General features: G+C 48.3%; 5 protein-coding genes, 1 long non-coding RNA gene, 1 other non-coding gene and 3 pseudogenes across 8 annotated transcripts; 7 read left to right on the top strand and 3 right to left on the bottom strand.

Moving 5' to 3' along the window:
- Positions 1-18,744: 18,744 nt before the first annotated feature.
- LOC136465836 (uncharacterized) lies at positions 18,745-20,117 on the bottom strand. Its single transcript, XM_066464417.1, has 2 exons — positions 19,446-20,117; positions 18,745-19,329 (listed from the first exon to the last, which is right to left on the bottom strand). The coding sequence occupies exons 1-2, from the start codon at positions 20,115-20,117 to the stop codon at positions 18,745-18,747; spliced, it is 1,257 nt and encodes a 418-aa protein (XP_066320514.1).
- Positions 20,118-69,487: 49,370 nt separating this feature from the next.
- On the top strand, positions 69,488-76,550 carry LOC136465835 (uncharacterized; annotated as a pseudogene).
- A 7,199-nt stretch (positions 76,551-83,749) lies between these two features.
- LOC136465833 (uncharacterized) lies at positions 83,750-93,835 on the top strand (annotated as a pseudogene).
- Positions 93,836-93,995: 160 nt separating this feature from the next.
- Positions 93,996-96,330, top strand: LOC136465832 (uncharacterized). Its single transcript, XM_066464416.1, has 6 exons — positions 93,996-94,047; positions 94,139-94,389; positions 94,604-94,777; positions 94,886-94,978; positions 95,707-95,805; positions 95,885-96,330. Exons 1-6 carry the CDS (start codon positions 93,996-93,998, stop codon positions 96,326-96,328), a joined length of 1,113 nt encoding a protein of 370 aa, XP_066320513.1. The 3' UTR covers positions 96,329-96,330.
- Positions 96,331-100,125: 3,795 nt separating this feature from the next.
- On the top strand, positions 100,126-102,896 carry LOC136465831 (uncharacterized; annotated as a pseudogene).
- A 1,148-nt stretch (positions 102,897-104,044) lies between these two features.
- LOC136467274 (la protein 1-like) lies at positions 104,045-110,358 on the top strand. The gene is made up of 10 exons (XM_066465912.1): positions 104,045-104,264; positions 104,363-104,441; positions 104,535-104,687; positions 105,424-105,566; positions 106,008-106,156; positions 106,413-106,493; positions 106,578-106,980; positions 108,439-108,586; positions 109,137-109,215; positions 109,983-110,358. The coding sequence occupies exons 1-10, from the start codon at positions 104,205-104,207 to the stop codon at positions 110,089-110,091; spliced, it is 1,404 nt and encodes a 467-aa protein (XP_066322009.1). The 5' UTR covers positions 104,045-104,204; the 3' UTR covers positions 110,092-110,358.
- A 171-nt stretch (positions 110,359-110,529) lies between these two features.
- On the bottom strand, positions 110,530-111,246 carry LOC136467275 (uncharacterized). The gene is made up of 2 exons (XR_010761547.1): positions 111,018-111,246; positions 110,530-110,710 (listed from the first exon to the last, which is right to left on the bottom strand). It is a non-coding gene; the product is annotated as an uncharacterized lncRNA (long non-coding RNA).
- A 124-nt stretch (positions 111,247-111,370) lies between these two features.
- Positions 111,371-111,565, top strand: LOC136468218 (U2 spliceosomal RNA). The gene has a single exon (XR_010761751.1). It is a non-coding gene; the product is annotated as a U2 spliceosomal RNA (small nuclear RNA).
- Positions 111,566-114,122: 2,557 nt separating this feature from the next.
- On the top strand, positions 114,123-129,053 carry LOC136463773 (wall-associated receptor kinase 5-like). Of its 2 annotated transcripts, none has more exons than XM_066462753.1 (3): positions 114,123-114,972; positions 127,342-127,492; positions 127,615-129,053. In XM_066462753.1, exon 3 carries the CDS (start codon positions 127,840-127,842, stop codon positions 128,968-128,970), a length of 1,131 nt encoding a protein of 376 aa, XP_066318850.1. In that variant the 5' UTR covers positions 114,123-114,972; positions 127,342-127,492; positions 127,615-127,839; the 3' UTR covers positions 128,971-129,053. The 2 variants fall into 2 exon arrangements, with proteins under 2 accessions (XP_066318850.1, XP_066318849.1); XM_066462752.1 differs by lacking the exon at positions 114,123-114,972 and adding an exon at positions 126,713-127,116.
- On the bottom strand, positions 119,461-120,289 carry LOC136465830 (uncharacterized). Its single transcript, XM_066464415.1, has 3 exons — positions 120,272-120,289; positions 119,809-120,198; positions 119,461-119,694 (listed from the first exon to the last, which is right to left on the bottom strand). The coding sequence occupies exons 1-3, from the start codon at positions 120,287-120,289 to the stop codon at positions 119,461-119,463; spliced, it is 642 nt and encodes a 213-aa protein (XP_066320512.1).
- Positions 129,054-139,991: the final 10,938 nt, after the last annotated feature.

Genomic DNA, 139,991 nt, shown 5'->3' with positions numbered 1-139,991 from the left:
TAAATTAACACTATTTTAGGTTACCCAATAAATTTTATTGCACGCTTCCTAACTATCAGATGCCTGAATTATTTAGTCCGTTCAGGGATGCTTGTGCACTGGCCACGGCTGCTCAGCGCATCAGACTCCCCATACGGCAGAGGTCTTTCAACGGTTGTAAAACATCGCCTGAGAGAGAGAACTAGTTTTCAGACACATGTAAATTAGCATCTCCCATTTTGTTGATCTAACTTTTGCACGTTAAATATGTACGTAGTATATACTTCGATTAATTGTTTGTCGAAAGTTATAAAGTTTGAAGTTTTTAAAATAAAAATGTGTGTTAACAATGATGGACTGTAGCATACTCGATTCTTTTGCTGAAATCTAAGGTTCATCTAGGGCGCTTGAGTGTTTCGTGAATGCCTAGTGCTCAAATTTCCTCGGTACATGCCATGCATTTGGTCAAACCAAAAACCTCGGTTTAGTCCTTTGGTCTATTGAACGATTCATTAAACTAAAAATAAAAACCAAATTTCGCTACATAATTCTCAAGATTGGTTGCATTCTAGTCCATTCTTAGTTTTTGAACGATCTTACATAGGTAAACATAGATGTTGGGCTCGTTCTTGTCCGTTTTGTCAAAGCAGAAGCAGAGGATCAATGTGGAGAGCTCCGACTAGGGTTGAATAGCGCGTGAGGGGTCATTAGAGGTGAGCCATTGGCGGTGCAAATCTGATCAACGGAGGAAGGTCGAAGATGACAAAGTCAAGCATGTTGGTAGGTCGTGTGGCATAGTGGACAACAACGAACTTACGTATGCCATCAACGTAGGTGTTCTCCCCTAGAATACCCGTAAGGCTCCTCCAGAGAATCACCCTCTATCTCACCTAAAACATTTCTATCCGTCTGATCTCACGTCGAACGGCCCAGATCGCTTGGAGCAGATTCCGCCGTAATCGGCTTCTCGTGCTTCTCGTCCACTTATCCAGCTTCTCCGCTGCTTTACCTCCGCTTCTCCGACTTCTCGTTCGAATCCAGAGAAGGAAATATATACTCAGCTTCCTGCTTCTCCCTTCTCAAAAACAAAAAAGACCGCCGGCTTCTTCTCTCGTCCTCCCTCCTGCCCCTGGCCTCGACGAGAAATTTCAATATTTGACCCTCAGTTCGCACGCCCCTCTAGATTTGACACTCAATTCGTAAGCCTTTCGAAATATAACCCTATGCACGCCAATTCTTTGAATCTGAGGGATTTCTCTCTTTTCCTCTCCTTTTCTAATTCTAATATATCTTGGGCACTGTTTGAGGCATAGGAAAATACCTTTCTGCCCCTCCCTCTAAAAAAAAGGAGCCTGGACATCCGCTCAGGCCATGGGCGCGCTCGCTACTGTCCTTCTGGGCGCCCCCTCCCTAGATCTCATGGTCCCTTCCTCAAAGTCCGTTCTCTTTCCCCAAACTACACAGATCTAACATATATTTGATCAAAAATTAATGTAAACAAAGTACAAATTATAATCAAATTTTAGGATAGAGAAAATAGCCATCCAGATAATTTAAGAGTGCAGGTTCACTGACAATGACCACCCATACATAAGAGGTTCTCTAATAACCATCCATACATAAGAGGTTGTCTAGACAAAATTACCATCCACACATGAGTGGTTTACCAGACAAAATAACCATCCAGACATAAGTTCACATAGACAAAAGAACCATCCAGCCTAGGAATATAGAACCATACAAATGACTCATAACATGGTTCTATGGTTATTCAAGCATTGTTCTTTTTCTTCAAACCCAGGCGCTTTCTTGGAGTGCTCACAACATTACTTGTCCCTTCTTCAGTTTGACTGAATAACATGAAAAATGGAATGGTTCAGTAGATGACCAAAGGTAAGTATACACATGTTTAATTGGGCTTATATTGAATCATTTTACCTTCTTGTCACAGCTCTTGGGCTTGTAGTGATCTGATTTGTCCCTCCATGTTCACCATTGTTAATTGCATTTGCCTAAAAATAAGACTATAAGTTTAGCCCAAAATAAGAGATTGTACAGATCCAAGTAAATGATCAGTTCATAGAATGTCACCTTCTTGTATCAGGTCCAGGGCTAGTGTTCATTTCACTTGCCATGGTTGATGTCACAGGTCCAGGACTATTATTCACTAGATTTTCTTCCACATTAACCTTCTGCCTTTTGGATGGACTTGGAGCTACATCACCTTTCGTGCAACCAGCAGGCCTATCAGCTTTCCCTTTCTTGGCTAGACTTTTCCTGTAAATGTATAATTGAGATAAGTTGAAAATATGAAGCAAGTATGAGTTAGTTAAAAAAGGCATACACATCTACCTCTTCTTTGTTCCATTAAGAGGGCACTTTGGAGATGTCGTCCTATGGCCAAGACCCAAGCAATTTTTACACTTAACCTGCCACATGCCTTTGCCACTGGCGGGCTTGTTTCCCTTGTTCTCGGTGCAGCTAGGAATTCTTTTTTTCCTTTGTCTCCCAACATCTCTCTTGCTGAGAGGTGGCAACACTTTGATTCCAGGATCCACTTTCACCCATGGAGACTTATTAGGTAGTGGTTTGACCATATCTCTTGTCGGATACTATAAAAAGGGGTACCCTAAGCAAGAACCAAAAAAATTGCTTAGACCTTGCAAATATCAAAGCCAAAGGACAACCACAGGGTCTCGGCCGATTCTCCGGTTCGCCCGACGCCTGCACCGCAAAAGCCCTCGGATGAAAGGCCGACTCTCCGCCTCGCCGAGGCCCTCTCTCCGCCTCGCCGAGGCCCTCTCGCCGAGGCTGATTCTCCGATTCGCGCGAGACCGGGCTCGTCCCGCATCCTCGTCGCCTCCGCCTCAACCGTCCCTCTGGTAGGCTGTCCCATCCATTTAATGCGCCTGGATGCACCCGCTATGTAAGCCACGACCGGCAGGGTACAGCAACAGGAGCGATGGGACAACGGTCAAATCTCCTTTTTACCATTCCTTACTGACGATGCAGGGGTTACCATGCCCTGCGGACACACGCCCTGCACTTCTCCACCTAAACTAGGTACGACGCTGACCGCCGAGGCCCCCGCCTCATACACAGGTCACCTCCAAGGCCTCGGCATGGTTAGCTACAACCTGTCAGGCCTCGGCACCCCACCAAGTCAAAAAATCCACAAGGCATGGCATGTCACCTACAGTGGAGGCCATGCTGACTAGACGTCAACAAGGACTCCTACGACTTCAACAGCCTCGGGCATGGCCGGCGTGACGCACCAGTGATCAAGTACCAATTGCCATTTCCGACACTGTGCTGCTACAGGGATATAGTACTAGATCTTCCTTCTAAGGCTCCACGTGTAGCTCTCTCATGTATTCCTGGCTCCCTCCTTGCAGCTATAAAAGGGGGCAGCCAGGGCCGTTTCTAGGGGCCAACTCACACACACACACGCACACTCAGGCACATACAAGTTCACTAGGATAGACGAACACACGCGGTAACGTGCACACTTCTCCGCCGCTTGAGACCCGCTTCTCAAGCAACCCACACCGTTCCACATAGAGACTTGGGGCTATCTCACTCTCTCGCCCTGCTTGTAACCCCCTACTACGAGCATTTTGATGCAAGGAATACAAGATCGATCTCACAGACTGGATGTAGGGCATCTATTGCCTGAACCAGTATAAACCTTATGTCTCTTTGTATCACCATCCGGGATTAGGGACACGCAGTACATTTTCACTAGTTGGTTAAGGACCCCCCGGTCCGAAACACCAACAGTTGGCACGCCAGGTAGGGGCCTCTATGTGTCAGCTTCATCATCCCAACGAGTCCCAGATGGTAGACCCCGTACGACCGCTTCGTCTCGGCACGGTGATCTGGTTCGGGAGCCTAGAGTTCATGTCTCTAGGATGTGAGTACGATATGGTACTCCTCATGCCCTGAGCCCCGCCGACCGACGTCGACATTGCGCACCCACAGCCCAGGCGCAGACGCCGCCCGGGCGGCCGCTCTCGTTGCGCTCGCCAGGCACAAAGCGAGCGAGGCCACCCCGACACCACGCGAGCTCATGGTGACGCACCATGTTCTGCCGGCATCCCATGCCCAGCTGTTGGCACAAGGTCCCTGGTTGGGGACCTGACTAGCCTGAGCCTGGATATGGGCGAAACACCAGTGGCGTGCGGCGACGCCTCGTCACCCAGCTATGCCCTACCGCCTCTTGAGGGATCGACTTCGGCGGAGCAAAGCCTGGCGATGGCACCATCCCCGTACCCCTTCGGGTTGAGAAATGCCACCGCCACCTATGCTTCCGCCTATGCCTCTGCTCACGCAGAGCCCTCAGGACGCCCCCAACGCTTCGCCCTCGACTTCAACACCACGACTTCGACTCACTCCCACGCCGACTCCTCGGAGGAGGACGAAGCGTGGGCTAGAGCGGACTTCTCCGGACTTCGCGACCATGAGGCCATGCGCCGCTTCCTGGCCGCGAGCGACTACTGCTTTGGCTACTCTGACTCTGACGACGAAGGCACTTACGACCCCACTCGCGAGTGTTTCCACGTCGGACTCGGGATGCCGAGAATAGGCGATGAGGACGGCGGGGCAGGCAACCGTTCCCCGCCTCGCTGGGGAGCGGGCGATGCCACACCTCCATGCGTTGTCTCGCCGGCAGCGCAGAACGAGAACCCGGCTCCCGGACAACTTCGACGCCTGGACCTAGAGCAACTTCGTGAGCTTTAGGCCAAGGTCGAATAGGACCGACTCCTTCTGCAACAGCTTCAAGACACTCTCGAGCAGGAGCAGCGAGGTCGCGGTGATGGCGGAGAAGCCCGGCAGAGGGCCCACGACGTTCACCACCGCATCAACGACGACAAAGGGGGGGAGCAACCCCCAATCTTCAATCGCGCTAGCCAGAACATCGCGGCTGCGGCGATGCTAGTTCGAACAATGCCCGAGCCCTCTACCACGGAGGGGCGACGGGTCCACGGCGAGCTCTAGGATCTCCTCGAGACCACCGCGGTGCACCAGGCCAAAAGTTCCGCCTCTCGGTGGCGTGGTGGCGCCTCGAAACTTCCCATGGCACCGCCTCGGCAGGATAGGAGGGCCTCGGTTCGTCCCGAGCCCGCTCAGGCGCCGGCACTCAATAGGGTCCCCTTACTTCACGACCGCCTCGGCAACCGACGCAAGGTGCAGGACGAGCACGAGGTAGTCGGCAGGCGACGGCGCCATGACAGCGAGGGGCCCGCCTGAGGCTACCATGTGCACTAAGGTGGCCGCTATGACAGCGAGGAGGACCGCAGTCCCTCTCCTGAGCCACCCGGCCCTCGAGTCTTTAGCAGAGCTATCCGTGTCGCCCATTTCCTGGCCCGGTTTTGGCAATCGGCCAACCTCACAAAGTACAGCGGTGAGACCAATCCCGAACTTTGGCTGGCCAACTACCGCCTAGCTTGTCAGCTAGGCAACGCGGACAATGACCTGCTCATCATCCGCAACCTCCCGTTGTTCCTGTCAGACTCGGCGCGAGCCTGGCTCGAACACCTCCCTCCCTCGCAGATCCACGGCTGGCGTGACTTGGTCAGGGTCTTCGTCAGGAAATTTTAGGGCACGTATGTGCGCCCTGGGAACTCTTGGGACCTCAAAAGTTGTCGCCAGGCGTCGGATGAGTCTCTCCGAGACTTCATCTGACGCTTCTCCAAAAAGTGCATCGAGCTACCAAGCGTCGGCGACTCGGAAATTGTCCAAGCCTTCCTTTCTGGTACCACCTGCCGAAACCTGGTCCGAGAGTTGGGCCAGAATGTGCCAACCTCGGCGGCCATGCTCCTCGACATCGCCACCAACTTCACCTCGGGTGAAGAAGCCGTTGGGGCCATCTTCCCTGACAACGATGCCAAGGGGAAGCGGAGGGACGAGGCCCCCGGGGCCTCGTCTCCCCACCTCCCCAAGAAAAGGAAGGGTCGCCAGGGGAAACAGGAAGTCCTCGAGGCCGGCCTAGTCATGGCCGTAGAGCGCAAGAATCCCCGAGGCCCTAGGGGCCCTGGGCTCTTCGACGATATGCTTAAGAAACCCTGCCCATACCACCAGGGCCCAGTGAAGCATGCCCTCGAAGAGTGTACAATGCTCCGGCGCTACTACGCCAAGCTCAGGCTCCCCGACGACGATGCCAAGAGAAGGGACGCCGGCGACCGGGACGACGACAAGGACGAAGGGTTCCCCGAGGTGCACAACGCCTTCATGATCTTTGGCGGACCCTCGACGTGCCTTTCGGCACGCCAACGAAAGAGGGAACGCCGAGAGGTCTTCTTGGTTAAGGTGGCCACTCCCCGATACCTCAACTGGTCTCGGGAAGCGATCACCTTTGATCGGAATGACCACCCCGATCATGTCCCGAATCCCGGGCAGTACCCACTCGTTGTTGACCCGATCATCGGCAACACCCGACTCACCAAGGTGTTGATGGACGGAGGCAGCGGCCTCAACATCCTCTACGCCAACACCCTGGAGCTCCTGGAGATCGACCGGTCGCGGCTCCGGGGTGACACCGCACCTTTCCACGGCATCGTGCCGGGGAAACGCACGCGACCCCTCGGGCGCATCGACCTTCCCGTTTGCTTCGGCACCCCCTCCAACTACTGCAAGGAGGTCCTCACCTTCGAGGTGGTTGGGTTCAAGGGAACCTACCATGCCGTCCTGGGACGGCCGTGCTACGCCAAGTTCATGGCAGTCCCCAACTACACCTACCTCAAGCTCAAGATGCCGGGTCCCAACGGCGTCATCACGATTGAGTCCACGTACGAGCATGCATACGACTGCGACGTCGAGTGCATCGAGTACACCGAGGCTCTCGCGGAGGCCGAGACCCTCATCGTCGACCTTGACCGACTCAGCAGTCAGCTGCCCGAGCCCAAGCGTCGAACCAGGACTTTCGAGCTTGTGGAGGCCGTCAAACTTGTCCCAGTCGACCCCGCCTGCCCCGACGACCGGGCGCTGAGGATCAGCGCCACTCTCGACATCAAATAGGAAGCCGTGCTCGTCGACTTTCTCCGCACGAATGCCGACATGTTCGCGTGGAGTACCTCGGACATGCCGGGCATACCGAGGGAGGTTGCCGAGCACGCCTTGGACATCCGAGCCGACTCCAGACCGGTGAAGCAGCGCCTGCGCCGATTCGACAAGGAAAAGCATAGGACCATCGGCGAAGAGGTGCGAAAACTTCTAGTGGCCGGATTCATCAAGGAAGTATCCCATCCAGAGTGGTTAGCTAACCCTATATTAGTCAAGAAGAAAAATGGGAAGTGGAGGATGTGTGTAGATTACACCGGTTTGAATAAAGCCTGTCCAAAAGTCCCCTTCCCATTACCTCGAATCGATCAAATCGTCGACTCCACTGCGGGATGCGAGACCCTGTCTTTCCTTGACGCGTATTCCGGTTACCATCAAATCAAGATGAAAGAGTCCGACCAGCTCGTGACTTCTTTTATCACACCATTCGGACTGTACTATTATGTGACTATGCCTTTCGGCCTCAGAAACGTAGGGGCCACATACCAGCGGTGCATGACCCAGGTCTTTGGCGAGCACATCAGGCGAACCATCGAGGCCTATGCGGACGACATCGTGGTCAAGTCTAGAAAGGCCGGGGATCTCGTCACCGACCTAGAGATAGCCTTCAAGTGCCTTAGAGAGAAGGGCATCAAGCTCTATCCCGAGAAGTGTGTGTTCGGGGTCCCCCGAGGCATGCTCTTGGGATTCATAGTCTCGAAACGCGGCATCGAGGCCAACCCAGAGAAAGTCTCGGCCGTAACCAGCATGGGACCAATCCGAGACCTCACGGGAGTGCAGAGGGTCATGGGATGCCTTGCGGCCCTGAGCCGCTTCATCTCGTGCCTTGGTGAAAAAGGCTTGCCTCTGTACCGCCTCTTGAGAAAATCCGAATGCTTTTTTTGGACCCCCGAGGCTGAAGAAGCCCTCGCCAAGCTCAAAGCACTGCTCACCCATCCTCCCATCCTAGTACCGCCAGCCAGGGACGAGGCCCTCTTACTCTACGTCGCCGCAACGACCTAGGTGGTCAGCGTGGCCGTGGTAGTGGAGAGGTAGGAAGAGGGGCACGCTCTACCCATCCAACAACCTGTTTACTTCATCAGCGAAGTGCTCTCCAAAACCAAAACACGCTACCCCCACATCCAGAAGCTGATCTACGCCATAGTCTTGGCTCGGCGCAAGCTGCGTCACTACTTCGAGGCCCACCCAGTAACCGTGGTGTCGTCTTTCCCCTTGGGAGAGATAATCCATAACCGGGAGGCCTCGGGTAGGATAGCCAAGTGGGCCGTTGAACTCATGGGGGAAGCCTTGACTTTTGCGCCTTGGAAAGCGATTAAGTCTCAGGTCCTGGCCGATTTTGTGGCTGAGTGGACCGACACCCAACTGCCACCTGCTCAAATTCGGACAGAATGCTAGACCATGTACTTCGATGGGTCCCTGATGAAGACCGGGGCAGGCGCAGGTCTGCTCTTCATCTCGCCCCTCGGAGTACACATGCGCTACATGGTTCGGCTCCACTTCGCCGCCTCCAACAACACAGCCGAGTACGAAGCTCTCGTCAACAGCTTGCAGATCGCCATCGAACTTGGAGTACGGCGTCTCGAAATCCGGGGCGACTCGCAACTCGTCGTCGATCAAGTCATGAAGGAGTCAAACTGCCTCGACCCCAAAATGGAGGCATACTGCAGGTTGGTGCATCGCCTAGAAGACAAGTTCGACAGTCTCGAACTCAACCACATTGCGCGGAAACACAATGAGGCCGTGGATGAACTGGCAAAGAAGGCCTCGGCACGGGCTTTGGTCCCCCTGAAGGTCTTTGCTAGAGACCTCCACAAGCCTTCCATTGACTATGCCTCGGCAGCGGAAGAGGGCCCACCGGCCGAACCCACCGCAGGGCTCGACGCCCCCTCTGCTGCCGAGACTCCTTCGGCCGAGCCCGAGGTCATGGAAGTCGACACGGAGCCTCCCCGGACCGACCAGGACACGGACTGGCAAGTCCCGTTCCTTGATTGGCTCGCTCGGGGAGAGCTTCCTAGTGGCAGGACCAAAGCCCGGCGGCTTGCGCGACAAGCCAAAACTTACGTCCTTTGCAATGGTGAGTTGTACAGGCGAAGTCCATCTGGCGTCCTCCAATGATGCATCACCACTGAGGCAGGCCAGACCCTACTTTGGGACTTGCACGCGGGGGCCTGTGGGCACCATGCGGCGCCTCGGACGCTCGTCGGAAACGCCTTCCGCCAAGGGTTCTATTGGCCAACGGCAGTTGCCGACACCACCAAGTTAGTACGCTCCTGCGAGGGATGTCAGTACTACGCACGGCAGACGCACCTCCCAGCCCAGGCCCTCCAAACCATCCCCATTACATGGCCATTTGCCATGTGGGGGCTCGACATGGTTGGGCCTCTATAGAAGGCCCCCGGAGGCTACACCCATCTGCTGGTAGCAATCGATAAGTTCTCCAAATGGATCGAGGCTCGCCCGATCAATCAAATCAAATCCGAGCAACCAGTGCTGTTCTTCATGGACATCACCCATAGGTTCGGGGTTCCAAACACCATCATCACCGACAATGGGACACAGTTCACCGGCCAAAAATACCTGACATTCTGCGACGACCACCACATCTGTGTGGCCTGGTCAGCCGTAGGACACCCAAGGACAAACGGCCAAGTTGAACGTGCTAACGGCATGATCTTACAAGGCCTCAAGCCAAGAATTTACAACCGGTTGAAGAAGTTTGGCAAGAAATGGCTTGCCAAACTCCCGTCGGTCATCTGGAGCTCGAGGAACACTCCAAGCCGAGCCACGGGGTTCACACCTTTCTTCTTGGTCTATGGAGCCGAGGCTATCCTCCCCACTGACTTGGAATATGGTTCCCCGAGGCTACAGGCCTACAACGAGCAAAGCAACCGCACCACCCACGAAGACGCCCTCGACCAACTGGAGGAAGCCCGAGATGTGGCGCTACTACATTCGGCCAAGTACCAGCAAGCCCTACGGCGCTATCAGACCTGGCGCATTCGAAGCCGAGACCTAAAGGTAGGTGACCTGGTGTTGAGGCTGAGGCAGAGCAACAAGGGCCGCCACAAGCTAACCCCGCCATGGGAAGGACCGTACATCGTCGCCCAAGTGCTGAAGCCTGGGACCTATAAGCTAGCCAATGAGAAGGGCGAAATCCTCAACAATGCTTGGAACATAGAACAGCTACATCGTTTTTACCCTTAGAATTTCCAAGCATTGTATACATTGTTTCTCAGAATATAATTTAGAAGCGTTCTTTAGTTGTTCTAATTTTTCGAGAAACCCACCGAGCCCATCACGGGCCTCGGCATTACGATAACACCATAAGGGAGGCTCTGCTCTGCCTCTACAGAACCGAGCCTCCCTCAGGGGCTAGAAGGGGGGACTCCCCCCTAAGTCCCATGCACCACCTTTTTAGTGGCTTTTCGAAAAAAATTTCTATGCCAAACTCTCTATTATGCTCTGACAAGTCAATAATGAAAAAAACCCAAGGACCAAAAGACTGTCTCAAGGCCAGAAGGCTGGTTGAGTCGCGAGACGGCCTATGCCTCGGGGCTATGGCACTCCCTCACCACCTTTTGCCCGAGGGGCAGCTTTGACTCTGAGGAAGTTTTTTTGCAAGAAATCCGCTCAGAAACAACACAGAGGGTAGAGGCTCGAAAATACAATGAAAAGCGATTAAAAAAGCGTAGGCGCACGATTACTTAAAAAAAGGGCCTCGACGGCCGCAAGCGTCACGATACAAAGTTAATCCCTAGTCTATTTACATGGCCTCTTGGGCCCAGGTCAAGGCTCAGGGCCTCTAGCATTGGTGGATGGCGGGGGAGGAACTACTTCCTCTTTGAACAGCTTGGCCAGTGCCATGTTGGGTCCCTCCGCCGCCTCCATCAGCTTCGCGACCGCCTCGTCAGCCTCCTCGTCATCATCGGACAGGACGTAGCCATCGCTGATGGCTTGGAGGTCGATGCCGATGTAGTGCGAGGCGATGACGGCCAGCGCGCGCTTGACGCCCATATGCAGCGCCCCTCAGAGTTGCTCGTGCACTTGGCCGCTCAACGCAATCAGGCGGCTCCCAAGAGAGCTTCCTAACTAGACCCCCTTGACTTCTAGGGCCTCACAGGCGGTACGGGCGGCGCTCTTCAGCATATCGTGCTCCCCGATCTCGGTTTCAAGCACCGCCTGCACTGCAGCGGAGGCCTCGGCTGCCTGGGTGACCTCCTTCTCCAGCTCTGCGTGAAACGCAATAGAATGGGGTTGAGCACAAGGGAATACAAGCTAGAATAGGGGCAGAAGCCTACGGGACTCACCCTCGGCCTTCTGCTCCCAGTGTCGGGCCTCGACCTGAGAGGCCTCGGTTTTCTCCTTCCAGCGCTGAGCCTCGACCTGAGAAGCCTCGGCCTTCTCCTTCATGCGTTGGGCCTCGACCCGGGAAGCCTCGGCTGCCCTGGAAGCCTCTCCCGCTAGCTCTGTATCACACCAAGGAGTTAGGGGCCAAACACAAGAAAAACAAATTAATAAAGGGAACAAGACTCACCCTCGGCCTTTCCCCTCCAGACCACAGCCTTGGTCCGGGAAGCCTCAGCCGCCTTGAGGGCCTCATCCAAGGCACCTTTCATCAGCTGGTGCGCACCTTGTTCATCCCCTAGCTGTCCAGCAAGGGCCTTGACAGAGGCCGTAGCTTCCCTAGCCCGGAACCTGAAGGCATCCCGATCACCGACCATGCGGGTCAGCTCCTCCTCCAACTCCTTGACACGCGCCGCCAGAGGGGCGACCTGTTCCTAGGCTGTGGCCGCCTCAGCCTTCGCATCGGCACAACGAAGATGGAGGTCCTCCACCTCCACGCTCCGTGTCGCCAGAAGCTCGTTGGCGCCGGCAAGTAGGCCCTTCTGCCGCTAGAGCTGGTCCTAGACGTCCCTCTCCCGTCGGAGAAAGACCGACTTCCCGAGCGACCGGGTCTCGAGCTCCTGGGTAAGCAGAATAGGGGGCATTCACTACAAGAAAACTCAGAAAAAGACGACACCGCATGAGAAAAGAAAGCGCGAACCTGGGCAACTCCGGGCAGATCATTGGCCACCACGGACAGCGCCGTCCGTAGTGACCGCTCCGCCAACTGGCGGTATTACTTGAAGGTGTCCCAGCGCCCGCCCTCGGCCGTGTCCTCGAGGGCGAACAGAGGCTCCCCCTCAGGGTCGTCCTGGCTCTGCCACAGGGCACGCGGGTGATCCCACCTGTGGGGCTCGGGTCGTACCCGCACGAGGGCCGAGCTTCCCTCGCCCGGGGTCAGAACCGGCTGTTCCATGGCACCGGCCACCTCGGCATCGGCTACCTCTTGCGCCCAGGAAGTATCATCAGAGGAGACCAGACGGACCTCAACCTCCCAGGCGCTCTCCCGTAATGACGGCGGGCCTTGAACCAAGGGTGCCACCGAGTCCTTCGCCGCCTTCATCTCCACTTCCTGGGTCGATGGCCTCGCCGCGATCACGTTGGCCTCGGTGGTCCCGGGGGCTCTGGCCTCCGCCATCGTGGCATCGGTGGTCGCGGGGGCTCCGGCCTCCGCCGCCGCGGCCTCGGCGGTCCTAGGTGCCCCAGACTTCGTCGCCTCGGCCTCAGAGACCCTGGGGGCCTCGACCTCGGGGGCCTCGGCAATAGAGGGCACCTCGGCCCCATCTGACTCACGAGCCTCGCCTTTGCGAGGCGGAGGCGCTCCCTCCCCCGTCTGTGTCGGGGTCGCCTCGATAGCCCCTCCTTGGGTGACCGGCTCCTCAAGGTCGGCCCTCGCCGATGCCGCACCACGTTGTATGGTGGCTTGCGCCCCCGCCACCCAATGGGCGGTGGAGCCGGGGCTTAAGGGGCGCCAAGGTGGGCACCTCCGCAGGTCGCTTCTGGCTAAGGACGAAACACTTATGGGGTTAGCACGAGACTGAAGAACGAACGGAAAACGATGCGACTCCACCGAAAATACGCTTACCTCGAGTGGGGCTGCAACCGCTTTGGCACAACGACCCTCGTCAGCAAAGGCGGTGGCGGCGGCAGAGGCACGGCCTCTGTATCCGCCGGCGCCGGCCGGTCCTCAATGGACCCCGGCGCCCCCTTGGTTCTCTACGGAGGCAGCTGCGTGGCCCCCACCGCCACCTGCTCCACCGCAGCCATCGAGCCCACCGGGCTGATGGAGCGCTTTCCCAATGCCCGTGCCTTGGGCATGTCGGCCTTGGCCCCGGGGCGGGCGATGGCCGGCCCCGAGACATCTCCTCCTCCTCCCCCTGGGAGCGCCGGGCTGCTTGACGACGCCCCAAGCACCGTCTCCCGACGTCGGGGAGATGGTCCAGGGGACCCCGCCCCCTCGCTCTCGTCATCTCCGACCGTAGAGTCCGCCGACAGCGACGACCACGGAGACGACTCCACTAGGAGGCCGTCCTGCCTCTGCTGCCGGCGGCGCTTCTCCCATTCCTCGCGCATGAGGATTTTCCTCGTGCGCTTCGCCACCTTGGTGTCCTTCCGCCTCTTCTGCACCTCGGCGTGTGCCCGGTTGACCACCCACCGCCTTGCGTCCTCAGGAACGGGCGGCGAGGAGTCTCGCACGTCCCTCATCCCCTATAGGAACGGCGAACACGAATAGGGGAACAAGAAATGATGAGAAATGGAGAGGCCTCGGGGGCTGCAGTGGCGTGTGACTTACCAGCGAGAGGAACCCTCGCGATGGGCGCATGGCGAAGGGGGTCAGGCCGCCGCTCCTCAACTTTGCCTCCACCGTTTCCCTCACCCGGCGAAGAATTTCCTCATCGGAAAGGGCGGAGGCAGACATCCGGATGCCCTCAATTGGCTCATCCGGCCTCATCTCGAACAGGCACCACCACCGAGCCATCAGCGGCAGCACCCTCCAGCGGTGGAAGGCGGCCACGACCACATCCGCAGTAAGGCCGCGGTCCCGCAGCCTCTCTAGCCCCTCTAGGAGCGGCTGTAGCTTAGGCTGATCCTCCCTCAGGATGCCATACTTCCACCTCTTCGGGCAGCTCCCCACGATCCGCACGGTGTAGGGGGGAAGTCCACCGTCGACGTTGCGAAGATAGAACTAGCTCATGTACCAACGGCGATTGGTTGACGTGAGCTAGGCCAGGATGTAGAGGTGCTGACGGTCCTAGCACACCTAGAGAGTGCAGCCGCCGGCCCTCACTGCCTTCCTCATGCCCGAAGTACCCATCGGCTTGGTGGTATGCCCCACCCGGAAGAGGTGGAGCCATAGCTCCCAATGGGGAGCAATCCCCAGATACCCCTCATAGACGGCGACAAAGATGGCCGCCTGCACGATGGAATTGGGGTTGAAGTTGTGGAGCTCCACGCTATAGTAGTGTGGGAGCGCCCGCATGAACCGGTCCGTCGGAAGACCGAGGCCGCGCTCATGAAAAGACACGAAGCTCACGACGTAACTGTCGCGGGGCCTCGGCTCTGGCTCGCCCGACGGAGCGATCCACTCCGGCCTGTTGGGGTCGATAACCGGATGAAGAAGCTCGCCATCGACGAGCGACTGAAGCATCTCCATGGTGACGTCGGATGGACCCCAAGGGTCCGCCTCGATGACAACGACGTTGCCGGCCATGAGCACGGTGGAGAATTTGACTACGGCCGTGAGTCTCTCCCCCTCCCTCCTTCTATGCCTTGCCCTTCTCCCTTCCTCTTCCTAGTGCTCTCTGCTCTAGCGATGGCTCAAGGGTGGCAAAGGCTAATGCAGGCAAGGTAAGGGGGGGGAGAGGTGAGGCTCGTCGCGTATTTATGCAGGAAGAAGGTGAAATGGACGGGCGACGAAATCGGGGAAGTTACCCTCAGATCCGGCGCAGTTAATCCAGATCCGATTTTACCACCCATGTGCCCACCTTTTCCTCATTAACCACGCGAACAGTTATGTTCCATCCGCTGACACGACGTCATGTCCAACCGCTGCAGCGGCAGGCGTCGTTCCGCCTCCCCGAAAAAATCGCCTCAAAGGGCGTGCCTGCCATTGTCAAGCCACTGGGAGAGATGTCCCCCCCCCTGCCCTATTCCTTTCAGGCAAAGGAACTAGGCGCCGAGCCCGTTATGGTCTAGGGGTTCGAAGGCTGGGCCCCTAAGGGTTCGATAGCCGCCCCAGGGCAACAGAGTCAGGGATAACCACGGGCGAGCCCATATGGGGCCGAGGCCCAAGCAAGCGAAACACTTGGGACGCCCAAAGTCGTGTTTGAGACCGGCAGGGAGGTCTCCGAATGGGATCCCACCATAGGGAGGCACCGAGCCACCGGGGCCTAGCGAACGGCCTTGGCACCCACTAGAGAAACCCTCTGGTACTCTTGGAGTGCGTCTCTAGACCGCTAGCCGACCCCTAGCAAACAGGGCATGGGCCTCCACTCGGACTTACCCGATAACAGCTCACCGGAAGTGCCGCCGCTCACGCCCATTGAGGGTAGCCCGGCATATTCCACCCCTCCTTCCGAACGAAAAGGAAGCGCGAGGGTCGTACAAAAAGCCAGGGGAACCTCTGACGGCCCTCTCGCTCTGTGCGGAGGCTAAGGGGCTCTTCCTGCAACCTTGCCGAGACCCAGCGACCCAGGCTCGCATTCGAGGGGGCTCGGCAAAACAACCCCTCCTTCCGAACGAAAAGGACGCGCGAGGGTCATACAAAAAGCAAGGGGAACTCCTGACGGCCCTCTCGCTCCATGCAGAGGCTAGGGGGCTCTTCCTGCAGATATGCTGAGACCCTGCGACCCAGGCTCACACCCGAGGGGGGCTCGGCAAACAAACCCTCACGCGCGAGGGGCGTACAAAGAGCCAGGAGAACTCCTAATCGCCCTCTAGCTCCGTGCAGAGGCTCAGGGGCTCTTCCTGCAAGGTTGCCGAGACCCAGCGACCCAGGCTCGCACATGAGTGGGCTCGGCAAACAACCCCTCCATCTGAACGAAAAGGATATGCGAGGGTCGAGCAAAAAAGTCAGGGGGACCCCTGACCACCCTCTCGCTCCGTGCAGAGGCTCGGGGGCTCCTCCTACACCCAAGACAAAGACAAGCGACCCAAGCCCACATTTGAAGACTAGAAAAAAAAGAAAAGAAAACATGATAAAGGGCATCGAGCCCGTTATGGTCCAGGGGTTCGAAGGCTGGGCCCCTAATGGTTTCAACAGCCGCCCCAGGGCAACAGAGTCAGGGACGACTATGGGCGAGCCCATACGGGGCCAAGGCCCAAGCAAGCGAAATGCTTGGGACGCCCAAAGTCGTGTCCGAGACCGACGGGGAGGTCTCCGAATGGGATCCCATCGTAGGGAGGCACCGAGCCACTGGGGCCCAGCAAATAGCCTCGGCACCCACTAGAGAAACCCTCTGGTACTCTTGGAGTGCGTCTCTGGACTGCTAGCCGACCCCTAGCGAATGGTGCACGGGCCTCCACTCGGACTTACCCGATAACAGCTCACCGGAAGTGCCGCCGCTCGCACCCATCAAGGGTAGCCCGGCATATTCCACCCCTCCTTCCAAGCGAAAAGGAAGCGTGAGGGTCGCACAAAAAGTCAGGGGAACTCCTGATCACCCTCTCGCTCCGTGCAGAGGCTCGGGGGTTCTTCCTGTGGTCTTGCCGACACCCCGTGACCCGAACTCGCACTTGTGGTCCCAGCAAATACGATAACATCCCTCGATCAATGTGAGAAAAAGACCCTGGAGGAATGAATCCACTCCCCTAGGGCCTCGGGGGCTACACCCGGCGGGTGCGCTCGCGCGCACCCACTGGAACCACGAGTACAAAACATAATCCCGACGGGAGCTGCTGCAAACCAAAGTCTCGATATAGCCTTAGGGAGAGTGCTCGCCCTCTCCCCGAGGCTCGGGGGCTACTGTCAGATACTATAAAAGGGGGTACCCTAAGTAAGAACCGAAAAAATTGCTTAGACCTTGCAAATATCAAAGCCAAAGGACAACCATAGGGTCTCGGCCGATTCTCCGGTTCGCCCGACGCCCGCACCGCAAAAGCCCTCAGATGAAAGGCTGACTCTCCGCCTTGCCGAGGCCCTCTCTCCGCCTCGCCGAGGCCCTCTCGCCGAGGCCAATTCTCTGATTCGCGCGAGGCCGGGCTCGTCCCGCATCCTCGTCGCCTCCGCCTCAACCGTCCCTCTGGCAGGCTGTCCCATCCATTTAATGTGCCTAGATGCACCTGCTACGTAAGCCACGACCGGCAGGGTACAGCAACAGGAGCGATGGGACAACGGTCAAATCTCCTTTTTACCATTCCTTACTGACGATGCAGGGGTTACCATGCCCTGCGGACACACGCCCTGCACTTCTCCACCTAAACCGGGTATGACGTTGACCGCCGAGGCCCCCGCCTCATACACAGGTCACCTCCAAGGCCTCAGCAAATTAGGCCTCGGCGCGGTTAGCTACAACCTATCAGGCCTCGGCACCCCACCAAGTCAAAAAATCCACAAGGCATGGCATGTCACCTACAGTGGAGGCCATGCTGACTAGACGTCAACAAGGACTCCTACGACTTCAACAGACTTAGGCATGGCCGGCGTGAGGCACCAGTGATCAAGTACCAATTGCCATTCCCGACACTGTGCTGCTACAGGGATATAGTACTAGATCTTCCTTCTAAGGCTCCACGTGTAGCTCTCTCATGTATTCCTGGCTCCCTCCTTGCAGCTATAAAAGGGGGCAGCCAGGGCCGTTTCTAGGGGCCAACTCTCACACACACACGCACACTCAGGCACATACAAGTTCACTAGGATAGACGAACACACACGGCAACGCGCACACTTCTCCGCCGCTTGAGACCCGCTTCTCAAGCAACCCACACCGTTCCACACAGAGACTTGGGGCTATCTCCCTCTCTCGCCCTGCTTGTAACCCCCTACTACGAGCATTTCGGTGCAAGGAATACAAGATCAATCTCACAGACTAGACGTAGGGCATCTATTGCCTGAACCAGTATAAACCTTGTGTCTCTTTGCATCACCATCCAGGATTAGGGACACGTAGTACATTTTCACTAGTTGGTTAAGGACCCCCCGGTCCGAAACACCGACATCTCTCTTGTTGAGAGATGGCAACAAAGCATGTCCACATGGTTTCCCTGAGACTTGCCACTCTCTGTAGGTGCATGTGTGGTTTTGAATATCAACCACATGTCTTATGATCTTTTGTGAAGCAGTTACCTCTATCACCTCTGCTTCATCCCTTCCACCTTCTTTGTGTTTCAAGTGACTCAACTGCTGACTCATTGTATATAGTTGGCGAACAACAATCGGCAGCATTACATGTCCTTTAAATTTCTCACCTAGTCTTCTCCTTCTTGCATAAAGTTCCATGACCTTGGACCTAAGAGTGTCAACAAGGTCAGCTATGGGAAGGTCCTTGATGTCTTTCACCCAATTGTTCCAAACATCTGCCACATTATTGGTGATATGGTCACACTTTATTACCTCTGAGAATTTGCTCCTCATCCACTTCAACTTTTGATTTGCTTTGAACCATGGCTCAACCTTTTTATTCACTGCATACATCTTGTTCATTAAGTACTCATGGTACTCTGGTTGGAAAGTCCTAGCCGCAGGGTACATTCTCCCAAATGCAGGCCCTTGAAACCTCTTGCTAAAATTTTTCATCAAATGGACAAAACATTCTCTATGTTCTGCCCAAGGGTACACCTTCTTCACTGCATTTTCTAGGTCCTTGCAAGCATCTGAACATATAGCTAGGTAAGGTGGATTTCTAATTGGCTTTTGCAGCTGCTGCATAAACCAAGTCCAATTATCAGTAGTCTCACCATAAAAAACCCAAATGCAACTGTAAATGTCCAATTGTGCTCGTCCAATGCTGTAGCTGAAGGCATGTGGCCATCCCATCTACCATTGAGAGCCGTTGAGTCAATACTCAAAAATGGCCTACAACCATTTAGGAAACCATCAATGCTTGGTTTCAGACAACAAAAGAACCTATGGAAAAATACAATTTCCTCTTTATGCACAACATCTATCTCTACAACACTTCCTGGCATTCTGAGCTCAATCTCTACCATGAAGTTGAACAAATATCCAAAATTTTCTTCCCATGTACCAAAAAATTGTTGTTCTGCCTTGTCCTTACTGAGGTGCACGGTTGAATAGCCTATTGTCACTTGATACTTCTCTTCTAACTCTTCTTGTATTTTCTTGGCACCCATGTTTGGATCCTTCTTTAGAAGAGGAATTGCTTTCTCTGCCACCCAATGGTATGTTGCCATCTTGGTCCTCACTCTCCCAGTAGAAGGACAAAAATGCTTTTCTTTATTCAATGTAATCTGAAAAATTAAAACAAACATGTTAGCAACCTTGAAAATTTAAAATAGACATGCAGGACAAATAAAAGTAAATAATATATTAAGTTAGCATGTTGTCTCTGAAAAAGTGTTAGTACCCTGACTTGCTGCTTATCTCGCATTAGCCTTGCTACAATAGACCATGGACAACCCTTAGCTTTGCAGTACCCTATGAACAAATCTTTGCAAGATTTCTGTGTTCCAAGTTCAAACTGTCCCATTATACCATGTTGCCTTACTACAGCTCGGAATTCATCCATACTAGGATATTTGATTCCAACTTTCATTGGAGGGTTTTCTCTGTCATAGAACACAGAATCCTCACCAGGTATACCATCATCCACCAACAACTCTCCATCATGAAGATTAAGATCATCAACATTACTTTCATTCTCCTTTTCAGCAGCCATCCTATCTTTCTTAGCTCTCTCATCCTCTGCTCTAAGGCCAACAAACTCATACATTGCTTCCTCATCCATCACAGGGAGCGCAACCCCAATCTGATCTTCTACAAGAGGAATTATCTCTAGACTGTCCCAATCAATTAGAGGAGAAACAACTGCCTCATTGTTGCAATCCCCTTGTCTCGTGGCATTATCATGCCCCACATTGCTCATTGTTGCCTCTGTAATAGTTAAGTTGGAAATCACATCTGTGGGTTTGTCCACAATATCAACAAACAAGAACAATTTCTTATTATCCATCCTTTTAGAAAATGCAAATGTAAGTTCTACATCATCCACCAATTTTCTTTCTCTACCACCACTCATGTCAAATTCATGTATTATAGGTTGTTGGTCGCTTCCCTAATTCACCCTAACTTCCAACATATTGTCATGTATCAATATTAGGGATACCCAAAGCAAGGAAGTTAGCGCACATGCTGACTTCCCCGGATAGCTCGAGACGTATTAAAAGGTCTCACCCGGCCCCAAGGCCGCGGGCTCTATCTCGCCTGACCTCAAGGCCACGGGCTCCGTCTCACCCGATCCCTTGGGTGCGGGCTCCGTCTCGCCTGACCCCAAGGACGCGGGTTCCGTCTTGCCCAAGGCCACAGGCTCTATCTTGCCCGACCTTGAGGCCACGGGCTCCGTCTTGCTCGACATCGAGGCCGTGAGCTCCGTCTTGCCCGACCCCTTAGGTACGGACTCCATCTCGCCCTATCCTAAGGACGTGGTTTCCATCTCGCCCAAGGTCACAGGCTCTGTCTCATCCGACCTCAAGGACGTGGGTTTTGTCTCGTCCGATGGGGACCCATACTGCCGCCAACCACTCTAGGTCCAAGCGTATGGGCCTGGGTCAAAACTCTAACACCAGGGAAGAGGCTGGCATGCCTTGATGTAACCCAAAGCCATGATGAGCCATACCTAGGGATTCACATCAAGAATAGTGTCAGGAGTGCTGGTGCTGTTCTGCCTAATCCTTATACGGACGCTGACAGGCGTGTCAGTTCACCACGACGTCCGCCAGGACGGAGTGGAACACCATGACCGACAAATGACGCCTGCGCATCGCGCCAGTGATGAATAGGGCCATGACATGGAGCCGTTCGTATTAACATCTACAGTATCGCACGGGACCTGCATGAAGGAGAAGGACCTAGCAACCTTAGAAGCCTTCTTCTCTATCTCGTTCTTCTCCTTTTCCTCCTCTATAACCCATGCTTTCCCTTCGCCTATAAAAGGGGAAGTAGGGCGCCCTATGAAAGGGGAGATCTAGACACAAGAGCATGACACAAGCACACGGCTGAGTGGTAAACGAGCTCTCAGCACCCGTTCACTCCTTCCACCAGAGACTTAGGATCCTCTCCCTCTCTAGCTTGTTTGTAACCCCTACTACAAATCAAGTGCCGGTAACATGAGCAACAGTGAGCTAGATGTAGGGATGTTTCGTCCGAACTAGTATAAACCCTTGTGTCCTCTGAGCACACCATTCGAGCCAGACACGCAAATACAAATTTACTCATTGGTGGTCCAAAAACACCGACAATTGGCATGCTCGGTAGGGGCTTTTTGCGCATCTCGACATCCACATCAGGTCTCGGATGGCTAGTCACAGCGTCAGCTAGGTCTCGGACGTGCACGTACACTTTAGGAACCTAAACTTTATCGTTACGATGGAGGGAGAGTTGGCGTAGGTTCCTACCGTCGTCCAGCCTCTCCACTCCACCGGCCTCGATGCGATCGTCGAGATGCTTAAGGAGCTATAGCTGCATGCACTGGAGGCCAATGCCCTTGGGAGCGACCAGCTCCTCGGTTTCGATTACCGGAGGCTAGAGTGCTAGCTCGGCGCCTTCCTAGGACCCCGACCATCCTAGGAGGACCTACGTCTCTTCACCTTCTCGTTCGCCAACGTCATGACATAGCTTGCCGAAAGAGAGCCACTCTCCATGGAATACCTCATCCGGAGCACCCCAGCAGTGCTCCTGTTCGATCTACACAACACCACAGAGACCGTTGGCCACCTTATGGCGCAGCGTACGCCCCCATCCCCTACGAACGACGAGTTCATGGGGATGACCGAATACATCATGGAATCTTTCCATGACCTTCTCATGGGAGAATCGGAGTCACCCTTTGACTCTAACTCCAGCAGGGGGAGCCATCACCCTTCACAAGAATGTTTCATGGCAGGTACCCCCAAGGGATACATCGAAAGCATCCACGAGGGAGGGGCTACCCCAACAGATGACCTCGATGACAAGGTCGAGGGGGATGCAGGGGACCTATCTCGCCTACGGGTAGAGCAGCTGAGGGCATGGCACCAAGAGCTCGAAGAAGTGTAACACCTCGGGTGTTAGCCTTGCATAACTTGACTTGCATAACATGAGCATGATCATCAAGCATTCATAAACAAGCATTTACCATTGAAACATTGGAGTGAAACATTGCAACGTTTGCTTGTTATCGCATGTTTCTTAAACATATGCAACTTTTCTCGTTATTTCATATCTCCATGTATCTATGCATATGATCAAGAGTGGACACATGTACTTGGTGGATGTGAGTCACACAAACATGTAGCAACACCTAGGTTAGCAAATAGGACTTTGTCATGGTCACATTTCATGAACCAACACTGAATCTTCATGTGATTACACTAACTAGCCCTATGAGTGACTACTACATGAAATGATTGAATGACCTTGCAAATTGCTTAAACATGTTTAGAGTATCTTTATGAACAACTTTGATATTCATGGTTAGGGGTAAAAAGGTCATTAAGCCATGCTTTGATGTGTATCATCATGTAAATGTGACATGTTTGACCAAGTTTGAACTAGGTGTTAGAGACCTTGCATGGAGGAGATCACTAAAGCAAAGTTGTAGTATTTGACATAAGGAACAACTTTTATTTTTAGGTCATTGACTGATTTAGCTTCTAACATGCCTAAATTGGTCCCACAAAAGTCAGAAGAATCAAGATTTCAACACTTAATAAAATTTTTCTAAGTCTTGATCACTGACAGTGCTGTCAGCCCAACTTTGGATTGATTTTACTCGATGTTGGTTGGGAATTAGAACACGATTATTGAACAATAGTTGAAGCTGGTACATAGGTCTACCAATTCGGTTTAGGATGTTTGCACAATGGAGCCACGGATTCTCAGTTAACTCGATTGCAAAACTCGTCGTCAGGCTCGGCCTTGCTTAACTGAACCGACTGAATTGAAATCTTCAGTGGCTGACACCGGCAGGAACCACGCACCGCGTGGAGGTCGCGATGGCCGCGCGTCGCCATTGCCCTGACCGCGTAGGCCACGACGCACCTGAGCGCGACATTATCACGCCGGCACCCGCCCGCTCCTGTCCGCGCCCTCATTTCGCATTTCTCGGCTCTCCTTCGTCACCGGCAGCGCCCGCAGCAATAGCCGAGCATCTCCTCGCCTCCGCCGTTGCCATAGCCGTGCGCAAGCTCGCGCCGAGCCACCCAATCGTCACCGCAGCAGCACCACCAGCTCCCCAGCAACCCACTGCCTCCTCCCGCGCCCGCTGATAGCACTTGGTAAGCCACCGCGCCGTGCAAAGCCTCACCGGAGCTCCGCCGCTAGCCCCGTCACCATGGCCACGTCGCCACCGACCATCCCAAGCCACGATTGGGCGCTAGCTAGGTCCGCCGTAGCTCGGTGATGCTCGGCGTAGTGTTTGATTGAGCCGCCATAGCTTCCACCGGCATCTCGCCGTCGGCCCGCACCTCCGCTCCGTCATGGCCGCCGCCGTCGTCACTGGCGTCGAAGATAGGGCCAGCCAAGTGGTTCAATAGATGCGCTAGGTCAAGTAGGTCACGCCGTGAACATGTTACCGCCGGCAAGTTCGCCGTCGGCGAGCTCTGGCCGCGTCCGTAGAGCGGCGCCGTCGTGCTCTATTTTGTCTCGCTCACCGGTGGGGTCAACTGACCAGTGGGTCCTGCTTGTCAGCGACTCCATGTACTAAAGCTAGTTCATTTTGAATGCAGATTTCATATATTTTGTGAATTTTAGATCTCCAGTTTGGTAGCTTCAAAAATTGTGCAATAAATTGTGTAGTGTTCCTTAGGAAGTGTAGTATTTAGGAAAAATATGTTCTTGACATTTACAGTAGAAATTTTTGGAGATTTAAATAGAGATTTGAAATGTGCTTTTGAATGCATTCAAATTTGTTTATTTTATATCTAGAGTTGCTGTGCTCCAAAAATTATGAAATTTTTGTGGTAAGCTAGTCTTAGCATATATAAGCTCTGGTAAAAATTTGAAGATGAGTGCATGTGTAGATTTGTAGTTATAGATTTTTCTTTTATAATTAGGAGATCCTTGTGTAAATTTTTATAAATTATTTAGGAATCCAATACTCATGAAATTTATTGGAGGTTATCCTAGTACCATAAGGATGCTAAGAAAAATAGGAAATCTATTGCTTGACACTTTTCAATAGGGTTTTCTATTTATGCTATTTCAAGCCTTGCTGCCTTGTCATTTTTGTATAGGATGTTCTACTTGGCAAAATGGTATGAAACTTTTACAGTAGTCCTTTGATAGCATTAGTAAGGCACTGGAAATTTTTGAGAATTTATGAAGTACATCTGGTATATGTTTATTATTTAACCTAAATATCTCAGTAAAATAATAAAGGCATTTAAATAAATAGTTTGGGCTTCACCATTATATTATCTTAAAAGTATTTGGTATGCTTAAACTGTTGGTAGGCTTTATGTTGTCAAATTTTGAGTGATTACATGAAGTAGAAGTATTGTTACTTTGTATTGCATATTGAATAGTTTCCGGACAGATTCTGGAGTTTGATGAGTTGTATGTTGAAAATGATTTGTACTGTAAAAATGGCTAATAACCAAGTTGTAGAGAAATTGATAAGCTTTCCAGAAAGTCTAGGATCACTGTATTTGGATTAGTAGAACTCCTGTTATGAGTGAAACAAGTAGCTGATGTTTTGTGGTATAATCGATGCATTGTGGAAGTAGATAATTAAATAATCGAGAAGAGATATGCACCTACTCAATAAACATGATGCACTTGTTAACATATATGCATTCGTAATACTTATGCCATATTCATGCATCTAGGATCGAAGGAAGAGATAACGTTGCTGGAATTCGAAGAAGCAGAGGAAGGGGACCAGCAGGAGAATCCGCAAGCCGCAGCTCCCGAAGGCGTGGAGCAGAATCCTGAAGAGCTTCCGGAGTGTCCTGACCACCGCCCTACTTCCTTTCTGCGAGGCAAGCCCCAAAGCATTCTAAGTCTCCCAGTAATTTACAAATGTTTACTTAAGTACTTATGATTGATGCATTAGGTTATAAGAGTTGAATGGAACCACTTGATGCATATGAATTCCTTGTCCAGATATTACACCTTTAACCGGTATAGGTCCAGGATCGAATAAATGCTTAGCCATGCTTAGACTAGTAGAAGTCGGGTGATGCCCTGTCACCTACGAGATATAGGTGGATACCGGAGCACGGTTGACTATATTTGCTATCGTGGAACAGAACCATGGGGTAAAAGAAAATCGAGACCGGGCGGGATGTCGATAGAGAAGCAACAAGACATGGAGGTCTTGGGTGTGGATTTATCCCTGTCTGTGTCGATTAAGGACCGTACCGTTGTTGGCGCCTCTGACAAGATTGAACGCATGCCTCTCACTTAGCTGGCCGGATAACTCGTTCCGACCGCGAAGCCGAGTAATTCAATTCAGGCCGGGACCTGTTCTGTTGTGCGCTCCTTCCGGGGAACGATCAGACTGAGCCCAAGGGCAGGCTTGGCCTAAGCATCCTGGCATCTGGTGTTCTAGATTGTGCAGCGTGGTACGGACCCATGAAATGTGTACCTGAGTTGTACCAAAGGTGACCTAAGGCTATCGTGGCTGGTAGACCTGGGTTTGTGTTAGGAATAAATTCCCAGCTGGTTGAAATCGATTTGAATCGCCGTCTCTCCCGGATAGTGAGAAACTTGGCTAGTCCCAACATCATAGTAACTGTGTTATGAAACATGATGGTTCGGATGAATATGGAATTACAATACCTGCTATGGTTACTATTGTATGCTTCTCAATTGATATACCACATGTTTGGCACATGATAGTTGCTAATCTAGAAATGGATAGTTATAATTAACTTGATAAAGAAATTGTAACTGTACAATGAGTCAATTGCTTTTATGCAAAATGTTATCGAGTTACGTCCACTTATACAGCCTTGCATAATCCTTGGAGTCATTTATTTCTGGTTCATGACGGGTAAGTCTAGCTGAGTACCTTCTCGTACTCAGGGTTTATTTTCCCATTGTTGCAGATGGCACTGTGTATCACGGTTATTGCAAGAGTTGCTTCTATCCCGCCGTGGATGAGGAGTAAGCCTTGGGCAGGCTTCTTTATTAATCCCTATCTTTGCTTTTGTGTACCGTGATCCTACTTGGCACTGTATCAAACTATGTTGGAAACTTTATTTTTGAACTTAATTGCTTCCGCTTTATCTATCAAACTCGGTTTGTAATAACTTTTATTCGTACTCTGATGATGAAATGTATCTGCAAACTTTATGTAATATGTGGCATGTATGTTGAATCCTGTACGATCTTGGTTGTTGTAAATCGTTTATCGAGACCCGTCGTGGTACTCGACGGACTACCGGGTTTATATGGGTTCAAGTATGATAGTGCGACCGCTTGCGGGCTGCCATTATACTTGTACTCTTATAAATTGGTCGGTTCTACGACAGCTGGTATCAGAGCAAGATTCAACGTTAATTGTCACAAGTGTATTTAAAACAAAAGTTTTTGTTTTCCAAAAACCCTTCTCTAGCAACTAATAGTTATATAATAGGTATTTGAAATCTAAAGTGTGCCAATGATCACTTTCCTTATGCCCAAATTAAGGACTATTAGGTGGCTATTTAAGTACTAACATGGGGGTTTTTACTTCGTCGTCCATACGGCGTGCTATTGTATGGATACCATTCACTTGAGTGGTAATGTATGGATCAAATGTCTCTACGCCAAGGTAAGATGATGAGTGTATGACCGCAAGATGTGAGCGTGCGGTCGGGGAGAGTTAGCTTTGATATGGCTATGTATGCATGCTTGCATGTGTATATGGTACGCATTTAATTGTGGGTTTAAATTATTGTCGGGTAGCTTGATACGGAAGTATATGTATGGGTATACATATATGGAAGTATTTACAATTATATTCTGCATATTTCATTATGGGTTTAGGGCTGAAATGGAATTTTATGCAGGTACACTGACAACGAAACGTGTAGCTCGACTAGTTACGCTATTTATGAGAGAACGAATGTATGCCACCGTATCTACCGTTAGAAACAAATTTTTCCTAAGTTTGTGAGGACGTACGGAACGAGCATGCATCATGATAATTACCATTCACATAATTAAATTGTTCCTCCCCTTATAAAATTCTTACTCGGTTATGTAACTCTTATCCATTATGGCATTGTCTCACCAAGTGGTACATGTTAATGGTGCAGATGGCACGCACAAAGTAGACCGCTCGCAAGTCCACCAGAGGTAGAGCTCCTAGCCGTCAGCTTGCTCCACGTACCCGTCAACGTCATACGTTTCTTGGAGAGTTTGGGATGCCTACACTCTTGTGGAGAGTGCTCAGCTATGTAGGCTACCCTGACGGAATGGAACCCCGCTACTTCTGGGCAAATGAACAGTTGGGAGAAGGTCTCTTGGTTACTGTGGAGGCCGTTGTTCGTCCTCGAGGTGATGGTTCTGAGTGGACAGGTTGGTGTTATGAGTCAACTGGCAGGACTGCTGAAGAAGCAGCTGGTAGGGCAGCCTTTGGGATCCTGAGGGATATCATGGATCGTTTTCCTCAGGAGCTGGCAACCGCTTTGGTTGGAGTCTTTCCGAGGGGCAACCCCTCCACTGACTCATGGTAGCAGGCAAGAGGAAGACCCTTGGAGATTGGTGCAGCAGAAGGGCAGAACAGTGATAACCTTGCCATGAGCGCCATGTTCGCAGTAATGAGAGTGTTAGATGGAGTAGAAGGTAGCCTCGGACGTGTGTCTGGTGCTCTTGGTCATGCCCGCGAGGACCGACGTCAGCTTCAGAGGGAGCACGACACCGAGATTGAGAGGCTCAATGTAGAGATGGCTCGGTTAACTCACCAGAGGAATGCAGCATGGTCCAGGGAAGATGTTCTAAGAGCTCAACAGTTTGAGCTAGGGCAGTAGCTGGCCAATGCGGAAGAATACAACAATAACCTACATGAAGAGGTTCATCTGCTGAATAATCAGCTCCACACTTATGTCCCGCCTGGAGCCGCAGAGATGGATCTAGAAGAGGACGATGAAGAAGAAGAAGTGGAGCCTGAAGAAGAAGTGGAGCTTGAGGAAGGAGATGATCCTACGTCTGACCTCGATAGTGATCATGATGAGCATTAGATCGCTTAGTACTTAGTGGAAGGACTAATGTATCACCTTTATTCATGTAATGGACCTATAGTTCAAATTTGGCATTAGTAATCCGACTATCATGTAATGTTGTTAATCGCACGACTATCGCACGTTTGATTGAACATCAATGCAATTCCAGTCCTTTGTCGGTAATCACGATTTAAATTTGCATGCGTTGTGAGCGCGATAAGTGGTCAAATTGGGGATGTCATGTTGCGAGAATGAATTGTTATGCCTCTGTTTTTATTGTGATTTTGAGAAATTTCTCCAGTAATTTCAGTTTGGCATGAGTACATAATTCATCTGCAATCTCTTGGCCTCAACCAATAATCGCTTATTGTTGCAACTTCGCAGATGACGCGCACCCGTGCTGGAGCTGGTGGCAGCCAGGATGGCAACCATGATGACTTGCCACCCCCACCGCCGCCGTCTGCTCAGGAGTTCTTTACCCAGTTCCTAGAGAGCCAAAGGACAATGGAGGAAGCCTTGCGCCTCATCGCGCAAAACACTGCTCGTGGCCACCCACATCAACCAGGGGCCGAGCCAAATCAGCACAGTACATTCAAGGAGTTTCTGGACACGAAGCCTCCAATCTTCAAGGTGGCTGAGGAACCACTATAGGCTGACGAGTGGCTAAATACCATTGAGCAGAAATTTCATCTGTTGAGGGTCACAGAGCATCTGAAAGCTGAGTATGCTTCTCATCAATTGCAAGGACCAGCAGGGATCTGGTGGACACATTTCCTATCGTCTTTGCCTGCTAATGCACGAGTTACCTGGGAACAGTTCAAGCTGGCTTTTAGGGGACATCATATTCCCCCGGGCCTAATGCGCATGAAAGCCGCCAAATTTATGAGGCTCACTCAAGGAACAAAGTCACTCACAGAATATATGCATGCATTCAACAACTTGTCCAGATATGCTCTAGGTTTTGTGGATACCGAGGAGAAAAAGATAGAGAGCTTCAAACGGGGTCTGGGTACTAAACTGATGAAGACTATGGAAAATTCTAGGTGTGCCACGTACAATGAGTTTATTAGTGATGCCTTGACCCAAGAAAACTACAACAACATGCATGCATTTGCTAAGGGTCGCAAGAGGGCATATGAGGCCGGTGCCTCTGGATCTTCCTAGTCGAAAGCGCCTATCACAGCAAGGCCACAATTCCGTCCACCTGCACCCAAGTTTAGGCCTCCACCACCTAAAGCTCAGAATAATAGGCCACAGAAACCATTCCGTAAGGCGTTCACTATTGCCTTACCAAAAGGAAATGGCAGTCAGGACAGCTCCACCAGATTCAGAAGTAATCAACCATGTTTCAACTGCAACCAACTGGGTCATTGGTCCAAGGAATGCCCCCACCCCAAGAAGAATGGCAACCAGAATCAGAATAATCAAAGATAGGCGAATGCCAGGGCACGTCAGGGACACATGCATTATACCGCTGTGGAAGAAGTGCCCGCTGGCGAAGTTGTCACGGCTGGTATGTTTCTCGTCAACAAGCATCCCGCTGTTGTTTTATTTGATTCGGGAGCTTCTCATTCATTTATGAGTCAAGCATTTGCATCTAGACATGATCAAGAAATAATTGAAGTAAGCAAAGGGGGTTATAACATAAGTTCAGCAGGGGGTACTGTTACTACCAAAAAGATAGTCAAAAATGTGCTCATCTCTATACAAGGGAGGGAGTACACAACGGATTTGATAATATTGCCCGAGTTATCGATAAGTGTAATCTTAGGCATGAATTGGATGAAGGATCATGGTGTTCTTGTTGACACTAGCACCCGCACTATTATGTTGAGGGAACCCATGGGAGGGAATGCTTTTCTAGTACCACTCTCCCGCAATTTTGAACTCCAACATTTAGCTTGTGCTATCCATACCACCACCATATGTGATATCCCAGTGGTTTGTGAGTTTCTAGATGTATTTCTAGAGGAATTACCAGGCTTACCACCTGATAGGGAGGTGGAATTTAAGATCGAATTAGTGCCAGGTACGGCACCCATATCCAGAAGGCCCTATAGAATGCCACCCAACGAGTTAGCGGAACTTAAGGTTCAATTGCAAGATCTATTGGACAAGGGTCTTATTCAACCTAGCTCATCTCCGTGGGGATGTCCAGCCTTGTTTGTGAAAAAGAAGGACAAGTCACTGAGAATGTGTGTAGATTACAGACCACTCAATGCTGTGACCATCAAGAACAAATATCCATTGCCCCGCATCGACATCTTGTTCGATCAGCTAGCGAAGGCAAAGGTATTCTCCAAAATTGACTTGAGATCAGGTTACCATCAGATAAAGATCAGACCGGAGGATATACCTAAAACTGCTTTCTCTACTAGGTACGGCTTATACGAGTATTTGGTTATGTCTTTCGGACTAACAAATGCTCCAGCCTACTTCATGTACCTGATGAACTCGGTATTCATGCCCGAACTCGACAAGTTCATGGTTGTGTTTATCGATGATATATTGATTTATTCAGAAAATGAGACGGATCATGAAGAACATCTAAGGATTGTTTATCCAGACTGAGGGAGCATAAACTTTATGCAAAGTTTAGCAAATGTGAATTTTGGTTGAGCAAAGTACCTTTCTTAGGTCACATTTTATCAAGAGATGGAATCTCTATAGACCCATCAAAAGTATAAGAGGTCATGGATTGGAAAGCCCCAACTTCGGTTCATGAAGTTCGGAGTTTTCTAGGGTTAGCAGGATATTATCGTCGTTTCATTCCAGATTTCTCAAAGATAGCGAAGCCTATGACCAGACTACTTTAGAAAGATGAGAAGTATAAATGGACACTAGAATGTGAAGCAGCTTTTCACACCCTCAGAACTTTGTTGACTACAGCACCTGTGCTAGCACAACTAGACATTGAAAAGCCTTTTGATGTATTTTGTGATGCATCAGGAATAGGTTTGGGATGTGTGCTTATGCAAGAAGGAAGAATAATTGCATATGCTTCTCAGCAATTGAGGAAACATGAAGTCAACTACCCTACACATGATTTGGAACTTGCAGCCGTTGTTCATGCATTAAAGATATGGAGACATTACTTGTTGGGCAATGTATGTCATTATCTATACTGACCACAAAAGTCTCAAGTATATCTTTACCCAGCCAGAACTGAACATGAGACAACTGAAGATGGTTGGAATTGATTAAGGACTACAATTTAGAAGTGCATTACCATCCGGGTAAAGCTAATGTAGTAGCCGATGCACTTAGTCGAAAATCCCATTGCAACACTGTGGAAGCATTGTTGGAAGATGGATTCAACTTGTTACATCCTGCTGTACTACACAATATCACGATCAGTTGTTCACTTGAGAGCAAAATCATAGAGCTACAGCAGACAGATGTAGGAATAAGTCACATCAAGAGAAAAATGCAAGAGCAAGAAACCAAACATTTTAGATTAGACGAAAGAGGTGTATTATGGTTTGAGGACCGACTTGTGGTACCAAAAGACCGTGAGCTAAGGAATCAAATTTTAGATGAAGCTCACTCGTCCAAATTGTCCATCCATCCGGGTAGTAGTAAGATGTATCAAGATTTAAAAACCCATTTTTGGTGGACTAAGATGAAGAAAGAGATCGCAGCCTATGTTGCTAGGTGTGATAACTGCAGTAGAGTAAAAGCTGTCCATATGAAAACTACTGGATTACTTCAGCCATTGCCTATTCCTGGATGGAAATGGGAGGAAATTAGCATGGACTTTATCACAGGCCTTCCAATGACGCCACAAGGTCACGATTCAATATGGGTTATTGTTGATCGTCTCACCAAGTCAGCACACTTTATATCCGTGAACACACGGTATATAGTTGGAAAATACGTTGAGATATATGTTTCCCAGATCGTGAGACTACATGGAGTACCCAGGACTATAATCTCAGATTGAGGACCACAGTTCATAGCTCATTTCTGGGAGCACTTACACCAGGCTTTGGGAACCAAGCTAATCAGAAGTTCAGCTTATCATCCGCAAACTTCAGGATAGACAGAGCGAGTGAACCAAATCCTAGAAGATTTACTTAGAGCTTGTGTTATATCTTCAAAAGGTTCATGGGAGAAATGGTTACCTTTAGCTGAGTTCTCCTATAACAACAGTTATCAAGCGAGTATCAAGATGGCTCCATTTGAAGCCTTGTATGGCAGAAAATGTAGAACTCCATTGAATTGGATTGAGCCCGGTGAAAGGAGATACTTTGGTATTGACTTTGTCAATGAAGCCGAAGAGCAAGTACGTATCATCCAACAACATATGAAGGCAGCTCAATCAAGACAAAAGAGTTATGCCGATAGAAGAAGAAGACCACTGACTTTTGAAGTGGGTGACTATGTATACTTGAGAGTATCACCCATGAAAGGTGTGAAGAGATTTGGGATGAAAAAGAAGCTTTCACCAAGATATGTAGGGCCATACAAAATTTTGGAACAAAAAGGAAATGTTGCGTATAAGTTACAACTTCCACCAGAGATGAGTGCAATATTTGATGTGTTCCATGTTTCTCAGTTGAAGAAATGTCTTCGAGTACCTGAAGAAGCTATTGCATCCACCAACGTGCAGCTTCAATCGGATTTGACCTATGAAGAAAAGCCAATTCGAGTATTAGAGGAGATGGAGAGAGTGACAAGGAGTAAGATTATTAAGTTCTATAAGGTGGTATGGAACAATCACAGTGAACAAGATGCTACGTGGGAAAGAGAAGATTATCTACGAGAAGTTTATCCCACCTTTTTCCAAGAATGGTAGGTCTTGCAAATCTCGGGACGAGATTTTTATAAGGGGGAGGGGCTGTAACACCTCGGGTGTTAGCCTTGCATAACTTGACTTGCATAACATGAGCATGATCATCAAGCATTCATAAACAAGCATTTACCATTGAAACATTGGAGTGAAACATTTGCAACGTTTGCTTGTTATCGCATGTTTCTTAAACATATGCAACTTTTCTCGTTATTTCACTGTCTCCATGTATCTATGCATATGATCATGAGTGGACACATGTACTTGGTGGATGTGAGTCACACAAACATGTAGCAACACCTAGGTTAGCAAATAGGACCTTGTTCATGGTCACATTTCATGAACCAACACTTAATCTTCATGTGATTACACTAACTAGCCCTATGAGTGACTACTACATGAAATGATTGAATGACCTTGCAAATTGCTTAAACATGTTTAGAGTATCTTTATGAACAACTTTGATATTCATGGTTAGGGGTAAAAAGGTCATTAAGCCATGCTTTGATGTGTATCATCATGTAAATGTGACATGTTTGACCAAGTTTGAACTAGGTGTTAGAGACCTTGCATGGAGGAGATCACTAAAGCAAAGTTGTAGTATTTGACATAAGGAACAACTTTTATTTTTAGGGTCATTGACTGATTTAGCTTCTAACATGCTTGAATTGGTCCCACAAAAAGTTAGAAGAATCAAGATTTCAACACTTAACAAAATTTTTCTAAGTCTTGATCACTGACAGTGCTGTCAGCCCGACTTTGGATTGATTTTACTCGATGTTGGTTGGGAATTAGAACACGATTATTGAACAATAGTTGAAGCTGGTACATAGGTCTACCAATTCGGTTTAGGATGTTTGCACAACGGAGCCATGGATTCTCAGTTAACTCGATTGCAAAACTCGTCGTCAGGCTCGGCCTTGCTTAACTGAACCGACTGAATCGAAATCTTCAGTGGCCGACACCGGCAGGAACCACGCGCCACGTGGAGGTCGCGATGGCCGCGCGTCGCCGTTGCCCTGACCGCACATGCCACGACGCGCCTGAGCGCGGCATTATCACGCCGGCACCCGCCCGCTCCTGTCCGCGCCCTCATTTCGCATTTCTCGGCTCTCCTTTGTCACCGGCAGCGCCCGCAGCAATAGCCGAGCATCTCCTCGCCTCCACCGTCGCCATAGCCGTGCGCAAGCTCGAGCCGAGCCGCCCAATCGTCACCGCAGCAGCACCACCAGCTCCCCAGCAACCCACTGCCTCCTCCCGTGCCCGCTGATAGCACTTGGTAAGCCACCGCGCCGTGCAAAGCCTTGCCGGAGCTCCGCCGCTAGCCCCGTCACCATGGCCACGTCGCCACCGACCATCCCAAGCCACGATTGGGCGCTAGCTAGGTCCGCCGTAGCTCGGTGATGCTCGGCGTAGCGTTTGATTGAGCCGCCATAGCTTCCACCGGCGTCTCGTCGTCGGCCCGCACCTCCGCTCCGCCATGGCCGCCGCCGTCATCACTGGTGTCGACGATAGGGCCAGCCAAGTGGTTCAATAGATGCGCTAGGTCAAGTAGGTCACGCCGTGAACATGTTACCGCCGGCAAGTTCGCCGTCGGTGAGCTCTGGCCGCGTCCGTAGAGCGGCGCCGTCGTGCTCTATTTTGTCTCGCTGACCGGTGGGGTCTACTGACCAGTGGGTCCTGCTTGTCAGCGACTCCATGTACTAAAGCTAGTTCATTTTGAATGCAGATTTCATATATTTTGTGAATTTTAGATCTCCAGTTTGGTAGCTTCAAAAATTGTGCAATAAATTGTGTAGTGTTCCTTAGGAAGTGTAGTATTTAGGAAAAATATGTTCTTGACATTTACAGTAGAAATTTTTGGAGATTTAAATAGAGATTTGAAATGTGCTTTTGAATGCATTCAAATTTGTTTATTTTATATCTAGAGTTGCTGTGCTCCAAAAATTATGAAATTTTTGTGGTAAGCTAGTCTTAGCATATATAAGCTCTGGTAAAAATTTGAAGATGAGTGCATGTGTAGATTTGTAGTTATAGATTTTTCTTTTATAATTAGGAGATCCTTGTGTAAATTTTTATAAATTATTTAGGAATCCAATACTCATGAAATTTATTGGAGGTTATCCTAGTACCATAAGGATGCTAAGAAAAATAGGAAATCTGTTGCTTGACACTTTTCAATAGGGTTTTCTATTTATGCTATTTTAAGCCTTGCTGCCTTGTCATTTTTGTATAGGATGTTCTACTTGGCAAAATGGTATGAAACTTTTACAGTAGTCCTTTGATAGGATTAGTAAGGCACTGGAAATTTTTGAGAATTTATGAAGTACATCTGGTATATGTTTATTATTTAACCTAAATATCTCAGTAAAATAATAAAGGCATTTAAATAAATAGTTTGGGCTTCACCATTATATTATCTTAAAAGTATTTGGTATGCTTAAACTGTTGGTAGGCTTTATGTTGTCAAATTTTGAGTGATTACATGAAGTAGAAGTATTGTTACTTTGTATTGCATATTGAATAGTTTCCGGACAGATTCTGGAGTTTGATGAGTTGTATATTGAAAATGATTTGTACTGTAAAAATGGCTAATAACCAAGTTGTAGAGAAATTGATAAGCTTTCCAGAAAGTCTAGGATCACTGTATTTGGATTAGTAGAACTCCTGTTATGAGTGAAACAAGTAGCTGCTGTTTTGTGGTATAATCGATGCATTGTGGAAGTAGATAATTAAATAATCGAGAAGAGATATGCACCTACTCAATAAACATGATGCACTTGTTAACATATATGCATTCGTAATACTTATGCCATATTCATGCATCTAGGATCGGAGGAAGAGATAACGTTGCTGGAATTCGAAGAAGCAGAGGAAGGGGACCAGCAGGAGAATCCGCAAGCCTGCAGCTCCCGAAGGCGTGGAGCAGAATCCTGAAGAGCTTCCGGAGTGTCCTGACCATCGCCCTACTTCCTTTCTGCGAGGCAAGCCCCGGAGCATTCTAAGTCTCCCAGTAATTTACAAATGTTTACTTAAGTACTTATGATTGATGCATTAGGTTATAAGAGTTGAATGGAACCACTTGATGCATATGAATTCCTTGTCCAGATATTACACCTTTAACCGGTATAGGTCCAGGATCGAATAAATGCTTAGCCATGCTTAGACCGGTAGAAGTCGGGTGATGTCCCTATCACCTGCGAGATATAGGTGGATACCGGAGCATGGTTGGCTATATTTGCTATCGTGGAACAGAACCATGGGGTAAAAGAAAATCGAGACCGGGCGGGATGTCGATAGAGAAGCAACAAGACATGGAGGTCTTGGGTGTGGATTTATCCCCGTCTGTGTCGATTAAGGACCGTACCATTGTTGGCGCTTCTAACAAGATTGAACACATGCCTCTCACTTAGCTGGCGGATAACTCGTTCCGACCGACGAAGACCGAGTAATTCAATCAGGCCGGGACCCGTTCTGTTGTGCGCTCCTTCCGGGGAACGATCAGACTGAGCCCAAGGGTAGGCTTGGCCTGAGCATCCCTGGCATCTGGTGTTCTCGATTGTGCGGCACGGTAGGACCCGGAAATGTGTACCTGAGTTGTACCAAAGGTGACCTAAGGCTATCGTGGCTGGTAGACCGGGTTTGTGTTAGGAATAAATTCCCAGCTGGTTGAAATCGATTCGAATCGCCGTCTCTCCCGGATAGTGAGAAACTTGGCTAGTCCAACATCGGTACCTGAGTTGTACATGATAGTTGCTAATCTAGAAATGGATAGTTATAATTAACTTGATTAAGAAAATTGTAACTGTACAATGAGTCAATTGCCTTTTATGCAAAATGTTATCGAGTTACGTCCACTTATACAGCCTTGCATAATCCTTGGAGTCATTTATTTCTGGTTCATGACGGGTAAGTCTAGCTGAGTACCTTCTCGTACTCAGGGTTTATTTTCCCATTGTTGCAGATGGCACTGTGTATCACGGTTATTGCAAGAGTTGCTTCTATCCCACCGTGGATGAGGAGTAAACCTTGGGCAGGCTTCTTTATTAATTCCCTATCTTTGCTTTTGTGGACCGTGATCCTACTTGGCACTGTATCAAACTATGTTGGAAACTTTATTTTTCGAACTTAATTGCTTCCTGCTTTATCTATCAAACTCGGTTTGTAATAACTTTTATTCATACTCTGATGATGAAATGTATCTGTGAACTTTATGTAATATGTGGCATGTATGTTGAATCCTGTACGATCTTGGTTGTTGTAAATCATTTATCGAGACCCGTCGTGGTACTCGACGGACTACCGGGTTTATATGGGTTCAAGTATGACAGTGCGACCGCTTGCGGGCTGCCATTATACTTGTACTCTTATAAATTGGTCGGTTCTGCGACAAGAAGCATGACTCCAGCTCGAGCAGGAACACATAGAGCTCGAGCGCCACGGAGATGGTGGGTGTGCGTGTGCTGTGGTCCACGACATGAACCAAAGGATCATCGAGGACGACGAAGCCCTCCCACACTTCACCTGGGCAAGCTAGAACATCGCTGCCATGACAGCCTTGCTCTAGGGGCTTTCGGAGCCCACGACACCCGATCGGGGCGCCTTTCCATGGCATCATGCCTAGAAAGCAGGTTGTGCCACTTAGGCAGATCAATTTGCCTGTTACCTTCGGGAATCCAACAAATTATAGGACGGAGAGACCCTTGCCTTCGAGGTGGTTCGGGACGTACCACACCATCCTAGGATGTCCATGCTACGTGAAGTTCATGGCTGTCCCCAACTACACCTATCTGAAGTTGAAGATGCTAGGTCCATGTGGGGTCATCACCATCGGCATCTCCTTCTAGTGTGCCTATGAGTGCAAGGTCGAGTGCTGCGAACACGCTGCGGCAATTGTCGCCTCCAAAGAGCTTACGTCCATTAGGGAGGAGGTCATCGAAGAAGCGCCCGACCCCAAGCGGCCGACCGGGTCTTTCAAGCCTATAGAGGGTGCCAAGGAGGTCGTCATAGACCCTAGTGGCTCCGAGGCAAAGTGATGCACATCGGCACCACGCTTTCCTCCAAATAGGAAAGCATGCTCGCTGACTTCCTTCACGCCAATAGAGACATCTTTGCGTGGAGACCCTCAGACATGCTAGGCATTCCGAGAGAAGTCGCCAAGCACACCTTGAAGATCAGGCCAAACTCCAAGCCGATGAAGCAGCGCCTACGTCGCTTTGACGAGGAAAAACATAAGTCCATCGACGAGGAGATTGCAAAGCTTTTGGCGGTTGGGTTCATCAAGGAAGTATACCACCCTGAGTGGTTAGCCAATCCCATTCTTATACAAAAAAGAGTGAAAAATGAATAATGTGTGTTGACTACATGAGTCTCAATAAAGCGTGTCCAAAGGATCTGTTTCCTTTGCCACGCATAGACCAAGTAGTCGACTTGACCTCAGGGTGCAAAACACTTTGCTTCCTTAATGCGTACTCCGGGTACCATCAAATCGTGATGAAAGAGTCCGACCAGCTCGCGACATCTTTCATCACCCCATTCGGATCGTTCTACTACGTCACAATGCTATTTGGCCTCAAGAACGTGAGGGCTACGTACCAATGCTGCATGCTCAAATGTTTTAGGGGTCTCATCGGGTAGACCGTCGTGGCCAACGTCGACGACATTATGGTCAAATCCAAATCGACTGACCAGGTCATAGCCGACCTAGAGTAGACCTTCACGAAACTTCGAGGAAACGGTATCAAATTCAACCCCGAGATGTGTGTTTTTGGAGTCCCAAGGGGTATACTGCTGGGTTTTATCGTCTCCAAGCGCGTCATCAAAACCAACCTGGAGAAGATCTCAGCCATCACGAGGATGGGCCCGATCCAAAACATAAAGGGGGTACAATGAGTTATAGGGTGCCTCGCTACGCTTAGCAGCTTTATCTCATGCCTCGGTGAACGAGGTTGTAACACCTCTGGTGTTATGAGCTCGTTTAGCACCGAGATTTAGGCCTAAGAAAATTTTTTGAAGCGAGTTTCTCGGATTTTTGATTTAAAACATACTTGAAGTGATAAGCGAATCCTGTGTGACTCAGTTTTGTGGACTCAAATAAATGCCCATGTTAAATTACTTAGTGCGTAAAGATATTTAGGAATGTCGGGGAATAATTCTAGCAAATAAGTAGTGGATGGTTTGTTCTATTGGATTAAGCGTGAAAAACAATTTTTATAAACCAAATAAAATATAGCCTGTAATTCATACTTAGATAAAAGTTTGAAGTGTAAGTTTAGTAGATAAAAATGCAATTTTGGTTTTGAAGAACGAATGTTGCTAACTAGGGTTTTTGCCAGCTCAAAGTCAAATTTAAAAAATAAAAACCAGCTTCTCGCGTCAACGGTAAAAATCAGAAAGTATATTTTAAAGCGTTGTTATGGCGATTTGTTTTATGCAAAATAATTACATAACACCATAATATTTTGTTCCATGGCTGGGTACGGAGTATGAGCTATCACGTGAGATATTTATTGATGGAAGTCAATAGGATTTAGATCTTTTGGAGTTGCCGACGACGTAACGCTGTTCACATTCGCGTCGCATCGTCTAAGCGTAGGCAGACAGTCAGCTAAGCCACGCGACGCCCATGTGTTCAGCTGCTGCATGATCTCTCGCATCCTTGCTATTGCCGCTGTTGTCCTTTGCCTTCTGGCCGCTTGAATATGGTGGTGCGCCCCCCTGCTCTGAATCCATCAACCATTCAATTCAGTCACGTCGTGTCGTGTTGTCCTACCGGCCATGTTGTGGCAAGCCACGCTGTCCCTATATTAATGAAAGTTGGCTGAACCTCATGCCACTTTTCTCCTTCCTTTTCTATTTCTGCTGTCGAAGGGAGGCCTCGGCTCCTGCAGCCCGTCGCTGGCTCCTTTCCCCTCTCTCTCGCGTGAGCGTGCCTGGGTCCGTGTTGTCGTGCCGCTACTTCACGCTTAGCACCGACGCGTCCTCGCTCTTCCTCTTGCACCGCTTTTCTCTGCTCTGCCTGCCTCGGTCGTCAGCGCGTGCCATGCCCGCAGCCCTACAGCACTCGCCATGGCCGCATCCGCCGTTGCAGCGTCTCGCGCCCGCCGTCGCCCCGTCCCCACGGCCACGCTAGACCAGAGCCATGGCGCTGCCTCTCCATGCCCTTGCCCTACAGCACTCGCCTAGGGCCGTGTCGCCACGCCTCCTGTGCCATTGCCGTCGCCGTGGCTCTAGCGTCTCACCCCCGTCGCCCCATAGCCACGCGGGCACTGCTAGGACCCCCTCATGGGTGAGCATGAACCCCACAGTCCCATGCCAGTGTTGTAGCCCTGCAGTGCTAGGCCATGGTCGCCACTGCCCACCCGTCATCGGCCATCCTCACGAGGGAGCGCTGCGAGCGCAAGCCCCTCGGCCCACGCTAGGCCTGCTGCTCCATGGTGCTGTCACTCTCAAGTGCCTCCTCCGCCTCCACGACCTGCTCCCATCGCCTACCGCCGAGCACGCTCGAGTTGCGTGTCCTGTGTCGCTCCACCTCCGTGCCTTGCCATAGTGCCCCACCGCTATTTCGCTGCTCATAGCCGCCTTGCGCCGAACCTACACCTCCGTCAAGCTCCACACCATGGCCAGGCACCCCGTCATGGCCACGCCACCATCACACCCACCGCGGCCGGCTTGCCACCACCACGGCTCATGTGGGTAGGCTGTCAGGGCCGGTTTAGGTGTTGCTGCGTCCAGCCCGAGGTCGCGTGGGCTCCTGTGCACCTCGTTGGTGGGTTTCCCACTGCCGCCATGTTTTCCCAGCCGGGATTGACCGCCGGCCGGTGCTCCCCTATCCATGCTCTGCTTTGAGAATGAAGGGAAGGTGAGGAAGCACAAATAGGATTCTTTACTAGGTCCATTTTGCATAAGTGCTAGACTCATAACTTTATAAGAAAGGCCTTAGTTAATTTCGAGGAAAGCCAGGGGCATCTTCGTGATTGTACCGCCGCCTTGTCTGGCCGTGTGGGCCGGCCTGTTGTCACTCACGCTCGCGTGCTGGGCTGGCCTATCGCCACGCGTGCACCTGTTAGTCGAATCATGCCACCAGCCTGCCCCATCCCATGTTGGGCCGCGCCTGGGCCGCTCTCGCTAGCACGCGCGCCCACCGCGCTTGGGCGGCCGCGCGTCAGCCCTGCCTGGGTTGCCTTGGCCGCTGGTCTAGGCTGTGCTAGGCCATTGGGTTGAGCTCGTTGCCGCCGGCCTTTTTGAATTTCCAGAGCACTTTCTAATTTAGCTTGCAAGGTAAATTTGTAAATTTAAAATAAAATTGTGTAGGTGTCCAAAAATAGTGGAACCAATTTTGTTAGTCTCATAAAATCATGATCTATCTGCTAGTATATTTTATTCACATAGTTTGATAGTATTCTTGGAAGCTATATAATTAATTTGAGATACTTAATATTGTAAAAATATAAACTTGTAATAATTGTTGTGATAAATTGGTAGTAGTGTTGGATCTAAAATTTTTACAGTAGGTTCCTAGCAATATTAGGTATTCACTATATTTTTTATGGACCCTTAGGGATTAGTTGTTAAGGTAACTAAATGAGCCCAAGTGCGTAAATATATATTTAATCAATCAAATGTCAAAAACAATTGGGGGTTTGTAGAATGAAAACAGTTCTGGGAACAAGCCTTACTTGACGATGGGGATACGTAGACTAGCGTTAGAGCTATCTCGTTAGCTTGTGAGGTATGATCGAATTTCTAAGCATTTTGGCTATCATTGATTATTTACTTCTATGCATTTGCATCAATGCATATCATATAGGTACGATAATAGATCAACGGATCAATTGAAGGATGATTAGGAATCCGAAGATGGTGTAATGGTATTCTCTCCAGGAGATGATGCAATGGGCTTTCTATTCAGTTGATGGTGGATGATCTAAAGATGCAGATACTAACTTTTTAGTATATATCTTACCCAAGCAAGCCCGGTGCATAACCCCTACTTTTTTGCACTTTAAATTATATTTGTGCATTAAGTTTTTAGGAGTTGAATGAAACCCACTTGTATATATAAATCCATAACCTATGAGTCTTACTAGTATGATAGGATCATGTAGATTGCTATGCTACAGGACTCCGGTAAAAGTCGAGTGATTGCCTATCACTCATGAGAGATAGGAAATATATTACTTTATTATTATCACTTGGAAAATATAAATGGTGGAAAGGAAAAATAGTGACCAGACAGGGATATGATTTGGGTATTGGTAGGTGTAAGAGGTTGTGTCATGCGGCCAATGGGACATAGCTTGGTTACACTGTTTTCCCTGTCTGTGTCGGTTAAGGACCGGCCGTTGCATAAGTCTCTAGGCAAGTCACAGATTTATTATCCTGAGCACATACTTGGGTATGGGCGCAGGGAAGACTTGTTACTCTTTTGTCATGGGTTTTGGCTCTTTCTGGACCGACTGTCAGGGTGGTTTTTGGGTAGGAGGTCCTTGCACCACACTGAGTCCCGGACTCAGGGGCAGGGGCTTAAAGTCCCAGTTTGGACAGGGACCTAGACCCCATGATAGGAGGGTAGTGGGTTGGTCCTACTTGTGCCTGGGGTACAAGTGGGGCGTATGTTTTCGGGGTACCTAGCTGGGGGCATTGATTCACGAATCACCGGGCGATCCGGCACGACTTGTCTACGGTCTAGCATCATAGTAAGAACTGGAAGATGAAAGATGGAAAAAGGAAATCTGATTGCTTACCACCTGCTTGAAAGTAGCATAGGTGCTTACATAGAATGGTTAGTTAATGAACTAATGCACTGCTGATAAAAATCAAATATAAGGACGTACTTTTAGTAATGCTCCCGCAGATGCAATAAACTCACAAGCCAGATAGCCTTGCATATCCTTGGAGTCTTTTCTTTTCTCATGTTGGGTAAGTCTTGTTGAGTACAATTGAGTACTCAGGGTTTTATTTCCCCCTGTTGCAGGTGACAGGTGGATGCTAGAGCTGATCCTTGTGTGTGGATTCCTCTTGGTGGGCTCAGAGATGATTCCTTTATGCTGTGATCATAGTTTTTATTTATAACTCTCACTAAATGTTTTTATAAATGAAAGTTTTATAATCTGTTGTCATAAGTTTATATATCGATGTTTCATCATATCATGAATAGATATTTATTTCAGCTATAATTCTGATCACATGTTTATATTCCGCTGTTAAATCAAATTGTTCATAACTCTAATAACATGATCATATTCTGCTATTATAAACAATAAATATTATACTCTGATATTGTATTAAAAGTGATATAAGAAATGGTTAAGAATGATGTAAGCTTTATTCTCTCATTTATGACCCTGATAAAAAAATGTGGATTTTTTGGTTCTCCCTTGGGGTGTGCCTGATGGAACCATGTAATTTGGTGTGCTCCCTTGAATACTTAGTGTCTAATGGAAGACAAGTACTTCTGGGAGGCATTAGATTAGGCGGTTCTACCACAGGTGGTATCGGAGCATAAATGAGAAAATAAAGCTTCGAAAACCTTTTCTAAAATAAAATTTGACAACAAATTCTTTTCAAAAGAATAGGATGTTTGCATGTGAAGTTATTTAAGTAGCCCTATTACTATGGTTATTTACCCAGGATAGATGACACTCTGCTGACTTAGGTAGGCTTACTAATTTTTCTATAGGTACACTGACCCCGAGCATAGTCCGATAGTATCGACTAGTTACAAGGAGAGAACAATGTGCCAAAAATCTAAGAATGGTTGCCCTATATGTTGGCAATAGTGGAAGGACGTATAGGACGTGCATTCATGCATATCCTATTTGTGCATTGTAGTGTTGTATTACTTGTAGATACGCCATTTATAGGTGTCACGCGTGTCGTATTGTGCACGACTGACTCGTTCCTGTTCTAGAGTTACCACTCAACTGTAGCTTCGTGCTTCACGTTTGCCCATGGTTCATGCTGGTCATGACCCATGTCTCCCTGTACCCTTTTCTACACTCTTGTCGAACCCTTTCCCCGCCGTCGTACTAGTCAGTAATGGCCTCGGACATCGCTCGCCTCGAACGCATGAAAAATTTGGTCGATTCATTCATAGTGATCCCACACAGGAACCCTAGTGGACTGCGCTAGGACCATGGCCTGCTCTACCTTTATAAGCAGAGCCTGACTTAGCCATTGGTACTACCACTCAGTGCACCTTAGCTTGACTAGCTTTTCCTTTGAGCAAGCTTTTTGCTCAGTCCTTCCTTGCAACCATCGCCAGGAATGGCAGGAGCATGGGTTAGTAGTTACTGCCTGAACATTGAGGGTTTTCCTAGAATCCTACATGCCACCCTGTAGAAGCTCGGCATCAAAGATCATCCCGAGTATGAGGGCCATGAGTATGAGAAGCATGGCACCGAGTGGTGTGAGGTTACCGTCTATATTGGCAAGAGCGAAGAGTTCCCTGACCTCACTGAAGCCTGAAGTGTGACCGCAACTGGGTTTCACTTCGTCGACACCTATCAAGTGGTGGCCCACAAAGCCTAGCGGTATCTTTGCCAGATCTATGAAGAGCCCATTGCCTATAACCCCATGAGGTTCTTTCCACCTTTGGAAAAGAATCGACGGGCATGGAGGGCTCGCATGGAGGCTTTGCAAGGGCGGGATATGCAAGAAGATAGTCCAACCATGGTGCACTTGACCATGTACCTGCTTGCTCTAGATGAGCAGTATGATCGACAAGCTTTGGAGCTGAAGAAATGTCTTTGGCTCGCCGAGGAAGCCGAGATCTTCTCTAGGATGCTCTAGGTGCAGCTTGCCGAAGCGCATGCTAGTGCGATAGCGGTAGAGAGTCAGGAGACTACCATATTAGAAGCCCTGAAGGAGGCCAAAGATTGGCATGTCCATCAGTTGGGAGAGACCTTCCTGGTAACAAGGGCTAAGTGGAGGACGCTGGCTGCTGAAAGGTAGGATTCCTCAATCTTGGAGGGAATCCCTATCCACTGCCAGAAAGAAGGAGAACTGATGTTGCAGTGCCACAAGCACCTCCACCTTCGGAAGTGTCTAAAGTAGAACCCTTGATTCCTCTCACTCATCCGTTGCCAAGAGAAGAGGCAGATCCATAGCCAGGGTGGTAAAAGAATATGCCAAGGCCGAGAATGAAGATGTGTGGTCCTAAGTAGATTAGTTGCCTTGGAATGCTGTACCCATAGTAGTAGTGCTTTTTGTCCCTGTTCTCCGGTATTGTACTCTTGCTGTAGTTGTTGTCCGTAGTTGTTGATATCGCCCAACCATAGGTGAATGATGTGTTGAGAGTGGGAGAGTGAATGCCTGTAAGTTGTACCCGTATAAGACCGTTGGAATATGCATTTTGTTTATTTCGCTATGTTATTGCGTTAATCTACCCTTAAGTCTCATTAGATGTGTTAGGGTTTTCTAGGATGATGTTAAGCAGGTTACAAGAGAAGTTACCATTCAGTTGCCAGTAGACTAGCCGTGAATGGAGAACATTGGACACTGTATCGACTAATTGTGAATATCCCAGCATAACACTTGAATCTCTTTAAATCAAATCAGCCGTTGGATTTGAATTCCTTGTCTCTTGTTGTGAAGGGAACCCTTGTAGTTTGAATCTTCCCTTGCAATACTCCCCAGATTCTATGGTCTATGACCCCACCGCCTTCATGGTGTGTAAATTGGTAGTAGTTGCCTGGTTAATAGCTTATGGTACCGCGATGAAACTGAGGGCTCCCTATGGAACAGCTACCATATGGTGATACTGCTTGGCACGTGCTGGTATCGAGGTTCCAAGTACCTTTACCAAGTTACACCATTGTACCATTTTGCTACAAAATACTCTCCTTGAAAATATTTAGGTGTTCAAACAGGAAATCCACAATAGATTGATGAAATAGTGTTCTCTCAAGGTAAACAAGAGGAGGTGGTTTTGGAGGAAGAATGTATGGCACGGTTTTAGTTTATATGAAAGATGGATGTGGACAAGGAAGGGAAGAAAAGAAGAGTAGTAGGGAAAAGTTAGTCGTGGATAGTCAGGAGTGATTGCAAATGCCAGAGTGGACATCATGTCCCAAGCCCTATGTTTAGTTGACCACACTACGCATGCTGGGTTATTGCGCAATGTACCCTATGGACACCGTCTATGTTGGGCCCATTAGCACCCCATTCTCGCATGGCCATGGCATTTAGGCTCAAGAGTTCGAAGGCTGGCCCTCTGATGGGTTCACAACCACTCTAGGGCACCCTTAGAGTGAGGGGTGGAAAGGGATGGACCCACTCGCGGCTAGTACCCGAGCGCACAAGCGCCGCGGGCATCTTGGCCCATGTTTGAGTCTTGGTCGGTTCCTAGTCTATGGTTTTTCCTCGAAGAAAGGCAATGAGCCCTTGGGACCGGTCGAACGGACCTGAGAACTATATGGATTGGCCACTGAGAATCTAGAGTTGGTCACCAACTGACCCATGCCAGACCCCTACAAATAGGAAGCCAGGGCCCACTTGGACTAGCCAGTTAATAGCTCACCGAGCACCATGTTTCATCCATCGAGGAAAAACGTGGCATGGCTTAGCCCCTCCATTTTATCAAAAAATGCTTGAGGGATGACGATCACAAAGACGAGTTGACCCCTCGACCGAACCCCTACAACATGTGGGGGCTCAAGGGAAGTTGGACTCACAAGGAGACCAAATGCGCGGTTGTAGGATGATGGCACAGATCCTAGGGAGGGGTATGTACAAAAACTAAGAATAACGTTTCTCAAACAAAAAAACACTTTCTCTTACCAGTTTCTTTATCGTCTCCTCGATCTTTAGTGAAACCTGACTCCGACAACAGCAAGGGATTGGGCCTCACTCGGGGGTTGATAAGGGTATATATATGCATTCTAAAATAGTCACCGTGCCCAACCCTTTCTCACATTAAAAACCTAGAGGCAAGGTTTGTGGAAATGAACGCTGAGTAAAACTGGTCGGACTGCAAGAAACCTACGCCCCAGCGGTTACATCACTCTTGCTTACCAGCGTGATCAGAGTTTTTCACCCAAAACTGGTCAGAACACATTAACCCTTTTTACACATAAAAAGGGAGAAAGAACAAATTTGTTCAACTAAAACAGAAGAACAAGCTTGTTTAAATGAAACAAAAGGGTTGGAACTTGTGTGCTTATTACAAATGTGTCGCCTGACCTATCTGACTAAACTAACTGCTTGGGGGATGATTTCATCTTCTATCTTGGCAGAAAGGTCATGCGCCAGGGGGGCCACCTCCTTCTTGATATCGTCTAGCTCGACGTCGGTATAGATGGGCGTGAAGCCTTGGCTCATCGTCGCCAGATCGATGTTCTCATAATGAGAATGGATGACCGTGAATGATCGGTGAACACCAAAGAGAAGCGCGCCACTTGCCATATCATGTGCCCCGTCTGTGATCCAAGTGGCGTGAACCGTGAGCGAGCTTGTCTCCTGCTCTAGGGCTAGCTCGAGCTCATCGTAGACCAGCTAGACGACAACACGTAGGTTGTCATGTTCATCGCTCTCCTTCTGGAGGGTGTCCTTCACCTCGCTGAGCTCCTTCTCTCAGCCATGACTCTTCACCACCTCCACCCCAAGCTTGTCGTCGAGACCTACCCAAGTCACTTACCAACCATGTCAAAAGGCTTACCATGGATTTCAGGGAGAAAGACAACAAGGGAAACCAGAGACTTACCCTTCATATCCGCCCAAAGCCTGCGCACCTCATCACGCTACTAGGTCACCTTGGCATCTAAGCACCGAGCCTCTTCTTGGCGCTGACCGAACTACGCGGTGAGCCCAATGGACACACCCTCTGCTATAACCTTTAGGTCCCTCACCCCCTGAAGCTCATCCTCGAGGTGGTTGATCTACTACTGAGCATCAGTGCGCTCCTGGTGAGCTAGGTCAATCCCCATGCAGAGCTCCTCTATGGCCCAGAGCAAATCGTCCTACTCCTTTCATAGCCGCTCGGCCTCCAAGGCGTCCGTGCGCACCCTCTCGATTCGGGCTGCGAGCTTCTCCTTGGCCTCACAAGTGTCGTCACGAGCATCCTTCTCCCTTACTCAAAGGTTGGCCACTTCCTAGGTGGTAGGGGCAAGCTTAGCCACGTCCTGATGGGCGATAGCTAGCTGTGCGGCCAGCCCCTCACTCCACCGTGTCTCCTCGATAAGGAACTGGGACTTCTCCCAACTGTGGGCCATAAGGATCTATGAAGAAGACAAGACTTAGAGGCGTGGATAGAGAACATGAGGGTTGGAAGCATGATCATATCATACCTGGCCATCTAGGGCGACAATGTCGTGCATCGAGCTTAGCATGGTGGTCAAGGCGCGAACCGCATCCCCAACCTCCATGTGGACGCTCCCACATTCCCTCTCCTCTATTGCATCATCAAGGGCAGCCACTCGGACCAGAGACCGGGACGTCCCTACGCCAACCTCAAGCGGTGCCAACCTCTCTTGCGATGGCAGCTCCTCCAGAGTGGTTCCTCAGTGATAGAGGGGGCAGGTGATACGAACACGGAGGCCTGCCCTATCACCACATTAGTGAAGGATGCCTCAGGTGCACCCCATTCTATCCGCCCACACGAGGACACGACCACCTGCAAGGATGATGGCTCCGGCCATGCCGCCTTTGCCTGCGACATCAAGGACATGACCGGCCGCACTGTGCCTGCCATGGATGCCCAGGACGCACCCTCCTCCGCCTGCTCTCCCATGGACATAGCCATCAGCTGCGCCTCCCCGGTCGACGTCGTGGCCGCCCCAACGCCACTCACGCTCACCACCAGCGTGGCGCCATTCAGCACCAGGCGCATTTGCTAGAGGAGGATCTTTTTTGGAGCGAGCTGTAGGAGAGTCCCACGTCCTTTGATGCTACAAGGGACATAGTGGTCAGTTCGTGGCAAAAATCATTAAGACAAAAGGACAAAAAAAACTCTTGACTCACCCAGACGCCATCATGAGAGGACGTTTTAGGGCTGGCTTGCTTGACCCTGGCTGCTCCTTGTTGGCACATTGCAGCTTTGAGCCCTCCCTCAGCTCAAAGGGCTCAGACGAATCAGAACGGCCGCCTCCCGACGACTCTAGAGGCGGCGTCGAGGGCTCAGATGGAGCAGGGTGACCTATTTCCGCTGGCTTCGGGCCCACCATAGATGGCCTAAATAGAGCAGGATGGTCTGATTCCGCTAGCTCCAGGGCCACCATCGAAGGCCCAGACAAGGCAAGGTGGCCTACTTCCGCCAGTTCTGAGGCCGCCATCGAAGGTCTGGACAGGGCGGGGCGGTTTGATTCTGTGGGCTCCGGGGGCACGTCCTCCCCCTCCTGCCCCGTGGCATGCCGTAGGAAGGGCCCTGCCTGCTGCAAAGGTGGGTCCTCATCCCTATCAGCTAGATCATCCCATAGGATGGGTGACCTAGAGCCGTCATCCTCCTCCTCCTCTTCTTCTTCCTCCTCTTCTCTCGATGACCCTTGATGCCGCTTCCCTCACTGCAGCTTCGCTCGCTGCTTCGACCATCATTTCTTCTCCTCATCATCCTTCTTCTTCCTTTGTTCATCCATGGCATGGTTCGCCACCCTCATAGCCACGTGCTCTGGCAGCGGTGTGACAGAGTCCTAGAAGACTAAACCCATTGGCATCTCAATGAAGCCCACGTTCGGCCACATCACGGGATGCCCCAAGATCAGGAACATGGAGTCGCCCTCCCCCATGGCCTCCTTGATGCACTGCATGTCCTTGCTATCATGGAGCAGCCCCTAGGCGAGAGTTGTCCCAACAAGTTGCATGTTAGGCATCATCCCATACAGTGGGAGGACGCATCCCATCAGCGGCACCATCCTCCTCGCGTGATACCCCCGACGATGCCGGCCCCGCAGAGGCCGTGGGTCTTTAGGAATGCAATGGCCTCGAGGAGGTCACACATCCTCTTCTTCTCCTTAATGGGTGGCCCCCATAGCCATGATGGTGGTACCTCTTTGACTAGGTGCCCGGAGAAGACCGGCAAGGGAGCGGCAGGGTCATTCTTCAGGTAGAACCAATGCGAGTGTCACCCCTTGCTAGATCTAGAGAGCTAGCAGGGCATATACTCGGCCACTTGCTGCCCTTAGAGGTGGATGCTCATGCATCCCATAAGCACCAGGGTCTCCTAGCCTCTCTCCTTCTTCTTAATCAAGGAGATGGAGAAGAAATATCTCCACAACTCGAAAGTGGGGCTCGATCCCTAGGTACCCCTCATACATCACGATGAAGGCCATGATGTGCTAGATCCCATTGGGGTTCAAGTGCTATAGCTCGATCTGATAGTAGTGCAGTAGACCCCAGAAGAATGGGTGGGGAGGAACAACGAGTCTACGCTCATGGAAGGGTGCGAAGGCGACGACATAGCCATCGGATGGCGCCGACGCATCCTCACGGCCGGGCACAAGCCACTCCACCGCATCGATCCTCCCATGAAGAAGACCATGCTTGATGAGGCCCTCATTGCACACATGGGTAATATCAGAGTGGTACCACAAATCCATGGAGGATGGAGGTGGCTGTAGGGAAGCAAAAGCATGTCAAAGAAGTGGAAGCTACATATCTAAGGCTCCGGTGATGGATTAGCAAGCACGGCAGATCCAAACAGAGAAACAAAGAAGGTAAGGCCGTAGTTTTGGTGTGCAGAAACATGAAGGGGGAGGCCGCTATTTATAGGATGGAGCGGGGCAAGAAGGGGAACCATCCACCAAGGTTCACGCACCCGCTGCACCGCATCACATCACCTCCCTACGAAGATCGTGCGCACGCTATCTCTAGCCACGCCCTCGAAGGACACGCTGAATGATAGTTTGCCCAGTCGATGGGCCAAGAACCATCATAGGTAAGGAGGGTTACAGAGCTAAAAACGCTCCTATGGCCCATTCAATACCAGGAGTTTGAAGGCTGGCCCATCGTCCATCGACAGGTTCACAGCTACTCTGGGGCACCCTTAGAAAGAGCGATGAAAAGGGATGGGCCCACTAGTGGCCACTACCTAGGCGCATGAGCGTTGCGAGCATCCCGGCCCATGTTCGAGTCTTGGTCGGTTTCCAGTGCATGGTTTTTCCTTGAAGAAAGGCAATGAGACCGACGATAATCAACCTATAGATGAGGGGTATAACCTCTATCCGGATTGGGAGTGCACTGTGGTTCCTAAATAGTAGGAGTGGGACCATCAAACTAAATCAAGTGACTGATCCCAAAGTAACTCGGAGCTAAAGGTGTCATGGTGCACACATCATAAGCAATGGTCCGACCTTCGTGATCAAGAGCTTCTTCAGCAGGATCAATGGCAGGAACATCACCAAGACTAGGAACGAACTCCCAAGCAGCAGCACCAACGGGTGGAGCTTGGGCTTGAGCACGAGCACAAGCCCACCCACGACCACCAACTGCATCACAAGAGAGTGACACCTTGGTACATCCAGTCAGCCACAAGGATGTAGCGGGATCTTGGGTCCGCTTGGAACGCTTCTCGCTATGACAGGGAGGAGAGGCATCACGACTGGAGGCCATCGCTGTGGAGAAAAATGAAAGAAGACTAAGAAACAAGGTAAAAGAATGGTGAATGAGAACATGGAGATGGAGAAACATGGATGGAGTAGTGACCAAAGGGTCGAGAGTTCCGGCTAGTGCCAGGACTTTCGGTAGTTGGGAGTTCCGGTAGGCGCCGGGACTTCTAGGGGTTGGAATTTTTAGCTAGGGAGTCAGAACTTCCGATGGCTAGGAGTTCTGACTATAGCCAGGACTTTTGGCATACTTTGGTAGCCAATCCATACAAGTGGCTCCAAATCCACGCAAACATTCACACAATGAAGGTAGAGGAGGAGAGAGGAAAGAAGAAAAGAAGCAAATCGCAAGGTACATTAGAGGTTTGGGTTAGCCATGGAGGTTGTACATTGGGAAGGAGAGGAAGAAGAGGAGAAACACCAAATCCACAACACCAACAAGGAAATCCATGATAGGAAGCACCTCTTCCAATGAGTGGATGGCCTCTCCACCACTAGGGGTGACTACGAGCATTGGGAGGCGGAGAAGACAGTAGCGTTGAGTGGAGGCAGCGGCGTCGGGCATCCCAGCGAAGGCCCTGACAACGAGGATGGAGCCAAAGCTCTCGAGGCACATGCGCGATAGTGGCGGCAGGTGATGTGGGGGCACGGTGGCAGCAGACGGGTGGGAGAAAAAATGAAGCGGTAACTGGGCCAGGTCGTGGTTAAAAACTGAAAAACTAGGTCAAACAACGCAGTCAAAGGGGCGTCGACTCAGATCTGGGTTGGAAGTTCTAGCTTGAGCTAGGACTTCCGGCAGTCGAGAGTTCTGGCCCTAGGGCTAGGACTTCTGGGTGTTGGAACTTCTGGTAGACGCCGGGACTTCTGACACAGGAAACTTCAGAAACTTCCTAGCTCGAGCTCACCATGCCTTATGGGGTAAAAATATGATGGACACATCATTTTAACATGTGACTAGGGTTCAAACATTCAACACAAAGCAATAGTCACATATGAAAACTATAAATAAGATTTTAAAAGTGTCACACAATATTTTCTCAATTCTTTTCTCCTAGCTAGTTCAAACAAAGTATGTGCAAGGCATCAAACCATGTTACAAGAATCAAAGATATTTAGCTTACTCCTCAAAGCACAAAATCTTGACTCATCTAGGGGCTTTGTGAAGATATCGGCTAGTTGCTTTAAGGTGCTCACATGATGAATTGCGATATCTCCTTTGGCTTCGTGGTCCCTCAAAAAATGATGCCGGATATCTATGTGCTTTGTTCGAGAGTGGTTTACGGGGTTGTTTTCCAACTTAATGGCACTCTCATTGTCACACAAAAGGGGAATCTTAGTTAGCTCACAACCAAAGTCTTTGAGACTTTGCTTCATCCAAAGTAGTTGGGCACAGCAAGCACCTGTCGCCACATACTTAGCTTCGGCGATGGACAAAGCAATGGAGTTTTGCTTCTTAGAGCTTCAAGACACCAAAGACTTATCAATAAATTAACAAATCCTGGTGGTACTCTTTCGTTTTACTTTACAACTAGCATAATCCGAATTAGAATAACCAAGTAACTCGAAAGTGGAACCTTTAGGATACCACAAGCCAAGATTAGGAGTGTGCACTAAATATCAAAAAATTCTCTTAACGGCCATCAAATGACATTCTTTCAGATTAGCTTGAAATCTTACACACATGCACACACTAAGCATAATATCGGGCCTAGATGCACAAAAGTAAAGGAGGGATCCAATCATGGAGCGATATACCTTTTGATCGATGTCCTTTCCTCCTTGATAAAGGTCAAGATGTTCATTGGTTGGCATAGGTGTCTTGATGGTCTTGGCTTTGTGAAAGGTCCTTGTGTGGTTTTGGTAATTGAGTGACAACCTAGGTGGACTAATTGTGTTTATGTGAGATACACAGGTGATTAGTCCATAGGTACATGTGTGTGAGCAACATATGCCATGAAGGTGAAAATGGCTTGGAAATGTTGCAAAGCTCACACATGTGATGATGAAGGAGCTCATTGCAAATGAGACATGACATTGAGTCATGTGATCAAGGTGGAGAAGATCAAGATATGACTTGGCTTGATGGACCTGTTGCAAGCGTGAAGGGCAAGTTGGAGGCTTTGGAGCGATGGACTACATGGCGGTGAAGCTTGAGCAAGACTTGGCGCCGATGGACAAAGGCAATGGTGAAAAGCAAGTGAAGTCAAGATTGATGAACCAATATGATCACATGATGATATGAAGTGGATCATATCATTGTTGATCGTGTTGGTGCATGTGTTGCATCGACATTCGAAGAGATGGAATGGAATGCGCAAGGCAATGGTATAACCTAGGGCATCTCATTTCACCGGTCATAGGTGTGTAGAGAAGTTGATGACCGGGTTTAGGATAGATGGCCGTACTATCAAGAGGGGCAAATTTGTTTGCATATCGGTCATCTAGTGCCACTCGAGTGATCTAACTTTGCATCGTCGCTAGGATTGAGTGGCATGGCAAGTTGAGTGGCTAATCCTTTGGGAAATGATTGTGAAAATGCTAACACACATACACATGGTGGTGTACACTTGGTGGTGTTGGCGCATTTACAAAGGAGATGAAGTTGGAGTTGATGTGGATCAACTCGGTGATGGAACGGAGGCGAGAAAGGTTCGAAACTCCACCGGCGCCCTATATAGAAAAGATAGGGTTTCATAGTGTGCACCGAACGCTGGTCATGCAGTGACTGGACGCTGGGGTCCTGCATCCGGTCAGTGGCAGCAGTGAAGGCATAGGTGTCGGTCTTTGACTGAATGCTGGGTCACTTTGTGACCGGACTCTAGGTGGCTACGCCCGGTCCCACTGATGTGGCAGCATAGAGAAAAGGAGAAATGACCGGACGCTGATGCTGCGTCCAATCATAATCGACTGGACATGTCCGGTCATGAATTTTTATCTCTAGAAGCTTACTGGAAGTGACCGGACGCTGGGGTCCTATGTCCGGTCACTTTGAGTAGCTCCGTCTGGTCATCACTTGACCATTGAGATCACACGACTAAGGTTGAACGGAGGCGACACATGGCAAGCATCCGTTGACCAGACGCTGAGGTCCTGCGTCCGGTCGATATGACCGACGCGCCCGGTCAACCCGAAAAACACCCAGTGAAAGGGGTAACGGCTATTTTAGCCCGTGGGGCTATAAATAGAAGGGGTCTCAGCCATGGCTAGGGTTGAGCACCTTGGGGGACTTTGTGTCCATGCTTGAGAGTGTTTGGGAGCCCTCCATCTCACATATGCTTGGTAGTGATCATTCGATTGTGTGTGAGAGAGATTCTAGTGCGATTGCATCATGAGATTGCATCAAGTGGCACTAGGGGGTCGTCTTGCAAGCCGGTGGTGCTTGTTACTCTTGGGGGTTGTCGCCTCCTAGACGGCTTGGTGGTGGTCTCCATCGAAGCCCACAAGAAGCTTGTGCGGTGCTTCAGAGAAGAGCTTTGTGAGGGGTATTGTGCTCACCCCGTGGGAGCCACGAAGAGCAACTCTAGTAAAGCATGTCATTGAGATACCCTCACTTTTGGGGTAGGTTCTTGTAGTGCCCGACGTGCGGGCTTGACTGGTGATGCCAATTAGCCGCCGAACCACCAAGTGAGTGGTCGACACAACAGGGACTAGTGTGTTGGCAAGCACGTGAACCTCGGAAGAAAAATCACCGTGTCAACTTTATTCTTCCCATTGGTTTGCATCCTTGTTACACAAGCTTGTAATTACTTTCATATACATTGTGCTTGTGTAGTTGCTCTTGTAATTAGTTTGCTTATATAGCTCACTAGTTACCTTCTTGCTTGTGTAGCATAGAAGTAGCTCCCTTGCGTGACTAATTTGGTTTGTGTAACCTTGTTAGTCACATTGCTTAGCTTGTGTAGCTAAGTATTTGCTCTCTCTAATTTGGCATTGGTTACCTTGTTATTGAGCATTGCTAGTGAGCTTAGTTGACTTTGTGCTTTTGCTTACTAGCATGTGTAGGAGCTCCCCGTTGCTTAAAATACTAGTGGCATAGGTTTGTGTGACCTTGCTCTAGAATTGATTATGTGACTTTAGCTAGCCCAACACCTTTGTTGCTTAATTAGGATCTTTGCAAGGTGCTAGAGAACATAGATAGAGGGGTGTAATCTTGGCTAAACCGATAGTTTTAATTCTTCACTTGTTTCGGTTAGCCGACACGATTAAGTTTTAGAAATGACTATTCACCCCCCCTCTAGTCATCATCTCGACCCTTCACTTTGTCCATGTCAAACTTCTTCAACATGTTGTTGGTGTACTTGGTTTGACTTATGAACGTGCCATCATTGAGTTGCTTGATTTGAAATCCAAGAAAGAACTTCAACTCTCCCATCATGGACATCTCGAACCTATTTGTCATAATCCTACTGAATTTCTCATAAAAAGCCACATTAGTACTACCAAATATTATATCATCGACATATATTTGGCAAACAAAGATATCATTATTGATTTTGTGAGTAAATAAAGTAGCATCGGCCTTTCCTATCTCAAATCCTTGTTTGAGTAGAAAATCCTTCAAGCAATCATACCAAGCTCTAGGGGCTTGTTTGAGCCCATAGAGCGCCTTGTCGAGTTTGTAGACATGGTTGTGATACTTGGGGTCTTCAAAGGCCAGTGGTTGCTCTACATACACCAAATCAGATAGGGGGCCATTGAGAAATGCACTCTTCACATCCATTTGATATAGCTTGAAATCATGATGAGCGGCGTAGGCAAGTAGAATATGATTGATTCTAGCCTAGCCACCGGTGCATAGGTCTCCCCAAAATCCAAGCCATCAATTTGAGTGAATCCTTGAGCCACCAACCTTGCCTTGTACCTAGTAACCACACCATGCTTATCTTGCTTGTTGCGGAAGACCCACTTGGTTCCAATCACATTTTGCTTAGGCCTTTCCACTAAGGACCAGACTTCATTTCGAGTGAAGTTGTTCAACTCCTCTTGCATGGCTATCATCCAATCTGGATCATCAAGCGCCTCTTTCACCCTACGAGGTTCCAAAGGAGAAACAAACGAGTAATGTTCACAAAACTTGCTAAATAAGAACGTGTCGTTACCCCTCATCGGATGCTCCCCAATATGTTATCAACAGGATGATCCCGTTGAATGGATTGATGCACTCTAGGATGTGGCACTTGAGTTGATCTTTGAATGGGGCCATCATCTTCATCATCATGGTCATGATCGATTGGAGGGTTGTCTTCACTTCTTTCTTTATTGTTGAGTTGAGGTTGAGCCTGCTTATTATTGACACCATCTTCTTGAGAATGATCTTGTGTTTCATTTGATCTCCCATCTTGATCATTTCTTGTTGCGGAAGCTTCACCATGTTCATTGGATGAAACATGATGAGTGGTTGGATCAAGATCAACATGCACAATATTGTCATCATCTTCATCTTTGATGGGCTTTACTTCACCAATTGCAAGCTTCTTGATGGCTTTATGTGGAGCTTCTTCATTACCTACAATCTCAACATTGACTTGCTCCTTTTGAGAGCCGTCGGTTTCATCAAAAGTCACATCTACCATAATTTCAATCAAACCGGTGGTTTTATTGAAAACACGATATCCATGTTTATTAGTACCATAACCAAGCATGAAGCCTTCATCAACCTTTGGTGTAAACTTTGAGCTTTTGGATTTCTTGTTAAGTATGAAACACTTGGATCCAAAAACTCTAAAGTAGTGCACCTTAGGCTTTTTACCAGTTAGAAGTTCATAGGCGGTCTTGTCCCTTTTCCTATGAAGATATAAGCGGTTGATAGCATGACATGTCGTGCTAACCGCTTCCACCCAATAGTTGGTTGGAGTCTTGTATTCATCCAACATTGCTCTTACAGGCTTCAATGAGTGTTCGGTTCTTCCTCTCCACAACACCATTCTGTTGTAGAGTGTATGGAACCAAAAACTCATGCTTGATTCCTTCTTCATCAAGGAACTCCTCAATGTTGGTGTTCTTGAACTCCATCCCATTGTCACTTCTAACTCTCTTGATCTTGACATAAAACTCATTTTAGGCTCTTTTTGCAAACTTCTTGAAGATGCCATGTACTTGACTCTTGTCACGCAAAAAGAATACCCAAGTGAAATAAGAATAATCATCAACAATTACGAAACCATATTTGTTACCACCAAGGCTTATATAAGCGATGGGTCCAAATATGTCCATGTGAAGCAATTCCAATGGCCTTTCGGTTAGTCACAACATTCTTGACGGGATGTTTAGCTCCAACTTGCTTTCCCGCTTGGCATGCGTTATAAATCCTATCTTTCTCAAAAGAAACATTTGTTAGTCCAAAGATGTGTTCGCCTTTTTGAAGTTTGGCCAAGTTCCTCATCCCAACATAGACAAGTCAGCGATGCCATAACCAACCCATGCTAGATTTTGCCATTAAACAAGTCTCGGGATTTACTCTATTTGATGTGAAATCAACTAGATAGAGTTTCCCTTTTAAATGACCCATAAATGCAATAGAGGAATCCTTCCTTCTATAGACTTCCACACCCTTATCCGTAAAGAGACAATTGTAGCCCATCTCACAAAGTTGCAAAAACGGACAATAAATTGTATCTCCAACGAATTCACAAGTAAAACATTAGAAATGGAATTATCATTTGAGATAGCAATTTTACCCAAACCGAGAACTTCTCCTTTTCCATTGTCACCAAACACAATGTTCCAACTTTGGTCATGACTAGGTTGGAATGATGTGAACATGTCTTTCTCTCCGGTCATATGATTGGTGCAACCACTATCCACCACCCAATTTGTTCCACCAGGAGGAATATTCCTACAAAGACAAATCAAGCTTTTGTTTTAGGTACCCAAGACGGATTTGGGTCCTAGGGGGTTAGTCACATAAAACTTGGGCACCCAAACACTCCTCATAATGTCCTTCCTCTTTTGGGCACCAACATACTTGACTACAATCTTGCCATCCTTGCCCCAACAACACATATAGTCACTAGCATAGCACCGTGGAAGTGGTGCTTGTGGCTTAGGGGCCTCGGATTGCTTGTCTTGATTGTCTTGTCACTTGTAGGTTGGATCTTAGGAATGTAGACCTTGTTGTTGGCCTTGCATATAAGCTCATCAAGAGCAACGCCCTTGTTGAACTTCACACAAGGCACACCATTGATCATGTTCCTTCCATTGGCCTTCCAATCATACCTATTGTAGCCAATACCTTCCTTGATTGATGGATGCCTTGATGACTTGTATATAGTCTTGTTGGATTGCTCTTGACACTTGCACCCATTCTTTAAGATCATCTTCAACCTATGAATCTCCTTGTCTTTCTTCTCTAGCTCAACAAGGTTAGTTGCATATGCATTTACATCAACTTTATAGCATCTTTTACAACCATTACTAGTGGAGACATTAGAGTCTTCGGATTGCCTTAGGAGAAGTTGAAGTGCTAGCCCAAAGAGTACTATAGTTTAGCTCAAGATTTTGGTATTTTTCTTCCAAGCTTGTGAGGCTTTCTTGAGCTATACTCTTCTCACTCTTGAGGCTAGCCACTAGATCATTAACCGAGGAATGTTCCTTAGTCAATTTCCCAATTGAGTCATTGGCTAAAGACAATTCAACGGTTGACTTTTCAACCTTTATCTTTTCCTCAGCGATAGATGCTTCAAGTGCAAGGTTCTTGTCTCTCTCTTGAGTGATTATGTCTCCTTGCATCTCCAAGCATCTATCCCTCTTCTCTAATTTCTTCATTAGCATTTTTATTTTAGTGTAGGCCTTTTTATCAAATTTCTATATCATGGTTGCTTCAAGTTCTTCTATGTTCTCATCACAACTATCATACTCATCACTAGAGGGATAGGATGAGACATGTACCTTCTCCCCCTTAGCCATGAGGCAAGTTAGAGTGTAGTAGTCGTTGTCGATGAGGTTGGAGAAGAGCCTTGGTGATGAAGATAAGTTGGAGAAGAGTTTTGGTGGTGAAGTTGAGTCAGGAAGATCATGGTCGGTGATGAAGAGTGGTGGATGGCGATGTTTGCATCTCCCTTCTTCTTCTTCTCATCAACACTTGAGTCACTATCATTTAACTCCCACTCTTCACCAAGATGAGCTTCACCTCTCCTCTTGCCTTTGTTCTTTTTGTCTTCATCCTTGTCGTGCTTGTGCTTCTTCTTCTCATTAGGACAATCAGATATGAAGTGACCTCTTTGACCACAACCATAGCAAAACCTCTTCTTGTTCCTTCTCTTCCCATCACTGTAAGTCTTCCGGTTGCATCTTCTTCTTTATGAACTTTCTAAAGTTTCTAATGATGAGTGCAACTTCTTCATCGGACTCTTCTTCTTCACTTGAGGAATCAACCTTCACTTTCTTCTTCTTCTCTTGACTAGAAGATTTGCCTTCATGAGCTTGAGTTGCCTTTAGGGCTACACTCTTGTTGTATCCCATTGCATTAGGATTTTGATTATGAGCATTGATTGCATCTTCCTCTAGACACTCATGATGCTTGAGCTTTGAAAAGAACTTTTTGGGGTGTCATCTCATCACAACCAGGCCTTTCCATGATCACGGACGCTAGAATGTTGTTCTTGGCTCTATAGGTTCTCAACATCTTTCTAGCAACCTTGTTATCATCCTATTCGGTGCTTAAAAAAGCTCTCATACGGTTGACCAATGCCATAAGCCTATCAAACATAGATTGTGTTGTTTCATTTTGCAAGAACACAAATCTTTCCAATTCACCATGAAATAACTCAATGTTGCCTTTTCTCACACTCTTATCTCCTTCAAATGCATACTTTAAAGTATCCCAAATTTGCTTTGCACTTTTCTATTCCATTTACCTTTCTAAACTCATTCGGACTTAGGCTTGACAAAAGCAATGCTACGACTTGTGCATTTTGATGGAGATTGTGCACTTCTTCTAGGGTTATCTCTCTAACTTCATCGGTAGGAATTATCACACCAATATCCACAACTTCCCAAGGTCTTGCGGCAATGAGATGCATCTTCATCTTATAGGACCAATCGATGTATCTCACTCCATCAAAGTGAGGTGGCTTGCCAATATTGACGGAAGGAGTATGTAGAGGTGAACCTTTGATGAGTTTTCCATAGTCAAAGTTTATATTTGAATATATTCCTTTTCATGAGCATGCTCACCGGCTCCAATATCACTAGCGGCATCTTTGTTTGCTTTATTCTTGCCACTTGTTGCATCATTCTTGCCACTTATTGCATCATCAACCTTCTTGCTTAATTCTTCCCTTCAACTTGCTCATCTCATCTTGCATCTTTTTCATTTCATCTTGGAAGAACTTGACTTGAGCAGCCATTAACCTTTCAGCTATCTTTTTGGCCATCTCGGTGGCATCGGCTTGCATCTTGTAGGACTCCGATATTGTATCTTCTCACGCGGTGAAGTGCTAAAAGAAGACCTTGCTCTGATACCAATTGAAAGGATCTAAACAATACCTAGAGGGAGGGGTGAATAGGTGTATCTAAAAATTTCTGTGTAATCTCAAAGTCAAATGTCAGTGACAGTCGGAAGTCCCAACAGTTTATGCCGTAAACAGCCGAGAGTTTTGGCACCTACGAGAATTTCACTACAAGTGCTAAAATGAACTTTGAGTGAAAGATATCTTACAACCCCACTCCCTAGTAGTAAGGTGAAGTGTTGGGGTTGCTTATTTGATGCTAGAAGATCACCACTTCGTAGATCGAGTCCAAACCCTAAGAGAAGAGTTGGGAAGGAAGACAAACCAATAAGAACAAATATGATAGCACAAATCTCAACAACAACAAGCACGCGGGACATAAGAATTTATCCTGAGATTCGACAACCCTACAAAGAAGCTCCTACGTTCTCGTTGTTGAGGTGACCACAAAGGTTAGAGTCTCTTCCACTTCCTTGCCTCTTTCAAAGTAACTACAAAGGTTACTTGAGCTTTCCACTAAGAAATCAAGGGTAATACAAACTTCCCAAGGCTCTTCTACAAGATGGAAGCTCTTGGGCGATGCCTAGCCTGGCTAGGGTTCCTAAGAACCCAAGAGTAATAGACACAAATCCAACCTGGCTTGACGAAGAAATTAAGTGCTCAAGCTTGTCAAAGTGATTCTCTCACTCAATCCACTCTCCTTTCACTAAAAACCCTAGGGGAATTGAAGATTGGAGCAAAGGGGAGAGGAGAGGGGTGCTTTGAATGCTTGGGAGCTGATTTGGACAAAGGTTGGTGAGCAATGAATGAGTGGTCCTCGGTTAGAAGTGAGGAGAGAGCTATTTATACTCATAGTAGAATCCAACCATTCAGATCTACGTCGGAAGTTCCAACACAAATCATCGGAAACTTCCTGACCCTTCTATAAAACACTATTCAAGGCATAGTCAAACATGGTCAACACGCACAGAGCTGGAACTCCCAGTAAAATGCCAGAACTTCCGGTAGTCGAGACTTCCGACAATTGTCGGGACTCCCGACGCATAGCCGAGCCAGGGGGCTAAGTCCCAGGGCATCGGGACTTCCAGCGGGTGTCAGTACTTTGGGCACCCGGAACTCCCGACTCCCGTCGAGACTTCCGACGGACGAAGGTGATTTTGTGTTTATGAGGTGATTTTGTGTCTCTCTTTAGATTTTATTTTTATGCTTGAGTATTCTATCTTCCTCAGACCACCTAAACTTGCATCCCTCTTTATAGTACGGCATACCTAAACCCAAAATAGAATAAAAATGCTTTGAAGAGCGCTTTGGGTTCATCCGTCTTTTGCACTTGAAGAATTGAGGGATACCATTTCATCTTAAATCAACTCTTTGAAACTTTCAAGGGACTAAAGTTGTAATATATCTCATTAAGATCTCATTAGTCCCTAATTTGTATGTCATTAATACACCAAAACCCACATAGGGGGCAAATGCACTTTCAGTATAACATCGATAATCCACATCCCATTCAAACAATTTTCATGGCACATCAATAGAGCAACCATTGTTCAACTTAGTAGTGAACTGTGAAAACTGAACACACAACCTAAATGCCCCATCCAGATCCAGATCGATTCTACCGTGTACCAACAAAAAAAATAAGAGAGACATAGTATCAACCTTGTGCCCCTAAAACAGCAAGATCTGCATAATAGAAAATAGAGGGATTTAGGATTGGTGTCATTACCCTGGAGGAGCCATAAGCCGACGGAGGACACCGGCACCACGCCTGGTGGTGGCAGCCGTTGGAGGGCGGAGGCCACCAGCATGCCGCGGCAGCCTGTAGTCGCGACCGAAATCCTAGCGCCCTGACAGCCTACGTGCGGGCAGAATGCTCTACGAGTGAGGGCTATGGTGGGCTGCTAGAGATGCGTGGAGCTAGTGCTGTAGCGGTGGTGCTGGCCGACGGTGGCAGGTTATCGGTGCCGGGACAAGCCATGAGCGGCGGCGCTCGAGCGTGTCCCTGCTCCTGTTGCGAGTCGTGTGGCCGTGACTCCCCTATACGAGTCGGACCGAACAGAAACCAAGTGGAACTCTTCTTTTCTAGGGAGGGGGTAGAAAAGTCTTTTCATGTGCCCAAACAGTGCCTAGGATTTATTGGAATTAAGAAAGGAGAAGAAAAAGCAAGAATTCCTTGTATTCAAAGAATTGGCATGCTCATGTTTGTATTTGGAAAGGCTTACGAATTGAGCGTCAAATCTGGATGGGTGTTGAGGGTCGTGCGATCTGATGGTCAAATATTGAAACTTCTCACCCTCGCCTTCCCGTCCTCTCCCTCTCTCTCTCTCTCTCTCTCTCTCTCTAGCACCCTCTCCCTCTCCTCTCACTCTCCCTCTCCCTCTCCCCATCTCCCATCGTTGCGACGTGCTGGCCGGGTCCCGTTGGCTCCACGCGAGGCACTGGCGGGGCACGATGGCGCTCCAGGTCTACGGCACGGCGCTACGCGACCAGGCCCCGCCGGTGGCCGTCGGCGTGGTTGTGCCCCCCCTCCCGGTGCTACCTCCTTCCTCCCCTCTACGTGTGCTCCTGTGCTACAGGAAACCCTAGCTGCCTGGCCTGTAGGTCTTCACTTTTTTCTCATCCTATTCACCCGCTTCGGCTTCCCATCATGCCCCGACCAGGTTCTTCTCTCCCAATTTGGTAAGTCATTGTCCTCGAACATTGTCCTCTGACTTTCTTCATTGCTTGCACCGAGGTTTGTGCTAGTAAACACTTATATGTACCAATACACACTAATATGTTTTGTGCATCAAATTAAGTATCTTGGTAATTGCTAAATCCTATTCCAGTATATGTTTAGCCTGTTGTGGTTCCTTTACCTGTATTACGCACAAGAATTAAGTTGCCACACTTCCTGAGTAATTTTAATTATTGTTCTATAGTGACATGTTTGTATGTTGCATGTCGTAGTGGACAAATAAATTGGACATCTGATTTTCCCTGCATGTCTATGTTTTACCATCCATAAGAAATTTTCATGTCCTAAGAGTGAGCCTTAGCAATCAGATGCAATGAATGAAAACCATGAGTAGGTCGCCAACAGCATGTATACCAAACTTAAAAAGGTAGTACAATTTTCTTTTACACATTTAAAGATATAATTGAGTATGAAGGAAGGAGAGAAAGACATTTATAGGATGGCTAGGGTTCATGAGAGAAAGACAAGGGACTTCAACCAAGTTAAGTGCATTAAGGATGAAAGGGAGCATCTCTTGGTGAAGGAGGATGAGATCCGACATCGATGGCAAGAGTATTTGACAAATTGTTCAATGGTGATAATATGGACACAACCTTTCAGTTGGATGACTCTTTTGATGACACCAATAGGCGCTTTGTGCGGAGAATCCAAAAATCTGAGGTCGGAGAGGCTTTGAAAAGGATGAAAGGAGGAAAGGCGATGAGACCGGATGGTATCCCAATCGAGGTGTGGAGATGCCTCGGGGACATAGCTATAGTATGGCTAACCAAGCTGTTCAACCATATTTTTCGATCGAACAAGATGCCTGATTAGTGGAGGAGAAGTATATTGGTATCGATCTACAAGAATAAAGGGGATATTCAAAGTTGTACTAATTACCGAGGAATTAAGCTGATGAGCCATACTATGAAGCTATAGGAGAGAGTTATCGAGCATCGGTTGAGAGCAATAACGCGGGTCTCTATGAACCAATTTGGTTTCATGCCCTGGAAGGTCAACCATGTAAGCCATTTTCTTAATAAGACAAGTTATGGAGCGATATAGGGGAGAAGAAGAAGGACCTACACATGGTTTTTATTGACTTGGAGAAGGCTTATGATAAAATACCAAGGAATGTTATGTGGTGGGCTTTGGACATACATAAAGTCCCAATGAAGTACGTCGGGCTCATTAAGGACATGTACAACAATGTTGTGACTAGAGTTTGAACAAGTGATAGAGACACGGATGAATTTCCCGATTAGTATAGGACTACATCAAGGGTCAGCTTTGAGCCCTTATTTGTTTGCCTTAGTGATGGATGAGGTCACAAGGGACATACAAGGAGACATCCCTTGGTGTATGCTTTTCGTGGACGATGTAGTGCTAGTTGATGAAAGCCGGACAGGAGTGAACTGGAGTTATGGCGGGAGACTTTGGAGTCCAAAGGTTTTAGACTCAGTAGAACTAAAACTGAGTATATGAGATGTGACTTTGGCACTACTACTCGGGAGGAGAAAGATATTAGTTTGGAAGGTCAAGTAGTGCCTAGAAAGGATACCTTTCGATATTTAAGATCAATGCTACAGAGAGACGGGGATATTGATGAAGATGTTAGCCATAGAATCAAAGTAGGGTGGATAAAGTGGCGGCAAGCATCTGGTGTCCTCTGTGACAAAAGGGTACCACAGAAGCTAAAAGACAAGTTTTATAGGACGGCAATTAGACTTGCTATGTTGTATGGTGCAGAATGTTGACTTACGAAAAGACGACATGTTCAACAGATATGTGTCGCGGAAATGCGTATGTTGCGTTGGATTTGCGGTCATACAAGAAGGGATCGAGTTCGGAACGATGATATACGTGATAGATTAGGGGTAGCACCAATTGAAGAAAAACTTGTCCAACACCGGTTGAGATGGTTTGGACATGTCCAACGGAGACCTCTAGAGGCACTGGTGTGTAGTGGAATCCTAAGCCAGGATAGTAACGTGAAGAGAGGCAGAGAAAGACCAAAGTTGACTTGGGCAGAGGCAATAAAAGAAGACTTGAAATGATGGAATATACCTAAAGACTTAGCCTTAGATAGGAGTGCTTGAAAAACAGCTATTCACGTGCCTGAACCTTGATTGCTTCTGCTGGGTTTCAACTCTAACCTACCCCAACTTGTTTGTGACTTAAAGGCTTTGTTGTTGTTGTTGTTGTATTTAAAGATATATTAGCAAAGAATCTGATCTTGCACAGTTTTTCCTGTCTCATACGGCCGTACCTATGAAAATTAATTTGGATATAAATTTCTTCTTCATGGCTCTATGTTTTACTACCCATAGGAATTCTTCATTGTCCTAACCAGGCCAGCAGGAGCTTACAAGAGCTAAAAGGTAGTAAAGTTCCATATTTAGTATTTTCATATTTTATGCCATTCTGAAGATATATTACAACTAAAATAATCTGATCGTATGCAGAGACGTTATTGTTAGAGATTTATTAGGGTCCTGCTGATTTTTTTCCCCAGCAATTTATCTATTTGATTTGCTCTTCTATCATTCTTAAGTCAACCAAACAATTTGCTAAAACTGTGCAAGTTGTCTCTTCTCTGTGCACTCTATAACCGGTTTTTATTTTCCCTGTGATATATAAACTGAATCCACTTATATCTGCTATTTTGTAGAATCGAAAGAAACCATGCACGAGAGCACCGAGTAGAGAGTAATTATTTGTTCCATGCCATGATGAGAGATAAAGATAAGGCACTCAACATCCATAGCTCATTTCAACAGAATGAGATTGCCAATCATGTAGGTACATTGCATTTCCTTTAATGATTTAATAAGTTTTAGTTGCTTCCTCTGAAAAGGACGAATCAGTACCTCTGATGGCCTCTGAAAACCTGAAGTGTATTATTCATGTACTTTCATTTATTTTTTATATCGGCTATAACCCCATTAGGCCTTTAAAGTCTTTACCTCTCAGAAGTTGAAGCCTGCTTTTGGCAAATAGAGTGGTTTCTAATCTTTTTGTGCTGCTCTATACTGTATGTGCATTAAATCACAATTGTTTTACAATAAACCTGTTACTCCAACCTATAGTCAAAGGATCTCTAGCTCTAACAGTAAAAGGATGAATCCCAAAAACGTTTTTGTCCTAACCTGACCACAAATTGCTAGAAGAAAAAAACATCTAACAATTTCAAGATTTGGTTTCAAACAAAAGATGTAGACAGGGCTGCCCAAGGGCATGAGGCATCGATTTTTGGCTTCCTTCTATGTTTCTATAAATAAATTATCCAGCTGTTACTGCACTCCTTTTTTTTGTTATATATACACTATCACAGACACTTATACCATATTAATACAGTTTCCTATCCATAACAAACTGAAATTATTTATTTCCTGCAATAGATGAAAATAGAATTCTGACGCTATATGTATATTAAGTTACACTGCACTCCGTGTTTACATTATTCTCGACAACCTTACTTTTCCTAAGATATATATGTACAGGCCCTTCACAGGTAGCCTACCATGCTGGTGTTTTTTAATGCCATTATTATCTATCTAGTGTTTTCCTCAACCTGCAAGTTGGTGCTTTTACTTTTTAATAATTTTAAAAAGGAAACTGAGATCTTTATTTTGGTGCAGTGGTGAGAGCTGTCTCACTGAGACACCAGGTTGTGGTTCGAAGCAGCCTCTCCGCAGATTTTACGGGTGCAAGGCTTACCTCGGCTTTTCACTTCCCTAGACCCCACTCATGTAGCAGCCTCCGGCACTGGGTCTGTCCCTTTCTTTGCCCTAAAATGTTAGCATCTCTAAGGATTTCAATTAAGCTATAGGAACATGTTCAGAGCGGATGGCGTCATCACAAATGGGGAACCGATTACATTATATCCTGCTGAACATAGTGTGATGTCCTGCTCTGAGGTGAATTATATAGTTAACAAGAGTGAATTATCTGTGGTACATACATGAAAATCACCATCTCACATCTCACTAGCCTAGCATTTTGCTGCCTGACAATTTTGTCATACCTGTACTTTTGTATCTTTCATTGCCTAGCAAAAAACACTAACAAAACAAATCAGCGGTTCATAAAAATCTTTCATTGTATATACAGCGCTGGAACTTCGTTCCTCACTTGGCTGCATATGTTGCCTTTTCACAGACCATTGGTTTTACCACTATAGTCGCTTAACCAATATAAGAATGTCCCATAGATGATTTAAATAAATGTGTGCACTACAGCGTCTTCAGATATGGAGCATGGTGCAGTCCTGTATGACGCACCTGTGCTTTCTTCGTGCTCACATCTTTTTTATCAGATTTGGTTCCATATGTGCACATAAGTCAGCTGTGCAAATGACTGATTAGTTGGCCTGCAAAGATGGCAACATGTCAAATGTTTGTCTCAACCTTGCTTCTTTACTGCTTCAGCTATATTGTACTTTTATGATTTTGCTTTTGTCTCTCTGATTTCTCCCCGCATTGGCTTGGATTCCTGTTGTAGGGTTTGGCTTATGCCTGCTGCTCCAATATTTTGCCTGCTCTGTGTTGATCTCTGGGAGGACGGCACAAATTGCCAGGCATTGTTCGTTTTGTTATGCTGAACCCATTATCTTGTGGCTAAATGCATAGGGCACTGCTGCTGCTCGACTGACTTTGGAAAGATTTAATCATCTATATTTCTTTTTGGCACTTCAACTAGATTTGAATCCTTAGTTTGTAGTTCATATTCTTCTGTTGCCATTTGCCCCTGGGGTATTCTTCATGTTCCTAATTAATGCTGCTTATTTCCTCCTGATTGTGCAGGTCGCTGGCTAGCTGGAGGGCTCATTTCATCTTTACTGGACAGTTGATGTGCTGTGGTATTCTTCATGTTACTTAGGCATGGTTGTCTCGTGAACATAGAAATTTATACATTATGTGCCTTATGCAGGTGGTGTTTCATTGCAGGTGGTGTTTCATAGCAGCGAGTAGGGGCAAGGCAACAGGGCCAATGGCGCGAGCGGCGCTAAACTTTTAAAGGTAAATAAAAAAAAATTGGTCCTACCATTAAATTTCCAGTGCGTACCTTCGACAACTCAGCAACAGGCTCACCACGACAATTGTGTTGCATTTAGGTCGACGCAAGTGCCAAGTGTCTGATTGCAGCAAATAGGGAGAAGGCAGCCGGGGCAATAGGGCGAGTGGTAATCTGCAGAGTAGTAAAGCTGGTTGGGCTTCCTAGCAAGGTAATTTATTACTTGGTGGCACTGCAATATCAGGGTATTTTGATTTTTTCCGTTAGATTTCTGAACTGAATCTATGGATTGGCTTCCTTATTTGATTCCTACTCTACAGCTACTACACTGAGTATAACTTTGCTATCTGAAATGTCACTTTTCGTTTACCTAATATAAACTCTGCCGCTGGAATCTGGTAACTTTGCAACCTGCAAAATAACTTTTCAATATGGATATTTATGTTCTGTTTCCCCTTGCAATAAACTGAATTCATGTTTCTTCTGTGGTAAAATGAAATAGATTATACCTCGTTGGTGCTAAATAGTACCAGCTACACTTGCAGTTCGGTGGTCTAATTGCTGGTGATCATATTTTAAGGCACATACATTTTTCTATGGTTACGCAATCAAATTTGCCTAACTATTTGATCTCATTGTATTTTTTTTAACCATGCGATAGTTTCGGTTTCGAATGCAGGTACACTCCAAACTCCATAAGATAAACTGGGAGTTAGAGGAGTCAATAAAGGTTCATCTGCTAGGTTGGCTTAAACTTGATTGAAAAGGTTGGCTTTCTGCACCTGGGGCAGTGATATGTTTACTGTTTTTTTGCTACTTTTCCATTTCTGCATTTGGATTGCACATACAGATCCGCTTTTGCTAGCACCAGCTTCTATTGTTCAGCAGAGATTCATAGTCTGTGTTGCTGCAATGGGCGCCTCTGTTTCAGCTTTGTACAGATCCAACTTCTATCTTTTGTTTTCTCCTTATACTTTTTGGTCCCGTCCTCCTGATCCACCTACTTCAGTGGGTGAATTTCTTTGGCAAGGATATGAAGAAAAAGCATTGCCTCAAAATTTACATGTCACGAATTTTAATGTACTGCAACCCTCATATTTCCTAATTAACTACTTCAAATAGGTGACCATGATTACAACTGGCTTGAACTAAGTTACCCTTTCCTTCGCTTCTAGACACATTAGGTAACAGCTAATGCCACCTATTTGCTATTTCTTAGATTCTGCCAGCTATGAGATAAAACAAGAAACTTCCATCTAAATTTAAAAGATGTTCATTACTATGTCATCCTTGACACAGGCTCCGTAAAATTTAATAATGAATGGTCCAATGGTCTAACTGAAACTTTGTACAGGGAATGTTGCATGCTCTACTTCATTTCTCCAGGCCTGAGACCCGAATCCTCATGATGATCAACTCATAAGGAACTCATGCACGGTTAAATGACTGCAGATCTCAGACCGGGGGGATGGCTGCACGTCTCAAACTGGTTAGCATCGAGCAATGGGAGGTAAACAAAAAAAAAATCAATCATTCTCTACATGATCTTCTGTTAGGATTATGCTTTCATGTTTGGCAATGAAGATAACAAGAAAAAGCATTGCCTCAAAATTTCCATGCCATATATTTCCTAACTAACCATTTCAAATATTGCCATAGGGATCTAAAATCACATATATGTTTGGTTTTAGCAAATCTGAAACTGAAATTGGCATTGCTGTATTTCCCTTGGACCTACTCCATTATTGCCTTGAATTTGCCACTTTTGTCTACAGAAATTGAATCAACAAATACGCAATTATAGGGTCGATGATATAATCCCACATTCTTTTGGTTATTTGATTTGATTGGATAGTTTCTAATTTCTCTAATTAAAGATGCTATGAGGTTTTAGCAGGTCAAAAGTATGCCTATTCATCTGCTGTGCAGTACAGACCCTTCCTGCTGCCCCACCACTATGGTCGATGAAGCAGCTACCAGCCTGTTCGTTTGGCTGTGGCTTATCGTAAATGATCGTAAATTTTCAGCTGAAACATTATTTTTCTCTCACACAAATCAGCCCACAGTACTTCTTCACGAACCAGCAACGATACGAACCAGGCAACCGAACAGTCTGTGCGTTGTTCCACATCATTTTTCGAAATGGATAGGGTTACATTTGCTACGTCAGAGACCTTGGTCGTCTCCGTACAATCTCAAGCCTGTACATATAACAATAACTCAGAAAAAACGGCACCCTTTGTGAAAACTTAAAAAAAACAGTGTTTGTATATTAGGTCGTGACTAACCAGTTTTATGCCAAATGATTCTATGTATATGTTAACACACCGTCTCTTATGTACTATACTGAATCTTTATCTATCTATTTATTTGGATACTACTTTTATTTAATCTTCAGACCATGCACCAAACATTTATTTTTTTCTATATAACAGCCATATTTTGTCACGCGCGTGCATTCTACTAGTAGCATTAGCTTGGTAGGCTGGCTATAGGCTAGGTCAATAGGACCGGAGAAAGAGACTTGTGGCCATTTACTCATTTATTATCATGTAAACACAATAAGTCTGTTCGGTTGGCTGGTTCGTATCGTTGCTGGTTCGTGAAGAAGTACTGCTGGCTGGTTTGTGTGAGAGAAAAATACTATTCAAGCTGGAAATTTACGATCGTTTACGACAAGCCACAGCTAAACGAACAGGTATGTCATCACTCGTTTTTTATATGAGAGCTCTATCACTAATTTAGTTACGTGATGAATTGAGAGTTACGTATGTGTTCATGTGAGAACTATGCCTATTTGCTAAAAATGCTTTGTTTAACAAATACACCAATATCTTTTTGGTGCTAACACTGAGAACCTTTTAGCTCAATTAACTCCATTTAAATGCTTCCTAAATAATTTAAACACTACAAGGGCGATAGAAAGTTTAATCTTCAAGTCCTTAGAATGCAAGAAAATTTTTAAAAAAATGGATTGAGAAAAATAAACCAATGGCTATGAAATTTCTATATAATTTCCGTGAAACTAATGAATTCAAAGGAAGTCTGAAGAAGGGTTGAAAACCCATGGGACAATATGGTTTCCGTACAAACAGTGACACACATGTAAAATAGGAGTGGATTATTTAATAAAAAAAATAGGAGTAGATTATACCAGTGGCCCAGTGGGCAGTGGCACAGCACAGTAAACTTCAATAACAGCAGTGCGATAGTACAATATACAAGCAAGTTTTGCTCCTTTGGATGGTGACAAGTTGTGTGCCTACACGCTGCAAGAGCACGCATATACCCTCCACGTACACTTGCACGCCCTTTTCCTCTCTGATTTAAAAAGCCTTTTCGTATTGCAAGGTAAAAGGCGCGGTTGGTATCGCTCGTCGTTACTCGTTACAGTAGGCTGCTGTGCAGTGCCTGTGCGACACGAGACGGAGGTCGGAGGGGACGCCGGACCGGATGCGACCGCGACGGTGACAGCGTCCGGGCCCCGCCCGGCCCAAAGCGCCTCCTTCACCCAATCACCCGTGGGGCGGTCGCCCCGCGCCAGCTGGCGCGCCCCGGTTGGCCCTCGGGACGATCGCGCTTATCCCCTGCGGATACGGGGGTGACAGGTCAGCCGGTGGCCCTCCCCAGTCCCCGCCGGGCGAATCACAGGCGAGATCTGGATCCTTCGGCTAGGGGCTGGGCCGCTGGGGTGTGGCCCGCTGTGCCTGTGCGCTCGCGACGCTGCCCGGCCCGCCCGGGCCAGTTGGCGTAGCGACTGCCGACTAGCGACCCCATCGTCATCTGTTGCTCTCTGTCTGTCCGTTTCTCTTTACAACGATACAAAAAGCTGCTTTAAAATGGTCGCATGAACCGCAAGTGTGTGCGTCCCTGTGCCACTAGCACAAATACAGAGTTTACAAACATGTTTGCACGAGACCCAAGCGTGCCATTAATAGCAAGTACACAAGCATGTTTTTGTGCTCTAGTAGCAGCACATGAGGCCAATCTTGGCATGTAGTATAGAAAATTAAGCTACTGCAAATTCCGGTATCATGTCAACAAAAGGGACAGCTAGACGGTCCCGCAGCCGACGTCGAACCCTATCCATTCATCTTGCTCGCCCAACCCTATCCGCACCTCTCTCGCCGTCTTCATCGCAACGCCGCCGCTCTCTTCCTCGCCATCCCAGCGCCGCCGCACTCGCTCCATTCCACCGCCGGCATTCAGATCCAGCACCTCCACCTGTAGATCTACCCCGGCGTCGTCCGGATCGACAAGTTCCTTTGCGCGGATTCGATGGCAGGACATGGCGACGACTTCAATGGCGAGCCCGCCGCATACGGGGACTCCGACGCTGGCTTTACCCTGGATTTCTTGGGTAATGTCGGAGCCAGCCTAGTCTACAACGACGCTCCGGGTTCCAGCACGTCACACGCCGCCGTCGGGTCCAGCAGCCACCAGAACCCCAACGAGCAGATGGGCCCGCTTGACCTAAACGGCGGCCTCTCCGGCGTTTACCAGCAGTACGCGGAGCACATTCAAGGAGGCCAGGACGTCTTGCCTCCCGTTCGCGTTCTGAGGGGCGGCGTGTCTCGGAGCCTCAGTTTCCGGGCGCCTAGCCACGTCGGAGTAGGTGGAGCTGCAGAAGGTGCTGCCTTCGACGGTTCGTCCGCATCCGTCGGAGGTGGCTTCGTCTCTCCTCTGCCGCGTCCAGGAAGCGGTTCAATCCGTCGGCGGGCCGGCCGCCCGCGTGCACGGGGGCCGGGGCCAGCCATCCACGGCGACAATTTCGACGGCTCCTACGTTGTCCCTAACCAGGCAAGCACCTTCTCTGATGCATGTCTATTGTTCAAGTATGATGATGTATGTTGATGTGTTACAAGCTCAGTTAGATGCATGTGTATTGTTCAAGTACGTTGACGTATGTTCATCTGTTAGAATCTCAGTTTATGAATTGTTCATGTATGCTGATGTGTTAGAAGCTCAGTTTTTGAATTGTTCTTGTATGCTCGTTAGTGTTACCTGCATGTGTATTGTTCAAGTATGTTCATGTATGTTGATCTGTTACAAGCTCAGTTTAGCAATTGTTCTTGTATGCTCGTCAGTGTTACCTGCATGTTACCTGCATGTGTATTGTTCAAGTATGTTCATGTATGTTGATATGTTACAAGCTCAGTTTAGCAATTGTTCTTGTATGCTTGTTAGTGTTAGCTGCAGGTCTATTGTTCTAGCTTGTCAGTGTTTATTGTTCAATATTGCTGTCCCTCTTCACCATTTAGGTTCAGAAGCATAAAGCAAATTGGTTACCAGACAACATAGAGAAGTTCTGTGACTCCTACCTTGCCGAGATACATGCTGGGAACTGTCTAGGAGGACAGATGAACAAATTTGGGTGGAAGAACGTCGCTCGGAGGTACTATTTAGCATCAGGCTTGATGCATGATAGAGAACAGCTTCAAGGCAAGCTGAGGACACTGAGGAAAATATGGACATTGTGTGACAAAGCACAAAACCACACTGGCTTAGGTATAGATGCAGATGGAAAGATTCATGCTTCTGACCAATGGTGGAATGACAATGCTCAAGTAATTTGTTATATAGGTTGCTCTGTTATTAACAAATGTTAATTCCCTAATTGCTTGACAACTACATCGGTCTATATTGTACAGGGTGATAATGATTTGCTGAAGATTAGAAGGGATGGTGTGCCTGCATACTTGGACCAGCTGCATGGCATGTTCAAAGGAAACACAGTTGATGGGACAACCTCCTTTGTTCCTGCTGCAAGAGAGACCATTGACTTGAATGATGATGATTCTGATGAAGAAGCAGGACAAGAGTAGGAAGATGAACTGACCCCTATGAGTGTTGGAAACAAGAGGACCAACAGTATAAGCACAACTGCATCCAGCCCTAGCAAGAGGTCAAAGAGCCCAGCAGTGAGGGCAATGACCATCCAAATGACCACACGCAATGACTTAAGCAGAGAGAGGCTACAGTTCTTCAAGGATAGAGAGCAGAAGGGAGGAAGTGCTGCAGAGATTAGTTAAGGACAAGTCCTGGAAGATAACAGAGTGCACCAGGATAGCTCTACAAGAGCTGGGCATCAGTAGTACAACGAAGACTTTGTTTTCTGGGTTGCACAAGCTAGTGCAATCAGAAACTGAAATGGACTTCTTCCTTGCCCAAGACACTAAGGAAGGGAAGATGCACGTCATCGAGCTGAATATCCCGTAGCCTGGCCCGGTGGACAACTAGAAAACTTAGCCTTATTTGCATGTAGGGCATTTGGTGCAGGGCGTAGGAACTTGTTGTGTCCTATTGTGATGTGTCAGTTAAATTTGAACTTGTTATGCAGTACGATGGGTTTATTTGCTGTTTTCCTATATTAACTTGTGGAATGGATATATGTGCTGTTTTGAAACTTGATCATGTGGGATGGCAGGGAGTGATGCATGGGATTCATGGACTGTTGATCAAATGACTGACTTGCTCTTGTCTCTGTCCATGACAGGTTGGTGATGATGATCAAGATACAAGAAGACAACAGTTGCTGCAGATGATATTGGATGATGATGATGATGAGTTGATGGAAGAGCTAATGAATGATGACGAGGATGATGAGTTTCTCCATGGTATGTACCAGTTTGCTGTGCACATTGACAAGTATATGAATAGGGCTCAGTATAGGACTCCAAGAGTGAGTGGTTTCCAGTGGGTGCATGATAAGCTTGACAACATTAATTCTTGTTACAACATGTTTAGAATGACCCCAACAATGTTCTATAGCCTTCATAACTTGTTAGTGGACAAATATGGGCTCAAGTCTACCACTAAGTCCACATCTGTTGAGGCTTTAGGGATGTTTCTTTGGATGGTAGGAGCACCACAGTCTGTTAGGCAAGCAGAGGACAGGTTTGAGAGGTCATTGGGCACTGTTTCAACAATGTTTACCAAAGTTTTGAGGTGTCTGGTCAGGCTTGCTGCAGACAATATTAAGCCAGTAGATCCACAGTTCAGAACAATGCATCCTACACTAAGAAGTAGTAGATTTTATCCCTACTTCAAGAACTGCATAGGGGCTATAGATGGGACTCATATCCCTTGTGTCGTGCCAAACCATTTGTTTATTTAGCACTTGTGCCGCAAGAGCATCACTACACAAAATGTAATGGCCTGTTGTGACTTCAACATGAGGTTTACATTTGTTAATGCTGGCTGGCCTAGATCTGTTCATGACATGAGAGTGTTCAATGATTCTACAACAACATACTCCACAGTCTTTCCACATCCACCAAATGGTATGTAGGTACACATGAGTGCAATTGTTCCTTGTTGGTTATGTACCTGTTGCTCATAATTTGTTTGCTGCTATAGGCAAATACTATCTAGTGGACTCTAGGTATCCTAACCGGCTGGGTTATCTTGCTCCATACAAGGGAAGCAAGTACCATCTCCAGGACTTCCACGACGGGCCCAAGCCACAGGGTAAAGAAGAGCTCTTCAATTACACACACTCTTCTCTTAGGAATGTTATTGAGAGGTCATTCGGGGTACTTAAAATGAAGTGGCGGATCTTGCAAAAGATCCCTCCTTATTCACCTGAGAAGCAAGCCCAAATCATTTGTGCATGTATGGCTCTTCATAATTTTGTGAGGACTAGTGGCTTAGCAGATAAGCATTTCGGTAGGTGTGATCGAAATGAGAACTTTGTGCCGAGATAAGCTTATCAAAATCAACCTGAACCCGAGGTAGTGGAGGATGAGGAGTGGTCATGCATGAATGCCATCCGTGATTCGCTTGCTAATGCTCTGATGGATCGTAATTGACAGTTTTGTATGGTTCATTACATGTTTCTATAGTACAGTGTGTTACGGCTTATGTGAATGCTTGAGCAGTCTGTGATGTAATAGGGATGAATAATTGTTGTGAATGTTGCATGAGAAAAGTCTAATCATTATGTGTTTGAATAATTGATGAATGAGAAAATTCTTTTCAAAAATCTGCATGCAACCAGTTTGATTGAGTCTGCACCAGCAGTTTGCATGGAACACATTTAATGCAACCAAAATCTACTATTCAATGCTGATATCGATGCAAAATTCTTGGCAAGTAAACAGCAAAATGCAAAAACTTTTGGTGTCAGCATTTTGGTGTGCTGCTACCCCATTTTGGATTTCATGTATTTGGCAAAAATTTTGGGGAACTAAACTGGCCCCAAAAATACATAGTGAGAGACCCAAAATCAGCCTTCAACAGAGTATCTATACGGGAGACCTATTTTGGGTTGTCTGAGAGACACAACCCAAATATGGGTATCCTCTCTCCTGGAAACCCATTTACATAAAAGATTCTCTTTTGGGTCTTGTTGCTGGAGAAGATGCCGAATAGGTATTGAACCTGTCGGTGCAAAAAGTGACCAACTAGTAAATATTTATAGTTTTGCTGTACGTTGTGATCGAAGGTGGCCTAGCACTCAATGACACATGATTTATACTGGTTCAGGCAACGTGCCCTATGTCCAGTCGGGGTCGGTCGATGACTTTATTCCTAAGCCCAGGTGCTCGAAGTCTGTAGTGGGGTTACAAACGAGAAAGAGAAAGGAGGGGGTGTACAAGAGGTTCGGTTGGCTCCGACCGGAAGGGTTGCGGTCGGAACTTGGTGGTCCTGTGGTTGTAAGGTGTTGATGTCGATCTAGTGAGTCTGAGCTTGAGGAAGTCGATCTCCCCTCGTTGGAGGGAGCGCATCCCCTTTTATAGATGAAGGGGTGGCTTTATAGGTGAGAGGGAGAGAGTACGGATATTTCTAAGCCTTGCTGCCTACGGTGATGAAAACTGGATAATGGTTGACGCCCCCAATACTGTCGATGTCGCTGTAGGATGTCAGATGTGCACGGGGGGTCGAGCTATCTTCTTCAGGAAGGATGGATGCCGGTACCTGCAAATACTTCTTGATGCCTAGTGGCATGTGAGGAGCCACGCTATGTTCACCCGGTATGGCAAATCCTGGAGCCCATACTGCGATCGATGTCCAGAGACACGCGGGGGGCTTACCATATGGGAGTTTCTAGCGGCCCCTACAATACTTTGTGTCAAGGTGGCTATAGAGCACTGTTTCACGTAGGGTATGGTCCCTGGTACAGTGGTTTTGACTTGTGAGCCATGCCTTGCCTTTCTCCGCACGTCTCCTGGTTCCTTCCGAATGGGGAGCCCCTAGTCAGATGGCTCCAGTCGGCTCTCAGTGCGTCGGTCGGAGAAGAGCGGTGAGCAGGCTTCCCATGAGCCCCGGTCATGGGGTCGAAGTAGGAAGCAGCGTTTTTGGCCAAGCCTTTCGATTGGAGAGACTGCTTGGAGACGGCTGGTGCCTGAAGCGAGTGCTTCGGTCGGAGATGTGGGCCGAAGAAGTTGATGAGCGGGCACCTGTTCTTAAGGGTAGACCTTTCGGTCGACGATCGGACTACCCTTCCGGCCCGCTGTGTTTTAGTTTTTTAGGTTGGCCTATGAAATATATGTTGTTTTCCTGGGCTGAGCCCGGGCGTGGAAGCTGGTCCTCGACGGACCCTGGGTTTATGAACCCGACAGGAGCCCTCGAGCCCCCGGGCGATTCGAGCTGCGGGTGTAGCCCCCGAGCCCCCAGGTGGTTCAGGCGGAACCGGCTGGGGGGTTCTTTGTGTTGTGTCTGTGGGTGCGCGTGTTTTGAGTTTTAAAACGTAATTTTGTTTAACCATGGCGTCGTTGTGCAGCCGAGGTGTTTTTTAAGCGCGGGGATTGGATTGAGATAGAACTTACTGATCCCGGCGTCGGTGCGCGCCGGGGATCGGGCGAGGACGTTTAGTTTGAGACAAGCCCTGGCGTCGGTGCGTGCCATGAACGGAGATAGCTTAGTTTTGGATGCAACAGAGTTTGATCTTTGGCGTCGGTGCGCGCCATGGGATCGGGTAAGGTGGAGTCGCGAGTAGACCCAGGCGTCGGTGCTCGCCGTGGATCGAGAGAGTTAGTTTTAGTTAGTGAAGCCGTTACGTGAGTTCGGACTCACGGTCCCAAGAGCCGTAGCTGGATGTCGCTGATCCAGTCGACGCGAGTTCGGAGTCACGGTCCCAAGAGCCATAGCTGGATGTCGCCTATCCTGTCGATGCGAGTTCGTAGTCGTAGTCCCAAGAGCCGTAGCCGGATGTCGCCTATCCTGTCGACGCGAGTTTGGAGTCACGGTTCTAAGAGCCGTAGCCGGATGTCGCTGATCCTGTCGACGCGAGTTCGGAGTCGCGGTCCCATGGCACTTAAGCCCTCGAGCCTTGTCGGGCCTTCGTGGGGGTCAATGTGAGTTGTTTTGCGCTACCCCATCCGGTTCCTCACAACCGGAGGAGCTGAGTTTTGTCGCCTGTCCCGATCGCTCGGGCTCGAAGACTAGCTCGGTGAGCTCGCTAATGGGTGTGATCGAGTGGCATCCAGGTTCGTCGTTCGTGATGGGGTCGGCATAGCCCTCTTGTGGCATTCCACTACTCCTTTACCTGCAACCTGGCAGATGCCTAGGTCGTTCTAGAGACCGACCCGGGTGGCCTGACGGCCTCTCCTCGATGGAGATTCTATGGGTCTGGCGAGAGGTTCAGGTTCGAACGAGAAGGTTGAGATGACCCGGTTTGCCAGACCGGGCAAAGGCCGCATGGTGCTCATCTACGGTTTTCTCCCCTGGCTCTGTTTGGTTGCTCATGTCGAATGAGGCAAGCCACCGCTTCATGGCGCAACACGGAGCGTTCTGGTGCATTTCGCTGCACGTGCGAGGCTTAGTTCCCGAGCCCCTGGGCGGTTCATGCCCTAACCGTCCGGGGGGTTCAGGCGTATGAGATGAATGCGCGTATGGATGTATGAATGATTTGTAATGAAATAGAGGGGGGTTTTGGTAATGTTTACCTTGACGACTGGAGTGACGGGGCTCGGAGAGCCTCAGTCGGAAAAGTTTGACTAGGACTCTGATGACCTGATTGACGGGGTTCGGAGAGCTTCAGTCAAAAATGTCTGACCGGGACCCATGCTCGTCGTCCGCGATGAAGTCGGCGTGGCCTACATGGGGCGCCCCTTCGCTTCCTTACCTGTCAGTCGGTGTCTATCCTTACCTGTTGTTCTAGTTCCTTTAGGTCTGGCCTAGGGAAGTGGGGAGCCACCCGCGTACGGTGGCGCTTCGGTTCCTGTGCCCGTTGTGTGGTAGTGGTTGATCGTGCGGTAGTGGTGGGCCACGGCCAGGCCATGTCCCATCCGATCAGGAGCCATTCCATCGAGCAGGGCACGTCTTATCTGCATTAAATGAAAGAAAGAGAAAAATCTCGCCCCATCGTTCTGGCTTCCCTGATCGGTGCGTCCCTCCGTAACCGCCGCTCCCTTTTCCTTAAGTAGGAGAGGGGAGAGGGTTTTGTTCTGCTCTCTTGCCTGTTCTTCGTCTGCCGCTGCCTTCTCTCCTCCTCTTTGCCGTGAGCATTCCTGAGAGCTGCGGAGGTTTCTAGGAAAGAAGGGGAGAGAGCAAGGGAGAAGAGAGGTACTCACAAAATGTCAGACTGGAGGTCGTCCACCGTGAGGGCGTCGGTGCTGGAGGCATTCGTCGCGAAGGGGTTCCTGCTGCCGCGGGAGGTGGCGCACTGGAGGGTCCCCGGGAAGGAGGAGGAGTTTCCGCAACCTCGTCCCGATGAGGTGGTGTCTTTCCTTACCTTCCACGAGCGTGGGTCAGGATACCCCGCGCACTGGTTCCTGCGCGGGCTCCTCAACGAGTGGGGTCTAGAACTGTAGCACCTTAATCCGATGGGGTGCTGCACATCGCTGGCTTTCGTCACCGTCTGCGAGGCTTTCCTCGGGATGGAGCCGCACGTGGACCTCTTCCAGCTCTTCTTCTCTAGGAGAGCCATGGCGGACTAGAGTTTGGCCAAGATCGCTCCGGTCGGAGGCTTCACCCTACAGAGGAAGCCACGCGCGGGAGGCTCGTATCCCGCGTACTCCCCATGTGACTCCAACCGGGGATGGCATGGGGAGTGGTTCTACATTAGGAATCCGGCGGGGCGCCGTTTCCAGCGTTTACCGGCGGGAGGCCGGTGAAGCAGAAGAGTTGGTCATGGGGCTGTGCCCACACGGAGAGGCACAAGGTGGAGGCCATCGAGGTGGAGCTCTGGAAGCTCATAAGGGATGGCCTCGATAGGGTGCGGGTGTTCCACACCCTTTACCACCGCCGGGTCGTGCCGTTGATAGAGAGGACGCACCCGATGTGGAAGTACGATGGCCAGTCGGACCCAGACCACGCGTCGCCGGAGGAGTTGTCGGATGATGAGATCTAGAGTCACGTCGGCCGAGTGCTGTAGCTGAGGCCTAAAGAGACGGTGGTGGGAAAACCCATACCGTTTAATGCCTCGATCGTGCCCTCGCTGGTATGCTCCCTCACTTTGCTCGTGCTTTTTCCTTTGCCCCTCTTCTTTTTTAATTTTGGTTCATTCGTTTCGTAGGGGCTTGGGAGGTACAAGTCCCGGCCGCACCTTCCCAAGGGGCCGGTAGGCTGGGCCCGGCAGGCCGCCTAGAAGGAGGCGGTAGACACCCGGAAGAAGAAGAGAACCAAGGAGGTTCAGTGGAAAGAAGAGAAGAAGAAGGAGGTCGCCCGGCGCGTGAAGGCCGAGGAACATAGGAGTGACATCGAGTCAAAACTCGCGTCGGATGATCCTACGGATCTAGACGACATGGTCTTCTCCTACGAGGAGGAGAGTCGAGAGGTTGTTGCGACCTCGGCGGTGTGTCGCGACCCTACGGCGATGTCTGCTGGTGAGGAGTAGGAGGTCGTGCGGCGCATGAAGGTTCTTGCGTCGAAGAAGCGTGCGGCTAGCGCGGATGCCATGGGCGAGCGAGCGGCGAAGCGGACGCGGTCACCGCGCCCCTCGGTGGCATTGCCAGCTCCGTCGTTGCCTGTGGCGGACACGGCTGGACGAGCTGGGCGGTCCGAGGAGTGGCCCGATGACTGTGCGGTGACGGGGCCGGTGCTGACGCCGAACTTGTGGCCGGAGGAGCCCCCGCCTACCATGGGTGTGGCCGAATAGTCTAGGTGGTCTAAGGGGTAGACTGGCGCTCGGTCGACGCGCGACTCGTAGTCGGGGGACGTCCCGGCCGCTGCTCCGGTCAGGGAGCCTCGAGCCAGAGGTCGTAGCGACCCGCAGGCCGGGCAGGAGCGGGTTGGGTCAGCTCTGACCCTGTCTGAAGTGAGGGGGCATGGGTCGCAATCCGGGAGCGGTCCTTGTCCTATGGGCCCATTGTCGTCGAAGCCTGTCTTCAGAGTAGTGTCGCTCGCCACCCGGTATGTTCCCTTTTATTGCTTCTTCGACTTTTGGTGGTCGAGTCTTTTTGGAGTGTGGCTTACCCATGATTTTTGTCAGTGGCCGGGGGACGCCGGGGTTGGGCATCGCCCCGGCCTCCATGCAGGAGGTTTGGAGGCCCACTCTGCAGTGCGTTGCGATGAGCGAGGGGGGCAGCAGGGTGGCGGCAGCGAAGCCTTCCCTCCCGGGGGTGGTGTCCCCTGGGGCGGCTGCTGGTAATGTGACAGCGGCGGCGACATTGTTGGCACCGATCCCGATGCCGGTGGTAGAGGTAAGCCTTGTGGCCCCTCCTCCTCTGGTTGCGGTGGAGGAGACGAGGGGGAGGGGTGAGCTCCCCACCTCGCTGGGTGGAGGGCTGCATGACCCATCCTTGCCGTCAGGGCCGAAGTCGTGGGAGGGAAGCATGGCCAGGATGGAGTTGGGATGCCAGGCGGCGTCCCATGAGAACATGGTGGTGGAGATCCCGTCTGACGATGAGGCGGACACCGTGGTGGGCCCACCGGTGTCGTCGCGGGAGCTAGCGGTGGTCCGGCTGGAGGCTAGGCCCTCCGACGGTTCATCAGAGGGTGACCTAGAGTGGCCCTTCCCCGAGGACCCATCAAAGGCGAGGTTCGTCCTCCAGGATTCCCGGGAGCACCAGCTCTGGGACATTTTTGGGGGGGGGCAAGGGCATGCCATGGTGTCCGAGCTCATCGAGTTGTCCGCGAAGCTGGAGAGCGCCCGGAAGCAGGCTCAGTTTGCCCAGCAGCTGATTGAGGTCGACCTGCAGCTCACCGCGGAGGTGAGTTTCTGGTATTTCTCCTTGCCCTTTGAATGTTTTGTCGGTTGTTTTTATAGTGCCTATTTTCCATAGGAAATAAGGAAGGTGTCGTCCCACAAGTCCTACTTCCTCCGGGCGGAACATGGCCGGATGGCCGAGCTTGAGTGTCGGGTGGAGTCCGCTTGCCGCGAGTCCTAGGTCTGAGCGGCCGAGGCGGCTGCGGCGCGTTCGGAGGAGGAGCGTGCGGCAGAGCGGGCGACTGCTGTCGAGCAAGGGCTCGAGGCGGCAAAGGTCCGCCAGGCGGAGACTGAGGCGGGGCTGCGGACGTCCCTGGTGAACACCAAGGCGGTGCTCCAAGAGGCCTTTGTAGCCCTTGAGCTGGAGCGAGCCGCCCTAGAGTCAACGCAGAAGGCCCTGGAGGCGGAGCAGAGGGCCCGATCGGAAGCGGATCAGGAGGTGCTCGCGCTCTGGGACTAGGTGATGGGGATGGAGGATGCGGGTGCCTGGCTGCGTGAGCAGGCAGCTCGACAGGTAGAGGATCTCTTCACCCTTGAGGCCTCTCGCACCGGTGCGTATCTTTTTATTTCCTCGTGATGTTAATTTTTTTATCCTAGCCTGCTTCTGAGCTTGTCGCCCTTCTTGCAGAGCTGGGTGAAAAGGTGAAGGCGTTGGAGCGAGACCTGGAGACAACCAAGGCGAACTTCAGCCGGAATGTCGAGGAGCTAGCCAAGTCCTGTGAAGAGTGACGTGCTCTCAAAGTGGAGCTCGGCTAGATCCGCAATGCTGCCCAGCTCCTCATCGTCTTGGAAGTCTTCGGGTCAGCGCCAAGTACCAGCGTGCCCGCGGTTCAGCTGGCGGAGGTCTCAGATGCGGTCAAGGACCTTGTCAGGAGCGGGCTATTTTATGGAGCGTCGGGGGTGCTGACCTCAGTGGCGATGTACCACCCGAATCTAGACTTCACCACTATCTACGGTGGGTATGCTGAAGGCTTGAGCATGGAGGACATCCAGTCAATTGGGGTGAGCCTGCTGCCGCACGCGCGGTCGGTGTCAGAGCAAGTCTCCGCCAAGTGGGTGATGGATGTTCGCCATTAGGACATGGCCTGAAGCATGCGTGGAGAGGATGCCTCCAAGCTTGTAGATAGCACGGAGCCTGGTTCGGGGGGGGGGGACGTCACCTCGGTCCTGATCGAGCCAAACGTTGTGCTGCCGGAGAGCGAGCAGCCTACGCCTTCGTCGGTCGCGCCGTCAGCAGATGCCGCCGGGTTGGTTTAGTACCTTTTTAAATACAAGTAGTTAGTAAATGTAAGAATGGGGGGGGGGAACCCCTGTGTAAAACGTTCGTGTGTGTTTTAATGACTGCAATCGGTTTTTGTTTTTGTGATGGAGTTGCTCGGTTCGGGGAAGCTTGTTCCCTTTCGTTCCTTAGTCCTCCCTTAGCATAATTTTGTTTTAAATTTCTTTCTTTCTCATACCTGCCCATTTGTTCCATAGGTCACAACTTTGCGAGCCCGGGGCATGGCTCGCGAGGCTCGGCCGGTCGTAGCCGTAGGAAAAGGCGGGGTGCAATCAGTCGGAATGTTTCAAAGCAAAGCTATGTAAGGTAAAACAAAGGAATGAACTGCCCTTTTGTTCAGGTAGGAAGGAGTTTCTTCATACAAAAGCAAAAGAGTACTTAAGGTAAAAACAAAAACAAAGGGGTAGTAGAGCCCCCTAGTGGAGCCCCCGAGCGCCCTGAGCCGAAAAGTGTTTGGGTCGGGGTGCTCTTATAGGAGCGTTCGCAAAGTAAAGATAAGACTGAAACTTAGGAAAAGAAGAAAAGACATAGCTGTTCCAAGGTCGTTGGAGAGAGCGTCATCGTCATTGTCCTTCAGTCGGTAGGCTTCCGGTTGGATCCCTTCATGCTCTAGTCGTCTGGATCCTTGTCCGCTACGCCCCCTTCTTCGGTCGCTGCCTCCTCACCTTTTTCTTCCTTTGGCCTGCCGGCCTACCTCAGCAGGCGCCTGAGGAGCTGGCAGTCCTTGTAGAGATGGTTGACATGATAGTTGTGGTTGGTGCACGGGCTCTCCATGAGATCGTGGAAGTGGCCCAAAGGGTCTTGTTGGGGTTGCGTGCCCACGTGATCGGCCGCGGCGACCGACGCAAAGTTAGCCGATTGGCAGCGATCCTTTATGTTCTTTTTTCCCCTCTGCGTGGAGGGGCCCTTGTCTTGATCCTGGCACTTGGCCTTACCTTTGTCATGGCCCCCGTTGAAGCACGGCAGAAAAGGCGCTTGCTGAGGGTGTTGGACAAAGGTTCGTGGTTCCAGGCTATCAGGGCTGGGACTTTAGTTGACGCTGCACGTGTCTTGGTTCGGCCCGAGCCGTGCATAGATAGGCGGTCGGCACAGGGTGGTCATCAAGTCAAGACGAGGTGTGGTTGCGGCTTCTCATGCCGTAATCGGTGGTTGTGGAGATGACAGGGTGTAGTGCCCCATCTGCTGCGTCCATGTTCCCCGGACAGGGAGCGAGGTCACAAGTCGGCGTTGCGAAACGGAGTACTCCACCTATTGAACAACGGCGGTCTCCAACAGTGCCCGGAGGTTCTGGTGGATTGCCCATCCGCGAGGGTCGTTCGGTTTGAGCAGGTCACGCAGGAGCATTGCCGCAGCGGCAACGTTCTGACTGGCCCGAGCAAACTATGGGGGGTCGGTCCCCCGAACCAAGGCGTTGCACTAGGGCTGACGGGCGTGACCTCGAGCGCCGTTCGCCGGTCTATGCGGACGGGGCGCAGTGTGGTGTGCCGAGCGCGCTGGTGCGGTTGGTGGCTGATGCGGCCACTGTCGTCGCAGATCCTCCCCGTGCTCACGTGTGAGCTCGGGGGTCTCTGTGTGAGGGCCCAGCGGGGCATGGGTCCGGAAGGACTCTGTTACCCTTAGTGGTTGTTCCGGGGCATCCGTCACAGCGTACTCCTAGGACCGACGGTGGCTAGGCAGCATGTCGCCGATGCTGGAGCCGTCACTCCCGACATCATCATCCATGATGTCGAGGAAATAGGTGGGAGCATAGCTCACCATCCCCACGAACTCAGACGTGAGAGGGTGCGGCGCCAGCACCTTTTGGAGTCCCCGGGCGTATGCATCCACGAAAGACGCGAGGCCATAGGGGAACCAGCTGTATGGCGGCTGCGATAGGGACAACAGTAACCCACCAGGTATTTGGCGGAAGATAGAGCGTAGTAAGTAAATAACAGCATGTATATTACTCACAGTAGGGTTTGAGCAGAGAGTTTGCTCGGAATGAAGCGCAGATGCCACGCCATCGAAGTCGCGCATCTTGGAATCGATGGAGGATGTCCCTCCGACGGGTGTTGGGTCTTGAGCCTCCTCATGGAGGTGGAGTACGCCGAGCCAGTCGGCAACAAAGTCCAGGCTCCCGAAGCGGAAGGCTTGGGATGGCTCGAAGACGGGTGGAACCCGCATCCCGGCGGGCGAGAGTGCGGGGAACTCTAGCGAGCCGAAACAAATCGTATCGTCCGAGCCCGCCACGGCGGGGGTGGCGGAAAAATGGGCCATCCGATGACCAAAAGAGTGTTGAACGTACAACGTCTTCCCCACGGACAGTGCCAACTGTCGATGCAGAAAGTGACCAACTAGTAAATATTTGTCGTTTTGCTATACATTGTGATCGGAGGTGACCTAGCATTCAATGACACATGATTTATACTAGTTCAGGCAATGTGCCCTATGTCTAGTCGGGGTCGGTCGGTGACTTTATTCCTGAGCCTAGGTGCTCAAAGTCTGTAGTGGGGTTACAAACGAGAAGGAGAAAAGAGGGGGTGTACAAGAGGTTCGGTTGGCTCCGACCGGAAGGGTTGCGGTCGGAACTTGGTGGTCCTACGATTGTAAGGTGTTGATGTTGATCTAGTGAGTCTGAGCTTGAGGAAGTCGATCTCCCCTCGTTAGAGGGAGCGCATCCCCTTTTATAGATGAAGGGGATGGCTTTACAGGTGAGAGGGAGAGAGTACAGATACTTCTAAGCCTTGCTGCCTATGGTGATAAAAACTGGATAATGGTTGACGCCCCCAATACTGTCGATGTCGCTGTAGGATGTTAGATGTGCATGGGGGGTCGAGCTATCTTCTTCAGGAAGGATGGACGCTAGTACATGCAAATACTTCTTGATGCCTAGTGGCATATGAGGAGCCGCGCTATGTTCACCTGGTATGGCAAATCCTAGAGCCCATACTGCGATCGATGTCCAGAGACACGCGGGGGGCTTACCATATGGGAGTTTCTAGCGGCCCCTACAATACTTTGTGTTAGGGTGGCTGCAGAGCACTGTTTCGCATAGGGTATGGTCCCTGGTACAGTGGTTTTGACTTGTGAGCCATGCCTTGCCTTTCTCCACACGTCTTCTGGTTTTTTCGGACGGGGAGCCCTTGGTCGGATGGCTCCAGTCGGCTCTCAGTGCGCCGGTCGGAGAAGAGCGGTGAGCAGGCTTCCATCGAGCCCCGGTCGCGGGGTCGGAGTAGGAAGCAGCGTTTTGGGCCAAGCCTTCCGATTGGAGAGACTGCTTGGAGACGACTGATGCCTGAAGCGAGTGCTCTGGTCGGAGAGGTGGGCCAAAGAAGTTAACGAGCGGGCGCCTATTCTTAAGGGTAGACCTTCCGGTCGACGACCGGACTACCCTTCCGACCCGCTGTGTTTTAGTTTGTTGGGCCGGCCCATGAAATATATGTTGTTTTCCTGGGCCGAGCCCGGGCGTGGAAGCCAGTCCTCGAGGGACCCCGGGTTTATGAACCCGACAGAACCTTTTGCCCGTAGCGCTATCCAAAGTACGAATGAGTCTTGTATTTTAGGTGGTGTTGTTGAAGATAGCCTTAGGCGTACCACCACTACACCACACACCAGAATTAGCGTCAGACATCGGTCGCTAAAACTAGTTATTTAGCGATGTAACATTGGTCGGTAAAGAATTCCAACGAACCATCGGTCGGTAAATGCGCCTTCAGCGGCTATACATCGGTCGCTATAGATAGAGTCGAACTGTCGGTCGGTATAGGTCAGTAATAACGTTGGACAGTCGGTCGGTGTATATAGAGCTAAAATCTAGCACGCTGCAGCTATCGATTCGCGCCAAAAATTTGCCAACCGAATCTCCGAAACCCTGGTGCGCGCGTAAAACAAATTCACGGCCGCCACTTTTTTTTCTGCCTCGCGCTCCCCTTATGACCTTATCCCCTTCCTTCCATGAAAAAAAACACCGCAGCTTCCTTCCCAAATCACCGCCACGCACGGTCCAGGGATCCAGGCAGCTGCTGCAGTCTACCGCGCCGCTGCTGCAAGCAGGGGCCACGCCCAGGGGCCACGCCACTATAGGCGCCCGCGCCGCTCCTAGGGGTCCGCGCCGCTGCCAGGGTGCCGCGCCGCTGCTGCTGTAGGGTTCTGCGCCGTCGCTGCTGCAGGGTGCCGCGCCGCTCCCAGGGGGCCGCGCCACCGCTGCTGCAGGGTGCCGTGCCGCTCACAGGGGTCCGCGCCGCCGCTGCTGCAGGGGTCCGCACCGCTCCCAGTCCACGCCGCCGCTACTCCCAGGTTCTGCGTAGAGTAGGGAGCCGCACCACCACTCCGCCGCTCGCGCTTCTCCCCTGTTCGCGCAGCCAAGTACGTCCCTGTCTTTGGTCCCCCACACTCTCTCCGCTTTCACTTTGTTGCACGGATATTCTTAGATGTTTGGATTCTCCCTGTTCTTGGGAGGCTGGAGTAGTGTTTGTATCAGTAATTGAAACTAGGAGACTACGAGATTGCAATTTAGTTCTTATTCCCGCCTATTCTATGCGCCTTTATCTATATGCAATTCAGTTTAGCAGAACTTCTCCTCGTATGTGTGCCCAGTGATGTTTTATACTCTTATCTCTAGTTTTGGTCACTGTCAACTCTTGTTGTTGCCATCGAGGTGCAAGTTTAATTTGTTTGCTTCAGTTCAGCTAACTAATGGCACAATTGTAGGTTGTAGCTGCAGCTAATTATAACTCTTCAAGTTGTTGTAGTCTATTTCATCTGTCAGCAACTCGGTATTCAGACATATGAACCTATAATTGTAGGTTGGAAGCTGTGTTGTCTATTGGTACTCATCTAATCCCACACCCAAGAAAGGTTAGTTATTTATTTAAACCACATAATTCAAATTGCTCCGGGAACATTGTTTGTTTTTTCTTAATCCTTTTTGCAATTGAGCTTGCCGGACATCCATTGTATTTTTTATATTTCGCAGGCTGCAAGTGGCCACGCCCTGCTGGGAGCCGCAGTCTTCTATCGTGTGGTTCCAGGCTTCAGTCTCAGCACTCGGTCACTCCGAGTGGTGATTTTCTTCAGACTTTAGTCTCAGCAGTCTTATAGATTTATTTTTGGTTTTGAATGAATTAGTTTTAGCTAAATGTCGTTAATATTTTTGCTTTCTTGGACATTGCTTGGCGACGTGTAAGGACAGCTTCTCCATTGGCCGGAACTCACTTTGCTAGTCTGCTTGTGCTGTGGTGTTGGTTGCTTGCTGCGGAAACGTGCTGTGGACCAAGCCTTAGCAATTTCAGGTCATAAGTCTAGAACTAAACTGCTGCGTTAGGATAGATGCATATATATATATATATATATATATATATATATATATATATATATATATATATATATATATATATATATATATATATACACATATATATATATACACATATTTATATATACACATATATATATATACACATATATATATATATACACATATATATATATACATATATATATATACATATATATATATTCAGTTCCTATGTTCTGTGATTTTATCTTGTTCAACAACTCTCATTGTATGGGCGCAGGTGTTGAGCGTGGTGTTGCTGCTGCTGGACAACAGGTAGTTCTACTTGCACACCTTGAGAAGACGTTCGAACGATATTGTGGCAGCAGCTCTGCTTGTTTCCATCGGTAGGGTCCTACCTTTCGCTAGCTACTCATCTTTTTTTTAGTATTGTCAAAGTATGCAACTATTTCAATGCTTGTGATGTGTTTTTTTATTTAATACTGTAAGCTGCTGGATCTCTTGTATAAAGGTTGATGATGGATAAAACATGGATTGATGATAATGCTAGGTAAAAGATAATAACTTCACAACTACTGAGAGTGCTATTTTTAGGTAAAATAGAATTTAACCTAAAATTTTCATATAGGCACACCAAGACATATTTGCAAGGGGTGAACAGTTTCTTAGCTTTTGCATTTAGGAATTCAGCGGTAGGCGGCAAGATATTATGTCCTTGTAGAAAGTGTGTTAACTCATTTTGGAAAGAGGCAAGTGAAGTCCGTGAGCACTTGATATGTGATGGGTTTCTAAAAGGGTATAGAACATGGACCTTACATGGAGAAGGTAGCTCTTCAATGAATCATGTGAATCATGATGATGGGAATTATGATGATGCTGAGTTTATAGAGGATTCTAGTGAGGATGATGATATATCTGATTTTCTTAGAGACTTAGCTACTGGTTTGGATGCTAGAGGAGATTTTGAGGACAACGGTTCTACTCTAGAGCCTTGTCCTGAACTAGTTGCCCTTGAGAAGTTGGTAGCAGAAAATAACAAGGAGTTGTACCCAAATTGCAAGAAATATACACAACTAAGGTTCCTAATTAGATTGCTCCATATCAAACTCCTTGGAGGATGGTCTGATAGATCTATTAATCTACTTTTAGATCTACTTAATGATGCACTTCCTAAGGGTTCAGCACTACCTAGAACATTTCATGAAGCTAAGAAATTGGTGAAATCCATTGGAATTGGTTACAATAGTATTCATGCATGTGAAAATGATTGCATTCTCTATTGGAAGGGGAATGTGGATCTGAATTCGTGTCCGAAATGTAAGGTTTCACGATGGAAATCAGAAAGGAAGAGTTTAGATGGGAAACGTGTTCATAAGGTTCCTAGGAAGGTTCTTCGTTACTTTCCTATAAAGAAACAACTCAAAAGGTTATTTTTGTCCTCAAAAACAGCAAGGCTAACAAGATGGCACGATGAAGACCGGAAAAAGGATGGTCTACTAAGGCATCCTGTAGATTCACCTCTATGGGAGGCCTTTGATAAAAAGCATCCACAGTTTGCTGCAGATAGCCGAAACATACGTCTAGCATTCGCCACTGATGGTTTTAATCCATTTAGAACCATGAATGTTAGCTATAGTGTTTGGCCTGGTATTTGTATTCCCTTCAACTTTCCACCTTCAATGTGCATGAAGCAATCAAATTTCATCCTATCTTATCTGATTCCTGGTAGAAATGCTCCTGGTAGTGATATGGATCTCTATTGTCAGCCACTTATTTATGACTTGTTAGATATGTTTGAACATGGTGTTAGAACTTATGATGCTTCGAGAGGCGAGTACTTTCAGTTGAGGGCAGCAGTATTAGTGGACTATTACTGATTTCCCTGGTCTAGGATATGTGTCCGGATCTATCACATCTGGTGAAGCTGCATGTCCAGATTGTCACTTCTTTACAGATTCACTTAGACTTGGTAATGGTATGAAGACTTGCTATATGGGTCATAGAAGATTCTTGCAATGAAAATCACCCATTTAGGTTTGATGCCAATAAATTTGGTGGTACAACTGAGTTTAGGCCAGCACCTAAACCACTTTCTGGAGAGGAAATTTTGGAGTGCACTAAAGATCTTAGTAATAGTTTTGGCAAGGATCCATCTGGAAAGAAACCAACTAGGAAGAGACGTAAGGAAGGGGAGCCCTTAGTAATTTACAAAAGGAGATCTATTTGGTTCTTACTTCCATATTGGAAAGATTTGATGTTGCGTCATAATTTTGATTTCATGCACATAGGAAAAAATGTGAGTGAAAGCTTACTTAATACATTCATGGGCACAGATGGGAAGTCTAAGGATAATCTGAATTCTCGCCTCGACCTTCAAGCTCTAGGTATTAGAATTGATCTTCACCCTGTTGACGTGGATGACCAAATGTATTTACCAGCCGCACCATACTCAATGAGTTCGGATGAGAAGAAAATATTTTGTCAAATACTAAAAGGGGTCAAGTTTCCTGATGGTTATGCATCTGATATACGACATAATATACATGTTAATGAGAAAAAGATATTTGGACTAAAGAGTCATGAGAGCCATATTATTCTACAACACTTGCTGCCACTTGCTGTGAGAAGGATATTGCCTGAAATGGTCAGTGCTGCAGTCATTCGTATAAGTAATTTTTTCAAAAAACTTAGCTCACCTATCATTCGAATAAGTGATATGGAAAGTCTAGAGGCTGATATAGCTGAAACCTTGAGCCTTCTTGAGACTATATTTCTTCCTTCCTTTTTCGATATTATGGTACACTTGATGGTACATCTTCCTGCCCAAGCAAGAATAGCTGGTCCAGTTCATTTTCGCAGCATGTGGCCTGTAGAGAGGTAATCTTTTTAGACATCTAAATATTGTAACATAGTTGAAGGTTTAAGTACCTACTATTTTTATAACATTGTCAATGTGCCTTTTGTTTTTATATAGATATCTAATGCGATTAAAGGGTTCTGTTCATACAAAAAGTCACCCTGAGGGATCAATTATGGAGTGGTCTATGTTTACTGAGTGCCTTACACTTTGTTCTCGCTATCTACATGGTGCAAATCAATTGAACCATCAAATTATAAATCATGAAGATTGTAGCACAACTCCTTTCTTCCGTAACATTGGTCGAGGATTGGCTGGAAAGTGTGCAGTGAGTATAGATCACAAGACATGGCTACAAGCTCATAGATATGTTCTATTCAACTATGCTGATATAGGACCTTACTTGGAGTAAGACATCTCAATTATTTAACATTTCATTTGATCAATTTCCATCGCCTGCTCAACTGATAAAATAACACATTCACAGCAAGCATGCTCAATATCTATCCTCAATTGGTGTTCAAAATAAACGAGACATCAACCGCATGCATCATTCATCCTTTCATGAGTGGTTCAGGTTGCATGTAAGTAAGAAGAAATCTCAGTAAATGTAATTTTACATGGATTTCACATTTAGGTTAATAGCAGGTTTTCATGAATACAGGTGGAAGAAATGGGTGAGGAAGCAACAGATGAGATTAAAATTTTGGCAAAGGGGCCAACGATGACTGCACATAAGTATAGTAGCTTTAACATTAATGGATTTAATTTTCACACAAGATCCTATGATGAGGGTAGAGTTGTTCAAAATAGTGGGGTTGCTGTAGTTGCAGAGTCAACAAGTTTTGAGAGGGGCAATAATGATAACACTATAATAGGAAAAAAGGTCTATTATGGTATTCTAAAGGAAATTCTTGAACTAAACTATCATAAAAAAGGAAATCTGGTGCTATTCATGTGTGATTGGGTTGATAACAGGGTGCAGGACAAATGGGTACAAACTGATCAATTTGGGATCACAAGTGTCAACTTTAAGCATTTATTCAATACAGGTGAAAAGATATCAGATGAGCCTTTCATTTTAGCCTCACAAGCACTTCAAGTTTACTATGTTCCTGATCAAGTCGGCGATAGTAACTGGGCTGCTGCTGTTCAGATCAAAACCTATTGATGTGTATGACTTGGATAATTTGGATAATGAACACATTGATGGTGATAATGGATTGATTATGTCATTTCCTGATCTAAACGACAATGTGACTGTGGATATTATTAATGGGGTTGTCCCTTCTGTTAGAAGGGACATAGATGGTATAATTGTTGACAAAAAATCTAAAAAGGGGTCCAAAAAGTAAGTCTTGTTTAAATAATGTGGTGATTTATTTGACCGTAAAAGGTTGCTGATTTGTTTTTCATTTTTCAGGAGAAAAAATGGCAAGCGCTAGAAGAAATAATGAGGATGCTCCCCTCACCGAGATGGAACTGGAAAGGAATGCAAACATTGCAAGAAACAAAGAGATGCTAGCGAGCCTGATCCCTCCCAGGCCAGAAGTGCAGCATGGTCAAGCTAAGAAAAGAACAAAGGTTCTATAGAAAGATTGTTACTAGTGTTTGAATATTAAATGACAAGTACTTATGCTATCATGTTACTTGTAGAGAACTCATCACACAAGTGCTGCTGCAACTGAACACCATAATTTGCGCCCAAGGCTAGAAAGAAATTATGTTGAGAGTGCAATAAACGAGCGGATTGATGAAGATCTGGATTGTGAATCAATTGGAGACTTTTTATGTGACAACTGAAGGTATTATACCATGTCTTCTATCTTGTTATTGCAACAATATCATATCCTAGTCATTTGAGCTGTTTCTCATGATTAAAATTGCTTGTAACAGATGTTCACACTAGTCCACACAAGAAAAGGAATGGGAGGAGTATCACTAGAATGGAGGCTGTATTTGCAAGGACACCTGACATGCCGAAAATCATAATTACCCTTAATGAATATGGTCAGCCTGTAGGGAAGAATTATAGGCAACTTTCTAGTGTTATTGGTTGCCTGGTGAGGAAGAAATTATCAGTTCGTTGTTCTGATTGGAGGCTTATTGATGCTGAAGAAAAGGATGCAGTTTGGGATGAAGTACAGGTAAATTTATGCTAGAATAGTATGCTGTTTTTTATTGATGCCAAAAAAAATAACTCAATCAAATGTCAGTTTATTTATGCTAGAACAGTATGCTGTTTTTACACAACAATCATCTAGATTATATTATAGAACATGTGGTATGGTTATCTGCTAGAACAGTATATGTTGTTTTCTTGTGTAAAACTGATTTTGTACTTTTCCATGAAAAAAACAGAAATTCTATGATATAGATGATGCTGGTAAGAATTGGTTTTTAATCACCGCTGCAAGTAAGTGGAAGGAATCTAAGGCAACCCTAAAGGAGCAGTATTTTGATGAGAACTTAACAGATGAGGAATTGATGAAAAGACATGGTGATAGAGTTAATGATGACGATTGGAACTTTCTCGTAAATTATTGGAAGTCTCCTGAATGTGATGTATGGCTAATCTTATTATATACATATGTAACTTGTATTGTTCAATATCTTTGCATAATGTAACAATTTCTATCTTAGGTTCGGACGCAAATTGCCAAAGCGAACCGTGCTAAGTTGGAGATACATCATACAGCAGGCACTAAGAGTTTTGCTTGTTCTGGACATGAAATGGTACATACTACATAGAACTATAATTACTTATTTCCAATTGTGTCTTATATAGGTTGTTCTTGCAATGGTGCATTCATGTCTCATATGTTGTACAGGAAATAGAAGGCATCTTTCATGGTACTGTGTGCAATTTCTTGGAGATTTTTCTCCGATATTATGTACAATTATTCCAGACATAAAAACTTGAAATGACGAGAGTAATACCAAACCAAGCAAACATGTTTTATTGCATTGTCATCAAACACAAGGGCGGATTATTCATTAAACTAGTAGCTATCTATTCATTTGGGCAGCATCACTCCCCTAGAGGCCCAACACTTTTACAGTAGGCCTTATCGCTCCTGTGGTGTTCGTGCTCGCATAACCTGCGGCACCCATCCACATTACACGGGTACTGTGAACCTCCGGCGTGGAAGCACGGCATCCCTGGTTTTGGCTTGGGAGCAGGGGTGTCCTCCGTGCCTACACACATGCATGCGACCAACACAAGAAGTATTAAGCAAAATCATGTCTTAAAGATGATGCAAAGTAAAGTAAAACAAGGGTTTGTGCCTACCGATTGCACCAACTCAATATATGGATGTGGAAGATATGACTCCAAGAACCAAGAAAACAGCGATGATTGTGCTCTTGATGATGAGTGCCATGGGGAAAAGCTATGAAACTTGCTTCTTGAGAGGAGGGTAATCTGTATTTCTTCTTTATGCTGAAAGCTAAAACACTTGTAGGTTGATGAACTTGGACGCCCTCCTCGAAGGGATGAACTCTATATCAAAACTCATACAAGAAAAAATGGTGTTGCAATAAGGAATGCAGAACCAATAATTGTAAGTTATTCATGTATGATTGCTGAATTATAGTATGTAATCTTTATGGAGTGCAAATATTGACATTTCATTTATGTAGAGCAAACTTAAAGCAACTGTTGAGGCCCGTCCAGAGTTGACAGAAAGAACAATTCAACAAGGTGACGTATTTGCTGCTGCTTTGGGTTCAAAGGAGCCAAGAGGCCGTGTGCGAGCTTTAGGTCTAGGACCTACTCCTCAAGATGTTGGTATAGCAGGACTGAAGTGTTACACACCTACAAGATTTCAAATGGAAGTTTTGGCCCGTAAAAAGGCTGAAAGTAGGAGTGAAGCTCTAGAACAGCGCCTGACACAAATGGAAGCGCAAATGCAAATGATGGAGAAAAGGTTTGCACAGGAAAGGCGAAATACAGAAGTAATGTCACAGAATGGTTCTAATTCACAACGTGTGGTATATACTACTATAACAATACATCAGCTAGTTGTTTGGCCTCTTAATACCTTGTGCAGATTTATCTCATTATCTCTTCCATTTTGTTTGTAGAGCCCAAGATCTGCAGAACATGTTCATGAGGCATATCATGATGCTCATTTTCAAGAAGATGAAGCTTATGAAGATAATGAGAGCAATGATGCCATTGGTGTGGGTGAAAACTTGCTTGTGGATAGGCAGTACTGCAGCCCCAACTATGCAAAGCCCTTCCAATGCCGCCCTTGTAATGCAGCCCCGTGCAGCCCCATCCTCTCAATGCAGCCCTACCAATCTATTCCCAGCAGTGCAGCCCAATGTAGCCTCACAAGTCTAGTCTCGTCAGTGTAGCCTCACCAATGCAGCCCCTACAATGCAGCCCCATGCAGCCCAGCCATCACAGCCTCAAATAGCTAAACCAGCACAACCCCAGACAGCCAAACCAGCACAGACTAAGGTAGCCAAACCAGCACAGCCCCAGGCAGCCAAACCAGGCACAGGCGATGAATGTAAATGACCCTCGCTCTCATTCACATGAAGAACATGTAATGCTCTCATCCATGCTACAAAGTTTCTTATCATAATTGCATTATTTGCTTTATCATTAATTCAATTCTCATAGATGCATTACTTGATTCAGATTGGAAGGGATGTGATATTATATGAAGTAGTCAGATCTGATACAGCTGTGGCTAGGGGAACAATTATTTCAGTAAATCCTAAAACCACTCTTGGAGGTGTAGCTCTTGGAAAGCATTATTGTGAAGTTGTTGTGAATGTTGTGATCAAAAGGGATGCAATTCTGCCTCGCCCTTATACTGGTGTGGAGAAGATGGCTGACGCTCTTAAGTTGCCGATTGCATGGCCATACAATAGAGTAATAAACTGTCCCTAGTCATTGTTTCCTGTTTTCTCATATGTGATTAGTGACCAGACTTCTAACTATTGATATTTGTGATAGATGAAGGTTAGCAAGGCATCAACAACCAATCATGGTACTTCAGGTATGTTTCTCCTCTGAGTGACTTAAGTTTATTTCAGCTGATTTCCAAACTATAGAGTGTTGATAGTAGATTAAAAGCACTGAAATCTAAGTAGTTTCCTGTAAGATCCAGCTATTAATCCATTATATATGTCTATTTTTAGAAGTAGTAAAATCAGAATTAAATTTGGTAAATATTGGAAAGCAGAATTCCACTTGAGTAGTACAAATATTATTCCAGTAGCATATGCTTGCAAAACACCAGCTAGGAGGCCAAATATGGTCTGTGTGGTTAGTCAACCAAAACAGGGGATAGTAAATGTTCAGGCCTTCAGGGTCACCTTATAGAATTAACCTAGCATCTCATATTCATCTGAACATTGCCAATAATTTACTACATGCAAAGGCTAACAAGAAGCTACTAATCTTGCAAGTGGTGCTCCACTTCAGGGTCACCTTATAGAATTAACCTATCATCTCATATTCATCTGAACATTGCCAATAATTTACTACATGCAAAGGCTGACAAGAAGCTACTAATCTTGCAAGTGGTGTTCCACTTCATATTCCAGGAAAACACCATAAAAGTCAATATCCCATATTATCATGCTCCTCAAACTGTTTTCTCCTTCAAGATGCATTTTCAAACTTCACTTCCAATCACTAAGGCCTCAGAAAACAAATAGTGTCCATGAAAAGAAACTGGAGGCTAAACTCCCTTCTACTCAGAAGATCAAATGAACAAGATCAATCTTCCCTCTACATGTATTTTTTCACCATTTATGAAACAGATATGGTAGAATGGTTTATCTTAACCTGTGTTAACTTATGTCAGATAAATGAATGGAAAAATGTTTAGTTGTCGTTTGGCAACAAGAATAACCCTCTTGTCTCCTGTTACAACTTGATTTTCAAATATGGTCATGACACGTTCTAGCAACAAATGTCAAATATGTTTTATCATTTCTTGCAATAGAGACTATAGAAATCTAGATGATTTTGATATTCGTTTTTGACTTAGATTTAGTCGATGCAGAGATGTATTGTAGCTTTATGTAATTCTGTTCTATTAACAAATGTCACCTTGACTTTGTTCAGCTAGGAGGACCTAGAGGTTGTGAGATGTTGGATAATGTCAACAGCAAGATCAATCGAAATACTCACCGATGATATTTTGCTTGAGTAATTGGAGTTGAGGCATTTTGTAGTGAACTAATTAGATTGTGCAAGCCAACATATGACTTGTGGCTGCCATTTGACCAAGCTAGCTAGGTTGCCTATGTACTTTTTCTTTTGTAAAGATGTACAACTGTACAAGTGCAAATGTTGGCTTCAATGAAAACTTGAGATATGTTTATCTAACCACATGCGATTGATGAGTAACGTGAATTGCTATGGATTATTATGCGGTTAATGAGTAATGTGGATTGGTGTGGATGTTGAATAGGCTTGAAATTATATGGTAAATGTAAATTAATTATATATAATCATGTCAGTACATAGCGATGGATTGTTGGTCGGTAAAAAGATATATACCATCAAACCATTGGTCGGTAAAGATTGTAACAGATCAAGTGTCGGTATAACTAAGAGCATCCAACTATCGGTCGCTATAAATATGTCGGTCGGTATAACTTTATACCGACGCCACTTACACCGTCTAATGACGTCGGTTGGTAAAGGGCTATACCGACCGATGATCGGTCGCTATAACGACTTATAGCGACTCTTCTGTAGTCGCTGTAAAAAGTGTGTGGTATAGTGCACTAAGCGAGCTTGAAGAATAGACTGGTCCAGAAACCACTAAACAAACAGAGCTGAAATCAACGGAGCATGCATCACACTATGATAGCTCTCGGCTTGGGTCGAGCACGCAGCAGGCACCAGTCACCAGTCACAAATAGAGATGCCACAAGGGGAGAACATGCTTATCCCGAAAACTATCCGGTTTCTATCTGTTCTGGGAAGAGCGCGCCCCACGTGGTTCCTATCAAAAATCAAGCAGCCTGTTCGGTTGGTTGGTTCGTATTGTTGCTGGTTTGTGAATAAGTACTGCTGGCTAGTTTGTGTGAGAGAAAAATATTGTTCCGACTAGAAATTCACGATCGTTTACGACAAGCCACAGTCAAACAAACAGGCTGAAGATAACTGATGATGAGATAGGACTACTACTGGCTGGGAGGTTTAGAGGCAGGGCGAGCATGTATGATTGCAGGCAGGGCGGGTTGTTAACGTAACCAGCCCGCTCGCCCTGTAAAACTTGGCTTCGCGGCTGTTATGGACCAGCTATAATTTTTTCGTGGCCCAAAGACTTCCAACCCTCCAAGCCCGTTGGGCGAGCGAGAAGCCTCGCAAGAGCCTGCAAGAGTGAAGAGTCGCATCCCCTGAAAGAACCATACAGCTACCGCTGTCACCCTCCTCCGTGGCTACCATCGGCACGTCGTCGTCCTCGTCCATCCTCTCGCAAGAATCTGCAAGAATCTACAAGGCTCTATTCTTGCCTCTTCGTCATCGTCGGGAGTCACCCTTCTTTGGTCCTCAGCTCTATTCTCGCCTCTGCGTCGATGTGATGACTGCTCTCGGCTCGTCCAATCTCCCATGGAGGTTCTGATGGCCTTGTCTAGTTTATGGAATGGCTGTTTGATGATTAAGGTTTTAGATCATTGCGTAGGACTCTTGTTCAGCTCTGGTAATCATTGTTGCTACAGCTCACATACATGCTACGGAAGTTGTTTGCAACTTATACTGAACATTTGTTCAATAGAACGCATCAAGTCAAGAATCAGCAGATTGAAACGGAGTTGTGTGTATATGTATCTTTCATCAGTTCAGAAGACCATGAAGACGGACTAAATTAAGCAGTGACCGGAAAAAAGCTTCAGTTATTGAAATGGTCATGAACCCATGGTGATTGGATGTTTCAGTCAATGCAGAGTTGCAGAGTGGCATCCATACGTTACGTCTTTGTTTAGTAACAATAACTTTTGTTACAGGATATGTGTCTTTGTTTCTGTACCTGTATTTCTTGATGTTGTTATATTTGAGAACGTACAATATATATATAGCCGGGATATGAAAATTAAAATGATCAGTGCAAAGCCGTATCATCCTTACTCGTCGATTAACTGGATATGAAAATTTAGCTTGCAGGTTTCAAGTTCTTATAGGATACGTGTAGATACTGTACGCGCAGAGAGACAGTGTACACGTAGCCTCCATTGTAGTGTAGCGGGTCTCGCGGGTTTTGCAGCGTAGTCTGTTATGTCTACGGAAAATTTGTCCGTAAAGTTTATAGCTTAGCGGCTGACTGCAAGCTCGCTAACAAACTTTGCGGCGAGCAATGCGGGTTAGCGTCCGGCCACGAACGAGCCCGACTGCAAGCATACGAGCATGTGTGCGATCCCCAAAGGCGAGGGTCGGTCCTGCACATAAGTGGAGACCGTATCTTTATCCGATGTCCGGACGGACCCTTGGTCCGAATCGCACGGATACACGGGCAGGATAAACGTGCACCGGTCAGGCTGATTTGGCACGTCCACGTCGATTTTTTTAATTTTAACACTTTTTCAAAACTAATTTTAAATCTAACACTCTTGGTTTTTTTCTTAAAACTAACACTTTTGGCCGCGCTATTCTTAAAACTAACACTTTTGGCCACACCTATTGCCCTGTCGCGCCATGCATGGTGGCGCGCCATGCATGGTGGCGCGGTAGAGGGCTGACGTGGCAGCGACCAGAAGCGCTGACCGCTGACGTGGCAGAGCTCTGCCGCGCCACCGATCTTGGCGCGGCAGAGCCAGGTATAACCTCCGCCGCGGCCAAGCCCGCTGCCCGAGCAGCAAAGCGGCCTAGGCGTCGCTCCCGCTCCCGCCCGTCGCCAAGCACGCTGGCCGCCGCTCCACGAACGGCGGCAGCCCCGCCCTCCATTGCCGCCTCCCTCCCTTTCCTTCCATTCCCCGGCCGCCTCCCTCCCTCCTCGTCCTAGTTCAAGGTAATGACGCATATTTTATTTTCGTTTGAATGGTGGATAGAATATTATGAATGAGAGTTAAGGTTAGTAGGAAAATTATGTTTGGGAACTATGGTGAAGATATTAGTTTGATTTTGTCAATGTTAAGGTTAATTATGTAGTTAGAAGTATGTTTGCCATGTATATTTTTGTTGCTATAATTGTTGTTTATAATATTTTAGTTGCATTGCAAATGATTACATTTTACATTAATTTATGTTGTTTTGATTGATGTTTAATTTGAACCGTTTTATTAGATGGAAGACATGTTTTGGGAGCAGTTATGGTAAAAACGGGGTCATCCTAGAGAAATGTACCCCGACGAGCCTAGCAAAGATGTCCCCGTCCCTCTTGAACTCCCTGTCCCTAATTATGACTGTGGTCGTCCGGTCGACGTGTTTCAATCGAGACATCCAGACACAGCGGCTCGTTGCTTCTACACGTGCAGTCGTTTCAATGTAAGTAATCGTTTCCGTATATTTTTCTTCTTCATTTGTATTACTAGGTTACTAATATTTTGTTGAATTTTTGTTGTGTAGGCCTATGAGAGGTGTTTTTTCTTTCAGTGGATCGACGGTACAGACAAGTTTGACCCCAGGTACCTCCTTTTCGACGATTGGTGGAGAGGGTGACATCCACGAGAGCACTTCGAGCGGTGGGTTCCACCTCCCCCTAACCCTCCTCCAATGACAGCAAAGGAGAAGCACTTAGCCACAGTTAGATGACTCGAGAAACCTACTATGTGCCATTGCGGAGACCGAGCCATGATAAACCCTGACAATACGTTGGAGTTTATATGTCCAAACAAGCATGAAGTAAGTGCAAAGTGTATGTGTTGAAATGTTGAACTATATGTGTCATGTACTAATGTCACGTTATTTAGGTGTATTCAATGGCGAAGTGTCATTTTAAGGAGTGGTTGTATGGTCCTAAGAACAAATGGCTCGAAGAACCTCCAAAAGCAAAACAAAAGAAGAAAGAAATGTTAATTTATAAAGCATCACCAGTCAAATGCGAATGTGGTGTTAATTCTAACTATGGCCTAGTCCCTTCGGAGCTTGGAATAGGCCATTATTGTGGCCATATGATTGAGTATGAAGAGGTTCATTATTTTTGTGATAAACATAAAATCGTATTTTATTTCTTTTGCTAAGACATATATGATATAATATTTCTTTTGAACAGAGCACTAGGAAATGCAGGTGGAAACGTTACGATGATCAAGCTAAGTTCTTGGATGAACTAAAGAAGAGGCAACTAATTGCAAGAAAGAGGAGATATGGACCTGACTACGTCAACCTATTCATTAAACATCACAAAGAAAAGATGCGTGAGTTTGCTAGACAGCGCGGTATTTATAACCTGATCGATGTTGGGCTTAATAAATGGGGATTGGAGAGACGGATGATGTTAGAGGAGGAGAGGGCAAGGAAGGAGGCAAGGAAGGAGACAAGAGTACAGATGCAGGTCTTGAACGAGCATGTTGCTGCATTATGTGCCAGTGAGTGCTTGAACGTCTATTTTCGTTGCCTGATTTTAAATGTAATATAATCACATTGCTAATTGATTGCATTTTATACATGAAGGGATTGGATGCAGCGAGGAACATGCTGCAGAGGTGGCTCGTGCAAGGTACGAGAAAAAGAAGTTAGATGAGCACATAAATATTTCCTCCGTACAAAACTCTAACACAACAATCTATCTGCAGAAGCATTTCAAGAAACTTTATTAAGTTGTTGAAATCATCTTACGTAATATCCATACTAACATTAATATATTTTCTAACTATAACTATACTAACTAATCAAATATTAACATCTATACAAGGCATACTATAACTGTACTAACTAAACTACCTAACTTTACTACCTATACTAACTTATTATATTACGTATACTAACTAAACTAACTAACTTTACTAACTATACTAACTATACTTTAATAATTTTACTAACTTTATTAACTGTGCTAACTATATTAGTGGAGTACCTCGTTGCAGCGCGCAAGACCGGGCCGGGAGGCATGGGCGCAGGGCAGCCGCCGTGCGTGACCGGAGGTTCTAGCCGGAGAGGGAGGCGCGCCGGCGTGCGGGCGCGGCGGCCGCACCCGGCGGCCTGGCTGGCACGAGCGGGCGGACGCGGCTGGCTTGCTGGGGCGGGCAGGCTGGCTGGCGTGGGCGGACGCGGCCGCGACAAACGGCGTGCAAGGCGGCGGGCAGGCGCGGGCGAAGGCGGGCGCGGCGGCCAGGCTGCCTTGCTGCGCTGCTCGGAGAATAGCGACTGCTCGAGCACGCGGGCCGCGGCGGAGGTTATACCCGGCTCTGCCGCGCCATGGATCAGGGCGCGGCACTGCCGCGCCAAGATCGATGGCGCGGCAAAGCCCTGCCACGTCAGCGGTCAGCGCTTTTGGTCGCCGCCACGTCAGCCCTCTGCGGTGTCACCATACATGGCGCGGCACAGGCTTTGGCGCGGTCAAAAAGTGTTAGTTTAAAAAAAAACCGAGAATGTTAGATTTAAAATTAGTTTTGAAAAAGTGTTAAATTTTTTTAAAAAATCTCCACGTCGGGCCCGTCGGCGAATGGCGACTGCTTCACTTGTTCAATGCAGTCACGGCTCTGCTGACTTTGTTGTTGTTGTTGTTTTTTTTTTAGCAAATGCTGACTTTATTGTGAATTGAAACATTATTGTTTGCGTGGAGGCCTCTCGCAGCCCAAGTGCCTCTGAGATCGGCCCCATAGAAAGCGGCCGTTTCGGAAGGAAGCCATCGGACTGGAATTGTGGGCCGGGCCGGTAGAAAATCGCATGGAGGGAGGAGAGAACAGCCGCCGCTGCAAGATCCTCGCCGACGCTCCCTCCACCCGCGCCGGCGCTGCTCCTAAAACCACCTGAGTTAAACCCTAGCAGCGATTCCTCTCCAGTCTCCAGGTCTCCAGCTCGATCGCGATCGGAGATCAGGAATCCATGGCCGCCCCAACCGCTGCGCCGCTCGACGAGGGCAAGGCGAAGAAAGTCCTCCGCCAGGTTCGCGATCCCGCCTTGTTGCCCCAGCTGCACAATTTTTTTTTCTCTCTTTCCCGTGCGATTTTCTGAAAAGTACGTATCTGATTTGGTTGCCCCAGGTGGAGTTCTACTTCAGCGACAGCAACCTCCCCCGCGACAAGTTCCTGCGGGAGACGGTCGAGCAGAGCGACGACGGATGTAACGCCCACTTGCTCCATGTTCCTGCTGTTTGGTTGGTTTGGTTTTGTGGGCGAGCTGCTGAATTCTCTGTTGTTTTTGCCAACTGTGCAGTGGTGAGCTTGCCCTTGATATGCTCCTTCTCGCGGATGAAGTCCCACCTGGGGCTGGACGCAGATGTGAAGGCCGAGACTATGCCAGAGGAGACCGTGCTTGCGGTTGCTGAGGTGCTCCGGCGTTCTCCAGTCCTCCGTGTATCGGAGGATGGTAAGCCAATTCCTGCCCTTCCCTCACCTTTTTCAGGAAGTTTGGTTTAGTTTTGTCACAAGCTAAGCACCTGAGCTTTGTAGCAGAGATAGCCTGTTCGTTTCGTCGTAAACGATCGTGGATTATTTACTGCTAGCTGGTTTGGTGTGAGAGAAAAATACTGTTCTAGCTTATAATCCACGATCGTATACGATCGTATAAGCCCAGCCGAACAGGCTGTTAATGTAAATCTTGTATTTCTCAATTCAGTTGAGATTTTAGATTGTCCTTTCTCCATTAAAAATATCGACAAATGTAGATCCCTTGAGCTTGAATTATGAACAAGTTGTGGCTAGCACTTGTATATATGGCCCACAGTCTTAAGGTGACGCCTTGCATTGGCTTGCACTTGATTATGATCTCTAAAAAAAGGGCGTACCCAGTGCAGAGAGCTCCCGCTCTGTACGGGGCCTGGGGAAGGGTGTCAGTGGCAAGCCTTACCCTCGCCCGTGCAATGCGAGGAGACTGCGACTCGAACCCGGGACCTTCCGGTCACAGGCGGTAAGACTCTACCGCTTGCACCAGGCCCGCCCTTCTTTGATTATGATCTCTGTTTTACGAATATACTGGAAAGTGGATTTTAGTATGAACTTCTATTGTAAGTCAAGGGACATGGTTCTGTAGAATGAATAGTTGATTTAAGAGGTGGATTGGAATGAAACTGTGTTGGTTTACTTTTACTGGACTTCAATTGCAGGAAAGAAGATTGGTAGAGCTAGTGAACTCTTGAAGCCAGATGAGATCATAGAACAAGTGGACTCCAGGACCATTGCTGTATCTCCGCTGCCTTACAATGTAAAGCTGGAAGACGTACAATCGTTTTTCACAAATTATGCGAAGGTGTGTTCTATCTATTTTCATTCAAATACTGCAGTTAATGTGCTACTGTTTGGTTAGGAAATGGATTGGATGGAACAGAAATATGATGTATAATAACCAACTGTGCATATATTTCATTCAATTTGTTCAATATGGCAGATCAAGATGTTTAACTTGTAATAAAAAAACAGCAGCATGGCAAACTGCCTAAGCATAGATAAATATAATTATATGTTCTGCTCTGCCATGTGTCCTGTTCAGGTCCTTGACTACTTATTTCTGTTCTATTAGTATTCTTTTGCAGTATGGTTTGCTTCCGATGCGAAAGATATCTGATGACTTTAATAGTTATGATGCCTTTTTCAAGTTATGCTGTTAATCTGCAATGGAAGTAGATGAATTGTGCAGTCGTGTTGTGTAAATAACATAATATTTTTTGTGTGCTTCTGTATAAATTCATAGGTAAACAGTGTGAGACTTCCACGCAATATTGTCAACAAAAAACACTTCTGTGGGACTGCTTTGGTCGAGTTTTCTGAAGAAGAGGAAGCAAAAAGTATTATGGACAAAGCTTTAGTATTTGCAGGGGCAAATCTGGAAATAAGGCCAAAGTTAGCCTTTTCTATTTGTGCTCATTAATGCCTTCATAATATGATCTAGTTTCCTGCCTTTGGGAACTTGTTTTCCTTCCTTTTCATTGCCATTGGAATGTATTATGATAGGCTAACCATTTTTGTAACTATTTTGAATCTAAGTGAACATCTTTATTCACACAGATTTCATGTCCTGACTTGTTTACATGTTTGGTATTTTAACTCAGTAACATCTTTGATAGTTTGACTGTTATTACTTACCTGAATTATGAAGGAAGGAGTTTGATGCCGAACAGGAGTCCAAAAAAGAAGCATATGAAAAGGCACGCCCTAGAAAGGACAACCAGGATGAAGGGTGAGTATCTGCATCTTACAGCATATTTGGTCAATTATTATTATTATTATTTTTGTCTCTTATAGTCCTTGAAATTTGGTGCAGCTATCAAAAAGGTCTAATTGTGGCCTTCAAATTGAAGAAGACCACGGTTGATTCTGTGGTGCAGCAAGATAACACAGACGAAGGGAATGACTCTGCCACGAAATTAGAAGTTTGCAGTTCCATGGAAAAACTCTCAGGCCAGGGGCCAGAGTCCACCCTTGAGAGCGATGATACTAAGCAAGGGAAGTCCTCAGATGACATGACCAAAGAGAAAGAACTAAACACTGGGGATGCCACAGAATCTGAGAAGTGTATTGGTGATGCCCCGGTAGAAAGTGATAAACATGGTGATAGTGAATCATTGAGCAGGGATGGCAAAAGCATTTCTGGCAATGTGAATGTGAAGAACCAAATATCAAGGGAGGATCTAAAAGAAGCATTCAAAAAATTTGGAAATGTTCGGGTAATGATAATTCATGCCACTTTCTGTTTTCTGGTTCTGTTGGTTTAACAGTAATACTTCCATTTTATTGTCTTGAAGTGAAATGGTATGAGCTTCTTTTCACTTTTCTGGCCTATCATGTAGATAGGAAGTATATCACTTTTTACAAATTCACCTATGCTCAACAAGTGTCACTGAGGACTCAAATTTCAGTTCATGGATTCCATGGGTAAATTCTTTGTTTGCCTCTTTTCGTTCTCTCTCGAATATGCAGGAGAGCTGCATATCATTATATTAAGAATGAAAAGGTGTTTAGACGACTCATACAACCCCTAAAGGGCGTACCCAGTGCAGAGAGCTCCCGCTCTGTGTGGGGTCTGGGAAAGGGTGTTAGTGGCAAGCCTTACCCTCGCCTGTGCAATGCGAGGAGACCGCGACTCGAACCCGGGACCTTCCGGTCACAGGCGGTAAGACTCTACCGCTTGCACCAGGCCCGCCCACCCCTAGTGGGGAAATTTTATTGTTTGCCACAATAACTTGCACTTATGTGCTCTGCCACTAATTAAGTGTTTTCTCCTATGCCATACATTTTCAAAACATTTTTAACCATGTGCCATCGAAGTCAGCCATCTGACCAATTTGCTTGCCTTTAAGTATATACAAAGACCATTTTTCTACCCTGTAAGTCGGGCTTAACTGCAGTGCCCCTACTTGCCATTCTTTCATTCCTGTTCTATCTATACCTTTTGGAATGGGACCCATGGGTATTCTGCAGGTAATTATATAGACAGACTACCTGGCTGTATTTGTCCTGTCTTCTAGTTTGAAACTCCTCCCTCTCTTTTGTCCTTCCTGAATTCCTTTACTCTTCTGCGTCTGTCATCCTCAGGCTGCCAGATGGTAGTTCCCGATGACTAGCACGAGATGTGCTACCTGCTGCCTCACTGTTGCCCTTGCTGCTATGCTTTACTGATCATGGTAGTGGCTGGAGGCCATTTAGGGAGTTGGATAGCTATTTTTCTTGAAAATTCTGACATGCTTAATGGCTGTGCGGATGCAAAAATTATGACTCTTCTGGCATGGAGAGCGTATTTGAAAGAAAGATGGGGTGGCAGTAGTAGGCACATTTTCACTGGCAGGCATGTCAGGGAACTGAGTTATTTGGTGCCAGTTGATGATGAATCACCTCCCCTGGCACACCAGTTGCCAAAACTCTCCTGGGCGTTCGAGAATTTTTTTTTGTTTAATGATACATATACTTTCCTTTGCCTTTCAAAATGCTGTGACTTCTTTAGGATCAATTGGTTATTTACCGGCACATGTTCTGAAATTTCGTTAACGGAAACATCACAATTTACGGCCACGATGCTACTGAATCGAAATTCATATTTGAATACCAAGTAATGACATTCTGCATCTTATTTACCTTCATCACTTGTTGATATGATGTATTTTCTTTAAATATGTTTCCTCCTGAAGTATGTGGACTTCAGCATCGGGGATAATTCAGGATACCTTCGCTTTGAAGATTCTAAGGCAGCTGAAAAGGCTCGCATGTCCGCTGTACTTGCTGACGAAGGTGGCCTGATAATTAAAGACCACATTGTTACTTTGGAGCCTGTGACTGGTAAGAACAACAGCTGTTCTTCATTGGCTTTGATCTTGAATTTAATTTATTCTGTTATAAGTTGCTCTAGTAACAAATTAGTGTCCTTATGGTCATTTAGGAATTAGGAGCTCAAAAAGCAAAATTTTGACCGCTAGTTTCTGTTCCGTTGTTTTTGCAAGTCTAATAAAATTTCGATACTATGGAAGTATTTGTTTCAGACAATTCAGAATCATTTTCTTGTGGCTTGTCTTGATATTTATAAATATATTATTGACAGAGTTAATTTGGTTTTACCCATTCTAGGAACACACTTTTATTTTACCAGAGGGGGAAACAGTTACTAGTGTAGAAAAAGTTTTTCTTTTTCTTTTTGTTCGGGTTTGGTTTTCTTCTCATAGCTTATTAATGAATATTGAATAGCATCCTTGCTGTAGAAGTTGTCATTCCACTTTATGGTGGTATACTTGGTGGGATCAGTTTTCATCAATGTTTGGCAATGGTAACTGAATGCACCAGATAGGAATTATGTTTTCAGATCTTAGGTAGTACCTACTATATGTTTTTGCAGGTGAAGCTGAGAAGGATTATTGGAATACAATTCGCGTCATTCAAGGAAAGTACAAGGATAGTAGAAGCTACAAGGGAAGGTATCAGTGTGTTCTCGGTCAACTCTGTCTGGTGCTATCTCTTTGTCTTGTTTGCACTGTATTATCTCAGGAAGTTCACAAAAGAACTCTCCATGCACTTGATGATATATTTAAGCAATTCTCCTCATGGAAGCTGACACTAACATAAATGATACCTTTGCTAACTGTTGCAATTAAACCATGACACCTTGTTTACTCAATATAATTACCTAGGCTAACTGTTGAAGTTGACACCACATACACCTTATTTACTCAGTATAATTGATTTAGAGTAAATTGCAGTTTTTTTTGGACACTCTTAAACTAAACCTTTGAGGAACTAGGTGGTTTTATGTTAAAAAGAAAACATGCACCCATTCGCGATGAGGACTTGGAATTGAAACCTGTTTGGTTTGGGTGTACATCTACACCTTCAGGCCTCAGCCAGCTGAGGCTCAACTCCCTTGAAATTACAGTTTTGTTTGTTAAAATTACAGGTATGTTCATGTAAAACTAGGGGCACCACTTTCAAGTGAAAGCCCTTGGGTTTCTGCTCTTAAATCTTGCAGACCCAACAAGGTCTCCAAAATCCAAACTACACTTTCGTTTTTACTAAAAGTGACGGGATCTGGCAGTTTTGCACAAGGGGCCTTGAAGCAATTTCCTATTTAGTCGTGTTGAACAGTCTTACTTATATAGGCCCGTACACCGTCTTCAACAAGAGTTGTCTTTACCTTTCTGTGGAAGATAACGGGGCTTAATTATTCTTCTTTCTTGGTAATTTCTAGGGCTTTAAAGAACCAGAGAGGAGGAAAACATTTCAACGGGAAGCGAGATAGAAACCCTGATTCGGAGATGAATTCTAACAAGGCCCAGAAGGTTGAAGCTGCTGCGTGAAGTTAACTTAGGTACCTTAGCTCGACTTGAGAAGTAACATGTTATGCCAGCATGATCGACTTCACTAGTCTCCAAGTTTGTAGAAGTGACTTGTTTTTCTTGTTTTTTAGCTATCAATTTTCATTTTGGTCGTTTTGCCACCTTATTCGATGTTTATCTCTATGCTATAATCCTTTTGTGATACAAGGGGTCACCCAATGGTGTGTAAATAGAACGCACCAAGTTTAGGCTTCCCCTACGAAACTGTATAGCCTTTCTATTCTTTCACTAGCAAATATGCCCACTTGTCTCGATTATGTCTCTTAATCAGAGGGTCTCTGCTTCCGTTCTAAATTATAAGTCGCTTTGGTATTTTTTATTCATCTATTCTGCTATGTATCTCTACATATTATTATATGTAGATGCATAGCAAGATACATGTATAAAAAAAATCAAAACTGACTTATAATTTGGAATGGAATGAGTATATGACGGTAAGCCAGTAAGGTACACAGCCTGCCACAACACAGCTTAGCAGTGATACAGTATAAAGCTTGCAACAGTACAGCTTTCGCTTGATGTGGTAACGAACTTGATATGGTCATCTAACAGTTGCTTCCGAAACATGTCCCTCTGCGTCCTGAAATATGAAACTTCGCAAAATGGCATCAATTATATAACTTAAAAGTAATGCCTAAAGCGCGACTGCCTTCCCTCCTTTTGATACAGCAAACACAACTGGTGCGACCAGATACACGAGTATACACGACGACCAGCAAGGATCCATTCAAAGGGAACGAGAATCTCTAGTACCACACGCGAAATCTATGAAAAAAAAAACACTTCCTCCACTGATATCTGGAGGACTCGCACTAGGACCAGGCTGCCAGCTGACGCGAGCGGCGAGAGGAACAGAAGCTCTAGGAGGAGAGTGAAACTGTTCGTACCATCAGAAGCTGCCTGCCCGCCGGCCGGCGGCGAGGAGGGGAGCAACCGATCGGCGACGGCGAATCGACGCGCTTCCCACCCGGCGTCTCACGCCTGTGAGTGACTCTGGACAATACAAGTCAACAGGCTCCTCCGTTCGAGCAATGGGCCGGACGCGACGGGAAGCCCATTAATAGAACGCGGCCTAGTTTCGCTTTCTTCGCTCAGGTTGCCCGCCCCCGCCCGCAGCCGGTTCCGGTTTGGTTGCGTTTGTTGCAGTCTTGCAGAGGCGCGGTAGTACCACATCGCCTAGCCAGGGCGAAGCGCGGAGGGACGGAGCTATAAAACAAGGGGCAGGGCACTAGAGCAGTTCATACCTTTCTCGGCCTTTTGGCTAAGATCAAGTGTAGTATCTGTTCTTATCAGTTTAATATCTGATATGTGGGTCATGTGTCCATTTCGATATTAAATTTATTTTTTGTAGGGAGGGTCCGCTAAAGCGGCTTGCCACTGGGGCCAAAGAGCGTCGCTCAGCCGTTGCACTGCTGGCTGGGCAGGCGCACCCCAACCGAAACAAAAGCAAGTTTTGTTGGCTCTGGCAGTGGCCCATTGTTTGTACTCGGCTTTCCGTAAACTTTTGGCCCAACAAGGGGCAAAATTGGGCGCAACGTTGTCAAAGCAGCTTCATGAATGAGGTTCTTTTGGTTGGTCTAGTCGTTCTCAAAATAATGTCCCTTTAATTTATTATTATATGCAAAACGATCTGAACCTTTGATGAACCATGTAATCTACTTTGCGCTCTCTCTCATCTATTCCGTGGGGTTAGTTATGCAATCGATCTTCTGTGATGTGCCAACTTAAAGTTTTGTATACAATCTTTTTGCTGAACAGTTGTATACAATCTTTTTGCTGAACAGCTGTATACAACTGCTGTCATACGCTGCACGCAGAGAAGCATATCCTCTTGCCTCTAAAGTGAAAAGGTAGTTCATCATAGAGGCGTCCTCTTACCCGAGAAGCAATAAAGACATTTGGACGAACAGGTCTGACCGCTTAAGCTCTTAAAAAAACGGTGATAAATAGATATCACACCGGTACTGTATTATTAATTGAGAAAAAAAACGAAAGAACACAAAAGTTGAATACAAGAGGAAAGAAGGAAGAAAATGAAAGGATTTTCCTTCAGGTACCAGCAGATACCGCGAACCTCGAACACCGCACACTCAGGAATCAGGATTAACTCAAGTCAGTGATCCACCGCCAACCGTAGTTAGCTCTGTGTTAAAATTTAAAACATCACATTTACATCTTAAAATTTTCGTAAAAATAGCTGAAATTAGTTAGAGATGACTAAAATATGAACCCCACGACTGGGCCCAAGCATCCTGCACTCACAATTTAATGGCCTATTTGGGATGGAGGAATAGAAAACATAGAAGGAAGAGAAAATACAGAAATAGAAAAAGAATGATGCGGTAAAAGAGGAATAAGAAAGCATGGAATTTTATAGGAATGAGTGTTTGGAATGCAGGAATGAGATAATAGAAGAATCTCATTTTTGTTTTGACTAGTGATGTCGCTTTTTTTGGTAAACTTGGTAGCATGAGATTAGCTTGGGTAGTTGACTACCTCAGACAAGTGAGACAACAATGTGTCATGTCACTGGAAATTTTCCTTTAGCTTTAGTCTCGATGTTTTTTTTCTCCTCTAAAATGCATAGGCGAGGGAAACTTTCCGGAGGGAAGGATAAGTTTAGTCCTACGTCCCAAATGCCATGAACAATGTATACAATATACAACAATATAAAATAGAGGAATCTTGATTGTCATATTTTTCCTTTAGAAATACCACAATTCAAATGGGTTAATTGGTGGTAACTTGTTATAACGGGTGTCTATTTTGTGATTAGTTTTTATTTTTTATGAAACTGGAGGTGTCTATAACGGGTGTCATAAAAGAAATGATAGGAGAGCCTAGAATATATTGCGGCTACCTGGTATAATTGTATTTCAAATTTTCTTAGCCCCCCTTTTTCCTCTCCATGCTCCGCTACTGGTCGCATCCACCAACAGGTATAGCCGTATACGTCTAGTTGCTACCCTCTTGTTTCCCTCTAGCTTAGGCCATATTTAGCACAGCTCAACTTTATTATTGAAGCTATTTTTTGGAAAACAGAAAACAACTTCACGAGCAATTTTCTCGGTGAAGCTGAGCTGTTTTGCAAAAACTGTTTGGTAAAATAGCTTTACCAACAGCTCGTGCATGGCTGAGAGAGAGAAATGAGGAGAGCTATAAAAGCTATTTTTTTTTCAGTTTCACCTCTCTCCATTGCTTTGTTAGAGCGTAAAAAAGAAGTTTGACACAAAATAGGTTACAAAAAGCTCGTAAAACTATTAGTGAAGTTATGCCGAATAGAACCTTAATGTGTTTTCAGTGACCCAATTCACCATCTTCTCTCCTGAGTCAAGAGTCATGGATGCACGGGAGTCTACATCCACACTTGCTATTCAGACTCATGAAGTCTACCTAGATTATTATTGACCCCAATAGCATTGCAGACATTGACCTGTACCGGTAAGCTTCAAAAAATTGAGCACTCTACAGGACGTTTTTTTTTTCTTTTTTAACCGGCGACCAGAGTCATATGGCAATTCATAATTGAGGGTACGTGTACAGTTTAGAACCACAGCTGAGCTAGCTGGCTCTACACGTTAGTGTCACGATCGCTAACTTAAACAGCAAATTAAAGCGGCAAGTGGGACGACTTCGAGTCGTCGCCCCAGGAACGGCCGTAGCAATCATATGACCACTTCAGCCTTCAGTTAACGTTTGATCAAACGAGGCGTGCATTTGATCTGCTACGTGCACACTAGCTAGCATCGAACTCTAAACAGCAAGAAACACAGCGGCGACGCAAGGATGAGCTCGGTCGTCACGGCAATACTCATCGACACGCAGCTCCTGCTACCGTGCTTATTGGGAAGCGTGTCGCGAGCGTCCGGGCGGGATTCTAGGCCCCTTAGGCTTATCCCATATTCAGCGTTCGACTTTTTTTTTAACTGGAACCGTATTTTTCTCTTATAATAATTCAGACAGAACAGCGTTTTTCAGTCAGTTTTCGGAGGCGGAGGGAGAGGGATCTTGTCTGTCCCTTCAGCTGACTCCCTGGCTCACTGCCCCACCCGCTGCGGCGACGCCGAGTTCCTCTACCCGTTCGGGACGGAGCCCGACTGCTTCCGTCAGGGCTTCGAGCTCACCAGCGACAACACCACCCAGCCTCCCAGGCTCTTCTGGGCCAACAGCAGCACCCAGATGCTTGGCACGGACGGGACAGATCACTAGTTCGCCTACGCCTCGATCGGCTTCAATATCACCGTCACGCCAGGTACGAGTACCTACAACTACACGGGGTCCTGGGAGTCGCCCGCCAAGGGCTTCGTCATAGACTCTGACACCCGCATGTACCTTGTTGGTTGCGACGTCGACGTCGTCCTGTTCGATACTGGGACGAACCTGACCATTGGTTCTTGCTCGAGTTCCTGCCCGGGCGACAGGGCGACCATGGCCATGGGTATGGTCCGTATGGAGCCCGAAAATAATTGCAATGGGTTCGGCTGCTGCAGCATCGCCTTGCCAGAGTACCTCCGAGGCTTTCGGTTCACGCTGTCAAGTAGGGATGGTGTCCGAGCACAACCAGATGCTGTTTTTCCTCCACTGCAAAGGTTTTCTTAACTGATGGTGGTTATCAATTCAACACGAGCGACCTTTATTCGAGCTGGATAAACCAAAGTGTGCATACAAGCTTGGAGATTTTCGCAACGGATCAACCAAGTTGTGAAATTGCATCTGCGAACAAGGAAACCTATGCATGTAGCTTCGGCAGCTTATGCCAGACGGGAGAGTGGGGCGGTTACTTCTGTTACTGCAATCCTCGTGTAAGTGGCAATCCCTACATTTTGGATGGCTGCATCGAAGGTTCGTGACACTGCCCAAATCCTAATTAATTAGTTAAATGAAACAACTAGAACATCATATTATTATAGTTGCACATGAGAATTTGGAAAATCTTGGGTCCCGATTAGTAGAGCTCCGAGCAGCTTTGGCTCTAGCTCCTCTATGCACTGTGATTGGTAAAGCTCCGAGCAGCTTTTGCTCTAGCTCCTCTATGCACTATAATGATGAGCCATTTTTCTCTATGCTCTCAAAAATGAATTAGGAGTAGGAGCTAGTGAAGCCACTATTTTTAGCTTTATTGGCTCTGGCTCCTTCACGCAGCAGCAAGGAGCCAGAACCGTTTGAAGTTATGCCAAATATGGCCTTAATGTTTGAAACATGTCTCCTCTTATGCTCAACAACCATCGAGCTATGATGTATAATTTCTTCCTTCTTTATTTACACATATGCTCAATACTTCTCCCCTCTCGTTTTTGGAGCAGGTTACGACCCCCATTCCTAAAGGAAATTGTAGGAGGTCATGTGGAAACAAGCCTGTCGGGTTCATAAACCCGGGGTCCCTCGGGGACCGGCTTCCACGCCAGGGCTTGCCCCAGGAGGACGGCTTCTTTTCTTCTGGACCGGCCCGAGAGTCTAAATTCAACAGACCGAAGCACTCGTGTCAGGCCCTGACCGCCTTCGGCCCATCTTTTCGACCGGGGCACTAGCTCAGGCTCAGGCCAACTCCGAACGGCCTCTCCGATCGGAGCGCTAGTGTCAGGCCCCGGCCGCCTTCGCACGGCCTCCACTCAGAAAGCCTGACCCGAGTACCGCCTCCGACTCTGACCCCGTGTCTCCGACCGGGGTTCATAGAAAACCCTATCCATCGCTATTCTCCGACTGGCGTACCAGAGCCGACTAGGGCCATCCGACCGGGGAAGCCCGCTCGGAAAGAACCAGAAGGCGTACGAAGGAAGGCAAAACGGGGCTCGCAAGTCAAACCACGGCACCAGGGACCATACCATGCGGAACAGTACTTTACAACCGCCCTGCCACGAACAATATTGTAGGCGCCAACATTTACCTCTACAGTATTGTAGGCGCCGGTCAAAACACCCGTACGGTAAGACCCCCCATGTGCCTCTGGGCATCAACAGTATTATGGGCGCTGGAATTCACTGTACCAGGTGAATGTGGTAAAGCCATGCCTCCAGTCGGCGAGACAGCATTTTTGCAGGTACCGACGTCCTCCAGTCTTGAAGAAAGCAGCTCAACCTCCCACATGTACCTGACATTCTGCAGTGACATCAACAGTATTGCGGGCGCCCACCATTATCCCGTCCCCATCGGTGTGGACAACAAGGCTTAGAAACGTCCGTACTCTCTCTCCCTCTCACTTGTAAAGCCATCCCCTTCTTCTATAAAAGGGGACGTGCTCCCTCCAAACACAGGCAGTTAACCCAAGTCGATTTCTTCAAGTTTAGGTTCATTAGATCGATAGCTCGCAACCCCTCAAGCACACGCTTGGACACTTCGTTCATAGCATAGCTCCTATCGATCTTGGCCCTTCCGACCGGACCGACCGGACGTCCCATCTCTCTCTCTCATTTGTAACCCCACTACAAACTTCGAGCACCTGGGCTCGGGAATAAAGTCACCGACCGACCCACACTGGACGTAGGGCACGTTGCCTGAACCAGTATAAATCCTGTATCATTGAGTGCTAGGCCACCTCCGATCACAACGTGCAGCAAGACTACAAATATTTACTAGTTGGTCACTTTCTGTACCGATAGTTGGCGCCGTCCGTGGGAAAGACGATGTACGTTCAACACTTTTTTGGTAATCGGATGGCCCATTTTTCTGCCACCCCCGCCGTGGCGGGCTCGGGTGATACGATTCGCTTCGGCTCGAGGGAATTTCCCACACTCTCGCCCGCCGGGATGCGGGTTCCACCCGTCTTTGAGCCTTCCCAGGTCTTCCGCTTCGGAAGCCTGGACTTCGCCGCCGACCGGCTCGGCGTACTCCACCTCCGCAAGGAGACTCACGACCCGGCACCCGCCGGAGGGACGTCCTCCATCGACTCCGGGACGCGCGACTCCAACGGCTTGGCATCTGCGCTTCATTCCGAGCAAACTCTCTGCTCAAACCCCGCTGTGAGTAATATACATGTTGTTATTTACTTACTACGTTCTATCTTCCACCAAATACCCGATGGGTTACCGTTGTCCCCGTCGCAGCCGCCATACGGCCAGTTCCCCTATGGCCTCGTGTCTCCCATGGACGCGTACGCCCGAGGGCTCCAGCGGATGTTGGCGCCGCCCCCTCTCACGTCTGAACTCGTGGGGATGGCGGGCTACGGTCCCAGCTGTCTCGACTTCATGGACGACGACGTCAGGAGTGATGACTCTAGCATCGGCGACATGGCACCAAGCCACCGTCCGTCCCGCGAGTGCGCTATGACGGACGCTCCGGAACAGCCACCAGGGGTAACGGAGTCCGCATGGACTCACGCCCTCTGGGCCCTCATGCGGAGACCCCCGAGCTCACGCGCGAGCACGGGGAGGATCTACAACGACAGTGGCCGCATCAGCCACCAACTGCGCCAGCGCGCTCGGCGCACCACGCTGCGCCCCGCGCGCATAGACCGGCGAACGGCGCCCGGGGTCGCGCCCGTCAGGTCCAGCGCGACACCCCGTATAGGGGAACCGATCCCCCGCAGTTCGCTTGGGCCAGCCATAACATTGCCGCCACGGCAATGCTCCTACGCAGCTTGTCCGAGCCGAACAACCCTCGCGAACAGGCGAGCCACCGAAACCTCCGGGCACTGGTGGAGACTGCTGCCGTTCAACAAGCGGAGAGCTCCGTATCGCGACGTCGACTCGCGACCTCGCTCCCCATCCGGGGAACAGAGATGCAGCAGATGGGGCACTACGCCCTATCACCGCCACAACCACCAAGTGTGGCATGGGAAGCCGCAACGGCACCTCGTCTTGACTTGACGACCGCTCCGTGTCGACTGCCCGTCTACTCACACCTCGGACCGACCCGAGGCACGCGCGGCGTCGACCAGAGTCCCAGCCCTGACAATCCGGGGCCACCGACCTTCGCCCAACACCTCCAGCAAGCGCCGTTCCCACCATGCTTCAACGGAGGCCACGACAAAGGAAAGTCCAAGCGCGAGGATCAAGACGAGGGCCCCTCCACTCAGAGGGGAAAAAGAATAGAAAGAATCGCCGCCAACCGGCCAACTCCGCGTTGGTCGCCACGGCTGATCATGCGGGCACGTCGCCCCAGCAGGGCCCCTCCGGCCACTTCCACGAGCTCATGGAGAGTCCATGCACCAACCATGACTACCTCATGAACCACCTCTACAAGGACTGCCTGCTCCTCAAGCGCCTGCTGAGGTAGGCTGGCAGGCGAAGAAAAAGGAGAAGAGGCAGCGGCCGAAGAAGGGGGCGCAGCGGATAGGGATCCAGACGACTGAAGGACGAAGTGATCTGATCGGACGCCTACCGACTGAAGGATAACGATGACGACGCTCTCACCAAGCACCTTGGTACAGCTATGTCGTTTTTCTTTTCCCCTAAGTTTCAGTCTTACCATTATTTACTTAACGTACGCTCCTGTAAGAGCACCCTGACCCGAACGTTTTTCAGCTCGGGGAGCTCGGGGGCTCCACTAGGGGGCACTACTACCTCTCTTTTTTGTTTACTGTTGTATGGATAAATTCCTTCCTACCCTAACGAAGGGGTAGTTCATTCCTTTAATTTACCTTACGTAGCTTTGCTTTAAAAATTCCGACTGATCGCACCCCGCTCTTTCCTACGGTTACGAACAGCTGAGCCTCGCGGGACACGCCCCGGGCTCACAAGGTCGCAACCTATGGAACAAACGGGCAGGTACAAGAAAGAAAGAACTAAAAAACAAAATTATGCTAAGGGAAAACTAAGGAACGAAAGGGAACAAGCTTCCTCGAACGGAGTGACTCCATCACAGAAAACAAAATACCATTATATCTGTTAAGCACATGAACGTTTTATACGAGGGCTTCCCCCACAAACTTAAAACTATCTACTTCCACTAAACTACTATTATTTTTACATGCTACTGGGCCGACCCGGCGACATCCGACGACGGTGCAACCAACGAAGGCGCAAGCTGCTCACTTCCCGACGGCACGGCATCTGGCTCGGCCAAGACCAGGGCGACATTCACCTCCGACCTAGGCTCTTCGCCATCCAAAAGCTCTACAGCATCCTCTCCACGTGCGCTTTTGGCCAGGTCTTCATGGCGAACGTCCATCACCCACTCGGCGGAGACTTGGTCTGCCACCGACCGCGCGAACGGCAGCAAGCTCTCCCCAATGGACTGGATTTCTGCCATGCTCATGCCTTCAGCATATCCGCTACAGATGGTGGCGAAGTCTAGGTGCGGATGGTGCGTCCCCACCGCGGTCAGCACCCCCGACGCTCCGTAGAACAACCCGGACCTGATAAGATCTCGGACCTCCCCCGAGACCTCCGCCAGCTAGACAGCGGGTGCGCTGGTGCTCGGCGCCGACCCAAAGATCTCTGAAATGACGTGCTGGGCAACATTGCGGATCTGGTCAAGATCCCCCTCAAGAGCACGACGCTCCTCACGGGACTTGGCCAGCTCCTCCGTATTTCGGCCAAGCGTCGCCATGGTCGTCTCCAGGTCCCGCTCCAGCACCTCCACTTTTTCGCCCAGCTCTGCAAGAAGAGCGACGAGCTCAGAAACAGGCTGAGGGAAAAGCCAACACAACAAAAAACAAAAAGGGTACGTACCGACATGAGAAGCCTCAAGGGTGGAGAGATCCTCCGCTTGCCGAGCCACCTGCTCGCGTAGCTAGGCCACCTGCTCACGTAGCCAGGCACTCGCGTCCTCCGTCTCCATCACCCGGCCCCGGAGCGCGAGCACCTCTCGATCCACCTCCAACCAGGCCCTCCGCTCCACCTCCAGGGCCTTCTCCGCTGACTCTAGGGCGGTGCGCTCTGGATCAAGGGCCGCCAAAGCCTCCTGAAGCGCCACCTCGGTGTTCGCCAGGGACACCCGCAACTCTGCCTCAGTCTCCGCCTGACGGGCCCTTGCCGCCTCGAGCCCTTGCTCGGCCGTAGTCGCCCGCTCCTCCGCACGCTGCCCCTCCGCCCGCGCCGAGGCTGCCTCGGCCGCCTGGTCCCGGGACTCGTGGCAAGTGGACTCCGACTGGAGGAAGTGGGACTTGCGGGACGATGTCTTCCTTATTTCCTACAAAAGGCAAGCACACTAAAAACAACTGACAAAGGATCCAAAGGGTAAAGGACAAGTACTAGAAACTGACCTTCGCCGTGAGCTGCATGTCGCCCTCAACCAACTACCGGGCAAACAAAGCCTGCTTCCGGGCGCTTTCAAGCTACGCGGTCAGCTTGGTGAGTTCTGATACCAAGACGTGCCCTTGCCCCCCAAAGATGTCCTAGAGCTGATGCTCCTGGGAGTCCCGGAGGACGAACCGTGCATTCGCTGGGTGCTCAGGGCAGGGCCACTCCAGGTCACCCTCCGGCACCTTGCCTGAGGGCCCAGCCTCCAACCGTACCACTGCCAGGTCCCGCAGCGACACCACCGGCCCGCTAGAGGTCCTAGCCACCGACTGGACCACCGCCAGGCCCCGCGACGGCGCCGACGGCTCCGCCGTGACATCACCGGCGGGTTGCCGCAACGGCACTGATGGCTCCACCGGGACATCCGCCTCGTCATCAAACGGGATCTCCACCACCTCGTTGGCCTGGGCCGCCGCCGGGCGTCCCGACCCCGGCCCGGCCACGTCTTCCCCCGGCGCCTTCGGCTCCGACGGCAAGGGTGAGCCGCGCGACCCTCCACCCGGCAAGGCAGGGAGCTCGGTATCCCTCGCCTCCTCCACCACAACCAGTGGAGGGGAGGCTGCGAGAGTCACCTCCGATGCCACCGTCGCCATCGGCACTTGGATCGCCGCCAACACCGATGCCACAGCTGCCGCCTCATCAACAGCCGAACCAGGGGGCACCATCCCTAAAATAGAAGGTCTTGCCACCGCGACACGCTGCAGAATGGGCTTCCAGGTCTCCTGCACTGCAGTCGGGGCAATACTCATCCCCGGCATCCCCAGGCCACTGACGGAAGGTACAAGTCAGTCACACTCCAACAAAAAGCTCAACCAGCAAAAAACCAAAAGGAAATGGAGAAAGACATACCGGGTGGCGAGCGACACAACTCTGAAGGCTGACCCCAACGTCGATGGGCCTGCACGTCGAGGACCACTCCCGGACCGTGACCCGCGCTCCTTTACTTCGGCAGGGGGCAAAGTCGTCCCTACCGGCTCCTGCCCGGCCTACGGGTCATCCCGACCCTCGGCTCGAGAATCCTCGACCGGAGCAACAGGCGCAGTATCCTCCGACTGCGACTCATGCGGCACACGTGCTCTAGTCTGCTCCTCAGACCGCCTGACATGCTCAACCACGCACGCAGCAGGCAGGTCCTCCCCCCGCTGCGAGTCATGCGTCGGCACCGGTTCGAGCGACACGCGGGTGTCAGTACACTCCTCAGTAGACCGCCCGCCTTGCTCCGCCATGTCCACGACAGGTGGGGACGGGGTCGGCGACGCTGTCAAGGGGCACGGTGACCGCGTCCGCTTCGACGCCCGCTCACCGACGACGTCCGTGCTCGCTGCGTGCTTCCTCGACGAGGGATCCGCCACACGACGTGCGACCACTAGCTCGTCACCGGCGGACGACGTCATGGTATCACGACGCTCCGCCAAGGTCGCAATGACCCCTCCCCCCCGCTCTCCTCCTCGCCGGAGAAGACTATATCATCCAGATCCATACGATCGTCCGACGCAAGTTCTAACTCGACATCGCTCCTACGTTCCCCGGGCCTCGTGCACCAGACGATCTCCTGCTCCTTCTCCTACTTCCGCAGGATCTCCTTATTCTTTTTCTTCTTCCGAGCCTCGGCCGCCTTCTTCTGAGCAGTCTGCCGAGCCACGCCCTCCGATCCCTTGGGAAGGTGTAGTCGGGACTTATACCTCCCAAGCCCCTATGGAACGAATGAACCAGATCAAAGAAATAGGAAAGAGCAGAGAAGAAGCACGAACAAAACAAATGAACGCACCAATGTGGACGCGATCGAGGCATTGAGCGGTATGGGTTTTCCCGCGACCGTCTCCCTAGGCCTCAGCTGTAGCACCCGGCCGACGCGACTCCAGACCTCGTTGTCCGGCAACTCCTCCGACGACACACAGTTCGGGTTCGACCAGCCGCTGTACTCCCACATCGGCTGCGTCCTCTCCGCCAATGGTGCAATCCGGCGGCGGTAGAGGGTGTAGAACACCCGGACTCTGTCAAGGCCGCACCTCACGAGCTTTCAGAGCTCCTCTTCGATGGCCTCCACCTTGTGCCTCTCCTTACGGCCGCAACCCCACGACCAGCTTTCTCGCTCCTCCGTCCTCCTGCCGGTAAACGCCGGGAACGGCGCCGCCTCTGGGTTCCTGATGTAGAACCACTCCCCGTGCCACCCCCGGTTGGAACTACAAGGGGTGTACATGGGGTACGAACCTCCTGCACTCGACTTCCTCTGAAGGGCGAAATCCCCACCGACGTGGCCTCAACCGAGCTCCCCGCCGTCAAGGTCCTCCCAGAGAAGAATCACCGAAAGAGATCCGCGTGTGGCTCCATCCCGAGGAAAGCCTCGCACGTGGTGACGAAACCAGCGATATGCAGCACCCCCGTCGGATTGAGGTGTTGCAACTCTAAATCCCACTCATTAAGGAGCCCATGCAGGAACCAGTGCGCGGGGTATCCTAGCCTGAGCTCGTGAAAGGTAAGGAAGGACACCACCTCGCCGGGACGAGGTCGTGGGAACTCCTCTCCCCCAAGGACCCTCCAGTGCGCCACCTCCTGCGGCGGCAGAAAACCCTTCTTGACGAAAGACTCCAGCATCGACTTCCTCACGGTGGATGACCTCTAGTCCGACATCTTGCTCCGGCTTGCAAAAAGGATCAGTGAGTTCTCCTCTTCTCCCTCGCTCTCTCCCCCTTCCTTTCCTAGAAACCTCCATAGCTCTCAGGAACGCTCTTGACGAGGAGGAAAAAGAAAGGCGGCGGCGACAGACGACGAACAGGCAAAAGAACGAGGCGAACACCCTCTCTCTTCTCCTACTTAAAGGAAGGGGAGCAGCGGTTAGGAAAGGACGTGCCCATCGGGAAGGCAAAACGGCGGGGCGAGAAACTCTCTCTCTTTTTCCATTTAATGCAGATGGGACGCCCCCTGACCGTCGGGACGTGCCCAGCGCGACGAAACGGCTCCTGATCAGGCGGGACGTGACCGGGACATGGCCCACCACTACCGCACAACCAACCACTACCACACGTTGGGCACGAAAACCTAAGCGCCACCACATGTGGACGACTCCCCGTCTCTCCAGGCCAGACCTAGAGAGATCCAACAGCGAAATCTCCGCCGGGAGAGATCAACCGGCCTCCTGAGTTGATCAATTCACTCAGGATAAGCACCTGAGATACAGGTCCCGATCGAACATTTCCGACTGAGGCTATCTGAACCCCATCTCTCAGGTCACCAAGGTGAGCATGTGTTCATTAATACAAAACTGTTCACATAAGGGCTAACCCACGATTGACAAGTGTAGGTCCCGGTCGGACATCTCGGACTAGAGCTCTCCGAAACCCCATCACTCCAGTCGTCAAGGCCAGACCTGGAGAGATCCAACAGCGAGATCTCCACCAAGAGAGATCAACCGGCCTCCTAAGTCGATCGATTCACTCAGGATAAGCACCGGGACACAGGTAGGAAGCGAAGGGACACCCCATGTGGGCCACGTCGACTCCGTCATGAACGACGAGCACGGGTCCCGGTCGGACATTTCCGACTGAAGCTCTCCGAGCCCTGTCACTCAAAACTATCAAAGGTAAACACTATAAAACCCTCTCTATTTCTTTATAATCATTTCATACATCCATACGTGCATTTCATACCATACGCCTGAACCCCCCAGATGGTTAAGGCATGAACCGCCCTAGGGCTCAGGAACTAAGCATCGCACATGCAGCGAAATGCATTAGAACATTCCATGATTGCGTCACGAAGCGGCGGTTGCCTCATTCGATATGAGCAACCGAAACAGAGATAGGGGAGAAAACCGCAGATGATCCCCATGCGGCCCTTGCCTGGTCTAGCAGACTGGGTCATCTCAACCTTCTCGTTCGATCCCGAACCTTTCGCCAGGCCCGTAGGATCTCCATCGAAGGGGAGGCCGTTAGGCCACCCGGGTCGGTCTCCGGAACGACCTAGGCATCTGTTGGGTTGTAGGTAAGGGAGTAGTGGAATGTCACAAGAGGGCTATGCTGACCCCATCACGAACGACGGACCCGGATTTCACTTGATCACACCCGTTAACAACTCACCGAGCTAGTCTTCGAGCCCGAGCGATCGGGACAGGCGACGAAACTCAGCCCCTCTGGTTGTGAGGAACCGAGGATGGGGTAAACGCACATAAACTCACATCGACCCCTACGAAGGCCCGATAGGGCTTGGGGGCTCAAAAACCAATGCCAGGGACAGCGACTCCTAACTCGCGTAATGGCTTTAGACGGCTTCACTGCGCTCCAATAAAACCTGGGACCACGACTCCTAAACTCGCGTAACGGCTTCAGACGGCTTCACTATGCTCCAAAGAAACCCTGGGACCATGACCCCGAACTCGCGTCGATAGGATCGGCGACATCCGGCTACGGCTCCTGGGACCGCGACTCCTAAACTCGCGTAACGGCTTCAAACGGCTTCACTGCGCTCCAATAAAACCTGGGACCGTGACTCCTAAACTCGCGTAACGGCTTCCTAAACTAACTAATCTAACTCTCTCGATCCACGGCGTGCACCGATGCCTGGGTCCATTCGCGGCTCCACCTCGCCCGATCCCAAAGCACGCATCGACGCCAAAGATCAGTGAGCTCTATCGCATCCGAACTAAGTTGTCCCCATCCACGGCGCGCACCGACGCCATGGTCCGTTCACAAAATCTGACTCACCCGATCCCAAGGCGCGCATCGACACCTAAGATCGGTGAGTTCTGCTTTTTTATCCTATCCCCCGCACCTCACCGCCTCGACTACACAACGATGCCTTGGTTAAAAACACGCATACACGCCTGCCGAGACAACACCCCTAGCCGGTTTTGCCCGAACCGCCTGGGGCTCGGGGGCTACACCCGCGGGTGCGCTCGCGCACCCGTCGACAAAACAGAAAAACATCCCCCGTTGACAAAATCAGAAACACCCCCAGCTGGTTTGGCATGAACCGCACGGGGGCTCGGGGGCTACACCCGCGGGTGCGCTCGCGCACACCTGTCGGCAAGACAAAAATCCCCTGGACGATTCTGCCCGAATCGCCCGGGGGCTCGGGGGCTCTTGTCGGGTTCATAAACCTAGGGTCCCTCGGGGACCGGCTTCCATGCCAGGGCTCGGCCCAGGAGGATGGCTTCTTTTCTTCTAGACCGACCCGAGAGTCTAAATTCAATAGACCGAAGCACTCGCTTCAGGCCCTGGCCGCCTTCGGCCCATCTTTCCGACCGGGGCACTAGCTCAGGCTCAGGCCAACTCCGAACGGCCTCTCTGATCGGAGCGCTAGCGTTAGGCCCCGGCCACCTTCGCACGGCCTCCACTCGGAAAGCCTGACCCGAGGACCGCCTCCGACTCCGACCTCGTGTCTCCGACCGGGGTTCATAGAAAACCCTGCCCATTGCTATTCTCCGACTGGCGCACCAGAGCCGACTGGGGCCATCCGACCGGGGACGCCCGCTCGGAAAGAACCAGAAGGCGTACGAAGGAAGGCAAAACGGGGCTCGCAAGTCAAACCACGACACCAGGGACCATACCCTGCAGAATAATACTTTACAACCACCCTACCACGAACAGTATTGTAGGCGCCAACATTTACCTCTACAGTATTGTAGACGCCGGTCAAAACACCCGTACAGTAAGACCCCCCATGTGCCTCTGGGCATCAACAGTATTATGGGCGCTGGAATTCACCGTACCAGGTGAATGTGGTAAAGCCTTGCCTCCAGTCAACGAGACAACATTTTTGCAGGTACCGACGTCCTCCAGTCTTGAAGAAAGCAGCTCAACCTCCCACATGTACCTGACATTCTGCAGTGACATCAATAATATTGCGGGCGCCCACCATTATCCCGTCCCCATCGGCGTGGGCAACAAGGCTTAGAAACGTCCGTACTCTCTCTCCCTCTCACTTGTAAAGCCATCCCCTTCTTCTATAAAAGGGGATGTGCTCTCTTCAAACACAGGTAGTTAACCCAAGTTGACTTCTTCAAGTTCAAGTTCATTAGATCGATAGCTCGCAACCCCTCAAGCACACGCTTGGACACTTCATTCATAGCATAGCTCCTGTCGATCTCGGCCCTTCTGACTGGACCGACCGGACGCCCCATCCCTCTCTCTCTCTCGTTTGTAACCCCACTACAGACTTCGAGCACCTGGGCTCGGGAATAAAGTCACCGACCGACCCACATTGGACGTAGGGCACGTTGCCTGAACCAGTATAAATCCTGTGTTATTGAGTGCTAGGCCACCTCCGATCACAACGTGCAGCAAAACTATAAATATTTACTAATTGGTCACTTTCTGTACCGACAATGCCCATCCCTTTCCATTTTGGGTTAGAAGAACGTTGCTCTGCACACAAAAAAAATCAACTTAGCCGCGTGTCGAATAAGACAATTGTTCTTGACCGAGGAGATGGCACAAGATTTATGGTGACCAAATTGTTAGTGAATGATGGATACCTGGGTGTAACCAGCATTCTAAATGATTCAAGCAACAACGATGACTAGGTGGTGGTAGTCCATACCTCCAATGGAGACTTTGATTACAGTATATCAAGAGAATACATGAGGAGTTTTATTGAATTCACCCAAGAATTTGATATCAAGATGAGGTGGTCTGTTTCCAACTTAACCTGTGCAACAGCCTCGCAAAGGAATAGAACTTATGCGTGTGTCAGCCCCCACAGCGAATGCGTTAATGTCACCCATGGGACGCTATATACCTAGGGTATCGTTGCGAGTGCTCGCAAGGCTTTGATGGGAATCCATATGTCAAAGGCACATATGGTTGTACAGGTCTCTCTCTCTCTCTCTCTCTCTCTCTCTCTCTCTCTCTCTCTCTCTCTCTCTCTCTCTCTCTCTTGTGTGTGTGTGTTTGTGTGCGTGTGTGAAAAAGGAATATTTTGGAACACTTGAGCTTCATGAGAATTTCATGACATTCTGTAAAACCAAATGAACCTTACAAGCTTCAACATTTTAAAGAACTTGATGATGGCTCACTTGATTCTAGTTTATTTGCAGACATTAATGAGTGTTTAGAGCCAAATGATTGCAATGGAGTATGTCATAATACTATTGGAGGATATTATTGCACAACTTGCCCTCATGGTAGTGTTTGAACCAACAGAAAGGAACTATGTCACAACATCTAAGCAACACAGTCTTATTTTAGGTGAGTCATACCCCACATATCCACATCTCATTTATAAAAATGCAATAATCTTGTTGGTAAAATGTAGAATGATCTTGTGGAATTCATGGCACATTGGATGTGCAACACAATCTTGTATGTAGGTGTTACAATTGGAATTGGATGTGGTCTTGGCTCCATAATTTTTGTGTTATGCGCCATTTTAATAGCTAGAAAATGGAAGCAAGGCATGCAGAAGAGAATCCGAAGAGCATACTTCAAGAAAAATCAAGGTCTATTGTTGGAGCAACTAGTATCTGATGAGAGCACCACAAACAAAACAAAGATATTCTCCTTAGAGGAACCAGAGAGAGCCACCAACTATTTTGATGCTACTCGTGTCCTTGGCCGTGGAGGACATGGAACTGTCTATAAAGCCTGTTCTGCTCATCTACTTTTCAGTCGGCTTGTGCTTATTTTGGCTTATTCTTCCTCATAGAAACACTATTGAATCAGCCAAAATCAGCCGAAATACCACCAGCAGAATAGGGATTCTATCTGATCAAAATGTGGTAGCCATTAAAAGGTCCAAAATTGTGGAGCAAACCGAGATAGATCAATTTATCAACGAGGTTGCAATATTGTCTCAAATCATCCACCGGAATGTGGTGAAACTTTTTGGTTGTTGCTTGGAAACTGAGGTGCCCTTGCTCGTATATGAGTTCATATCTAGTGGCACGTTATACAACCTTCTTCACACTAATGTTGATGGTAAATGTTTGCTGTATTGGGATGATCGCACTAGGATTGCAGTAGAATCATCAGGGGCGCTTGCTTATCTACACTCAGCTGCTGCAATTCCAATTTTTCATAGAGATGTGAAGTCATCCAATATACTCTTGGATGCCACCTTCACTATAAAGGTTTCTGATTTTGGTGCTTCAAGATCTGTTTCAATCGACGAGACTCATGTGGTGACAATTGTCCAAAGCACATTCGGTTACCTAGATCTAGAATATTACAATACTGGTCTACTAACTAAGAAGAGTGAGATATATAGTTTTGGTGTGATTATTGTGGAGCTCCTGACAAGAAAGAAACCAGTTTTTATTAATGATTCTAGTGTGAAAGAAAGCTTGGCTCATTACTTCATTGAAGCACTTCAAGAAGGAGCCCTTATGGAAATAATAGATCAACAGATTGTGGAAGAGGCAGACCAAGCAGAAATTGATGATATCACCTTACTCGCACAAGCATGCTTGCGGACCAAAGGAGTAGAGAGACCTATGAAAGAAGTAGAGATGAAATTGCAGCTCCTAAGGACAGGGAGGCTAAGAAACACACACCATTCAACAGGAAATAATGGTGAGCCTGAGCATTTGCTGTGCCCGTCACATGCTAGAAACTCCCATGCACAGCTCGATCTTGGGAATGCTACCCGTTTGCCTTGTGATCAAGAGATCTCTCGCGGCTACAGCCTAGAGAAAGAATTTGCATCCTCAGTAAGTTTGCCACGCTAACTATGAGATAGTATATCTATGGTCAAAATAACACAATCCAAACAAGTATACTTGCTATGCACCCGAGTTGTTGCATATTTTCAGACATGAGGCACTGTAATATATATATACTGCTCCCATTAGATGAGAGTATGCAATATACCATTTGGTTGTAATATAGTATACTTTTGGCCCAAGTTTAGAATTGGTGATGAATGCATTTGCATGGCAGAGCATCTCAGTTGTGTCTGTGTGTGCCTGATTATCTGTATGATGGACATGCTGGCTACGTGTACACAGTATCTTTTCAGAAGACATCATAAGCATTCAGCCTTCCGGTTGTGTTATGCATGGGAGCATGAGAGCTATCTTTTCTTAAGAGGATCATGAGAATGACTCCTATACGGAAATGCTAAACACCACACTGTTGTTTTATCATGAGCTGGCACATGATTTTTTTGTAGGCGTCGCATCCCCACGCCGCCATCGAAGAAGCGCGGCTACCCGTGGCCCGCCCTCGGGAACTAGGAACCCTAGGCTGTCGGACTAGGGCCACCGCCGCCATGCCCCCGCCGCGCGCCCGCGCCGCCGCTGCGCCCGCGCCAAGTATCTTCCCAACTCCAGCGAGCTCCTTCTCCAACTCCGGGGTTGCCACCAAATTTTTGTCCTTGTCCTTTCATAGAAAAAAAAAGTTTCTTATAATTTGTGATTTATGATTTGTACCGATACAGCCGTGGATCTTTGTTACTTGTGATTTGTGTCGACATAGCCGCGGCCAAGGGCGGGGTGGTTGACGGCAGCGGGGGCGAGTTGTGCAGTGCATTTGGAGGTAGAAGAAAGCTGAAGACCGATGTATCTTCATTCTATGGTTTAAAAAAAATTATGCGTTGAAACTGCATAAAATATATCATCTTAGCTGCTGCTATGCTAGTAGTACTTGCATGCCCGGGATATACACGAGTCGCCCGCTGCCGCCAAAATGTTGATCAGACTGGGGCCTCACGTTTGCCAGGCCGGCAACCCAAAGCAACGCTCGGCCCGAGCCTAGTCGATGACGCCAGACGCAGCCCAATGGATCCGTACCCTCCGTGGCGATGTTTCCGCGCAGTACCCGGGTGGGCTGCTTGGTTCGTTTCGTTCCCCCTGTTTCCGATCCGTCGCTCTCGTCTCGTGACACGCCGGCAGTCTCAACTACCACTAGCCACTAGGCATAGGCAGCAGCCAAATGCAGGGCTCTTCGTTTGCTTGAAGCGACGGCCGCCACGCCGCCTCTCCCTCAAACCACCTTCGGTATCGTCCCATTTGAGCCCTGTAGAGTGTAGCCGCCTCCGTGAGCGTGACCAACCAGCAAGAGCCGTTGCCCGCTGCCCTTCCCGGCTATCAATGCAATGGCACGATTGATCATCATCTGCAGACCATGGGTCTGGTCAGACCTTGACAAGAAGTGAGGCCCCGCCCAAGGTAAACAGAAAAGCAGCATCGAACAGCTAAGGTTGAGACGTGAAAATGTGGATGCTCACTCCGCTAAGAAAAGGGGCCATCAAAGGAAGCAACGGTTTTGTCCAAGCCAAATCATTTTAAGTTTTCTCAAATTTATATAGAAAATAATTAATATTTATGACAACAATTAGATATACTTTAAAAATATATTTCATGATGGGTATGACGATACTTATATTTGTATTTTCTTATAAACATATGTAATTATTATTAGACTCATCATGAAATATATTTAAAAATACAAACTATAATGAGTTATTTTAGATGGAGAATAAAATTGAACTTGGAGAGTAACCCAAGGACCCAAAGCTTCAACCATTTTATTAGGATATACATGACTCCCTAACAAACAAAGGACCGCCCATTTGGATGGGCTCATTCATGCTCCGACTTTGTGCTACAGTATCACAGGAGAAGAGCCGGGTGAGCCACGAATCATGGCTTCTCATAGCTCCACGTTCATTTCATAATGGGATTGAAAAATGCTCTCGTCAACAGTGCTGCTGCTGGTGTAGGAAGAGCCGGAGCTATAAAAAAATTATGTCAAACATGCTCTAAAGGGTTTTGTGAGTTCGTACCACTAGTCAACAAGATCCTCCGTAGCAGAAGACAACACAATTTAACTTTGCAGATAACACGCTTGATTGGAAAGCAATGTCGTATAAGTTAGCAAGAAAGCGACAATGTCAAAAATTGTATTAACGTGAGTGATCTAGGTGCTTAGAGGAGAGAGGAGAGAGAGAGAGAGGAGAGAGAGAGGAGAGAGCCCCGCTCCCTCCCGCCGGTGGCCACCCCGGCCCCGGCGTCAGGGGCGGACCTAGGATTTTGCCATGACTAGGGCAGCCGAGCGGGGCCGGGCGCCGGGCGGCCACCGCTGGGCAGCGGCTGACGGCGGGCGGGTGGCCAACGACCAGCCAATGGCGGAGAAGCGGCCTGCGAAGCGCAAATCGGAGGCTGGAGGGGGCGAGCCGGCGAGGGGCAGTGGCAGGCGACGGCGTGGAGGCGGCCAGGAGAGCGAGGAGCCGAGCGGCGCGACTCAAGACTCGGCGCTGCGACTAGGGCAATGGCCCTGGTTGCCCTAGCGCTGGGTCCGCCCATGCCCGGCGTCCACCTAGCCCAAACCGCTGGAGGCCGCCGCTGCTTCTGTCGGCCAGCTTCCTAGCCAGCACCGCCTGCCCCTTCCTCTCCCCCTCCTCCGGTCGCCATGGAATACGACGGCTCTAACGACTCTTCCTCCAGCCTACTGCCCCTGGCCGCCGCTGCGGAGGCCGCCCTCGCCCAGGCGCAGGCTGTAGGATCGTCGCTCTCACCTTCGCCGCACCTTTGGTGTCGTCCTCCCCCGTCGCTGCCAGGCCGTCCGCCTAGGGGCCACAGGAGATGCTCTCCTTCTCCGACTTGGAGGCCTCCTCCGATGAGTCGTCTGAGGCCTTGCCCTTCGCCACCAACGACAAGGGAAAGGCCGTCGTCGCTCCGACCAGCGAGGGGCGCCGCCGCAGGCCGCGCAACTCCGGAGGTGGCTTCATGGTTGACACCCGTCGCCACCCACCTCCGCACACCCGTCGCAACCGCTCACCTCCGCTGGACACAAGGCGGGACCTTCACCGGCCACGCCACCACGTACCCCGGGAGGGCGCTCGTGTGGACTTTGAGGGCTTCACCCTCGTCGAGAGTCGCCATCGCTAGCGTCGTCGGAGCACCCTCGGGTGTCATCTCGCCGCCCTGTTCCGCCTACTCTAGTGGGACTTTGCTTCAACTGCTCGGCGGGAGACCATGTCGCGGCCGCCTGCCGCTTTCCGTCGCGTTGCCTCCATTGCAGGTGCACGGGGCACCGGGCTAGGGACTGCAAGCGCGGGCGCTCGCCCACGCGCTCCCTCCAGAACAGAGGCGCACTGCGGCGACGACGACCGCTGCGGGAGGACCAGCGCCGTCCACCTTCGCCGTCCAGCACCATCTCCGGCAGGTCGCGTTCCACTTCCACGGGTCGGAACACCTCTATCCCCGAGGTCTGCAAGCCGCACTTTGGCTCTCCTCGTCGTGAGCCTAGCCCAGACACGGGACAGGCGCGCATGATGACGAACCGACCATCGACGCCGCCGTCGCCCCCCAGGCGGACTTCGCCACCTCCGGGCCACCCCTCCACGCTCCCCGTCTCAGAGATCGTCGTCATCCCACGGTCCACGACACTCCATGCTGCTGAGGAAGCGCTTTCTTCCCTCGTGCTGGTGGCCATGGTTGGTGGCACCCGTCCACCAGTGTCATCCGCGGACTCCCGCGCGCAACTGGAGTCATTCTACAACATCTCGGCGGACGCGTTCACCGTCAGCAGGTACTCGCCGGAGGATTTCCTGGCGTGCTTCTGTTAGTTGATCTCCACCAATAGGCCCAACGGCCTATTGGGCCCTTGTCTCTGCTCTCTGATCGGGGGAGCCCAACCCTAATACGGTTGGTGGGCCCCTGTCGCACAGCACATACAAATAGAGAAGGTGGGGATCGGTGCTTGTTTCACGAGGTTGGCCGTGAGCTGCCACACCCACCTATAGTAACCCTAAACCGATCTAAAGACCGTGCTGCCAGCGACGGGATGTGCCCCAACCACCGCCGTCGCACCTCTACAGGGCCACCACCGGACCACGGTAGTACCACTATGGACTCCACCGAGCCGGAGCTGCCGTGGCAATGGTGTCTACCCACTGTGGTGCATCTACGGAGAAGACAAGGATGAGGTCTTCCCTGGATCTACCTGTTACAAACAGAGAGGTACACATTTCGATCCTAACAATGGTATTGGAGCCGGTTGCCTCTGTATAATCCTAACCCTAACCGGGTAAAAGCAAAGAAAAGGGACCGGGGGTGGCGGATGTCACTGGAACCCGGTCACCACCGCCACCGCACGGGGGAAAAGAACAGATCCATTCGGATCAGAGAAGAGATAGGGCCCTCGGCTCACGAAGCCGAACCCTAACCCAAGAACAGAACAGATCTAATTTGGATTTGGCCGAACCCTAAGACCAAACCCTAACTCGCGTGGAGAAAGGGAAAAGGGGAAAGCCATTCGGATGAACTCCAAAAAGAAAAGAAATCAAAAGAAGGGAACAAACCAAATCAGTCGAATCAAAAGAAAGAAAAGGAACCCTAGACCCAAACCCTAATTCCCCACATCAGTTCGGATAAGAGAAAATCAGATCCAAATTAGAGTAGGGGAAAGGGGAAGAAAGGGAAGAAAGGGAATGGAACTGATTCAGATGGTAGATCCAAAGACAAATCAGAGAAGGGGAAAAGGGGAGGGTCAAATTCCGAACCCTAGATCTAAATCCTTGTTCGGATAAGAGAAAAGCAGACCCAAATCCTAAAAGGGGAAGGGGATAATCTGTTCTCTGAGCCCAGTTCTTGAATCGGGTTCAACCGAACCCTAACCCTAGATCCCCTTTTCGGGTAAACGAGGGAAAAGAAAAGAAAGGAAATTCAAGCGAAAAGAAAAAGAACAAAGAAAAGGGGTCGGCACACGAACCCTAACCCCAATCGGTCAAACGAAGAAAAGCAAACAAGATCTAGATCTGATTGGGGAAGAAGAAGAGAAAAAGAAGGGTCGAAACCCTAACCCTAACCCTAGTTTCCCATTTGGATGAACTCAAAAAGAAAAGGAAGAAGAACAATACAAATCTGAAGGGGGAAGGAGTGGATCTACCTCGCCGTGCGTCGGGATGTCTCTTCGTCGGCGCGGGAGAAGAAGCCGAGCCGGGGGAGCTAGCTCGCTGGGCTTGGCCAAGGGGGCGCCGCGGCCAGGCCGCTCGATGGCGGAGTGCTCACCCGTTGGGGAGCACGCGCGCCGGTGAGGGGGCCGGCGACGGCGCCATGGTCGCTCCTCCATCTTCGCTCGCTCTCGGTGTCTCGCTGTGGCTGCGCTGAGGTAGAGAGAGGAGAGAACGGCGAACAAGAGAGAGAATCAGAAAGGAGCAAATGAAACTAGGGTTCAGGACCGCGGTTGGTGAAGACTTTTTGTTTGGCCGAAACTATCAGATGACCGTCGGATGAGATCCAATGGCGCTAGATGCATGGGCCAGCGAGCGGCCCAGGCGAGCGAGTGCACCGCGCGGCACTTTGCCGGCCTAGGCCCAGGTTGCGGCCTGGGTGCGGCCGGGCGTCGCGCACAGAGCTAGGCTAGGCTGTTTAGCAGGCCGGGCCATATACTGTAGCTGATAGGCTGTGCACTGTTCCTACAGGCTGGGCCGAAAATGAATAGAAGAATATAGAAAGGTTTTATTTAATTTCAGAAGCTGACTTGAATGAACACCAATGGTTTAAAATTTCTGGTAAAATTACACCAATATGTTATTTTTCCAGAAAATAGATATGAACCAGAAAAGCTTCTGAAAAATAGATAATGATTTTTTCATGCTTTTCCTTTTTTCAGTAAATGTTTATTTCCTGGAAAATTGAAAATGCAAATTAGCTCAAAAGAAAAATAGAAAAGTAATTTTTCCCTATGGGTAAAATTTAAGAAATTGGGTGAAAGTTTTTCCGCTGCTAAAGAAATTGTTTATTCTCCAGTTAATTTGAACCAATGTGGTATTTAATTGGAGAAAAAGAGATTTTTTCCGCTGCTAAAGAAAATATTGGTTCTTCAGTTATTTTGAACCAATGTGGTATTTAATTGGAAAAAAAGAGATTTGACATGATTATGATGTTGTTATTTTCTGACCAACGTTGTTAATAACAATATCATAATTTTAATGATTTATGCATTAATTCTACTTCTGCCCAACGGTAATGTAGAATTAGTGTATAAAAAAGTTGATAAAGTTAAAGATTTATGCATTAATTCTATTTCTGCCCAACGGTGATGTAGAATTAGTGTATAAGAATAATTGTATGTTTTGATTTTGACCAACGTTGGAATCAAGGCATGCAAATGGTGTTATTTTATGTTAAGAAAAGTTTTGACCTAGTTTTCATCTTGTCTAAAGTGGACTGGGTAGTCACCTCACCGTTTTCCACTGAGTTATGTGGCATCGGTGAGGGAGACAAAAGATAATGATGCCACTTGGGCAACTAAAGAAAGGGATTTTGAATCTCAAAAGATATCCTATGACTTTTGAGTATAGGAAGTGGGTCACTGCCAACAAGAAATATTTGACTGTGATAAAGAACATGATTGAACCTGCAATTATGGGCTCAATCCCAGAATGTGACACGGTCACCGAGTACCTCGATAGAATAAAGAGTCAATTCACTGGCTCTTCAAAGACATATGCTACCTAGCTGATAAAGCAGCTGGTGACAGAGTGTTACTCTGGCAATGGTGGCATAAGAGAGCTCACGATGCGTTGTCGAAATTATGGCACTATCGTTCAGGCCATATTTCGAGGGGGAGAATAGAAAGACTAGTTAAGAATGATATTCTTCCTCCATTAGAGCTCTCAGACTTAGAACAATGCAGAGAATGCATAAAAGGAAAGTATATAAAGAAGATTAAGAAAGATGACAAACGAAGCGCAGGAATTTTATAGATTATTCACACAGACATCTATGGTCATTTTCCTATAAAGAGTGTGGATGGTTATGATTCGTTCATAACATTCACAAATGATTACTCCCATTATGGCTATATTTATCCAATCAAAGAAAGAACAGAAGCATTAGATAAATTTAAGATATTAAAGATTAAGATAGTTAGGTCTGACCGTGGGGGAGTACTACGGTCGGCATACCCTAAAAGAATGGCATAGTAGCCCAGTATTCTACACCGGGCGAACCTCAACAGAATAGAGTAGCTAAAAGAATCAATAGTACCCTGATGGATATGGTGGGTAGTATGATAAGTTACTCCACCTTACAGTTGAGCCTGTGGATGGAGGCGATAAAACCGCCATTAATATTCTCAATAGAGTATCAAGAAAGTCGGTGCTCAAAACACCGTATGAGTTGTGGACAGAAAGAGTACCCTCATTTAACTACTTGCGTGTGTGTGGGGAGCCCTGCTGAGGCTAAAGTATTTAACCCAAACATTGGGAAGTTATATCCCAAAACAGTAAGTTGCCGTTTGTTTGGCTACATAGAAAAGTCAAAAGGTTTTCGTTTCTACTGTCCAGAGAGACACACAAAGTTTGTGGAAACAAGACATGTTGTTTTCCTAGAGGATGAAAAGATGAGGGGGAGCATGGTAGCTCGAGAAATTGACCTTGAAGTGAAGCGGGTGTATGCGCCCATTCCAATGATTCATGAGCCAATTTTCTCACTACATGCTATCGCTGCACCGACAGTGCAAGATACTATGGTGTCAGCATATTTTGTTATTCCACCTGTGGCAACAATGAATGATGATGAGGAACCTGTTCTTCAGGATTCTATAGAACCTATTGCCACACATGAGGGGAAGCAACAACAGCCTCAAATAGAAGATGTGCCAAATGTGAAGGCCCCTAGTAGGTCTCAAAGAGTTAGAAAATCAGCTATTTTTGCTGATTATGAAGTGTATAACACTAAGGAATTTCAAATGGAGTATGATCCCACCTCATTTAAAGAAGCCATGAGAAGTGATCATGCATCAAAGTGGCTTGAGGCCATGGAAGATGAAATAAAATCGATGGATGTCAATAAAGTTTGGGATTTGGAAATAATTTCTAAAGAAGTCAAAACAGTAGGCTATAAATGGGTCTACAAGACTAAACATGACTCTCAAGGGAATATAGAGACATATAAAGTGTGACTTGTGGCAAAAGGCTTTATGCAAAGAGAAGGGATTGATTACAATGAGACTTTTTCTCCAGTCTCATGTAAAGTTTCCTTCAGAATCATAATGGCATTAGTGGCACATTACGATTAAGAATTACATCATATGGATGTAAAGATGGCATTTATCAATAGAGACTTGGAGAAAAATGTTTACATGGTACAACCGAAAGGTTTTGTTATGGAAGGAAAAGAACGAACGGGATGCCGTCTAAAGAAATCCATTCATGGATTAAAACAAGCCTCAAGACAATGATACTTGAAGTTTGATCAGACAATAAAGAACTTTGGGTTTAAAGAGAATGTAGAGGACAATTGTGTCAATACAAAGTTTAAGAATGGGAAGTTTATCTTCCTTGTCCTGTATATAGATGATATCTTACTTGCTAGTAGTGATGTCAGTCTACTACTGGAGACAAAGAAATTTGATATGAAAGATCTTGGCGGAGCCTTGTTCATTCTAGGGATCGAGATTCACCAAGATAGAAGAAAAGGGTATAAGGACTGTCACAAAAGGCATACATAGAAAAGATCTTAAAGAAATTCAGTATGCACAAATGTAGTCCCTCACCTGCTCCTATAGTCAAGGGCGACAGATATGGGGATTTTCAATGCCCTAGGAACCAATATGAGCTCAATCGATAAAGTAAAAGTGGTTCCATATGCTTCAGCTATCGGAAGCTTGCAACATGCTCAAGTATGTACGCGCCCTGACTTGACATTTGTTACCGGGTTTTACTTGGCAGATTCCAGAGCAATTCTGGAATAGAACACTGAAATTAGTAAAGAAAGTCTTGTATTATTTGCAAGGAACGAAAGGCCTCATGATGACATATAGAAGATCTGATTCACTCCACATGGTGGGATATTCATATTCTGATTATGCGAGAGTGAATGCATATCCAGACGTGGGTTTTCTATCATCTCACAAAGGGGAGCTATTTCATGGAAAAGCTCAAAGCAAACTGTCACTACATCGTCCACAATGTATGACAGTTTGTAGCGTGTTATGAGGCAACAGGTAGGTGAACTAACTAACGAAGTTCATACCTGGTTTGAAGGTGGTTGACGACATCTATAGACCACTAAAGTTATACTACGATTATAATCTGGCAGTACAGTATGCTCACAACATAAGTCAAGTGGTGCTGCCAAACACATTGACATAGAGTATTATGTTGTGAAAGATAAAGTCCGAGATCAAGTCATAAGTCTTGAGCATATAAGTACAGAAAGAATGCTCGCGGATCCGCTTACAAAAGACTTACCACCCAACATGTTCAGAGAACATGGTGTTCAGAGAACATGTAGCTAGCATGGGTTTAAGGGAAAGCCTAAAATTCCTGGACAAAAGAAGGCCCAAAGATTAGTATCTATTTCAGAATAAAGTAGTGTGTTGTAGCTGTTAAGTCTATCGGCGATGGACCGTGACGATGAGACATGCTCTATGCGCTAATCTGTAATTGAATGAACAAAAGTAAATGATATGAAATTGAAAGATGGAATGAGATCAAGGGGGAGAATGTTAGTTGATCTCCACCAATAGGCCTTGGGCCCTTGTCTCAGCTCCCTGATCGGGGGAGATCTCCACCAATAGGCCCAACGGCCTATTGGGCCCTTGTCTCTGCTCCCTGATTGGGGGAGCCTAACCCTAATATGATTGGTGGGCCCCTGTCGCACAGCACATACAAATAGAGAAGGTGAGGATCGGGGCTCGTTTCACGAGGTTGGCCGTGAGCCGCCACACCCACCTACAGTAACCCTAAACCGATCTAAAGACCGTGCTGCCAGTGACGGGATGTGCCCCAACCACCGCCGTCGCACCTCTGCAGGGCCACCACTGGACCATGGCAGTACCACTACAGACTCCACCAAGATGGAGCTGCCGCGACAATGGCGTCTACCCGCTGTGGTGCATCTACGGAGAAGACAAGGATGAGGTCTTCGCTGGATCTACCGGTTACAAACAGAGAGGTACACATTTCGATCCTAACAGCTTCTACAACCGGGATGACCTGGAAGAGGTTGTCCAAGCACCGGTGCCGCTGGGAACACCCTTCTACCTCATCTGGAAGCGATGGCATCGTCAATCCATGGCGTACGCTGGTGCCATGCGTTACAAGGTCCTCCTCGGACTGAAGGGAATGCCAGCGCACACGTGGAGCACGGACACGGCGGAGCGTATTCTGGGCAGCTCTTGCGCCTAGATCGTCGAGGCGCCGCAGACTGCCGCTCACGATGATTGCTGCAAATTCTTCGTCGCAGCGTGGTGCATCCACCCCATGTTCATCCCACAACAGAAGATTATCACCGATCCGGAGCCTGACTACATCCGCGTGCCCGAGATGATTCAATCGGAGCTACCAACACTGCGCTACCTGGTCCGCATCAGGGTCGTCGAGGTACAAGATTGGAATGTGCCACCACCCTCTGACGACGATGAGTCGCCGGGGGACTCCGATCGGCTCGACCAAGGCAATGGGGGCAACCCCTGGCCTCAATGGTTTTAGTACGGCAACACCGACGGCGAACCCACCGGCGAAGCTCCAGACCTAGAGCTGGGACCTGGTTGGGGCCCAACCTTCCAGCAGGCGACACCTGTCATCGTCGAATCCATCTTGTGCCCGATCTTCCAGACACAAGCAAGGCCACGTCGACTACATTCGTCACATCGGGTGTCACCTTTCCCCTCTCGGTCACCCGAGCCAGCTCTGGAATTCGAATTTCGAAACATGTCGCAGCCTGAGATTCCGCCAACAAGGACGGACCCGATGCTCTGTGTCGCTGACATGGCGGCAACAGCTGGCAACCCG

The sequence above is a fragment of the Miscanthus floridulus genome, chromosome 7 (genome assembly GCF_019320115.1).
Source record: "Miscanthus floridulus cultivar M001 chromosome 7, ASM1932011v1, whole genome shotgun sequence".
Classification (NCBI taxonomy): domain Eukaryota; kingdom Viridiplantae; phylum Streptophyta; class Magnoliopsida; order Poales; family Poaceae; genus Miscanthus; species Miscanthus floridulus.
This window is presented reverse-complemented; position numbering and strand designations above follow the sequence as displayed.

Excerpts from the sequence above, each read along its gene's own strand:
- LOC136467274 (XM_066465912.1), top strand. The coding sequence starts at position 104,205 with ATGGCCGCCCCAACCGCTGCGCCGCTCGACGAGGGCAAGGCGAAGAAA. Across the intron at positions 104,442-104,534 it reads CGAGCAGAGCGACGACGGAT|TGGTGAGCTTGCCCTTGATA; the intron begins GTAACGCCCACT and ends CCAACTGTGCAG. Across the intron at positions 106,981-108,438 it reads AAAAATTTGGAAATGTTCGG|TATGTGGACTTCAGCATCGG; the intron begins GTAATGATAATT and ends TTCCTCCTGAAG.
- LOC136463773 (XM_066462753.1), top strand. The coding sequence starts at position 127,840 with ATGCTACTCGTGTCCTTGGCCGTGGAGGACATGGAACTGTCTATAAAG.
- LOC136465832 (XM_066464416.1), top strand. The coding sequence starts at position 93,996 with ATGAAGATCTGGATTGTGAATCAATTGGAGACTTTTTATGTGACAACT. Across the intron at positions 94,979-95,706 it reads CTTGTTCTGGACATGAAATG|GTTGATGAACTTGGACGCCC; the intron begins GTACATACTACA and ends AAACACTTGTAG. Across the intron at positions 95,806-95,884 it reads GGAATGCAGAACCAATAATT|AGCAAACTTAAAGCAACTGT; the intron begins GTAAGTTATTCA and ends TCATTTATGTAG.
- LOC136465836 (XM_066464417.1), bottom strand. The coding sequence starts at position 20,117 with ATGAGTGGTGGTAGAGAAAGAAAATTGGTGGATGATGTAGAACTTACA. Across the intron at positions 19,330-19,445 it reads GAGATAAGCAGCAAGTCAGG|ATTACATTGAATAAAGAAAA; the intron begins GTACTAACACTT and ends TTAATTTTTCAG.
- LOC136465830 (XM_066464415.1), bottom strand. Across the intron at positions 119,695-119,808 it reads GTGCCTGGCTACGTGAGCAG|CCTGTTTCTGAGCTCGTCGC; the intron begins GTGGCCTAGCTA and ends CTTTTCCCTCAG.